The 144179-nt window shown below is 40.5% G+C and overlaps 9 protein-coding genes, 3 long non-coding RNA genes and 1 pseudogene across 12 annotated transcripts in view; 3 read left to right on the top strand and 10 right to left on the bottom strand.

Moving 5' to 3' along the window:
• The first annotated feature begins 5548 nt into the window (after window positions 1-5548).
• Window positions 5549-7601, top strand: LOC119724451 (tripartite motif-containing protein 2-like). Its single transcript, XM_038195514.1, has one exon. The coding sequence runs from the start codon at window positions 5565-5567 to the stop codon at window positions 7488-7490; it is 1926 nt and encodes a 641-aa protein (XP_038051442.1). The 5' UTR covers window positions 5549-5564; the 3' UTR covers window positions 7491-7601.
• A 19146-nt stretch (window positions 7602-26747) lies between these two features.
• LOC119725057 lies at window positions 26748-27755 on the bottom strand (annotated as a pseudogene).
• Window positions 27756-30713: 2958 nt separating this feature from the next.
• On the bottom strand, window positions 30714-36408 carry LOC119725058. The gene is made up of 4 exons (XM_038196421.1): window positions 35965-36408; window positions 35201-35609; window positions 34837-35016; window positions 30714-30820 (listed from the first exon to the last, which is right to left on the bottom strand). Exons 1-4 carry the CDS (start codon window positions 36406-36408, stop codon window positions 30714-30716), a joined length of 1140 nt encoding a protein of 379 aa, XP_038052349.1.
• Window positions 36409-41575: 5167 nt separating this feature from the next.
• On the bottom strand, window positions 41576-64369 carry LOC119724452 (neurotrypsin-like). Its single transcript, XM_038195515.1, has 7 exons — window positions 64279-64369; window positions 46991-47320; window positions 46235-46618; window positions 45540-45920; window positions 44018-44175; window positions 43484-43634; window positions 41576-42440 (listed from the first exon to the last, which is right to left on the bottom strand). Exons 1-7 carry the CDS (start codon window positions 64331-64333, stop codon window positions 42373-42375), a joined length of 1527 nt encoding a protein of 508 aa, XP_038051443.1. The 5' UTR covers window positions 64334-64369; the 3' UTR covers window positions 41576-42372.
• On the top strand, window positions 52611-53731 carry LOC119724453. The gene is made up of 3 exons (XR_005270642.1): window positions 52611-52690; window positions 53057-53151; window positions 53534-53731. It is a non-coding gene; the product is annotated as an uncharacterized LOC119724453 (long non-coding RNA).
• LOC119724454 lies at window positions 55760-63344 on the top strand. The gene is made up of 2 exons (XR_005270643.1): window positions 55760-56169; window positions 62569-63344. It is a non-coding gene; the product is annotated as an uncharacterized LOC119724454 (long non-coding RNA).
• On the bottom strand, window positions 58450-61679 carry LOC119724455. The gene is made up of 4 exons (XR_005270644.1): window positions 61064-61679; window positions 59719-59862; window positions 59427-59533; window positions 58450-58999 (listed from the first exon to the last, which is right to left on the bottom strand). It is a non-coding gene; the product is annotated as an uncharacterized LOC119724455 (long non-coding RNA).
• A 4995-nt stretch (window positions 64370-69364) lies between the features above and the next one.
• LOC119725059 (neuromedin-U receptor 2-like) lies at window positions 69365-70372 on the bottom strand. Its single transcript, XM_038196422.1, has one exon. It carries the CDS (start codon window positions 70370-70372, stop codon window positions 69365-69367), a length of 1008 nt encoding a protein of 335 aa, XP_038052350.1.
• Window positions 70373-72812: 2440 nt separating this feature from the next.
• LOC119725060 (cathepsin B-like cysteine proteinase 3) lies at window positions 72813-81932 on the bottom strand. The gene is made up of 7 exons (XM_038196423.1): window positions 81790-81932; window positions 80041-80250; window positions 78875-78993; window positions 77866-78095; window positions 77090-77206; window positions 74561-74689; window positions 72813-73766 (listed from the first exon to the last, which is right to left on the bottom strand). The coding sequence occupies exons 1-7, from the start codon at window positions 81925-81927 to the stop codon at window positions 73690-73692; spliced, it is 1020 nt and encodes a 339-aa protein (XP_038052351.1). The 5' UTR covers window positions 81928-81932; the 3' UTR covers window positions 72813-73689.
• A 3965-nt stretch (window positions 81933-85897) lies between these two features.
• On the bottom strand, window positions 85898-93586 carry LOC119724456 (cathepsin B-like cysteine proteinase 3). The gene is made up of 7 exons (XM_038195516.1): window positions 93448-93586; window positions 92939-93148; window positions 91874-91992; window positions 90447-90676; window positions 88742-88858; window positions 87870-87998; window positions 85898-86466 (listed from the first exon to the last, which is right to left on the bottom strand). Exons 1-7 carry the CDS (start codon window positions 93583-93585, stop codon window positions 86390-86392), a joined length of 1020 nt encoding a protein of 339 aa, XP_038051444.1. The 5' UTR covers window position 93586; the 3' UTR covers window positions 85898-86389.
• An 11214-nt stretch (window positions 93587-104800) lies between these two features.
• On the bottom strand, window positions 104801-105808 carry LOC119725061 (neuromedin-U receptor 2-like). Its single transcript, XM_038196424.1, has one exon. The coding sequence runs from the start codon at window positions 105806-105808 to the stop codon at window positions 104801-104803; it is 1008 nt and encodes a 335-aa protein (XP_038052352.1).
• Window positions 105809-112186: 6378 nt separating this feature from the next.
• LOC119725063 (neuromedin-U receptor 2-like) lies at window positions 112187-113194 on the bottom strand. The gene has a single exon (XM_038196425.1). It carries the CDS (start codon window positions 113192-113194, stop codon window positions 112187-112189), a length of 1008 nt encoding a protein of 335 aa, XP_038052353.1.
• A 29674-nt stretch (window positions 113195-142868) lies between these two features.
• Window positions 142869-144179, bottom strand: part of LOC119725064 — a 1320-nt gene continuing 9 nt past the window's right edge. The window contains exon 1 of the mRNA XM_038196426.1: window positions 142869-144179. This exon is cut by the window's right edge and continues 9 nt beyond it. Coding sequence (XP_038052354.1) covers window positions 142869-144179 — 1311 coding nt within the window.

The raw sequence follows: 144179 nt of genomic DNA on the forward strand, positions 1-144179 counted from the left end.
CATCTCATTTCACTGGCACCCAACTTAGCTGTGTTCAGGTGTGCCAACGGATTATTATCCGTTAAAACTGTGAATGTGCTTCCGATCAAATAGTCTCGAAATTTATCCACGACTGCCCACTTCAAGCCCAGCAACTCAAGCTTGAACGAACTGTAATCTGGGTATTTCGACTCTGCACCCCTTAAACCTCTACTCGCATAAGCGACAGGATGAAGCCTCCCCTCGTCATCGCGCTGCACCAAACAAGCACCCAGCCCCTTTAAGGAAGCATCAACTTCAAGCACAAAGGGTCGCGTAAAATCAGGATAGGCCAACACTGGGGCCTGCACTAACAATTGCTTCAGCTTCTCAAACGCAGCCTGCGCCTCTGAACCCCACTTAAACCCAGTGGTCGATCGAGGTTTACCCTTATTGACAGGAGGCAGCACAGCATGCAGCGGCGCAGCCACCTTGGCAAAACCTTCTACGAAACGACGATAATAGCTCGCCAGGCCTAGGAACGACCGAAGTTCCTCTGGCCCCTTTGGCACTGGCCAATCCTGAACACGTTGTATCTTGTCGCTATCGACCGAGATTCCCTGTGCACTGACAACATGCCCGAGATAGTGCACCTCGCTGCGAAACAAGGAACACTTTTTGCCCTTAATTTTCAAGCCGAACTCTCCAAGCTTAGAGAAAACCTTGTCTAAGCGTTCCAAATGTTCTTCTACAGTAGAAGAAAACACTAATATATCATCTAGATATATCAGCAACTCTGATAAGTTCATGTCGCCCAAACACTGCTCCATTACCCTTTGAAACGTCCCTGGCGCATTTGCCAACCCGAACGGCATTCGTGTGAATTCGTATAACCCAAAGGGAATGCGAAATGCTGTTTTCTCTACAGAACCAGGATCCATGGCAACCTGATGGTAGCCATGAGCTAAGTCGATCGCAGAGAAATACTTAGCACCCTGTAGAGCCTCTAGTGACTCCTCTATGCGCGGTAGAGGGAAGGCATCGCGAACAGTCTTCGCGTTTAACTTTCTGAAATCGATGCATAGACGCAACGAACCGTCCCGTTTTCTCACCAACACGACCGCACTTGCATAAGGACTCTCACTTCGTTTTATGATCCCCTGATCCAACAAGTTTTGCAAGAGGGTCTTCACCTCCTGGATACAGTGAGGTGAAATCCTCCTATAAGGTTCATTAACCGGAGTGTTATCCACCGTGTTAATTCTGTGAGGGATACGGTCGCAGTATCCAACATCAAACTCTCCTTTTGAGAACACGTGGTCATGCTTCTGTATGAGACGTGCAAGCTGCTCCTTCTCCTTACTACTTAAACTGCAAGCAGTAAGATCTAAACCTGGAGGCAAGAAATACTTGCTTTCATCTGAGAAGGTAAACTCTTCTCTTTGCTGTTCTGAGCCAGACTTAAATGTGTCTTCATTCAAGTTTCTCGGATTTTCAACCAGTACATGGTTGACTGACACACTCACACCGGATTGTGTCTGATTCAACTCGATACAATCGGAGATTGAAGTCTCAACCACCGTTGCGAGCTTCGAGTATGGTGGTATCACCATGGATTGTGTTCCCAAGTTTGCAATTACAACCGATACCGTTTTTCCGTTTGTGAGTTCACATGAGTCGTATACTTTAGCCGCTGCGCTCAAATTACATGTACTACTAGTTGCACCTTCTGACTGTACACCGAATTGTGTACTTTCCACCATCACAACTTTGTTCCTAAACACATGAACTGGTGCCCTAATGTGACAACTAACGGTCTTCACCTGCCGAGGTGGAATGGCTATTTCATGTCTACTAGTACGTGCAGCAACTTGGTTTACAACACTTGAATCTTTAGTCCCCCTATCAGTCTGTTTACTTTGCCCTTTGGTAAGCCTATACCACTGGAGAGTCACATTCCAAGCTTCACTGTCACCTTGTCCTTGTTCTACAGCAAGATCCTTTAACATTTCTAGAACATTACACCCCAAAATCAATGGACTGTTCCGACGATTTAGCAATCCACCGTCGCAGGAATCCTTTACCACTAAAAAATTAGCCTCAACGGTTTTGTTAAAAACAGTAAGCGGTACTTCTACATATCCGGTGATTGGAACCTCCAAACCACCCACACCAAACACTTCAAGGTAAGTACCCAGTGGTTTTATACCCCTTATTTTGTCGGCCAAATGTTCCTGATAAAATGTCTCACTCATTAGGGAGGTCTCTGCGCCTGTATCAAGAATACACGTGGCTGGCACTCCAGCCAGTGTAGCCTCAGCTCGAGGGCTTTCTTTAACTAACTTTGTTAGTAATTCGTCCGCAGACAACTTAGGCAACGCTCCCTCCCCAACAAGTGCATTACACGGCAAAGGCCCCTTGTGACTCTCCTCCACCACCCGGCCCACGGAAGTGGAGGCCTTTAGTTTAACGCAGGCTTAGATTGACTGTCAGGTGCTTTTGTGGCACCTGCTTGACCCAATTCCATGTTTTGGGTTCCAATTCTGTCAGAGTTTTGCTGGGAACGACATTGAGACTTGTAATGACCCGGCTTTCTACACTTATAACAAATCACTGACCGACCTGGGAACTGACTATTCCCCTGTGGACCGGCTTGTTCTGCCGCCTGTGTGCGCAGCATGCACTGCATCAAGAACGTAATTTGTTCCTGCTGCTTGCTCATTTGACCTAGCATATCCTGCATGCATTTTAACATGTCAGACTGTTGCTGTTGCAACTTAGGGTCTACACCCGCTGATAATGTATCGACCTTAACACCTATATCAAACGACCTATCTACACTATCATCATTGACCGGACAATCTACATCTACATGGCGCACATGACTGTGTTTAGCCTTGGTAGCGACTTCGAAATCTTTGAACAATTCCAGTGCGGCATCTCTGAAATGGTTAAAGGTTTGGCCAGAGTTAGACAGCTGCAATCTCTTCAGCTCAAATCGTGCGCTTTGTCCGCGCGCTCCTGCCACAAACTGATTGATAAGAGTTTTGTCCTTCAGTTTTCCTAAGGAATCTCTCTCATCTTGGGGAGCTATGCGCAAAATTCTCTCATACATCCTAATTAAGGCACGGGAGAAATCCATCAGGGACTCATCTTCTAATTGTCCTCTTTCAAAGAAAACCTTCTGAAGGGACTGTAGTGTCTCCCCTCCCCCAAACTGGTTATAAAGCAGTTTAATCAAGAGCGAGTGATTGGATTTAACATCTTCCCTACTTTTTACTTCTACTCGCGCAGGTCCAGCCAAATGATCAACTATCACTTGAGCCTTCCCCTTCTCTGGGATGTTGCACTGCCTACAGTAAATATCAACTTCCTCTAACCACTCCTTCAGAGTCGGGTCTCCTGCCCTCACTGGCTTTCCCTTAAACCGCTCAAGTTTGATCGGTCGTTCCCTGGTGGTACTATTCTGTTTTAACGCGTTCGCTAGTTCCGAGACTAACTGAGTCATTAAACTCGCCTCCGTTGCCATAGTTGTCTGAACTATCCTAGCTACACACACGCGCAAGTCCACAGCGCACACAAAATCAAGTATCAAAGCCAGAAAGGACCCCCCCCCAAAAAAAAATTAATGGGAAACTACCAAGCCCACACAGACTGCCACGCAACAACTGTCTGAACTACACAATTACTGGCCCCTTAACCGTGTATGCATGCACATAACCTTGAATGAATTTACCCCACATTCAAACAGTACCCGCTAATACACAATTCCCATGAAATTAAACGCACACACTAAGAAAATCAATGTCAATTGGGCCTAATTAACAATGAACAATACCGCTATTAAACAGTTCATTGTCGACTCCGTCTCCGGTGCATTTCTCCACTTCAACACAACTCCTCCGGGTAGAACCACTGATGCTTGAATAGCCCGTCTGCACCGTCGCTCATCAACACCGTTGGACCATGCATCCGACGCGATCTCCGGCTGCACACCGTGTCGCTCCTGGACTCGCTCCCCGTCACACACCCACAGCGTGCGGTCGCACGCCCGATGACTGTGGCGAAATCTTCAACTTTTGATCGAGTCCCAGTCGTCTGCACTCACCAAACACGGCCAAGAGAACCAGTCCGATGGCTTGATGATGACCCCGCAGCATCTGCAAAACTATAGTCCCGCCGAAGAATAACTACAAACACCCCATCCGTGTTACCAATTTGTAGTGAGCGCGGAGTAGCGCCGTGGGGCTTGAGTCTCGTTGGGGGCGAGTTGACATACACACACACACACAGCGGAGATTAAGTTTCACCGGAGAATCACTGATTATTTATTCATTAATTAATGTTCATTCGTCTTCATTGGTTGCTCAGGGTCGAAGGGAAGGAGGTAGCCAGTCGCTGCACCAGGCTAAGCACGACAAACAGTAGCTTTCATCATGATTTCCAGTGGTATTCGGGGGATTTATCTCTGTATTTTCCCCAACTCGGAGACCATTCCTCTCATCTCTTCCCGTGACTGACACAGATTTCTATTCTTCTCGTTTTCACTAGTATAGTTCCGGAGCACTGCCCCGCGAAGCCTGTTTACCGCTGTCTGGGTTACCTCTCCCTTCTCTTAGAATAAACAGCTTTTGTATCACTCTAAAGAACCTTAGTAATATACAAAGAGTATACTTAACTACCAAATTATGTAAGATACAGTCTTTTATAAGCACCAAACAATCATTAATGAGGCCCTATATTATCTTACACGACACCGAATGCCAGTCTTTGCAGACATATCCCTGCGCTGCATGGATACACGTTCTATTTTTAGAATATTGTGCACACACCTGGGAGGCCAGCTTTTGGCAATTTAACGGTGAGTAGGCGAGCGCCCTCTGTTGGCCAAATTTGTGAATGATCAACAACAAATCACTATCATAAGTCATTTCTCCACAGTCTCATTTTCGTGCTGCGGTACCGACATAAAAAGTGAGGTCCTGTAATAAGAACTGAACCAGACACTGTCTTCTGAGTGCTCGTCTAGTGCCTGAAATTCCCAAGTTTTTGATTTTGATGACACCCACGACAGGCCAATTTTATGAATATGTATTTCCATTGATCAATTCTATGTTATGTCTCCATTCATTCAGATTGAAAGAGTAAGGAGTCCCTTGCATGCCACACCGAAGCTGATTGCGTGCGATATTTTTTTATCAAAAGGTAGGTTTGTTTATAATAATTGATAAGTTGAAAGCACTATACCAAAAAAGATTGTTTGAGAAAAAAAAATGGGGGAAAATCCTCAAACCTTCTGCCAGATTTTATGAAAATTTGACAACGAAAATAGAGCAAAAAAACATAGTGTTGATAGGGATATGTAGGCTTAGTAAAACAAAATGTATTTAATCGAATGCAAACAAAACTATATTCGGTTTATTAAGGGTAGTATTTGGGGGAAAGCTGTTATCGCAAGGAAATGATACACGTTCCTCTTTTCATGAAAATGACAACACACTAGGCCCAACGATTTTACAGGATGCTTGATTCTATATTATTTACTTGCAATCATGTAGGATATTCCATTCTATATTGGCAGGTTGGTGGGAGATAACCAGCTGAGGATGGCCGAGGCCACAGCCAAAACCATGTTAGGTGAGATAAGCCAGGGTCACCTGGAATGTCCCATCTGCTTCTGTCGGTACAAAGATCCCAAGATACTGGACTGTCTCCACACCTTCTGCCTCAACTGTCTGGATGGGATGTTGAGCAAACAGCAGCCGAGTACAGGCAAGATCACATGCCCGGTCTGTAGGAAGGAAACCCCGGTGCCGGATGCTGGCTTGCCCGGTCTACTCGATTGTTTCTTCTTGAGTTCCCTGGTGGACGAGATCAACCAGCAGGAGCGGTCGCTGGAGACCCAGCAGCAAGCAGCGACTTCACCGACGTGTGACGACTGTGAGGAGGGGTTAGAGGCTGTCTCGCGATGCCTGGACTGCGAGGGATATCTGTGCCAGCTATGCAAGACAGCGCACAAACGCTCCAAACGCACCCAGACACATCGGGTCACACCGGTTGAACACCTAGAGCAGAAGGAGGTTCCTTCGACAGATCTCAGCAAGACGTATTCTCCGAAATGTCAGAAGCACGCTAACCAGGAGATGCATTTTTACTGCGAGACGTGCAAGATGATGAAGTGTGGCACATGCGCCACGATCGACCACCGATCGGCTGACCACCAGTTGAGTGAAATTACCGACGCCGTCAAATCCTATCGTCAAGAAGTGAATGATGTCATGCAGAAGTTTCAGAAGAGCAAAGAGGAATTCAAAGCTAATGAGGAATCGGTTGAGCAGGCCAGAAACAGGCTACAAATAATGGTGACCCAGGCCTGCAGCGACATTCAAGCTAAGAAAGAAGAAGAAATTGCCAAAATCGAGAGGAAGTCTCAACTTCTCATAGACAACGTCACTGAAATTGGCAAGAAGAGAGATGATGAGTTTGTTAAAGTTCACACCAACAACAAGAAGAAGATGGAACAAGCAGAGGAGATCGAGGCAACAGTGACCGACTTGATGAAACAAGCTGACGACTTCGAACTCTTGAATTTGAAGCCAAAGGTGATGCACAACTTGGAATTCCAGAAAGATCTCAAGTTTGAGCGAGTGAAACATGGTGACTCTTTCATCGGAGTCAAATGCCAAGACGTTGTGAGCGATAAAGATCTAGGTGAAATACTTCATGGAGGGAAATGGAAGTTAAAGACTGAGTTTGGGAAGAGAGGAGACGGGGACGGTGAATTCAACTGTGCAATGGGCATTGCGTGCTTCAGCAATGGCGACATTGCTGCTAACGATGTAAAAAATAAACGAGTATCTGTATTCACCTCAACTGGAAATTTAAAAGCAAACTTTGATCTGAACGCACCATACGGTATTGCTGTAACGTCCGATGATGTACTTCTGGCACACTGCGAAGATCACGTAAAAGTTTTTGATACGAGCCATCAGTTGATTTCGAAGTTCAACCTACCGCAGGCCGATAGCAAGGATCAGTCATGCAGTTTGACTTACACCGGTGGTGTCACTGTTGACAATAAGAATCAGGTAGCGGTAGTTTACAAGAAGACAGGAGTCACATCTCTCCACAATCTAGACGGATCTTTGATCAAGGTCATTCCAAATACTGAAATGGTTCCCATTGACATTGTCGCGAACAACAAAGGATGTCTCATTTTTGCAATGTTTGGCAGAAGTGAATTACGATGCGTAGATCTGAACGGAAAAGAGTTGTTCAATGTCAGCACGTCTGCAGATGGAAAAGATGCGAAACCAACCGGTGTATGCTGTGATGATGAAGGTGACATCTATGTTACCCTTCACTGTGGTAGACGCGGAGGGAGCAGTGAAGTGCGCCACTATGATTCAAAGGGGGTCTACGTTGATTGTGTGGCGAAACCATTGCATTGGCCATGGGGCATTACCTTTTCTCCAAGCGGTGAACTAGTAGTGGCTGATCAGAACTCTGTCAAGATTTTTCATCGAGTGTGAACTTGCTAATGAGGGCATATAAAATTACATGGCACCATAAATGTTGAATATCATAAGTAGAACAGAATATTAATACTCATCAAAACACGGAGTGTTGTGAATGATCCCGCAACGAAAAATAATTCATGCTAACGTCGGAAAGCTTAGAAAATTGTGCAAGACATGAAGAACTATCCCGATATTAGGTATTCGTGAACAGACGATTATTACAGGGAGAATGTTCATTTGAAGTTGGACACAGCACAATGATCAAGGGAGTGATGGCATTTAAAAATGCGGCAAATAATAACGTCTCTAAAACAATGCGCCCCACTTTTATTTAATTCATATTCATTATTGTTGCTCTTATTGTTTCTGCCAACAAATGATTTCAGAAGTCTTCTCAAACCCTAAAACAATATCAGTTATGCTTAAGTTTTGAATGGATGTTAGTAAACATTAGATACAAGGTTACGCACAGCCAGGGAATATGAGGTATACCAAAGGAGAGGAAATATGTGGTTTCGAAAGGATAGACATCAAAGGGAAATATTTGTACAAAGTGAAAATAAGTCTATTCAGAGGACATAAACGATGGCTTTGTTCAAGGGCAAGATGATGGGAATGAAATTACTGGAAATACGCTGCGGTCATTTACTATTCAAACTGTGAGGGAATATAAGGTATACCAAAGGAGAGGAAATATGTGGTTTCAAAAGGATAGACATCAAAGGAAATGTTTGTACAAAGTGATATACTTTTATAATTTAATTCAGAAAAGAAACATACTCTTTTCTTTGTTTTTAAAATCACTAACAATAGCCTCCGTGCATCGGACGTCATGAGGGCAGATCTTTATGTAATGGGAAAGAGTGGACACTTTGTACTGTATTCGTCACTGAATGTCGCTAACAAACCCTGGCCTCATTAAGGACCACAAGTGCGTAAAATGACAATCACCCGAGATTCGAATGAAATTTGTTTTGTGATAAAAGTCAAGGCGTCCGGAAGATGAAATAAATGGTGTATATAGTTACTGAAGAAACATTTCATCTGGCTTTTGCTATAGTTTTGGGTTTGTAATTTTTTATTTTGTATAGGACGACCACTGTGGTACCCTGCGTTACAATGAACCATCATGCTAATGAAAATAAGTGTATTCAGAGGACATAAAAGATGGCTTTGTTCAAGAGGCAAGATGATGGGGAATAAAATTACTGGAAATACGCTTTGTTCTACTGAGGAAAAAAAAACACCCAAAACCCAAAAACAAACAAAACCGGAAACGCCGAGAAAACTGCACTGGGTCAATCGTGCTACGCGTAGAGAGATTTACATTAAACTGTTGGAAATGAGAAGGGGGTTGCTCTGAAGCTATAACTATAAGATTCACCAGGAATCCGTGTTCACATTAAACTGAAGCTTTTCAGGGTCAATATTGCACTTTGCGGGTCAAAATGAAACTTTTTTGACTCATTTTCCTGGTCAGGTCGACCCGGAAATCTTGGCAAGCGTGTCATTTTTTCACCCAGAGATGTGTCAATGACCCAAAAATTGTCGGGCCAACTGGAACCTGGATTCAGGGTCAAGCTGACCAAGAACTTTAAGAAGGGTGGAAACGAATCATACCACGGGTGCTACAAACATTTCAAATCTGTAAATAGAAAATGAACTGGCCAGAAAATTCGAAAGTTGCATTACTACACCTACCTGATTGTGCAGAAGTTCCAACTCGATCGGATTGTCGTGAAAGTCGAATGATCCCTTGTCAGTGTCTCTTGCAGCAAGGGAGATGGACACGGCATCTGTGACTTGGATGATATCATCAGCCCGGCTGGTATCTAGCCCCGTGTCGTTGGTGATTGGTGGGGCCGATGACATATCGGTTAGCCTGCTTGCAAGCACCACTGCCAAGGCAGCTTATAGGTGAAAGAAAAAGAAAACAAATTAGAATGCCAAAGGGGATAAAACAGGTGTCCAAAGTTACGACATCGGCTATAGATCACGTGCCCTGTGACGTCATCCCAAACGAGATCGGACAATATCAAAAGAGGGCGCTCTCTCTCTGCATTTTGCATATCAGAATAAGTTATAACAAGAAATAATGGTGTTTGAATAACCGACGATTGGCAGCTGATTCGTGGTCTGGTTGGAAGTAGTCCTGACTTCTAATCAGGTGATCCGTGTTCGAATCTCAGTGAGCGTTTTTCACTTCTTCTCAGTTTACATTTTAAATTACTTAAGTGATGAAGGAACATTTCTCACAAGACGTAAAGCTTATCTTGGGTTTGTGTTCTGGAGAAAAGGGCATTCTATATGCAAATGTAATAGACCAATCAGATGGCAAACAGATATGTTGTTTGGAAAAAAACATTCGCCGCTGGGCAACCCAAACATTTAAGCATGAAGAAGAAGCGCAGAAGAACAATCGTTTGCTAAAAGCTAGCATCACACGACCACAACAACCGCCTATGATGTCACATGGTCTATAAACCTGTGCGTTTGGCAACCTCTTTCGGGTGTTATTTGTCATTTTAATTTTGTTGTAATGACTGCACTATAGGGCAACCATCATGACGCTGCTTAGCAAAACGTTCCTTATGTGCTAGGCACTAATCATAATTCTCAAAATTATACCTTTCTGAGTTAACGGTGTGACCATGCACAATTATTTTCTGAATGAACAAAAGGCTGGGATCCTGAAAACAAATGCCAAAATCCTAAAAGCATGTTCAATTAATTTTCATCTCAAAGCAATCAAGTTGCATTTGAAACCAAAGGATTCATATCAGAAATGATGATAGGCTTACGGTTTGAATCAAATGGCTAATTGTACCTGTTTTGCCTCCGAAGGCACGGCAGGGTAGCGACAGCGCAGCTCCTGGAGGGCCAGCTTTGGCCCGATGCTCGTTTGTAGTTGGTGTCCCTGTGACATTTGTGGCACAAACAGAGCAGTCGAGCGACTCTGCAAGGAACCAAAATACAAGAACAAGTTCGATCGTGGTTATCTGCTCCGTTCACAAGTACCCCCTCACCGGCAAAGAAAGCACAGTTGGGGGTGACCGACCGACGCCATCTTGCCTGACTGCAATAATTTGCCGCGACGCGCGGCCGTACGTAACACTGCGTGTTTATTGTACAAATCACCTGGTGTACGTGCGTCACACACAAGGAACGGTGAGCGTCAACCAGCTAAATGTCCCGCCCATGGGACGTCGTTGCTAGTTAAAAGGGCGCCCTCTTTCGTTGGCACACGGAGCCCATGGTGATAACTAGTGGTAGATTTGTGTCGTGACTTACGCATGCGCATTATTTAGTAACATACGAATGTGTCCATAGTCAAATGACGATCGTCACCATGCAATTTCTTGGCTCACTGTTTGTTATTGTGAAGCGCCAGATATTATATTGGTAGGCTGGTCACGAAAAGTCAACTATAGTCAAGGTCAACTATGGTCCACTAACGTGGGTTAAAGATCAGTCACGTGAATGTGGCAAACACTGATAAATTCTGGAGCATTATTTAAGATTGCAGGCTTTGCATGGTGGAGTATCGGTAGCGTTTCGGTTTGTGGTAACACCATGTGGTTATTTGTTTAGATATTTCGTTCTGAAAAGAATTTGTCCAGTTTACTATCAACTTCCGCTAAATAGCTTTAGTTCTGATAAGAGCAATCCTAGTTCTTAAAGAACTTCTCTTTAGTCTCAACGTTTCAACTAGCCTGCTCTAGTCATCGTCAGGAGACTGTTCTTATCAGAATTAAACTAATTAGAGAAAATTGATAATAGGCAGGACTAGTTCTTTTCAGAACTAAATATCACTGAGCAGTTAATACCACATGGCGTTACCGCAAACCGAAACAATATGTAATTATGTTTGAAATCATGTACAACATCAAAACAATAAACAAGGGGAGTTAATAGTCGTGAGAGACGCACCTTCCTCTGAACGCCAGAGTGTAAAAACAACAAGCACATTACATCTATTATATCCATGTTCTTTTGCATTTAAGAAAATTCTCTACTTTCCTTTTACCGCAGATTCATGAGATATATAAAACAGAGTGTGAGATAACCATTGTATGAAAACTAGCACAAGATCCCCGCGCTCTGCTGATATAATCCTCAACTTTCAATGTTCTTGTTAAAAGAAAGCGAAACATTTAAAAACCAGCGCATTGCATCCATGTTTTTTGGGGGATTAACATAATTCTCTACTCTACTTTCTAGGTTTTATTTACAAGAAAGTAAATTCAAGAGTTACTGTACTGGCTGACTGAAAATATACCTTAGTTATATATTTTTATTTTTCTATTCAGGATCGGTATTTTGAAAGTTGGTAAATGGCTGAATAGGCATAGAAATGTGGCTTTTTGAAAATGTTATTGCTTTTTGAAATTACAATTGAAAATACTGCTAATTTTTCCCTCCGCTGAAAACCCCTTAGAACTATTAATCCAATGAATGATTCAAACACCGCAGGAGGCCACAAGTCCACCTGCAAAAGAGCAGCTCTCATTTTGATGTACGCAACTTAATTATACATGGTACATTATACATTATACATCTGTCTCGTTTATTTTCCATTACGCCCGGTAAGCACTTAACAACTCGCAGCTCTTCGTAAGGGTAAGACGCCTTCATTAATTTCAGAATTTTGACTTGAGTCAAAAAGTCGTTTAGCTAGCTACGAAAATCAAGAACCAGTAGCCTCACCAACATAACCGAATAAGTACAAACGCGCTTTTAGATTTAATAGGAACGTTTTATTGTATCTGTTGGTTTTTGTTGAATGATAAACCAAGACGTCTTAAATAGGGCTGGGGCGTCTTGCCTTGGTTAATCACTCACTCAAAGTTTTCCCCGCCATTTTTTCTAATGTTTACCTGTATTTACTCGTTTAATAGGAGGTGAAAATTAAAAGCATGTATTGATAAATAATCATAATAAACATAACACGATCTCTAGAAGTCCAATAAATAAATAATGTAATTAACAGATGGCACTGGGAATGTCTGAAAGGGAATGCATTACTCTGTGGCCATTAGCCGGCGGGGTTTGATTGATGATCTCTATTAAGGCCAAAAAAATATATATTCGGTCTCTGGTCAGACCAAAGCTCCGGATTTTTTTTTTTTTTTTTTTGCTTTTTTTTTTCTTTTCTTCAAGCTTGGATTGTACAGACAAGGTGGGGTACTATTTTGCGTTTTTGGTATCCTCATGTACATTGGTGTCCTCCATAATTTGCCTTGGTGCTCTCGATCATTTGCCTTAGTGCTCTCGATCATTTGCCTTGGTGCAATTTCCCATTCCTTGGTGCTCTTCGGTAGAAAAAAAATTGAGGAGGCGCAGCAAAAGAGGGCGCTGTTGGAGCTACCGCGGAACATTTTGGAAAAAAAAAAAGATTGACGCGCATGATTAAAATCGACGTGCGCGCTGACCAGGGACCGACTTATTAATTTTTTTTGGCCTAACATAGACACAACATACACGGTAATACTGAATAAGTTTAAGTTATTATGCCGTTGTCACTATACCACACGCTAGGGATGAACCGTCGTGTGTACTTCAGATTCAACTAATTTTTAAAATGTCTTTAATCAAGGGGGTGTATGCTTTGTTGTTTGTGGGTAAATTTGCATTTGGAATATTTTTTTAGGAGGGATGTTTGGTTTGTTCAAGTTTTCTTTTTTTTGGGGGGGGGGAAGGGGATTTCTTAAACGATGTATTCAATTTAGGAAACGATTGGTTTGTAGTTCTTTTGTCAAATTTGGGGTTAGTTTTGGTGAGAGCTGTAGAGTGCCTAGAATCACACACGAGACCCGAGTGCTGACAAGTCATCGGCAATCCATCATAAATCAATCACAAGTTATCAAGTTTTAAGGAATGATTTTGTCAATTGCAACGTGTCTTATAATTGTCTTGTGACTGACCAGTCTACAACTTTTTTGAATGCTTGCTTGCTTGCTTGTTTGGTTGTTGGTCGGTCGGTTGGTTTTAGTGGTTATTTAATCATGTTAATTGGTTCATGCGGTAAGCTGAATGGGATATTTTTAGAGCTAGGATGGATTGTGCTTTGGAAGAAACTAAGCAAAGCAAAAGAGAAATATCTTGACCATGCAGCGTAACTGTAGCGGATCAACATCAGGGGAGGTTTAGTGGGTTTAAACCCCTCCTCTTGGACAGCAAAAAAGGGAAAATCAGGCATAAAAAGGCATTACCCACTCCACCACCGCCACATCCCCCCCCCCCCCACAGCTACACCCATAAAGCCTACATCCGCCCCATGTAAAGCCGAAATACGTACAACGGTTAATAACAAAGTTACAGCTGGACTACAACTGTTTGACGGGCGAGAATGTTTTTAAAGAGATGAGCAAAAGGACAGTGCTTACCAGACGTGGACAGATTCCCCATCGTTTCTATGGAATTCTCGTTGCTACACTTCCCGATTAGCTCCCTGGATCGCCTGTCGATCTTCCTGTTGGCTTCCCGCAGTGCTTTGTGGTCGTTCCTCTGAAAAACAAAGAGTGTGCATGTCTTCAGACAAGTGGCCATTCAGTTTAAGCTCATTGCAGGAGTGGGGGAATCTAGAGTAACGGTTAAGTTTGAGCTTGTATGGAGTGCCGTGGCCTTGAGGTCTGGGCCATGGAAATCCTGGTCTGCCCGTAATTCTGTTGGTTGTGGGTTCAAGTCCAGCCTGGGGTTATGGTAGTGTGCTCTTCGGCAAGGCACTTTGTCACTCATTGCTTCTCCCCACCCTGAAGTAAAACGGGTACCTGTGAGGGTAGAGATGGCCACTGTGATTAAATTAGCTTCCTTGCACCTATCAGGCAGCATCGAGCTGTATACTCCCAAGGGAGCTGAGATGGTATTTGGAATGTTCAATTGGCCCAATGACCAGGGGCTTTAAAAATAATGTAAAACGATTTGATCTTAGTTAAAAGCGCTTTATGAAAAGCCGTTATTATTAGTATTAATTATTATAATAACGAGACGTCACTATGATAAAAAACAATGGTCAAACAGAGCACCAGACAGCTTTTTTAAATAGATGAATTGCAGTAAAAACCTGATGTTGCATTGGTGGACCTTTGGTGGTTTGTATTCTTGTCTTCGAGTTTTACGACAAAAACGGGAAAGTGTTTTTGTTATTTTCAACAAGTTCAGTTGTTTAAGCTGCATTTCAAATTCTGGCTCTTGGTATAACCTTTTGATTAATTTAACAAACGATTGGGAAGTAAACCTTTATCTGTAAAAAGAAGAATGCAATTTATAGCTATTAACCTGCAGATACATGGCATGTAGAATATCGCATATTCCACATGTCTATGTATCTGCAGATACAAAAGATTGCAGAGATGTTAAAACAGCTGCAAACTGATTATTGACTGAAAATTCTTTAACTGTATTAATTTTTACGATTAAGGACGGCATCACTTTAGATCCATTTTTATTGTTTTCTCAAATACAACGTGGCATCTAAGAAAGATTATACTGGGATCAGACCTGACTGTTAGTTTCGCAAACATTATTTTAAAAGCGATGATGACACTAGGATCGTAATGATTTTTTGCTACATACCTTAGGTACTGTAGTTGATGCAGTGGTACTCTCAATGAGTGTCTCAGTAGAAGGGGATAAAGATGTCGAGATATGTAGGGAAGGTGACGACGCCTCCTCGTCGGCTGGGCTAGAAGACAATCGGTTGGTCAGAGTTGAAGATATCCCAGTAGTAGATCAATGCCATTGCTATACGTGTATAACTAATATTTGATTTAAGGAAAAAGAAGGGTGGGTGATTGTTAATTGTTAAGATATCATGTATGTAAAACTTGTTGATGTTGGTGTCCACATAAAATGATGGATTAGAAGTCTAATACTAGGAAATTGAGTGTTCAGAGCAATCAACGTAGTATTTTTAAGGCACATGGAATTATTTAATGTTCATAGCGAATTGTAATTTTATATCAGCCATTATAGTTCCCAAAGCGCCCCCAACCGCTCTGTCATTTACTCATCAAAGCGCCCCCAACCGCCCCAGCACTCTAGGGTTTATTTCTTGAGGGGTAAATACAATTCAATATAATTGTATACAAGTCCTTAAGCAGTGACGTAACCAGCAAGGGGGAAGGGAATATTTGTGAAGGGATTACTAAAAAGGCCTCGTAGTTATTATACATGTACATTTAGAGGAATGGATCATTGCTACAAAGCTAACATGCTCAAGTGTAAAATTCTTTTCATGGACCCTTTAATTAATCTTCGGGTAAAAGGTGTACATACAAATTTAAAAAGAAATGAAAAACAACAGAATAAGTCATATATCATGGTAAATATCAATTGTTAAAAATAAACATTAACGTTACATTCAAGTTCCATCATCATTTTTTTAAAAACTGTTCGTTGCCGTTATTCAAATGATTTGCAATGAAGTAATGCTATCGTTGCCATTGCTTACTAATTATCGGATCTGACTTATGCATGTTATGCTGTATTTGCTTTAAATATGTACAAATTGTGAAGTTATGGCCTTTAGTATCATATGATTATTCCATCATTTTTTTCTTATTTAAATAAAGTAATCATAATTATTTAATATACATGTGTTATTAATATATACGCTGCTGTCATTATTATATCCACAAAATACTAACGCACTTTTCTGTCTACGGAATTACAGTTGAAGGCATATAGGATCATATGGATTTATTCCAAAAGTAACATACCGAAGTATTACCTTTAAAAAAAATCATTGAGACTAACGATAGTACTTTTACTTAAAATCCCGTGAAGTTGTTCCGTGTGGAATGCTGTCATTTTGAAGAAATCAAGATGATTTCCAACGATAAGTCAAGGAGCGGACTTTTGGAAACAAAGACTGTGGTAGACTAGACGACATCATTTTTCGTGATCAAAAGGTTTGGGCATGGTTTCTCACTGTTTTATCGAAAGGTGTAATGTCCACTGAGCTGAAACTTCAACAGATTAGGTTGATCTTAATCCTAAATGCATTTAAATAAACAGTTACGAATGCACTTTTGCTTGATAAGTACTTGGATATTGCTTTCATTGTATTTGGAGTATTCTACTCTCTTCGTTCTCTGTTCAGCAATCAACAATTCATCACGACGTCGTTCGTAGCAGAAAACAGGTGTGTTTTCCGAAGAAGACATTCACATTCTTGATATTGTTGAGGTAACCTGGTTCAAATTATTCAATGATAATTTGTTTTTGCTTTATGCATTATTATGTCACTTCTTCCACAATGTCTAGGTAAACGTTAATTGGCATTTCGACATATACATCAATTAATAGCATATCACGTGCAGTCAACATTCACAAATGTAAATTTTTTCAACTTGTTAATTTATTTATAACGTAAAAGGGAAATCTAATGTATGTATTGCATATATGTTAAAAGCTCAAAACGCTGTTTCTAAATAAACTTGATCGTTGTGGATGCTGTACAATATCGTCCTCGTTGCTCACGGATGAGTCTGTATTTCAAAAATTATGATCATCATGATTATCATCTGATATTCCTTTATGTCGTCTGTTTTAATTAAAATGTCCTTGATAAATTAGCACCACAGTTGTATCAAAGGCACTCATTCCCTTTTCAGTTCAGCAGACTGTTGCGAATGAATATTACTTGGTACTTGCAATTTGGTTTATACTTTTCATTAAGTAATTGCAATATTTTATTCTATTCTAGATAGCATTGATAACACCCCTCCAAACTCGAGTTTTAAAACTCATATAAGAACTGTGAACTGATCTCATATTGCAGGCGATATCGTGACCTCACAAACGTTACTGCAAAAACGGTCTTTAGCAATTAAACAATTAAATCTTTTCTAAACATCACTTCCTTGCTATCATTTTCGAAACTTATTTACTAAACATTTAGAGCATTAATGGATAGAATTTAACAATTGAACATCGATGTTAAGGAATTGGACACGTGATATTTATAGTTTCTAAACATAATTTACAAGTTGATAGCAAGATTGTGTTTATTTGCTTAATACAGTTTTTGGGGAGTAAGGACTGTCTGGCGTATCACTCGAGATCTCCTGGAACGACAAGTTTCCATCGGGGAGATCGCTTCTCTCTGCCTTGAGTGATGTTAATGTTCACGTACGTCGAGGTGTCGTAATTTGCCGCCGCATCGCTGTTCTTATGATCGTTATTAGGAATATAACAGTATAGTGACTCGGTACGCGTAGCTGCGGCTTTTGGGACATCTTCGTACCTACTAGTGTTTGGTTGTGAGGAGATATCAAGGCCTGCTAGAGTAGCTTGTTGAGACTGGGCTATCTGGCGCTGCGATCCTGAAGATCTTTTCTTCACTTTGACACATCTAATTACCACGGCGATGGCTAGCAGCAGCATGAGCAAACCTCCAACGGCGCCCCCAGCCTTAACCACGGAACCCGTCAACACACAGTCAACGGTGGTGGAATCAGGACTCGGACTCGAAGTGGCCGAATCAGGACTCGGACTCGAAGTGGCCGAGACGTTTGTCAGACCACGTAGCGGTAGTACGGTGCAGCTGGGTCCATAGGTAGGGTCGCGGCCGGCTACGCACGTGAACTCTTTGTTCCTAACATGCTCGGTGATGTAAAGATGCAGGATGAACCCTTCTCCGGGACTGGTCAGTGTCGTGGGTCCTGGAGAGACCAGTGGATGAGAGCCGGCCTCGAGCCAGGTCAGCTGGGTAGGCGCAGCATGCGGTGGGTTTCTGCACGCCAACTTGGCGATCGTACCGACAATGGGCACTTCGGAATGAACCTCACAGTTTGGTTGGGCCGTGGAATTCCCACTTGGTTGGGCATTGACTGTCAAATCAACGGTTTTCAGTATTTCAATATAATTGCGAGAATCGAATAATAGACATTCGTATTAAAACGCCAGCATCTTCGCGGCTAACTTTTTGAATAGTGAGGGTGTACAATCCGTCATTCTTGGATGCAGTCATGCGAGCTTTGAACTTGGAGTTGACATGTCCACAGTCTGTTAGGTATTCCGATGTATCATCACTTCTCCGAAATTAAACGTTGAATGACTGGCAGACTGGCCCTTTATCTAAGCGGGTTGCTTCTTCGCAGACCAGAGACCCCTTGTCTCCCTCAGTTACTGATATTTTCTCAGTGGGAGCAGTGAAGTTCAAGTCAGATGATACGGCCGTAACAGCAGCCACAGCAACAGTAAGGAAAACAAAAGTAAATAAGCTGCACAACGTCTTCTTATCCCTAATTGGTTTGGTTAAGGAAGGTATATAAAGATCTTCGAATCGCAACAGTGATACAACTAAAGTGTCCTCACATTGGCAGTCGAATGGTGGTTTTCGGATATTTCTGCAAACGTGGTACAGAGTTGTACGTCAATTACTTTGTGTCCAGGAACATTTTTCAAGGAAATGTATTCGTCTGTAAATCTGTAAACTGACACCTTTATGCCTCACAAGCAAACAAAATCATTATTCGATGTTGTTGTTTCAAAGAATGTCGACAGTTTTGAATTTCCGTCCCGCCTTTCACGAATTGTTTTGGTTTTTTTTTTTTTCAAAAGCCTTTTTTCCAGTGTATGACATTACAGTTAAAGAAACAGTTGTGAGTGTGCTTTTGCGAATATATGTTTTTCATTGTATTTGGAGTATTTTACTCCATTCGTTTCTCGGTTCAGCACAGATAACATTTTATCACGACTTCGTTCATAGCAGGCATTATTGATGTTGTTGCGGTAATCCAGTTCACAAAGGTAGAATGTTTCATTCGTTGTACATTATTTATGTTTAGCTAAACATTATGTAGGCCTAATTGGCATGTTGACATAAATTACTCACACAGTAAACATTCACACGTGAGACGGTTCTTTAAGAATCTTGAAATTAATAAGAATGTAAAAGGGCAAAAATATAGTTTCAAAGCTCCGTAATCCCGTTTCTAAATAAACTTGTAAACTCGGCAATTACAAAATAGTTATCGTCCTCATTGCTTACGGACAGAAGTATTTGATTCTAGTCTGTAATATTCATTTTTATTTAAATTAACGTATCCTTTGTTAATTAACACCATAGTTGTCAAACTCACTCGTTGCCTCTTTTTGTGTATGATATTACAAGTCATGTTCGCAGACATGAATGTACATTGCTTGATACTTGGTCAATATTTGTCATCTAATTTGGGTATTTTATTCTATCCGTATCTCAGGACAGTATTGATAAAGGTAAAGGCAAAGGTCCCATAGCCATTATTGTCCGTAGGGGCAGTGGGATGTTAGAGGTCCACTGTGTCTTGGGCGCGGCATATGAGTGGCGGGGCCCAGTCCTCTCCTCTCGCCGTCTTACCTTCCCTGAACGAATCAGGTACCCATTTTACTCTTGGGTCGTCAGAGAGAGCTTTCCAATTCTGGTCCGAATGGGATTCGAACCGCAAACCTCCACACCGTAGCTCCACGCTTTAGCCGCTCGGCTACGAAGCCCCTCTATAGATCCATCGGATTTTAGACCCCCGTGTAACCCCTTTAGTTCTGAGCACCACTTATACTTACACGGCTTTACACTTATTGCGCGTCCGATGTAAACAAATTAGTTCGGCAAACAATGCTCTATAACTTCCATGCGTTCCATTTTTTTTCTATTTAACATGGATATTATTATTAAGCGATCGATTAGGAATCCTTCCATATAAATGGTGCTCAGAACTAAAGGGGTTACACGGGGGTCTAAAATCCGATGGAGACGATTGAAATTAAGCTTCGATTAATTACGAGATGATGAATATAAACTAAAAAGCAACAGCGTGTGTTCAATTTAAGTATTTACTGTAAACAAATTTAATAATGAAATGTTAGACATTTGAAGTCAGTAAAATGGTTAGAAAATGACAAACCAGCACCCTGAAAATGGATGGTTGATGAACATTATTATAGGCCTAATCGTACAATGTACAAATGATTTTGGAAAACAAAAAACGCAAACAGTTCTGAATTAAATGCGCCGAGAAGTATAGCCTATGTGACAACATCAAAGTAGCCAGCTTTTTATTACTTTTTTTTAGTTTATGGTAGCTTTTAAGCCAGCCGCAATCAATGAAAGTAGTCTCCCCTCTATGTTAAAAGAATAACACATTTCTAGTAGTGTGTATTCCGTCACTCGTAGCAAGCATGTATCTCATGTGCGTTATTGAATGCTACTTGTAGGCTGATTCTCAGTAGCGTATCCCGCACTAGGTAAAATCGTTTGCCTAGAAGAGCCATAATATGACATCTGTTAAATAGTCTCCCTACACCGTACTGCCAAATAGCAAGATAAACCATTCATTAATAATGTCATAATGGTGCCATCTCCATGTCAACTCTGTTACCGCCAGTGCCTTTTGGAGCAGCTGCATAAAGCTACTTTAAGACTTTTCCTGAATTTCCTGTATTTAAACTCACTCATTGGATTAATGACTGAATTGAAATTAAACAGTAAATTAGAAAACATTCGGAAATAACGGAAGACCTTCGATCCACAGAACCAACACTGAGACTTGTCTGATGTCTGCACGAAGAGAAGAACAGCAAAATATTCCACTGACCAGGTTCTGTCTAGCAATCACAAGATCATAGGCTGCTGCCCTTGCATGTTGCAGTTTCAGGGCATGGCTTGTCGTTTGAGAGTGACCTGCATCTTATAATAGGCCAAACTCATTAATGTTAGGGGAACAAATATGCAACGAAAAATGCAAATAAGGATGGGGAAGTGTCATTAAGCAATTCCTATTAGGGTGATTGCTTAGCTTGACTGTGAATAGAATAGGTAACGATATCAGAAATGATAGCACCCACATCAGTGCAATTAAAGTAACCATCCGTGCTGTTGTGTGTTTTCTCGCGTAGTGTAGAGGGTGTAGCCTACTATGGCAATGTACCTCTCTAATGTAACCACACAGAGATTGTATAGGCAGAAGCATAGGACGATGCCCATGCTAAAAACCTCGATGCCAGAAGTCTGCAAAACAAGTCTCTCACGATGTTGCTTACTGGAGCAAGAGCAATAAGCGGACAGTCTGATGTTGAATAATATAAGAATAATTGCAGACACAGCAGCATATCACAGCCAAATTCACTAGCAGGTAGTTTGTCATGTTGCGTAAGAATTAGATGCGTAGAATGACGTAGCACACTAAGAGGTTCCCTATAAGACATCAATGACTCCTTCTGCTGCCATGATCTGACACACCCACTTCTCCACAGCTGTACGTACGTAATGAATTTCAACACCATGAAAATATAGTTTACAATGAAGTCGCCGTGAAACTTTTTTACACTGCCAAGTAAGCTCATTTTCACGGTGCTAAACTGGGCCCCTCAGCAGGTGATAAGCTCACTGCAGTTTCACGGTGTTTTTACATGGGCCTTCTGGATGTCCAAGGGTCTATTGTTATTTATAACTGTACAGCATGTCCAGCTTCCCTCCACTGAAGGTGTGAAAACCACATATTAATGGTCTGAGTGATTACAGGATTTGTGTGATTGACAGTTACACTTACTACCCAATGCCCACTGCCCAAGTACACAAAAGCTACAAAGTGTCCTTCTACAAGTATCTAACACCTTGTTTATTGTGATCGCCTAATTAAGATTGACAGGCAATGTGCCTTTTTTATGGGGAGGATTTAGGCCCCAAAGTTGATAAACTGCTCAACGGTTAACACAAGCACAACGTTAATGAGCTGGGCTCCACAGGAGGCCTCACTGCATTTTCACGGTGTTTTCACTTGACCTTAACCTGTCCTGGTTACATGATGATTTTCAGGACGATTTCACCAGATACTTCGCAATGACATCGCCGTGAAAAAAAACTTCACGGTGAATTCATGTCAAATTATATATTCACTCCAAATTCACGGTGTTGAAATTCAGTGTTGATCGGTTACATTCACGGTCATCATTTTGTTGATGGCTATTGATGAACCATTTGGTACACACAGTTATTATGATGTTATTATGATGTATGTGAAAGGAACACATTGGCATTATTTGTTTATACAACGCTTTTATAATTCCCCGAAAAGGGTTGTGAAGATTATTCAAATTCTTCCTCTGAAATAAACATGGTTTTCGCTGCTTAAGGTTTATGGTGTCAATGAAATCACCGGAGCTACTGTTAGCGGGAAATTGTGTGCGCTGCAGCACTATGATAGAGGCCCTTTGAACATACTTTACGTCCTACCATTGGAGAAATTCAAATACTGCATCAGTTGAAGAAGTGATGACATTTTGGTGCCATCTCATTGTAAATTCGCATGCTTGTTGCTTGTTGGAAAAAGCTAAGGAACGCTGCCTTAAGACCAGCTGGTCTGAAGTGCCTGTGTTGACTGGAACAAAAAAGTACTGTCTAGAAGTTTAGGAAGCCAGTGTTTGACATCAGTTTTTCATCATTGTTTCCGTGCCGCTATCAACGAAAGTAGCCTTTGGACTGCAGAAAGTAGAACACCCTTTGAGCAATGTCAATTCCATGCTTTTAGTTCGTGAGCATAGAGCTGATCATGTACAATTGTTTGCTCATTGTAGGCCACTGACACTCAGTGGAGCCTCTTGCACGGATACGCCACGGATATGCGGTTTGTTAAAAAATCAATAAAAAAATGAATTGATGGGTGTGGGAATTAATGCAATAATGCATATGACTGGCGATACCTTTACCTTAGCGGATCGTTTCTCGGCACAACCTTTGCGAGTTAACTGAAGTACGTACGTGCTGTTCCGCTACGGTTAACACTTTTTTTTGCTTTGTTTACTGCTGAACCTCTCCCGCGTGAAATGGACGGAGGTTCCCTTAGCAAGATATTGTATATCATTACATTACAACTGTAAAATATTCTACCTATACTGCCATTTAGGAAATATAGGCAGATAATGTATTTCTAAAAAGTAATAATGGTACCATCTCAAAGTCAACTCTGTTACCACCATGCCTTTTGAAGCAGCTGAAAAAAAGCTACCTTAAAACCTTGCCTGAATTTCTTGTATTTAAACACATAGATGATGGGATTGATGATTGATTTGAAATTGAACAGTACATTACCAAGAACTCCGGTAAAGTGGTAGCCCGTCGATCAACAGAACAAGAACTGAGCCTCGTCTGTTTGATGCAAGCAGAGAAGCACAGCTATATAATCAAGTGTCCATAAGACAATGAGAGCTCCCAAGACAGTTTTAAGCATGCTGACCAGGTTCTGTCTGGCAATCACAAGATCATAGGCTACTGCCCGTGCATGTTGCAGGTTCCGGGCTTTGGCTTGTCGTTAGAGAGTGACCTGCATCTTATAATATGCAGATATAAACTCATTAATGTTAGGGGTAGCAAATATGAAGATAGAAATGCAAATATGCTGAGTAGAATTAGAGTTAACTTGGTACTTGGTAGAGTAATCCCATCGCAACCCAATTTGGCTAAACTTCAGGGATGTTGTGCAGAGGTGACGTCAACAGCCCTATTGGTAAAGATCCAAAAGTGAAAACAAAAAGAAAAATCCGTATCACTTACAAATTGTGTACCATTGACATCCCCTACAAAAATTTTCGTGCAAATCCGTCAATAAATTTTTGAGTTATCTTGTTAACAGACAAACCACCAACCAACCAATACGACGAAAACATAGTCTCCGTGGCAGAGAGGTAATAAATCAGAAATTGCTGTAGCACTCTGAATTCAATGTCAGGCTGTTACTTATACACAGTTGCCATACAATGTTTTCTGATAAATGGAGTAAAGACAAATTTGTCCCTTTTATCACCAATCACAGTATTGTTTCCGCCGTTATAGGTACGTCAGTTTGTTTTATTATTTGAAAGCAGATTGTTTCTCTGCACAACCTTGGCTTTAGTTACGGTTAACTCATTTTTGGCTGTGTTTGCTACCAAGCCCCTCTGTAAAATGGATACAGCCAGATAATGTACTTCTTAAAAGTCATTATGGTACCATCCCATTGTCAATTCTGTTACCACCCTGCCTTTTGATGCAGAAAGCTACCTTAAGGCCTTGCCTGAATTTCTTGTATTTAAACTCATAGATGATGGGATTGATGACTGAATTGAAATTAAACAGTGAATTAGCGAAAACTCTGGTATGGTGGTAGCCTGTTGATCCACAGAACAAGAACTGAGCCTTGTCCGTTTGTTGGAAGCAGAGAAGAATGGCGAAATAATCTACTGTCCATAAGACAATGACGGCTCCTAATACAGTTTTAAGCATGCTGACCAGGTTCTGTCTTGCAATTACAAGATCATAGGCTGCTGCCCGTGCATGTTGCAGTTTCAAGGCTTTGGCCTGTCGTTTGAGAGTGACCTGCATCTTATAATAGGCTAAACTCATTAATGTTAGGGGCAGCAAATATGCAAAGAAAAATGAAAATATGCTGAGTAGAATTGGGAATAACGGGTGTGGATATTTGATTGAGCAAATCTTATTGGGATTATTGCTTGGTTCGATTGTGAATAGAATAGGTAACGATATCAGAAATGACATCACCCACATCAGTGCAATCAAAGTAACCATCCGTGCTGTTGTGAGTTTCCTCGCATAGTGTAGAGGGTGTACTATTGCAACGTACCTCTCCAATGTAACCACGCAGAGATTGTAGGCAGAGGCATAGGACAAAGCCCATCCGAAAAATTTGGATGATAAAAATCGGCAGAACAATTCTCTCACGCTGTTGCTAACTAGAGAAAAATCAATAAGCTTACAGTCTGATGTTAGATAATACAAGAATACTTGTAGACACAGCAGCATATCAGCAACAGCCAAATTCACCAGCAGGTAGTTGGTCATGTTGTGTAAGAATTTGACGCGTAGGATGACATAGCACACTAAGAGGTTCCCTAAGACACCAATAACTCCTTCTGCTACCATGATCTGATGAACCCACTTGTGTTCATTTGGTTCCTCATTGTGTTCATCAGTTGCATTCATGGTTAGCATTTTCGTTGATGCTTAGTTATGAACAATTTAGTACGCACAGTTATTATGATGCTTTATTATTGGATTCACAGTCTTTCAAGAAGTATTCCCTTGTAGGCCTTTTCTGGCGCTCCTCCAAGGTAAACAGGCATTGATCGATTATAACATAACTTATGCTGATGGTGATTTCAATGTTCGGCCATCGCTTGCGAGATACGCTTATAGAGTTTCAGCACTGCAAAATCAAGGATTGAATCTGACGTTCCTGAATTTGGGATGAACGTGCACTTAAAAAGTAATGTGTAACGAACACATTTGAGTTTTCTCTTTTCGCGCTTTAATGAATCCCCGCTTGTGCGCGTAGAGATTACTAAATTCTTCCTCTGAACTAAACATTGTTTTCGCTGTTTAACGCTCAATGAAATCACCGGAGTTTCTGTTGGCGGGAATTCGTGTGCACCGCAGCACTATGACAGTTGCCCCTTGCACAAGTTCTACGTCCTACCATTGCAGTTAGTCAAAGACTGTTTTACTTGAAAAAGTCAGGTGCCATTTCAACATCAACTCTGTTGCTCCATGTTTTTTTTTAAAACAGCTAAGGAACGCTGCCTGAAGACCTTGCCAGAACTTTTTGTGTTAGCCTTTCGCAGTGGGACTGGAACAAAACAAATGTTGTCTAGATGTTGAAGAAGCCAGTCTTTGTCGTCAGTTTTTCATCGTTGTTTCAATGCCGCTATCAAAGAAAGTAGCCTTTGCTCTACAGAAAGCAGAATATCCTTTGAGCAATGTGAATTCCATGCTTGTAGTAAACATGAAGTTGAGCATGTACAATAATCATGTACAATGCATGCTCATTGTAGGCCACTGACGCTCAGTGGAGTACCCTGCACGGATACGCCACGGATTGGCGGTTGATTAAAAATTCAATAAAAAATTAGTTGATGAGTGTGGTAATTAATGTAATAATGTATATGTCTGGCTATCACTTTGCCTTACATTTTTGTTTTGATAAATGGAGAAAACAAAATGTGCCTCTTTTATCAACAATCACATTTTCCCCAGCCTTTAACAGCACGTCAGTTGTTAATAAATGAAAGCGGATCGTTTCTCGGCACAACCTTTGCGAGTTAACATGAAGTACGTACGTGCTCTTCCGCTCCGGTTAACACTTTTGTTTTGCTTTGTTTACTGCTGAACCTCTCCGCGTGGAATGGACGGAGGTTCCCTCAGCAAGATATTGTATATCATTACATGACAACTGTAGAATCTTCTACCTCTACTGCTATTTCAGAAAAATAGCCGGATAATGTATTTCTTAAAAGTCATAATGGTACCATTTCAACGTCAACTCTGTTACCACCCTGCCTTTTGAAGCAGCTGCAGAAAGCTACCTTAAAACCTTGCTGGAATTTCTTGTATTTAAACTCATAGATGATAGGATTAATGACTGAATTGAAATAATAAAGTAAAGTAGCGAAAACTCTGGTATAGTGGTAGCCCGTTGACCCACAGAACAAGAACTGAGCCTCCTCTGTTCGTTGCAAGCAGGGAAGAGTAACTAAATAGTCCAGTGTCCATAAGACAATGAGAGCTCCCAAGACAGTTTTAAGCATGCTGACCAGGTTCTGTCTGGCAATCATAAGATCATAGGCTGCTGCCCTTGCATGTTGAAGATTCAGGGCCTTTGCTTGTCTTTTGAGAGTGACCTGCATCTTATAATATGCCAAACTCATTAATGTGAGGGGCAGCAAATATCCCACGAGAAATGTAAATATGCTGACTATAATTGGGAATAACCAGTGAGGATATTTGATGGAGCAAATCCAATTGGGGTAATTGCTTGTTTCGATTGTGAATAGTAGAGGTAAAGATTTCAGAAATGATATTACCCACACTCATGTAATTAAAGTAACCATCCGTCCTGTTGTGAGTTTTTTCGCATAGTGTAGAGGGTGTACTATGGCAATATACCTCTCCAATGTAACCACACAGAGATTGTAAGCAGAGGTATAAGACAATGCCCATGCTAAAAACTTTGATGTTAGAAGTCGGCAGAACAAGTCTCTCACGCCGTTGCTTACTGGAGCAAAGGCAATAAGCTTACAGTCTGATGTTAGATAATACAAGGTTTCTTCCAAACACAGCAGCATATCAGCAACAGCCAAATTCACCAGCAGGTAGTTCGTCATGTTGTGTAAGAATTTGACGCGTAGGATGACGTAGCACACTAAGAGGTTCCCTAAGACACCAATAACTCCTTCTGCTGCCATGATCTGACAGACCCACTTCTCTCTAGCTATTTCCTCATTGTGTTCGTCAGTTGCATTCATTGTTAGTATTGTGTTGACGCTGATGATTTCATAAACAATTTGGTACGCTCAATTATTATGATGCTCTATTAATGGTTTTAAAAGTCTCTCATCCTCTGCAGGGCTTTTGTGGCGCTCTTCCATGGTAAACCGACATTGATAGTTTATAACATAACTTATGCTGATGTTAATTTAAATGTTCGGCTATCGCTTGCGAGATACGCTTATAAAGTTTCAGCACTGGAAAACCAAGGATTGAATCCGTGGTTCCTGAACTGGGGACAATCGAGCACTTAAAAAGTAATGTGTAACGAACACATTTGAGTGTTTTTTTTATACAACGCTTTAGTAAATCCCCTCATGCGCGTCTGTGGATTATTCAAATCCTTCCTCTGAACTAAACATGCTTTTCGCTGATTGACACTCACGGTGTTGATTAAATCCCCGGAGTTTCTGATAGTAGAAAATCGTGGGTGCAGCAGCACAATGGCAGTGGCCCCTTGCACAAGTTCTACGTCCTACCATTGTAGATAGTCCAATACTGTATTACTTGAAACAGTCACAATGGTGCCATCTCAACGTCAACCCTGTTGCTGCATGCTTTTTTGAAACGCTGCCTTAAAAGATTGACTGAACTTCTTGTGTTAACCTTTCGCAGTGGGACTAGAACACAGGATGCTGCTCAGAAAGTTACGTGACAGCGTCAAAGTAGCCAGTGTTTGTCATCAGTTTTCATCGTAGTTTCCCCGCCGCTATCAATGAAATCAGGCTTTCCTCTACAGAAGGTCGAATATCCTTCGAGCAATGTAAATTCCATGCAAGTAGCGAGCATGTAACTGATCATATCAATAATTGTATCCTCATTGTAGGCCAGTGACGCCAAGTGGCGTATCCTACACTGAGTTGGAGTTTTATATTGAGGATCAGATGATTTTTGGCTGTTGATTGAAAGCTTCAATCAATATGGAGTTGATGAGTGTGGTAACAAATGCAATAATGTACATGTCTAGCAATCACTTTGCCTTACAGCCTTTTTGTTTGATAAATGAAAGACAAATGTGTCCCTTTTATTATCATCACAGTATGTTTTCCGCCGTTAAGCACGTCAGTTGTTAATAAATGAAAGCAAATCGTTTCTCTGCAGAGCCTTGGCGAGTTAACGATAGCACGCCCGTGCTCCTACACTGTTTACACACATTACGCTTTGTTTATTGCTGAACCTCTCCGTGAAATGGAAAAAGGGTCCGTGAGCTTTGTTTGGCTAGAAGCACCATAATATGGCATCTGTTAAATCTCTACCTATACTGCTATTGCAGAAAAAAATGCAGGACAATCTATTTCGTAAAAGTCATCACGGTATCATCTCAACGTCAAACTGGTAACCATGCCGTTTGAAACAGCTGCAGAAAGCTACTTTAAGGCCTTGCCTGAATTTCTTGAGTTTATAGAATTGAGATTCAGTAATTTAGAGAAAATTCTGATATAGCCGAAGACCGTCGTTCCATAGGACAAGAACTTAACAGAGTTACACCAGAGAAGAACAGCTTGATATTCAAATGTCTATAAGACAATGAGAGCTCCTAAGACAGTTTTCAGCATGCTGAACAGGTTAGATCATAGGCTGCTGCCCCGTGCATGTTGCAGGTTTAGAGCTTTGGCTTGTCTTTTGAGAGTGAACTGCATCTTATAATAGGCCAAACTCATTACTGTGAGGGGAAACAAATATGCAACGAAAAATCCTAATATGCTGAGTAGAATTGGGAGTAACGGATGAGAATATTTGATTGAGCAAATCTTATTGGGGTTATTGCTTGGTTCGATTGTGAACAAAGAGGAAGATTTATAAGAAATGATATGACCCACATCAGAGAAATTAAAGTAACCATTCGTGCTGTTGTGAGAGTTTTCTCGCATAGTGCAGAGGGTGTACTATGGCCACGTACCTCTCTAATGTTTCCACAGTTTCCACACAGAGAGTGTAGGCAGAGGCAATGTCCATGATAAAAACCTTGATTCTAGAAGTCTGCAGAACAAATCTCTCACACCGTTGCTTACTATAGCAAGAGCAATAAGCGGATAGGCTGATGTTACATAATATAAGAATACTTGCATACACAGCAGCTTATCAACAACAACCAAATTCACCAGCAGGTAGTTCGTTATGTTGTGTTAACATTTGACACATAGGATGACTTAACACACTAAGAGGTTCCTAATACACTAATTACTCCTTCCGCTGCCATGATCTGACACACCCACTTGTCTTCATTTGGTTCCTCATTGTGTTCATCAGTTGCATTCATTGCTAATATTTTCGTCGATTCTTATTTATAAACAATTAGATGCGAACAGTTACTTGTTTTGTGAGGATCGATGGTTTTAATTATAATCTCTTAAGAAGCATTCCCCTGAAGGCCTATTAAACTGGAGAGAGTTACTGTTGCTCGCTATATAACAATGACTGTTTTCCCCTCAAATGTGAGTCGTTTCACTAGTCAATTTGTACGAAATCCACAGATTTGGATACACTGATGACGACTTACACATATAATAAACACGTAAATTTTGTATCAAAACGTCATTTTCTCAAAAGCGTGTGAATCAAAAACAAGCGAACATGACCTGCATCAACGTGTGTGAGACCAGCTTAACGTCAGCTTACTGATAGTAAGTCAATGCACCTTGTACTGTTTTTTTTTTTTGTACGGAGATTAAAATACAGTCTTCGGCATTCGCTACAATGCATTCGCTACAGCCTCTGCCTGTCACTTACATCCATTACATGCAGGAAAGTTCTAGAAAAAACAGGGTCAATCTCTATTATGATGAGGGAATTGGGCACTTCCTTTTTAACATTACCATACTGTAGATGCTTTGTTTCTCTTAATCCCAGCGAACATCTTTCCGATTTTATCGATCCCGTTCTATAATCGGTCACCTCATGACCAGCCACGTGACCTGATGACAACATGACAGCCGTCAAGTTTGAATCACGTGACTCCCTTCGTGAATCTGATTAGTGCACATCAATATCGTGTCAGGTGAAATCGGAGTGCTTCCCGCACACCTTTCTGGTGACATCAGATCTGGAAAAAAACCGGATGCAGAAAGAAAACAAACATGGTTTCATCCAATTGCCCCCAGTACAGTCAGACCCGTCCGAGTTTTTATCGCACACATCGTACGATAGCCCGATCATCCGGCAGTACAATCTGACAGGAATGCGCCAGGCAATAGCCTTTTCTACAAACAGTTTCTTGGTAGATGTCGCTCACTATGCGCCCCTGTCGAGCCCAATTACTCGATATCTAGTTGCTGCCCCTGCGCTGTAACTACGCTCACACTACTCTCTGTTCGCTGTTGATACGTCCTATAGTAGGTCGCGTCACGTTCTCTATCCAACTAAAGTGCGCTTACGTGACGTCAGCATTGTATAAATACCACTACAACGGTCCATCCGCAGTCCAGCTTCAAAATTCTACAACACAGTTGAGTTACTTTCTAATGGAGATCAGATCGACTGCCTTGCTCCTAGGCTGCGTTAATGCCAAGTCAATGTCGGACGATTCATGCTCACAAAGCGCCTGAGTTGCGTCATTGTCCAAAAACCTTGGCGCTCATCGGAGACCATTAAGACCCTCCGTAGACTTGACCCAAGTCGGGATTCTGTATGTCGTTGATCATGGTCCGTATTCCGTTCATTTATAGTGCGCCGTCCCCGCTCATCGGTAGCGCGCCCTCATGCGCCGCCCCCGCTATGCTCTTTGTGGATCGATAACCCCGACTTGACGGATCTGCCACACGTTGGTACACAACTAACGAGCTCATCTACAGAAAATGGTGGCAGCCAATCAAATTGCAGAATTTTAGAAATAAGACATACGTCTTCAATAATAAGAGAACTTTGACCTTGGAGCTTGTGAATGAATGTATTCTAGGTACGTACAACATCATACAAAAAAACAAGACAGATCACGTTCTGTGAATCAAATTGCAGAACTTTTCTCCACCTATTTTGTTTGGCAACTGAGACCGAGTTGATTTGGGACCGCGTTGACCCCGACTGAGTTGGTGTCGAGTAAACTTGGTCCCAATCCAAGTCAATTCGAGTCAACTCGGTTTCATGTCAACTTGGTCACAGGTCAACTTGGCCCAAAATTAACTTGATGGGGGAGAAAATGCTCTAGCAAGGCACTAAAGGGACACAAATCAAATTGTGCCATGTTATGCGGCCGTGCCATTTTATTAGTTAGGGTACATCAATACGCGTTAAAGTGGCTACGTCATACACCGCTGATATCACGCCTTGCTGAGGTTGCGCGTTCCAACCAAACCTGGGCTTTTTTCATCATTTTTTTTGTATCAGTTGGAAAATAAAATAAATAACTGCATACGTTATTTAACTATGCCGTCATTTTGTGTGCACCACTACATATAAGGCAATGTTTGTGTGGAACGTACGTGTAACCTCGGCATGGCGTGGCCTCAGCGGTGTATGACGTAACGGCCGAACGCGTTTTGTAAATGTACCCTAACATGGCACGGCCCCTAACATGACGCAGTCTGATTTTCGCTCCCAGTGCCTTCCTAGAACAGTTTCCCCTAGCAAGTTGATGCTAGGAACCGAGTAGACCTGAGACCGAGGTAACGTGGTACCGAGTTAGAGTCCGCTCATAAGTCCGACGTCTCATAGGTCCGACGCCTCATCAGTCCGATTAAATCGCATCTCCTAACCAAATAAAGGCCCATAAGTCCAACACCTCATAGGTCCGACGCATCATAGCTCCGACGCCTCATTGGTCCGACACCTCGTAGGTCCGACAATTAAACGCCACGTTTTTCCGACGTCGGACTTATGAGGCGTCGGACCTATGAGGCGTTATAAGTAAATCTTATGCCTCATATAAGTCTGACGTCTCATACATTTCGGACTTATGAGGCGTCGGACCTATGGGGCGTCGGACTAATGATACAGCCCCACCGAGTTCAATTGGTAATGATTGACTCGAACTGACTCGGATTGCCACCGAGTTTGACTCGAAACTAATTCAGTCGGGGTCAACTCGGTCCAAGGGGCCAAACAAAATAGGTGGAGGAAATGTCTGCAATGTGGTTCAGAGAACATGATCCGTCTTTTTGTGTGTATTTTCGGTGGGTAACCTTTTGATGTACTTTTTTGGTTTAATCATTGATTTCGAGGTTGTACCGATTATACCGCTCGTACTTGAAGCCCGTTGTACTACTGGCACCACCGTAGTGACAGTCACGCTCTGTGTATAGGCGTAGTACCGTGCGATATATGGCCATCGTGACTAGCGTTGTGCATACCTAAATTCTCCGTTATTTTTAAGAACATCGACCTGAAATACTGTTTAGATTAATTAAGACGAGGTTTTATCACATTTGAGGGTCATTTTCGATAGCTTTAGTGGCGCAAATTAAAATTAATCAGACCCAAAATACACAATACCCAGGTGAAAATTCCAGTTGCAACCAGTTGAACTGGTCCCAGTTGAACTGGGAATTGGTGACTGGTTTTGAACTGATTTAACTGGTATGGAACTGGGCAAGTGGATAACTGGTTTTAACTGGGCAACTTGTTTAACTGGTTTCTAACTGGTTGACCTGGTTTTAACTGATTTCCAACCGGTTTAACTGGTATGAACTGGTTTCCAACTGGTTTAACTGGCATGAAGTAATTTCCAACTGGTTCAACTGGTTTTCAACTAGTTCAACTGGTTTCCAACTGGTTTAACTGGTATGACCTTGTTTCCAACTGGTTTAACTGGTATGAACTAGTCCAACTGGTTTAAGTGGTATGAACTAGTTTCCAACTGGTTCAACTGGTTTCCAACTGGTTTAACTGGTTTCCAACTCGTTTCCAACTGGTTCCGTTTCCAACTGGTTGAACTGGTATGAACATGGTTTCCAACTGGTCCAACTGGTTCACAAATGACATGGGCTGTTGCCAACTGCATGGTTTGGAACTAAGAAGTCGTTTTGCAATTGACAATAAAAAGTGATTATCTGGAAACAAGTATTACAGACGATACAAAGGGGAGCAAAATGCTTTTGGCAAGTACTGTACGTTGTATCTATTTGACACTGTTTACAAAATGACTATAATCATAATCAATGAAATATTATAATTGGCTAAAATAAATGCAGAAGTCTTGAACCATGAAAAATTATCCAGACGGTGATGGAAGTTATTTTAAAGTTAATGATTTTTACAAGATTTTTTAGATGGCATGATGATTTCCGACAATCCCACTAACATGTAAATGTGAATGTTTGGGATAAAAGAGGAAAGGTTTTGGTTACGTTTAATGCCTCTCGTACAATAATTAGGTCACAATCCACGCAAAACAGTAAAGGTAGCCTATTATGAAACTGAACATCGTCTCATTCTCGGTGGCTAAATTTATAGGAAACTTCAATGACTTGATAAATCCAGGGCAATTAACATTCAGTCTCAGATCATCATCATATTGTTTAAATAATGAAAGGTTTGCGGAAACACCATGTGCGAATAATTTCTCAACTAAGAGAATGGTTCTGAAAAGAACCAAAGGTATAAACTCGACGTTCCGGCCAGTATGCTCTGACCGTCTTCAGGAGAGTGTCTAAACTCTAAGAAAGTGAATACTTAAGTAGCAAAAGGCGAAGTCAATGAAGTGAGAAGTTGCATCCTGTGGGGATGCCAAGTAGACAGGATCCTAGAACAAGCTTGGTGCCCACTGAAGTGGAACAGTGGGGTTGCAGTGTCAGTAGAGGGAGGACCTAGGGTATAGGAGACCCATCAGTCTAAGGTGGTAGCTGAGGACCTAGGGTACAGGAGACCCATCAGTCTGGAGAAGTGGGAGCCAGATGTCGTTGAGGTGAAACCCGATGTTTTGCGGAACTGTGTTGTGCTTGCGGATCTCGATGGCTTCCCGTATGCGTCTTGGATGCCAGAACTGGATCGGTGCGATGAGTTCGGCCGCATCTCAATCAACTTTGTGGTCGTTGATGTGGGAATGTTTGACAATGGCCGATTTGTCAAAATCCCCTCGCCGTCCATGTGCTCTGTGTTCCTTGAGCCTAGTGGGAAGGTTCCGACCGGTTTCGCCGATGTAGACTTTGACGCATTCACATGGAATGCGGTAGACTCCCGCCTTGGAAGAGGAGTCCTGATTGTCCTTGTGAGTATGGAGGCTGCCTTGGAGCTTGTTGCCAGATGAGTGGTACACCTTGACGCCGGCTTGTCGGAGGATGCGTTGCAGATGATGAGAAGCTGGACCTATGTGAGGAAGAGTGACTGAGGGAGATACAGTGGAAGGACCTTGGGTATAGGAGACCCGTTGGTCAGGTTTGCTGATCGTGATGCGGTTGGGTTTGTAGCCGTTCCGTTGTAGTGATGCCTGGATGTGCTTGAGTTTACGCTTGAGGTTGTCTTGGTCGCAGACCTCAAAGGCTCTCTGTACTAGGGTGCGGTTGACCGATGACTTGATGCTGGGGGTGATGAAACGACCGCTGGTAGAGATAGCGGTCGGTGTGGGTTGGTTTCATGTAGACGCTATGTCCCAGGGTGCCATCAGGATTCCTGGAGATCTTGACGTCCAGGAAAGGAATGGTGCCGTGCTGTTCTTGTTCCATGGTGAAGCTGATGCTGGTGTGTTGCTTGTTGATGTACTGGAGGAAGTCTTGGAGTGTGTCCGGGCCATGGGGCCACACTACGAAGGTTTCATCAACGTAGCGTAGCCACAGGCTCGGCCGAAGATCCACTGTGAGGAGGGAGGAAGACTCGAACTCCTCCATGAAGATGGGGATAAAGGAGATCCTATGGAGGTCCCAGCCGTTTGCTCGTAGAAATTGCCTTGCCACTGAAAACAACTGGAAGAGATACATGTTAGTAACAGATCATAAATTTGGTCGGGGGACATGTCTGTGCGTTCAGCAAGAGTGGTATCATGTTCAAGTCTTTCCTTAGCTAGTTTGCAGGCCTCGCCTGTGGGGACATTGGTGAAGAGTGAGACGACGTCAAAACTGACAAGCAAGTCAGTGGGTTGGACAGTGAGGTTTCTGGTGATGCTGACAAACTGGGAAGAGTTGGACCCATGGTGTGGTGTGCGACCCACCAAGGGTCTGAGGATTTTGGCTAAGTGTTGGGTTGTGTTGTAGGTGGGGGAACCTCGAGAGGCAACAATGGGGCGCAGAGGGATCTCAGGTTTGTGAATCTTCGGTTTACCAAAGAACCTGGGACAGATCCAACTGGAGGGTCTGAGTCGTCTGTAGAGGAGGTGGATAATGCATCTGCTCGATGCAAGAGGAGAAGTTGGCTGGCAACTCGCTTCTCGATGGCGGGGATGGAGTTCTTGGGGAGTGGGCGGTATGAACCAGAAGAAAGTATGTCTTTTACCATGTTGCTGTAGTCCTCCCTGTCCATGACGACGGTGGCGTTGCCCTTGTCCGCTGTGAGGATGTGGATGGAGTTGTCTCGGCGGAGGTCAATGACAGCGAACCGCTCTGTTTTGGTCAGATTAGGTTTAGCTGGGCGAGCCTTGCGGAGGACTTCATTCATCTTGATGCGGACGTCGTTGGCTGCTGTCTTGGTAAGGTGTCTGAGGGCTGGCTCCGTCGACTGGATGATGCTCTCGATGGGTACGGACCTTGGAGGAACAGCAAAGTTCATGCCAAGGGACAGAACTTTCGTTTCTGTACTGTTATTATTCGCACATGGTGTTTCCGCAAACCTTTCATTATTTAGTATCTCCACCATGCAAAGCCTCAAATTTTACTGATCATATTGTTTTACAAAAATGGAGAAATGTACAGACCTACAGGGAAACAGGTCCTGGAAGCACAGAACTTTCATGTACAACTGGTCAAGTTTGATCGAATCAAAGATGAAAAAAAAACATCAAAGATGTAACATTGAAGCCTTGCAGAAATAACGTCACTGTTTGACATCCAGTTCGCGTGCTTCAAATAAACATTACAATTACACATGAGTCACTTAATTTGCTGCAGATTGTTCCTATACGTGCTTCTCCAGTGGCTCCTGAGCCTTTTCCATCACTGTCGGGCCCGTCTCTGTTGCACAACTCTTCTCCTCACGTATCGAGTGACTGTGTCCATGGCTCCCTGACATTGTGAACAAACCGAAAACAAAATTAAAAGTAAGAAAAGTAAATCCACCCCAAAAAACCTCAAGAACAAAGATGGTATGTGGGCAAACTTGCTTGCCGTAATAATAAGGAAATAATAAGGAGCCGGATGGGACTTTCCCCGTGTTTTCTCTCAAAAGGGTTTTTCGCTGGGTTTTCGCCCCTCACGTAATCAGCGAATAATTACAGCAATATTTGTTGTCTTGATGTTACAAGATAGATCCAAATTTGTCGTGTTAACTGAATCCACCTTATATAAAGCCCTCACACTGTACATGTAGTTATTATAGTTTTTAAATATATTGCATTTACAATATTTGCTTAACAACTATGCATTGATCAAATAATGTTTTTTTTCCCATTGTATTGAATTGTATTGTATTGGTAATGTATTGTATATGCATGTTTGTAGTCATTTTTTATTCATTAGAGACACACTCTTGGAAAAAATGGTCCATTCAACTTATTCTTTATGATGGGACTTGCGGTTTTGCCTTAGTCAATTGAGCGTGATCGGCTGACTGATAAGGTTTACGCACAAAACCCTCGGCCAGTGAGGAGTTGCATAGAAAGCTGGCAAAACCACTTTTTGCGAAAGTGCAGATTTGATAAAATTAGGGTCCAAAAATGGGTCCTTTTTGCACGAGAAAATGTAGGGAACAGTCAGTACGCAGTGCACGCGATAATGAGGTCAAATCCCGAATTTTATTTGCACGGCCTACGTCATGGAACCGCCACGAGACTTACACGTGTATTTGCGAGAGTTCGCCCGATCTTTTTTCACGAACTACACGCTCCAAATGAAGCAGCTGGTTTCCAAGATGGCGTGGTGAGTCGACAGCGAACGTTTTTCTGAATCGAATGATATAAAATACGTCGAGATTCTGCATGTTTTGGGCAGAATTTTGTTCACTCGAAGTTCGGCTGTGATTTTGAGAGTGAGTTTTGTTGTGTTTTTATTTGTTGTGCCCTGACTCAGGTAGAAAACAATGACGAAAATGATTACTACACATCGATAAAGGGAGCAATGAGCTTTCGTTTGATACATATTTTAGCTTGTGGCGACATGTATGTACTTTTCTCCGAGTCACTTTTCCTGTGCGAGATTTCAAATTTTTCGGCCATTTTTGGCGTGGCCATGTGCAGCGTGTACAGTATGATGTACATGTACAGTACATGTATGTTATGTATGATCACGCACACGAGCACATGCATTTTTAGGAACATTGGTTAATTTGTTTGTTTGGATTTTTTTTTGGGGGGGAGGTGTTTTTTTTTTAAATTAATATTGAAATAATATTTTTTTTGTGAGGCCCTAATGCATGGTGCCTGAATATTTTTGTTACTTAATTTTGGAAAATTTACTATGGACTGCTTTACAACATAATGAAGGGTGCTTTTAGGCTGCGTACATGAATAATTGGTACTATGCTGCAAGAGTGCTTTTATAATAATCTGAAGAGTAATTACAAAAAAAAATTGTGAAAAAAAATTCTTTCCATAAACTGACGATTGTCATATTTTCTTTCACTCCCAATCAGGAACCTGTCCCTGCCAGTTCGGCGCCTTGAATGGTCCTCAGATGTTGCGACAGTTCATCACCTCCAACACGGGAACCATGATGATTTTTGTATTTCGTTGCTAGGCCTAATGCTGGTTCATACTTTTGATCATGAAATGATTTTGATGTCATGAAATATTCACTGCAAAATTTGCCCGAGTTGAAATTAGGCTCAACCTTTGCAAAATCGCAGCGCGAAAACTTGCTATGGCATCAATCTTTTGCGTTTGCATTCTCTTTCACACAGAGTACGAACCGGACTTATGTTTTGTGTAGTGCATACAACATTTACAAGTATGTGTTAATCAACGACATTTGTTGTTGCCGTCACTGTTAAAAATGGTTATATAAAGTCATGCCACAGATACTACGCCGAAGATATTAATCAAAGAAACATTTATTGATGTACATGTTGCAATTATACATTTTAGATGTTTCGTGTACATAATAATTATTGTGGTCAGCGACACCATGCCAAAAATGATCATCTTTACTTCACTATAATTATAAATCATTTAAAGTTAACCTCGTACCTCATACTACCAGATTTTGGCAGTTTTTGATTGTACCGTAGCAGAGTTGATGATATTTGACAATGTAAATTGTTGTTGATGTTATTTCTTAGCCAAAGGCAGACGTTGTCAATACATGTACATGTATGCCAGAGCTCTCTTTCCTAAAAGTGTCTTTTTTTCACCCTCTTTATATCAGACAATATTTTTCTGGCGGGAAAAACAGGTATAAATAATATATGTATTTGTACTGTGATGCAAGATGTCATGAAAAATAAGTTAGCAGATTTTTCATAAAGTGTTCGAAAACACTTATTTATAGCAGCTGATGGTGTAACAGTCATGATTTCAAGTACGTGTACATGGAAGTTTAGATTAATCAACAAACAGGTATTATATTTAAACATACAGTTTCTTGCATACAATTAGTTCATAGCACAAATTAAATGTTTATATGATTTTTTATAAGTTGTACTTTGGAAGATATCAATAAATGCAGAACATGATTATTCTCTTTAAAACTTAGTCCCTTGTTCAATTGGCTGATTTTAAAGTCGCATATAACATTTTTGTATTTAGTAAAGGGATACAATTTAAAGAAAAAACAGAGTCCAACAATATTGAACTGGCACTGCAGTTCAATATTGAATTTAACAGATAAATAATGTCCGAAGGGTTCTAGACCTAAAGAAAATAACTTAGTAAATGCCGCAATTCCATGGCATCGATACGTTGTGCGTAGTTCGACAGGAATGCACCAACTACATGTACACGTTATTACCAAGGCTTTGTCAATGACGTCATATTTGACCAATGAGAGCACTGGAAAACAACGCGCTGTCATGGCGGGATGTTTCGTCGTAGTTTTTTTGGACAAACGTTAGAATTGTGTGTGCCCTGACTCGGGTAGAAAAAGATCAATACGAAATCATCCATCTTTTGATAGAATATGGAATTATCTTTAACTTTAGTGTAAAATTTGGCTGTGGCAATTGTCAAAAGATGGAAAACCTCGTCGTGTTTGGGAGGCCGATTTGTTGAGGTTCGAAGCTTGTTTTCCGTTAAAAATTGCACCCTCTAAATATCACGTAATTTCCAATCTGAATTGATAATATAACAGAATATTTTCCTATCTGAAAGAAAATATACATAATGTTTACAATTGACAAATAAAATTGATATTCTGGACCACATTCCAAGCGTCGTCAGCAGCTCATTAAATATTCAAAACGAGGTCACGCACGGAATGCCATGCATACAGCGCAAAAAAACTGAACGTCTTTTCAGTGCGCTGCGGACTGACTGGGGAAGCCATTGGTAAATTTGGCAGTATGCAGGCTCAGCATTACCGGCAGGCTCCTTTACCGGCACATTTTCGCAAAAAGTGGACATTTTGCCCCCCCCCTCCCCAACTCATTAAATTTACACCATGGAGTCTTCGCGCCTCTTTTTCTGTTTTCTTTTGTTTTCTTTTTTTCTTCCTTTTTTTTGGGGGGGGGGTTGCTTTTCCGGGGGGGGGGAGCAAGTGCCCCCTTGCCCCCCCCCCCCCCCCCCCCCCCTCGCGACGCCCATGGTTAGTGACGATTTGTATACAATGGGCGTTGACAACATCTAGAAGCGTTTTGGGACATTTACGTCTAGCAGCACACTGGCAAGGATGGCTATAGATTTATTCGATTCAAACTCTATTTTATTACAGTACAACAAGTTGTGAAAGTAAACTTCAATTGTGGTTTGAGAAGATCCTGCTCCAGCGCAACACATGCTAAGTGTTTAAATGAATCCCCAAGCGGCATTCAACATAATTATATAATTATACCTCATCAGCAACGCCTACATAGCCTACAATTATTGTGTGCACAGCATACATAGTTATGTAACATACAGTCGCCAAAATGTATGCCGTGAACCGAACCTAGTGTCAACAATCACAGGATTCTGGTCTGCCGTAAGGAACTACTACATGCCCACCAAACATCATTGTTATATAGTGTTTCGAGAGAGATAAAAAGAATACAACGCCATAGACTTTTTTTGTCAGAAATGACGCCGAAAGAAGAGCAGTTGCAGGACTATTACGAAGCCTACGTATATGAGTGTGTTTTGTGTACATTAACGCAGCTACATAATCGAAATCTCTATTTAAACTATCCCAAACTAAACGTCAGCATACATTGTAACAACTGCACATTACGGGATCATTGCATGATTAACCTACGTAATGCAAGACAATTTGAAGTATTCCAAGTAACGCAGTGAGGCTATCCTCCGGCGGCGCGGACGCACATCATTGTCAAGGTGGTGAGAAGCACTTGCTGTCGGAAACTCCGTGTTAAAATAAGTTGCGGTAATGCGTCATCTACGAACATTCAACTTGTATGTGGCTTTCCCCAAAGTACGTCTAGTAGTACATAGTAAGACATCTTGCGAAATATGTACTATCATATACAATAGGTAAAGGAAAAATTACTAATTCACCAATAAATCGCATTCAAAAATAAATAAAATTGGTGGACATGTACATGTATAAACGACTTCATAAAAAGCACATAAACTGACATCTGGGATTGTTCTAAAATTATAAAGCTGCTTTTTTTTAGTGAAACAAATATTTAAAAATTAAACAAATCCCCCAGCATTCAACTTTATGCCTTCACGATCACATACATGTGAATTTACAAATAGTTCAAGTTTATTAGGTTGTGAAATATCTAATATCTTATGGCAACATTGCGGTAAATTTGAATGTCGATTGTTTCAAAGAGTTCCATCCTCACATCGAATATAATGTAGCGAGTTTAGAGGGCCACACGGACGTCTACAAACTAAAGCCTAATAAAGTTACATAGACAAGTTTTGAGTTTAACGACGAAAGCTGCTACATATAAGTGACAAGCCAGAAATTTATAAATCACCACTTTATATTAAACTCACAAATAATCGAATAACATGTGCTATGCTTTTGCAGTATGCTATGCTATTTCGACCCTTTTCTTCAGTCATTATGTAGCACGATATGAGACGGAGGGCACCCCTCCCCCTCCTTTGTGTTGGTATTTGTGTTACCAGAATCTCAGGAATTCTTTTGAGATAACTAGGGGGATGTGTTCGGTAACAATTATATAGTCTAGGGTTCGCATAGGGTATAGGGAGTTGGGATACCCCTTCGTCTCATACCATGTTAGGTATCCTTCAGTGTGTATATTGTTTCTCTTAATTCGGTAATAACCGTACGAGACGCCTCCTCCAAGTCATAGCTATAATGCAAAAGGTCTTCCACTCTACACTTGCATGCACTAAGCCACGCTAACATTTTGTGCATTGAAAAGTTGATACACGTTTTATAGGTGCCAGGGATGGATTGTTTTCATGTCACTCGTGTTGAATCTGTTTTGAAACGCATTGTACACAATCTTCTACTGCAGGAGCCAAAGGGCGGTTACCAAGCTCGTCAGCAGAGCGATAAATGAATTCGCCACGCAATCTGCAAAATTACAAAAAGGAAGAGAAAAGTTAAAATCTTCTTCGTCGAGTTTGTTTTCTTGATTACCGATGTAGAGGAAACTCAACATGGGAATAGACCGTTTTTTGGATACCACCATCTCATCGCAGGAGGTCAAAACCTAACGCGTACGTTAAGATTAACATCACACGACACCAATTCCATCTTATGAACTTTGCGGTACCCGCTGCTACGTCAGATTCGAAGGAACCAGCCAACCGATCCCGCAAGCTCGGTGGTCGGGTGGTATTAAAGACGTCTGTACAAGAAAGCAGGAGGTCATGAGTTCCAGTCCCACCCGAGTGATTTTTCTCGCGTTCACTTGGTGGTAACACACAGATATACATTATTTATATATATGTTAGTGAAGGGCAAAACCTAATATTGAACATAGAACGTCCTGTCATACCATTGTATCCCGAGCATGATGCATGGGCCATACATTTTTGTACTTCTTTTGCGGTATCCGTAAAACGGTGTATGAAAAAAAGACAGTTCAAAAGGTGTTCAGGCGCGGATCCGGGGGGGGGGTCACCCCCCCCCCCCCCAGCTCTTGTTTTCCCATACAAATTCCAAAAAAATAAGTCGACCCCCCCCCCCCATGCTGTGACACCCCAAAAAATTATACTGGTATAATGTTTGCCTGTTCAGAATACGGTACACCATTCTGTAATCTATTGTTAATAATCATCGTATTTGAACAGCGCCCCCTATTGAAATATGTTACCAGCCCCCCCCCCCCCTGCTATGACACCCTAAAAAAGTTATACTGGTATAATGTTTGCCTGTTCAGAATACGGTACACCATTCTGTAATCTATTGTTAATAATCATCGAATTTGAACAGCGCCCCCTATTGAAATATGTTACCAGCCCCCCCCCCCCCCACACTTTTTTATTTTACGGAGGCCAAGTGTCCGGAGAAAAAAAAAAAACCTGTGTACATTTTCAGAATTGTTTGCTGATTAACCCCCCCCCCCCCTGCCAAAATTCCTGGATCCGCCCCTGGTGTTGAAAAGGACATACCGGCAGCGCAGACTAAATACACATCCATTGAGTGGGTGCAGTCGTGTTGGTACCATTCTCCCAGATCACACTGGTCCAAGGTCTCCTCGTCTCCCTTACAAGACACACCACTCAGGAAAATGGGTCCGTCTCCAGGCCAATGACCATCCTCCTTTTGTGCACAATGTAAAATGAGTGAACCTCTCGTTCAATGCCTGAACATTTTGTCTACCGTGTACATTATTGGATTGAGGTTGGTAAATTTAACGGACACTGGAACATTAACAGGGAAATGAAAAGAATATTACTTGTCTTGACAGTGCTTAAGTAGTCTACATAATATAACGTCAATTCCATCACAAGTAAATCACGAGACACCCCCCTCCATAGCCGTTAGTGTATGAAATCACATTGACAACGAAGAACAAACAGTGCACAACATGATGCATCGTTTGCACCTAGTTGCGCGCTATTTTGCATAAACAGCGCCCCTAGTGTAACGTTTTGTCCTAGTGATAAAGCCCCAATGCTTTTGAGTTGAATGATCAGTATTACCAAAGCTTCTTTTGGGGCTCGAAGGCCCAGCTCCCTGCAGACCACTTGTGCGTTGGCCAGGGTCCAGCCAGCCTTGCAGATTGTCCCCCAACGTCCATCGTGGTGGATTAAGACGTGGCCACCCCCATTATAGCTGGTCCTCACGGGACTTCGTGACTCTGCATATCAAGTACATAACACAATTTTGTCAGGTGAATATTAAATGCATACACTCAACAGAAATATTGGTTTGGTGACAATGTGCAAATTCCCTGCCTACCGTCTTATCGCTCACGATTGCGGACGTTGCAGAGCATTTTCCTTTTATATGCGGCGGCCGGATTCTAAGGCAACCAATAAGCGTTGGGATCAGAATCCCAAGCAATTTGATGGCAACCCCGTAACCACTGCCCCAATGCTGATTGGCTGCCTAAGAAGACAGCCAAACAGTGTTAGGGGGTTGCCGCCAAATTGGCCAACTGACCTTCGCGGTGGAATCGCGTGAACGCAACTTCTCCTGAAGGCGGTCAGAGCATACTGACCGGAACCTCGACTTTATACCTCTGGTTCTTTTCAGAACCATTCTAGACTCTTAGTTGAGATTTATTCGCACATGGTGTTTCCGCAAACCTTTCATTATTTAGTATCTCCACCATGCAAAGCCTCAAATCTTACTTAAAATCAGAGTAACAATGTCTATCAGTCTCGGGAAACAAGGCACTTATACCGGAATGTATTAGCCACGTAGGCCTAATATCATGACTTCTGCATAAACTAACGTTTAACCGTCAACGACCTAGCTTATTGAAATGTCCAGCTTTCTTTGCTCATGAGATGGTGATATTCGCCAGGAAAGCTGGAAATACTAACCATACTTAGAATGCGGATGTCACCATGGTCAGGAGATGGTCACAGTTTTTTTTGGTTCGATATTTTCCATTTCCGGTATTTTTTTTCCGGAAGTGTTTTCCCATCAATTGTCCTGCCGAAAAGATCACAATTCTGTCGAAATTATATTAATTGGAAAGAACATTTTAAAGTAACACCCGTACTTTAAAAACTTGGCGTTTTGTGTTATTTTTGCGAGAACCACGCGGGAACGAATTTCGGAGGTCACAATTATTTTAACTCCGAAAAATTCCACTCTGCGGACGTAAAAGGACATAGGGTGTTGTGTGTTGATTATGTAACACACACCCACGTGTACAGTTCATTGAATAGACCTTCATTATGCTGCCATCATTTCAGTCATGTTCCCTGTATCCAATAAAAGTGCTGAATGATAATGATTTATGTGCAAAAAGAAACCAGACTATTTTTCCTTCCAGCCTCGCTTTGGTTACGTTGATTTTAATGGGAACAAATAATAATGGCTGCAACCTGATAATGGTCTATAGAGATGGTTTTAGGCTTATACCACAACATGTCCGTCACGTCCGATGTAAACAACCGGGATTTTCGTCTTTTCTCGCGCGGAACGGTAAGACATTTCGGGGATTTCACGCCGTAGTGCCCTTTAAATATTTAAATTATATATGCCTACCAGGAACTGGTCCACTGCAAATGACGCCAGCTTGGTAACTGTCCTCCTTGTTGAAGCATTCTGCATCAGGCGGATTATAAACATAATCATAATGTACTAACGTTGAGATGTAACATTGGGCGAAGGAGGATTCACCCCCAGCGCATCTGATGAAACCGCTTATGGCCACCGGGCCGTCGGTGCGACCGAACCGGTCGTCCGTCGTTGTCTCCAGGCCGTAGCCAAACCCCAGCTGCCGGCAAATCACGTTACTCTCCCGGTACCTGATGTTCCACCAACCATCCAAACAAATACTCCCCCAGGTTCCGTTGGTAAATACCTCCACTCGGCCCTCGTTCGGGGTCGAGCCACCCACGAGTCTCAGCTGAAATTCTTCGGACTCTTTATTTATTTTGTCAAATATAACAAAGAGAAAGGTATCATGTTATAAAGCCATATGTATAGTATCGATCCCTTTCATGCATTTTGTTCGTTTCCATGGAGACCTGAGTCCGACATGGAATTTTTCGCCTGATTCTTCTTTTGTTTTAAGAGAAAGGTTGAAAATCGTTTAGGATAATGGGCTTTTCATTCATAACGCCACTCAAAATGTTCAAATCCTAACTTAACAATAATTACGTCAGTTATTTTTTGGATAGCTGCAAATGATGGACTGTAGCTTTAAGTTGCCGATTGGATCGAGAAGAACTCTTTACCTTCAATCCTATTGCATATCACTCCAGCAGTGCGTCCAGTCGGACATTCATCCAGGAACCAAGCCTTGGCGGGACACTGAGCGATGTGGCTCTCATTACCAGTGCAGGCGAAATCGGTGGCCAGATAAGATGCATTTAAAGCATGCGTATACGTAGTTATATGCGGGTCGTATTTCCCGAAGTAGGAGCTGGTGGTAGCCCGTAGTGCTGACGGTAGGTGTTTCATGCGGCAGATGGCGTTAGCGTCAGCCAGGTCCCAGCCCTGGTCGCATATCAGGAACCGCTGCTGCCAGTCGTCGGTATGCAGGTTTACCATCACCCGTCCCTCGTATGCGCGATCTTGAAAGCCGCCACTATCGGCAAGATATATTTCAGCAAATTCATCTACGTTTCAGCAAGCAAGAAAGAAATGTAAGACATTAAAAACTAAAGAAAAGGACTTTTATTTTTTTAAATTTAGCCTTTACTTCCCCCAAAACAGACAAACATTCACCAATCACTCTAACTACGGCGATATTTAACATGAACAGATGGAGCTATTACGAGACGTCGGAATTCGCACAGGCCTACTCCTCATTAGAGATTTAAATATTAAGATATTTCTAGGCATTGCCGCTACCTTAACACACTAAAATGAATTTCGTACTGAGACACTCAAGAGTTGTCGCGGTCGATGCACAGACAAGTTAAATGTTATCAAGATATTTCTATGCATTGCTGCTACCTTTACAAACTAAATTTCAAGACAAGACAAACCTTCCCATTCGTCATGATCCAGGCACTTCACTGCAGCGGCACGACTGGCATCCGCACACTGGTGCTCCATCCATCCGTCGTTTGCGCACTCGTCCAGTCTGGTCTCCGACCCCTTACACCTTACGTTACTCAGCCAGACCGGTCCCGTCCCGTTGCCTGCATCATGATGCCATCCGTACGGGAAAAGCCATGGGAAGCCGAGTTGCTTGCACACCACCAAGGCGTCAAAGAAGCCCCAACCATCCCGGCAGACAGTGCCCCATTGACCGTTATTCAGGACCTCGACTCGGCCCTGTTTGCCGCCGATATGTGATAGGCGTACATCATGATCTAGAAGCAAGGACATTATTACAGGCTTTTACGAATGATGTTAGCTGTAGTGGGAATACCATTTTGCAATGACTGCAGATAGATATCGAGTTTCCCTATTATGTTGTACTGTGGGTGCTGACAGCTTTCCTCGGTTATGAATAGGCCTGGGACCTAATGACATCACGCTTTGTTTACATGTGCGCTTTCATATGTCGTAGACGGTCCATACTTCGTCTGGCGTCCCGACTTCGTTCACATAGGAAAGTGCATATGTAAACAAAGCCATTACGTCATTAGGTCTCGGGATTATTCCTGAGAGGCCGCAGCATGTTCTCTCGTCAATTTCGAAATTAATCGACTTCCTCATGCATTTTCAAAATATCTAATTTCCAAACTGACTGCACTGACCCTTGTATAACTTACAGTGTTTGATTTGATGGTACTTCATACAAGGTTGAGAACAGAAATCAGGCCTTCCACCTTTAAAAGGTATTTTATAAATCTCAATTTAAAAATGTTTGGAGAAACGTTAGGAATAAGACTATCAATTGGGACTTTAATACACCTTTTCATGGTTTAGTTAAGCCTATACAATGTACATGTACACCAGCACAGTTGATTCACAATATTACTGTAAAAAGATCAAGGATTAATTAAAGCAAACGTGACTGTGCTGTCTTTCAAATTCAAACTTCAGAAAAAAAAACTTTCAAACTCAGATCTTGACATTAATCAAAACATTGATTTGGTGCAATTTTGCAAAACCTAAGTTGAGTCAGGGGCATCAATCGCTTCTCAAAAGTGGGGGGGGGGACATACCTTGATCAGAACTGATGCGCGCGCGAAACACGAAGCCCTAACGGCGTGGGGTTCGGGGCCCGCTTAAGGGCCCCGAACAAAATTGGATTCTAGATGCTCTGTGGTGTGATCTGAAGCAATTTCTTTCCACTTTTCTCCATGCTTTAACTAATATTTTCGTAGCAAAAGATACTTATTGAACATCTTTTTCGAGGTTGGAGTCATTGAATTGGCTACCAGAATTCTGAGCTACAGGCGTGGGGTCTCGGGGACACGAGTTCAAAAATCTGGGGGGGGGGGACATTTGATGTTGTGTCCCCCACCCTTCAAAAAGTGGGGGGCGGGGGACATGTCCCCCTGTCCCCCCCCCCCCCCCCAGGATCGATGCCCATGAGTTGAGTTGATGCTGATGAGGTAGGGTTCTTTTAATGTGTTAACAAAATCTTAAAATTTGTAATTAAGTGGAATCAGGTAATTTCAATCATTAAAATGACCTTCAATCAATTTATTTTGCAAAAAAAAGAAGATTTTTACAAAACAATGATTTAAATCAGTCATTTAAATCAACGAGATTTAAATTAGCCATTCAACCCTGTACGAGAGGCCTCAGTAACCTACTATTCACTACATACTTTATCACTTAAAAATTTCGTTATAAAATTGTATTGTCGCTATTAAATTATTGTTGTTGCTCGTGGTCTTATTAGTAAACATACCGAAATTCGTGGGAAAAAATGGCAAGGGAATATTGGGTTAATAGGGCACATTTAAGTTTGAAAATTCTTGTGCACAAGTCTATGGGGATGTCTCCGAAATGTGTTATCAACGGCAATTGTTATTATTATTATTAACAGCAGCAGCAGCAGCAGCAGCAGCAGCAGCAGCAGCTGACATTAACGAGACGTTAAAAAATCACACTCCTCAAAAAAGGGATACTCGTGAAAAAAGGGCACTCTCGAAAAAAAAGGTCGCTTGTGAAAAAAGGGCACTAGTGAGAAAATATTGCGGGAGCTAGGGGGTTAAAATACCCCCTTACTCCCCCCTACGCCACTCCTTGGGTTCCTTTCACTGATCTATGTAATTATAAAGATTCGGAGTTTTACCAGTTCGCCCCTGTCTTGCAAAAATGGCCGCCAATATACTATAATATAATTATAGGCATAATGCATATGTTCTGTTCATCGAAAAGACAGTTATAGTTAAAAATTAGAAATGTGGCCCATCAAATAATTATATGGACTTATACCCCAGGTGAAAATTCCAGTTGAAACCAGTTACAATTTCAACTGGTTTTAACTGGGATTAACTGGGATTAACTGGTGTCCAACTGGTACCTGTTCGATTCAACTGGTTTCAACTGGTAGCTCAACTGGATTCAGCAAAACCAGTTGAAACCAGTTGAACTTACCAGTTACCAACTGGCAATTCTTGTTGTGCCAACAGGAACCAGTTGAAACCAGTTGAAAAAAGAGTTTATCAACTGGCAATTCTTGTTGTGTCCACAGCCAGTTGAAACATGTTGAAGAAACCATGGCAATTCTTGTTGTGCCATATCAATTAACTGGAACCAGTTGAAACCAGTGTTAAGAAACCAGTTATCAACTGGCAATTCTTGTGGTGTTAATAGGAACCAGTTGAAACCAGTTGAATTAGCAACCAAACTGGTCACGGTAGTGGTATCCAAGTGTCAACATGTTCTGGACCAGTTGAAACCAGTTAACGTACCAGTTGCAGAAACCAGTGTCAACAGGAAATTTAAAACCAACAGCTATAGGGCCCGGACCATCAACAATTGAAACCAGTTGATGGAACCATCCCAGTGGGCACATGACGTTGTTTCAACGTTGAATGTTGGTTGAAATGACGTCACGACGTCGAAATACCGTAAAACAACGTTATTTCAACGTCACTTTTGCGACGTTGATTTTATGTTACAGTTTGACGTTGTTTCAACGTCGAATAAATGTTGAAATTGCGTCGCGATATTATCAACCTAAATTCAATGTCTATCCAACGTCGGTTTTGTAACGTTGTTCCAACGTCCATATTTCGACATTAATCCAACATTGAATGTTAGTTGAAATTGCGTCGCGATATTATCAACCTAAATTCAATGTCTAGCCAACGTCGGTTTTGTAACGTTGTTTCAACGTCCATATTTCGACATTAATCCAACGTTAAATGTTGGTTGAAATTGCGTCGCGATATTATTAACCAAAACTCAATGTCTATTCAACGTCGGTTTGGTAACGTTGTTCCAACGTACATATTTCGACATTAATCTAACGTTGGATAAATGTTAAAATTGCGTCGCGATATTAACAACCTAAAATTAACGTCTCTCTGACGTCGGTTTGGTAACGTTGTTCCAACGTACAGATTTCGACATTAATCTGACGTCGAATAAAAGTTTAAATTGCGTCACGATATTGACAACCGAAATTCCATGTCTATTCAACGTCAGTTTGGTAACGTTGTTCCAACGTACAGATTTCAACATTAATCTGACGTTGAATATGCGTTTAAATTGCGTCACGATATTAACAATGTTAAATTCAATGTCTATCAATCGTCAGTTTTGTAATTGTTCCAACGTATTTTGACATTATTCTGATGTTGGATAAATGCTTAAAATTGCGTCGTGATAACGACCTAAATGTACCAACGTCGGTTTGGTAAACTTTGTTTAACATACGGATTTTAATTAGTCCAAAGTTGAAAAAATGTCGAAATTAAGTGCGTCGCAATCAAACATATTGCATTGCTTTGAAATTGAGTATCCTCGCGGTTACTTCAACGTCAGTCCTGCTGTATCAATTAACGTATAATTTTAACTATCAAAGTGCAAAATATTATGTCAAGAAATATAAACAAAATAGCCGACTTAATTGAACTTTGTGGCCTTTTTTATGAAAACATATTATTTGTCAGCACGCCAAAGCTGTGACGCTAGCCAATCACACGGCGCGTAATTTGTTCTACATTCCAAGGTTGTGACGCTGGCCAATCAGTTTTCATGTACTCTCTTTGAATCACGATATGGCGCGCAAGCATATGACCGTTACATATTTCGACATCATACTGCAGTTGTGTGGACGTGTAGCGTGCAGCCGACATCATTTTACTCAAATAACAGGTAAGAATTTTGCCATCAAAATTCGTAGTTATTGTTATGATGTTGCTTAGACATACCTGACGTTTATTCGAAGCACTTACTTATTAATTGCAACCAATTTCTCCCCAAAACGATAAACAAATATTGACACATCACTGGGGTCGGGGACACTGGCATGCATGGTCACTGATGATACCGGCGTCCGGTACGTATGGGAACCAGGTCGACCGCATGCATCCCGGCACTCGGAACAGTGTATTGCTGAGCTGTACTAAAACGGGTTCAATGGGAAAGTAGTGAGAGAAATCCTGAGAAATAATCCTCCATTGGCGTTTTGAACTGTACAGTATAATGGACGTGTGACTTAAACTTTCCGAGACGATATTGTTACCATGAATAAATGTGGCTCAATTACTGGATTTCCTTTGTATTGAAAAGTTGTTTCTGAGGAAATAGAAATTGCATTTTTTTTCACTTGGTAGACCTTATGGACATGAAATGCATGATGATGAAATGTACTTAAGCCTACCTGGTTAAAAAAAATAATAACCAGGAAAAATATAATTCGATTTTCTGCACTGTAGAGTTTCAGTTTTCATGTAATTTTCAGGCTAAAAAGTAAAAATGGATCGTCCAAAAGTGATTGTAGAATGGAATGCAGTATATTTTCTCGAGGTCAATTACTGCCATACTGGATTTCTTCGTACAGCTACACAGCGGTGATAGGTCGTGGGTCATGTACATTATACCGTTTTACTTCCCCTGATTATTAAACCAGGTGGGTTATCTTCCATAGGGAATAGGCCTATCAAGTGGGGGATAAACACTCCCGATTTCGATTTCACATGTTGCTATCACCACCCCGGTGCTCTTGTACATGTACAAGTCACAAAACGGAGGAAGTTGCTGGGTAGTTCCTTGATCCTTTGTGTAAAACTAAAAGTTGCTGTGACAATAGTGAGAATGCATAACACAAATTTCTGTATCAAAACTTTAGGTAAATGCAAGCATGGATAATTATACCGCTGTTTGTAGCCTGTGCTGTGAATGGTGCAATAACAAAATGGACTCACGGTGCAGGGAGTGAGTAATTACGTAAATGTATTGGCCTAAGTAATCAATCATTGCATAGGCAGGTGGTATTTCTACATAAACTTGTTTTTGTTTTGTGTAGATACTAGACATGGTTTGCATATTTTTTGGGGAGTATGCAGAGTCTAAGTTTGGCAGGTAGGACAGGTAGGGTAGTTAATCTCACTTTTTCAGCTTCTGAAGAAAAAAATCCTTTTCAAAATTCCAGGAGAGTTTACAAGACCTCACAGATGACGAAACCCCACTCAGCAATGATTCATACAGGAATTGAGGAGGAGCCAAAGTCAGCATGGATTGTCGAATCAGTATGGAGGAGTTATGTATGACTTTCGAAGATGCTTCAGTTTGAAATCTTTCGGACAGTACTCGCAGTGCCGTAGCTGGTATGTATATGCCGACAAAAAAAAAATTCAGGGCTAAGTTTTATGGCAAAAACCGATTATTTTATTCTTAAGTCAATAACACTTGCAGAGATGTAGCTCTGATTGCAGTCATCGCACATAAAAAAAGTGGTATTCAAATCCATTTCTACTTGTGCGAACAACAGACACAATGGCCAGTTCATTCAAAACGTTAACAAAACGCAAAAATGAAAACAGATTTGTGGCTATATCTTAATTGAGTGTTGGCAGAAGTTTCGTCACAGTGCATTGTATAATAACTTGTGTTTGTTTACACTCTTCCGTTATCTTTTTTCCTGATGGGTCTTTGCTTTTGTCTCTGAGCGTTGTTTTTTTCTCATCCAACAGGTGCATGACCAAGTGATTGAAGACAGTTCAACAATGATGGGCAGAGTGGAACTGAAAAAAAGCAGATGAGGAGACGGACCTTTTCAGTTTCGCAGGTAATGTAATTTTCTTCGCCAGATTTAATTTATTTTGACCAATTATTGATCTTGGTTAAAATCTCATTGTGTGGTACTTGGTTGTATGGTTGATAATTGCTGAAGTGTCAGGAAATACAAGTGGTAGTTTTTATAAGTGCAAGTTTATTAAAAGGAATCATTCTGTTGATTTTTTGTACACAATGTCAGCACATAAAATGATGACCAAACGTGTTGTCGCTTTGTTGAAACTAATATGGTTTATGTATGTATTTCTCTTTGTTTGTGTTTGTAACATTTTCGTTTTTGAGGGTGATTTGGTTGTGTCAATGAATAAAGAGATGGTTGGGGAGGAAGCTTGCAATTCTAAAATATTACACTATCTTTTATTTGTCTTTTCTAGCGAGGTCTAGTAACTTCGTAATCGGGCAAGGTGATGGATGTTGCTGCTTGTTGAGTTTTTCATCTCCTGTCAAGTTTGCGCCTGAAAGAAGAGGTGATGGAGGGACACACTGAGGGCCCATGCACCTTCACATTCAGTCGTACCTTTGGACTGTGTTAAATATTTCAATATTGGAACAGTTGATTAATAGTAATTGTTCAAATACAGTAAGTTGCTCTGGAGTGGCTGGTATCTTTCCGTAAGTGTAACAGGTAAAGGCTCTTTAAGTGATGGAAATTCAACCTCTGCCGCATCTTGTACTTTTCATCTTGAAACTTCCACGTTCGAGAAGTGGGGGACTGTTATAATAATTATATACAGTACATGTATTGTGCATTATTTAGTTATTACTGTTGATTCTTGGTTGACCTGTTCAAATGTTCAATTGAATCATTTAGATTAATTTTGTATGAATGATGCTGTTTGTTTTATTATTTTCTATTTGATAGTTTCTAATGCTCTTGCCCAAGTCTGCCGCATAACCTCTTGCAATATTTCACAAGAAAATTCATAGATATGATAGAATAGTGCTGCAGGTAAATTTGGAAAACTAATATGAATTGTATGCAAATGAAAAAAAAAGTGAATTTAGACGTTTAAAAATTGTACCTGTATGCTTGTTAATTCGTGTTATATTTCCGATGTAAATGCACTGGGCAGTGCTGCATTTCTTTGAAAAAAGAATCAAATTCATTATCATGTATCTTTTTAGAGACTAGTACCCTCGTTTAGGCTATAATGCTGTTGGAACAAGTCAATCTAATTCTGAATTTTACTATGTATGGATTAATTACTACTTTGTTGAAACCTAAAAGGTGTTGTATAAGCTGATAAGGTTGGAAGTTAATTAATAAATACACACATTTTTTTATGGAAAAAATACCCTCGTTTAGGCTATAATGCTGTTGGAACAAGTCAATCTAATTCTGAATTTTACTATGTATGGATTAATAACTACTTTGTTGAAACCTAAAAGGTGTTGTATAAGCTGATAAGGTTGGAAGTTAATTAATAAATACACACATTTTTTTATGGAAAAAATTAAAGTGATTGATAAAGAATTTCATTTAAATTTAAAGTTATTCAATTTCGACATGGATTTAACAACACTCCTCAGCTTGCAAATTTATTTAACATAGAACGATTGGAAAAATGCCAACATCCACCATTATCAGTACATTCTGGCTTTAAATCTTAACACAAACCTTAAAATATTTTGATTCAAGAATTGCATTTATTTAACTGTGATATTTCTAAGAATAGGATGTCATTTAATGTTGATTATTTATACGTTGATTGAACATCATGTCAGTGCTATTTTAATGTAGAGATGTCGACGTTAAATCAATGTTGAAATGTCTACGTTAACTCAACGTTGTGATCTTAACGTTGTTTCAATGTCGACATTTCCACGTCGCTTCAATTTGCAAATTCAATCATTAATCAACGCTGAATCAACGTAGAATCTCCGACATTAAATCAACGTTGACATATCTACGTTGATTCAACGTCATGCTTTCCACGTTGGTTTAACGTCAGCATAATAACGTCAGATCAACTTGCAAATTCAATCATTAATCAACGTTGAATCAACGTAGAATGTCCGACATTAAATCAACGTTGAAATATTTACGTTGATTCAACGTTGTGCTTTCCACGTTGGTTTAACGTCAGCAAAACAACGTCAGATCAACTTGCAAATTCAATCATTAATCAACGTTGAATCAACGTAGAATTTTCAACATAAAATCAACGTTGAAATGTTGACGTTGATTCAACGTCGGCATTTCAACGTCAGAAAAACTTTCAAATTCAATCATTATTCAACGTTAGTTCAACGTCGGAAACTGACGTTGTTTCAACGTTATTTCAACGTATTTTGCCCACTGGGATATAAATGGAAAAAGTTATTACCAGCTGTTAATTATTTGCCATTTGCTCATGTTATATATATTTTTTTGCTTTGCGGTAGATGGTCGATCATTAATTGTTTTTCAGTTTTGAGCTTATAATTGAGAACATGATTCAAGACTGCACATCATGTTTGTCGCGGTTGCGGTTCAATAATATGATGGACTCTTCCCCCCCCCCAACCCGTGCAGCGATATACTGTATGGGAATGCATTGTACATGTACATTCCACACAACATATATATACTGTACATGTACATGTATATGACTTACACTGTCCAGTCTTGCGCAAGGTCACTTCATGCCCTTTGACACACGTACTATAGTGGTCAGCACACAGCATATACTGTACATGTAAATATGACCTTGCCTCAACCAGAAAAACCGTTAGGCCACATTGCGCTAGCCTGCATGCAGTTCAGTTCTACTACTCATTCAAAATGGTTAAAGACGGAGCAGGCACAAATGTATCGTCTTCTCGAAAAAACACTGATTACATGTATTTGTATTCAGTTCCAAATCCGCGTCCAAAAGCATCACACATGTCTGTAAACATACAGCTTATTAGTCAGAGTTAATATTCCTGCAGCACCATGGTCTTTGCGGAATGGGAGATAGTTTGGACAGAACCTTTCGTTTCTGGAGCCCTGTTCTTTCAAACCTACAGTTTGTTGTAGGCCTTACTGGTAAGTTTGTACTGAATGTTTCAAATACCCAGCTCTTTTTTTATTCGTATCCGTTGTACAGCATTGATTCTGTCACATTTGTACTACATTTTATGTTTGATATCATTATTTGCTTAAACATGCTTAAGCTTTGTTTGTGATCAGCTGGCCATGCTGGTGAGAAAATAAAGCTCATAGTCATATCCAAGCATTATACATTTTGTACATTTACTAGCACGACTAGTTCTACATAATACTCGAAGCAGTCACAATGAGGAATACATGTATATGAGTTTGGACTCCTGGTTAATTCTGTCGTATTCCCATAAAATGCAAGAAACAGCACACCTTTAATAATTTCAGGGATCAGGAAAGTATTGCATAAAGCAAGGTAAATGAAATATTGGTGGTATTAGGATACAAATTAATTGCGGATCACAATTTCTTCGGCATTGCAGAAGTTACCCAGCTAACACATTCACGTTGTAACAACGTTGCAAAAAGGTCACGTTTTCGTGGCGGCAACGTTCAGAAAATTACGTTGCGGCAACGTAAAAATGTTGACTCGCGTGCACGTTGCCACAACGCTATTACACAACGTTTAAAAGACGTTATAAAAACGTCAATGAAACATTTATTACAACGTTTTCAGTACACGATCCTGCAACCCTCCAGCAACGTAATTGTCACCTTTATACAACGTCTTGGCACGTAAATGCAACATGATTACGACATGATTACCACCATGACGGAACGTTACTGCAACTTAATGGCCACTTAAAATAAACATTTATACAACCTTGTGGGGACATGATTACACCATGATTGGCACGTTACTGCAACTTTTATTAGGACGTTCCTGCAACCTTATAGGCACGTCACGACAACTCTTTTGCCACGTTAATGCAACTTGTTGGACATAACTACAACCTGATAGGCACGTTTCTGCAACCTTTATGGGGACGTTCCTACAACCTTATGGGCACGTCAGGGCAACTTTTTGGCCACGTTAATGCAGCTTGTAGGACACATTATTGCAACTTCATGGCCACGATGTGGGGACGTTTCTACAACCTTAATTGTTAGCACGTCAATGACTCATTACAGACGTTACTGCAACTAAGTCAACACGTTCCGGTAACTTTGTGGGCACCTCACAACTTTTCAAAAACGTTCACGCAACTTATTAGATACATCACTGCAACTTTGTGGGGACCTTGTAGCAACATTGTTCCTGGCACGGTTAATTAACGAAACTAATCGTGCAACGACGATATACCTGTCTGCAAACAATAAAAAAAAAACAAATTAACCATCAGACTTACTGTTACTACATTTATTACAAAGAATGTATCCGGTGAATGCATGGAAGCAAACCTTCGTCAATCATTATTATTACAAAGCTAGTATAAATCTGATATAACAGTACAATGTCGCTTTCAGTTCGCCTATTTAAAAATAACACATTAAAGCCTCTTGATTCAGTTAGAAAACCAATGATCTAGTTTTGTGTGTGTTTTTGCTGGGAAGCAGGAACAGTAAAACAGATTGCCCGCCAACGGCATTATTTTGTCAGTTTCCCTTCAAAACGATAGAGTGTCAGATTTTGTTCATATAATTATACATGTATTCATCTTCAGCAAGGATGGGCACAAGTCTATTTATATGCATACATTAACCTTTAGCAAGGATTTAAATGTCCTGAAATTGCTAAGCTGGGCAGGCGTACATCTCCGGGTGACTACCAGTTATGCTATAAGTAACTTTAACGTAAAATATTATTCTTCAGGCAACGTGGGACTGAGTTTTCTGACAACATATTTTATGTTTTCTGTTATTTTTGAGTTTCATCCCGAAAACACAATTGGTTTTTAAACATTGCTATCTTAGTAATTCAAAAGTTACACAATTTGAACGAACTTTGTCAACAAAAATATCAGGACGGTTTTACTATTGGCAAGTAAGTTTATATAATTTAACTGTTTGCGTTCTCATTCGAGTCAATCTCATATCCGTTTAGAATCGATTATACAATGAAAAGGGACATCATGAACCAGTCTACTTGCATAGTGGATCTGCGCGGCCTAAAATGATAAAACCTCCTATTTTTCCCCAATATACAATGCTCCCTCCCAAAAAAAAAGAACTAATAATACTTTCTTCATCACCATTAATTAGTCATTGGGGCTTCACCTTATATTTCTTTGGTTCTCATTTTTTAATCGACCCTATTTTGGGATATTTTTTCCGCCGACAATTTCCAAAACCCCATTCACAGACCATTTTTTTTCCAAAATTAAAAAACAAAGAATATTGCATTCGAGCAACTAGCTCTGTGTTATTCTGAAATGTTATTTAAATTGAATATCATATTTTTTTCTCGACTTGAAAATTACGGCTTACGGAAATCAGAGGAAGAAAGACAGATGAGAGAATTTTGCCTCTCATTATAATATTGCTGCCCCTACAACTAAATTGTTAATGAGATGCTTCGTCCAGACATTACTGTAAGTCGTCTATAATTGGCCAAAATGTTTTTTTTTAAATTGTATTCAGTGATATCAAATCATGATAAACTTATTGCATCATTTAGTTTACCATCTTTACGAGTGCAACTTTAGTTCAGATTGTTATTGCTTTTTGACTGACCGACTAGGCTTCATATAAGGGCAAATAACTACGGAGATAAATAGGGAATCCCTAATAGGCCTACAAGAAAACAAATTTTGAAGAGCACGAACGATGCACTTATTTTCACGCAAAAGATGCAGTGTCGTTATTCATCATCTGCAGGGTTTGCAGGGTCGACAGGGTCAGCGGGCTGAACAGCGTTGGCAGGGTTGGCAGGATTCTGCACACACACACAAAATAGAAAAAAATAAATGTAAAGATTTTGCCAGATGGTGGACAGCCGATGATGACCAACCGACTTATTTTTGGATTATCTGTCACTTCTTTTTGGATCATTATTGTGCATGAGAAGGTGAACAAAATGTACTGACATTTCATTTTTGTGTTCCGCAAGCGTACTGCGATTAATGCTTCAAAGGCAATTCTGGTAAAGAGTACACTATCTGCAAACAACTTCCAGTGTACAAGTTTGTATATCTTGGATAGATATTACACTGTTGTCTTCAGCCACTAGTGTGAAGTCGACATTAAGATAACTTTGCCTTATATAAAAGAGTTGTTTTCTTACTCTGTAGGCCCAGGCCTACTTGTTAATTTTACAGGCAACTTAAATACTGTTCACAGTAATTTGGTGTAATTAATATTACCCTGAATCTTGTCCCTCCGGGCTTGTTAGTGGGGCAAACTTCCAGAATGAAGCTATGTCCTCCCCTCGCCTTGGCCTCCGCTACTCGACGAGTTGTCATGCAGGCCCCTAATAGATGATAGAAACCATGAGTTTAATGCTATATCAAAATGTACACGAGAAACTACCGACATTTTAAAAGGAAACAGCAATTCGTCTTTTCGACCAAGGTGTATTTTCAACACATTAAAAGTTAATTTCACCATCTTACAGAGATACATGTATAAAAAGGTCATGTATGTTGAATTACTTACAGCAACAACCTTGAAGAGATGTATGGGTTGGTCTTCAAAATAATTAGAAACTTCTTCCCTCGAAGACTGCTGAAGTTAAAAGTTAAAACATGCCACATCCAGCAGCCAGTGCACTCACGTATAGCAAACCTGTGTACTGCCTACCTGGAGAAAGTACATAAACGATGTTTGTTAAGGTTGAGTAATATGTAAAACTAATAAAGTTTGAACACAGTATAAATATGATGTCCCCGTGCTCTTCAACCCACATAATGTCTTATTTTTCACACACAAAAACTAGTCTACAAATGACCCTAGTTTTAGAAAAGGCTTTTATAGTTCAAGTATTTTTCATTGATCTTGTAACAGTGCTGACCTGGCCCTGAACCCTACTCCATACACTTTGGTCAAACTCCCATAAATCACGCCAAACCCTGGGAGCTATACAGCCCGAAAGCCCGGATTGAAACTGTATACACTTGTTATGTACAAGCCAACGAAAGCCAGATGACCGTTTATACGTGTACAGTCCTGGTACGTGAACTTTAGGCCTGACCCTTGGGACTGAAATGCTAATGCGCGTTGCTATTAGTATTACAACCGTACACTGTGTCTTTGAGCGGGAATTTTATAACGGACTGTTTATGCTTAAATTTGCGCTAGTTTTAGTTGAGAGAAAATCAAATCAGATCTATAAATTAAGAGATACCCCAGGTAACAATTTCACGGTTGTTGGCTCGGGTATCATGGGTATCTCAATACAATATTGTTACAGTTTGATTAATTCATCAATTTGAAAAAAAAAATACAAACATAAGCCTATACTATAGTACACAAATCAAAAGTCTTCTCGATATAATGTATACACTTCCAACATTTTGCCATTTGCTAAAACAATATCTGTTTTATCTGAAGTTATAACTATCGAACAAATAACTTTCCAACCTAAAGTGTTGTTAAAAAGCTCTAACATGTCTCACATGAATTCGAGTAAATCTGATCCACATGTATATTATTTCCTTGGAATATTACCAAGATTTTATTATTAAATTGAAAACCAGATGAATTGAACGTTTCTTTCAGTGTATGATCCTCCAAAACTGTTCGCATTGACGAGACCCCAATCTCATGAGGCACATATTTTCACTCTTAATTAATCTACATTTATTCTGATCGAGTCTGAAGAACATTTTCAACATTTATAAAAAAAAAAAACCAAGATGATAGGCATAGGAAAATCTTCATTTTTTTACAGCGACTTTGTTCGAAAAGTTGTTTTACTTTAATTTGATCCAATATCTTCAGATTTTTAGACAATGTGTTCGACACAAGAATGAAGCCAAGATACAGAAAATGTCATTCCTACCTTCTAAGAAATGCTGTAGTGAAAATAACTTGCTTGGTGACCATGGCTAATTCACATCAACTGGACGGCGAGTCGGCGACCGTTATACTAGTGGGCTGCTGCTGCTAGATCGCTGACTCGACTGAGCAGAGCGATTCAAATCAGCTATCACGCGGTCTGGACGTGGAATTTCTGCTGACGCGCATGCGCCATGGTAATATTTTCTTTGAGAACAGGAATCATATTTCAAGTTACGTTGGTGTGTGCAATAAATATATACATTGAGTATACAACAATGAATATGAGCGGGAAACAGTCGCGCTTTGACCACGATCTCATCCATCTTAGACCATTAGAAAAATATATGAAAACATTATATTCCTACTACGACAAAACAAACATGATGATGTTCAAAATTTCATGAGTTACATTATTAATGCAAGGCGGCACCCAAATATTAATTATTATCAAATAAAACATCATTAATTAAAACATTATGTTCACTTCACATTTAGTAAATCGTAATCACAATGTTTTTGTCAATACCACAACAGCATGGATCATAACCCACAGCATAATTACAACTTAAATTCAGTGTCAAAACACCTTTATAAAACGTTACAGCAACGTGAGGTTCACAACAAAGCAGCAACGCTGTGAAAATACCAAACTGCAATGTCACGACAACATGATATTTACAACTTAACAACGACATTATGATGAGACTTTTATGCAACGTCATCATAACGTCATGAACACAGCAACGTGGTGTAAATTTTTATCTACAACGTCATGACAACGTGAGATTGACAACATACCAACAACGTTGTGAAAGTACCCACATACAATGTTACAACAACGTCATGATTATTACATCACAGCAACGTTTTGAAATACCAAACTACAACGTCGTGTCAACGTGATTTTCACAACTGAAAAAAACGTTATAAAATAACGTAGATGGAACGTTAACTCAACGTCATGATTATAACCTCACAGCAACGTTGTAAACATTCTTAATTACAACGTTATGACAACGTAACATTGACAACTTAAAAACAACGTCATGAAAACACCTACATTCAACATAACCACAACGTCATATTTATTACTTTATTACAACGATTGTGAAACGACCACCATACAACGTCAATACAATGTCATATGATGACTTTCGTACAACGTTGTACAAATTACCGATATACAACATTTTTACAACCAACAATTATACAGTCAAACGTTGTGTCAACGTTGCTTGAATGTCATCGTGACACGTTACCAAATGACAACATTTTCACAACTTTGCACAACGTTGTGGCAACGTGATGTGTTAGCTGGGTAATCAGGTTACTTTTAATAATGTTAAGACTGAACATATTAAAAGCAAAATCCTGACAAAGTGGTGGTTTCTGAAAGTACAACTAGAGCTGTCTTATTCAGCCCAGACCATCTTTGTTCTTAAGGGTTTTTTGGAGGGTTTGCTTTTCTTACTTTTTAATTTGTTTTTGGTTTGTTCTCAATGACAGGGAGCCATGGACACAATGGAACAGTCAATCGATACGTGAGGAGAGGAGTTTTGCAACAGAGACGGGTGCGACAGTGACGGGAAAAGGCTCAGGAGACACTGGAGAAGCACGTATATATAGGAACAATCTGCAGCAAATTAAGTGACTCGGAGTGTAATTGTTATAACCATTTGAAGCACGCGAACTGGATATCAAAACAGTGACATTATTTCTGCAAGGCTTCAGTGTTACAGCTTTGGTGTTTTTCATCTTTGATTCGATCAAATTTGACCAGTACATGAAAGTTCTGTGCTTCCCAGGACCTGTTTCCCCAGGTCTGTACATTTCTCCATTTTTTTGTCAATATTATGATGATCTGAGACTGAATGTTAATTGCCCTGGATTTATCAAGCCATTGAAGTTTCCTGTAAATTTACTCACCGAGATATTGAGACGAGTTTCATAATTAAAACGAATAGGCTAGCTTTACTGTTTTAGCGTGGATTGTGGCCTAATTATGAAACGAGAGGCATTAAACTCAAACCAAAACCTTCCCTCTTTTATCCTCAACATTCAAATTTACATGTAAGTTGGATTGTGGAAAATCATCTAGCCATCAAAAAAATCTTGTAAAAATCAAGTGTAAAATAACTTCCACCACCATCTTGATAGTTTTTCATGGTTCAAGACTTCTGCATCTATTTATTTGAAAAGCCAATTATAATATTTCATTGATTATGATGATACATATTTTGTAAATAGTGTCAAATATATACAACGTACAGTATTTGCCAAAACATTTTGCTCCCCTTTGTCTCATTTGTAATACTTGTTTCCGGATAATCACTCTTTATTATCAATTGCAAAATATCTATCTGGATATATTCAACAAACTACATGTATTCGCCCTTGAAGCAACCCACAGATCTCAACCCGCCTGTTCAAGACCATTTCAACCCGCTAACGACAGTTTGATGCCAACTACAGACCAATTCAAAACGACTTCACAGTTCCAAACCAGTTGGCAACAGCTCATGTCATTTGTGAACCAGTTGGAAACCATGTTTACCAGTTAAACCAGTTGGAAACCAGTTGAACCAGTTGGAAACTTCATACCAGTTGGAAACTTCATACCAGTTAAACCAGTTCATACCAGTTAACCAGTTGAAAACCAGTTACACCAGTTGCCCAGTTCATACCAGTTAAACTGATTTGGCACCAGTTGAAACCAGTTAGAAACCAGTTCAACCAGTGGCCCAGTTAGAAACCAGTTACACCAGTTGCCCAGTTCATACCAGTTTGAAACCAGTTAGAAACCAGTTAAACCAGTTGCCCAGTTAGAAACCAGTTAAACCAGTTGCCCAGTTCATACCAGTTAAACCAGTTCAAAACCAGTTCATACCAGTTGAACCAGTTAATACCAGTTAAACCAGTTAAAACCAGTCACCAATTCCCAGTTCAACTGGGACCAGTTGAAACCAGTTGAAACCAGTTCAACTGGTTTCAACTGGAATTTTCACCTGGGACCTCTCTCAATCGTTTAAAAAATGCGAAGTACACAGGTCATGTACACATATTAAAAAACGATATATATTAACGCCGTTAGAAAGAATGCTGAGTCTACCTAGGCCAGCTAGCTTTCAGCCAGTGATACGGGTGAAATATATATAAAGTGTAATATATGAAGTAATATAGCTGCAGCCTGCGCTCCACGAATAATAATTAACCTACCTTGAGCGTTTACTGTAGCCCTCATTATAAGAAGCAGGATGATCGCTTGGTACATTTTGGTGACGGTGATTTTTGTTTGTCTTTTATTCGATGACAGGAATAGACTGGTTCAATCTGCATCAGCACGTAGGCCTATAATATACTGTCGCAGTTGTTTGTTATTCTATGCAGCCTCAAGGGCGCTCAAATTATAGTCGTGCATCGATGTATGGCTAGTACAGACATTCTCGTACACGTACACGTAGGTTACAGGTCACGGGTGTGCGGCATGTAGGCCTACTTATGTGTTGTGTCACACCATGGAGGAATAAGAACTCCTCCATGGTCACAAATACATTGATAATGTGACCAAAGCGAAAATTATCATGTAAGTACCATACATGTACCTCCAAATTTGGGCCATCATTTTCTGCATGGTAGAGCTGAATCAGAATTGGCTGGCCACGGGGGTTCAAAGCTTTGGTTTAATGCTGTTGTGTAATTTTGAATTCACATCGCAAACAAGGACAAGATTTCCATGGGAAATATGAGTCACTGAACGGGCACAGGCAGCGCTCACAAAATTGCATTTGCAGTGCATATAGATGACTCACAAGACGCTGATGCTGCAACTGCAATACAGTTTCCGCGGGACTGTTGGAAAATTTTGGTCCTAAAAAAAAAATCGACGAGGATGAGCTCATATCATAGTGTCCTTTTTTTGGTAAAGAAAAAAATAGTTGGGAATATCCCACAAGCAAACATAATGTGAGGCTAGTTAAAAATAAAAAGGACGGCTTTTAAAGCTGGTCCTCATCAAGTGCAAAGATTATTCGGAATGGAAAATCCTTAGCATTTTGTGCATCAGGTCTATACCCAAATTAGCAGAAATTAACAGATTGGCTTTTAAATGCGAGGTTATACAACACTACTAGTGACGGTCCTGCCAGCTGGTCGCGGGTCAGTGGGCCCTGTTCCCAAACCATATATTTCGATACCATTTGTTTAGGCTATGAAGTTATAAAGAGGAGTAGCGTAATTTTTATTCCTAGAAGGGTTAGGGGCAATGTCATGAATAATTCATGTTTATCCATGAGAACGGACAATGACATCAACAGCATTGTTGTTAGTTACTCAACTAGTTACAATACATTAAAGCATTTTAAAGAACGGTTGTCGTCGAGCTACCACACAGTAGCCTAGTGGATAGCGAGATGAGCTATGGATACAAAGATCCCTGGTTCGAATCCACGTCGTCGCTGCTCATTTTCATCAGCTATTTTTCTTCTCCAAATTTATCACTGAGATAATTTTAAATTAATGAGAAAATAGAACGAAAACCTAAGTCTTGCAATGATTCAAAGGAAAAACTGAATTATTCATGACATTGCATCTAACCCTCCTAGGAAAAAAAAATACGCGCCCCGCTTTTGGCAACAGTACCGCTATGTATAGGCCTATGTTGCCAAAACTCCCTGTTCCCACATAATTAGCTGCTATAGGTTCTACATGCACGCTCTATTTGATTCCATTTCTTTATACCCTGGGTATGCCCAAACAGTTTAAAACTGGTTTCCATTGAGTGAATATGATGCATGCTGTGATCAGTTCAACGGGTCATGCAAGCCGGTGTAGTGTGAATATCCGACTCCATGAAATGTGGACTCATTGGTAGTACTGCGCACGCTTGAGTACGATACTATGCTATTTTTAGGATCGTTTCAGGAGAGTGACCTGTCACGTGCCAGGGATCAACCAATTATAGGGAAATAGGGGTCCGATTTTCATAGGAGTCGGATTTTCATGTGACACCGGTAATACTACTAGTGCACTTCACATTAGAGACCACTCTTGGAACAAATGGTCCGGTTAACTTATTCGTTATGCTGGGACTTGCGGTTTTGCCTAAGTCAATTGAGCGTTATCGGTTGACTGATAAGGTTTACGCACAAAACCCTCGGCCAGTGAGGAGTTGCATAGAAAGCTGGCCGAACCATTTTTTTGCGAAAGTGTGCCGGTAATGTGGCTTTTAACATTTTCAGTCTTAACATTATATTGAAAGTAGCCTGATTAACTTCTGTAATGCCGAAGAAATTGTGATCCGCCATTAATTTGTATCCTGATTCCACCAATATTTCATTTACTTTGCTTTATCCAATACTCTTCTGATCCCTGAAATAATCAAAGGTGTGTTAATTGTTTCTTGCATTGTATGGGAATACGACAGAATCCAAAACAGTCCAAACTCATATTCATCATTGTGACTGCTTCGAGTATTATATAGGACCCTAGGCCTAGTCGTGCTAGTAAATGTACACAATGTATATTGCTTGGATATGAGCCTTCTCTCACCAGCATGGCCAGCTGATCACGAACACATTTTAAGCATGTTAGGCAAATAATTATATGATCAAACACAAAATGTAGAACAAATGTGACGGAATCTATGCTGTAAGATACAAATAAAAAAACTGTGGACATTTGAAAACAGTACAAACTGACAAGTAGGGCCTACAACAACAAACAGTAGGCTTAGCAAGATCAGGGCTCCAGAAAAGAAACGAAAGCTCCTGTCCAAACTATCTCCCATTCGGCAAAGACCATGGTGCTGCAGGAATAACCCTGACTTGTATGTTTACAGACATGTGTGATGCATTTGGAAGCGTATTTGGAACTGAATACAATACAGATAATCAGTGTTTTCTTGGAGAAAACGATGTACATTTGTGCCTGCTCCGTCTTTAGCAATTTGAATGTGCTAGTTGAACTGAGCTGCATGCATGCTAACGCGATGTGGCCTAACTTAATTAATAATTAATTCCCATACAGTATCAGTGCATGATGGGGGGGGGGTGGGGGTAGAACCATCATATTATTAAACCGCAACCGCTACAAACATGATGATGTGCAGTCTCGGATCATGTTGGCTGGTTTTCTACATAAATCTTTAGTCAATGTTCTTCTCTTTCTCATTATAATTGCTCCATGCAAACACTGAGAAACAATGATCCACAAAGCAAAAAAGTATAAAATAAAATATATCATACGAGCAATTGGCAAAAAGTGCTTCCTGTTGACCACAAAAGAAATAATTCACAGCTGGTATAATTAACTTTCCATCCATATCTTAAGAATTACCAGTTGGAAGCTGGTTTCATCAACTGGTTTCAATTGCGTCCCTGTTGGTTTTAAATTTGGATCATCTTGACATTGCCAATTGATTAACTGGTTTCTGCAACTGGTTTCAACTGGTCCAGTGTTGAAACGCGGATATCAGTTGGTTGCTAATTCAACTGGTTTCAACTGGTTTCTGTTGACACCACAAGAATTGCCAGTTGGTAACTGGTTTCTTCAACTGGTTTCAACTGGTTTCTGCTGAATCCAGTTGAGCTACCAGTTAAAACCAGTTGAATCCAACAGGAACTAGTTGAACACCAGTTTATCCCAATTGAAACCAGTTGAAACCAGTTAAAACCCGTTGAAATTTTAACTGGTTTCAACTGCAATTTTCACCTGGTACTACATTGATTGTCGAACTGTTGGCATATATGATGCATAATCATGTGATGCATATGCAAATATGACTAACTACATATACTGGGGAAGGGAGGGGGGGGGTCTAACTGGCTTAGTCGGACTTACTGCGCGACATTGATGACATCACACACACGTAGGCAGGATCACGGAACGGCAAACAGATGAGGGCGCCCTATATAAGCTAAGGCCATTAATATTACGCGTATGGAAGCAAAGTAAGCGTACGGATTGAGCACAGCAGAATAAGTCCGACTTGGGTCAAGTCTAGACCCTCCGGCGCCCATCAGGAGACCTATGTGGTTCTCACTGCCATCCTAGTAGTTGTTGTTGCGCCACAGCTATTTTTTCAGGACGCAGTGACAGCGCATGTGATCACAGACTGTCTGTCAGAGCCGGTATTAAGGAATACGTGTATGGTATTAAAAGCAATAACTTCACAACTTGTACATATGTCTCAGCAATAATTGCTTTAATTATCGGATATGATTCGAACAGTTTTACCGGTTTTTTTAAATTATTTACAAAACAGCAGAAACTACAAAAATCACGTCCGATAATTAGTTAAGAATTGGGACGATATTTTTAGTTCATTGCGGATTGGCTGAGCCAAAACGTCATTGTAGCTTTAGATTTGAAGGCACGAATACTGTGAAACAAGTCAGAAAAGTATATGCATTTCACTACAAAGCATCGTCGTTACACCTACGAGAACAAATTACATTTTAAAATTACCTTCAACAGTTCTGCGTACTGTTATGCAACATGTTTGTACTACTTGCAAAATTAAACTTTTCATATCCAAGGATTAACCCTCAAAAATTCCCGCTTTAAAGCGATCAACATTTCTTCCGTGATGCTGTTTGGGGCCTTGCATAATGCAACGGAATTATCATCACACGTGTATATCTCTTATGCTATCATACAGAGATCGTAAGCTGCTGCATAGCCAGTAGTCCATGTAAGAAACACGGGTGCTTGAATTCTGCAGAAAAGAAGGGCCTATTTTGCCAGCAAAGCTGGTCGGAACATAATCATTGAGTTGTCAGTCGGACGAAACAGTCACATGAAATAAATTACTTGGAGACAGTGTTGTATATAGACCATAGCAAAACAAACAAGCTATAATACAATTAAATAAATGTAATTCCATTTATCTGATATGCTGCTCTATTATTCGTATTATTTGTTTCATTGTCCAGAGGCCAATTATTGCAATTGTGTTGATGCAGGTAGGCCTATTCTGAACATCGTGTTGGTAGTGTTTTTGGGTAGTCACAAACAAAGGCCTGTACATAATGTTTCATGCATGGCTGAATATCAGTGAATCTTCCACAGACTGTGGTCAATAGCTAGACCGAATGTTGGTTGAAGAGAAAAACAGTGGTAACCGTTCCCGTTTTCGTGGGAGACAAGAGCATATAAAGAGCCTCGATTTGTTTACTAAAAATGTAGTACGTGTATGTTCGCATGGGTATTGTTTCTCCTCTACGGTTAACACACTTTGCTCTGAGTTTACTACCACGCTTCTCTGTGATATATTGATACAGCCAGATAATGCATTTCTTAAAAGTCATAATGGTACCATCTCAACGTCAACTCTGTTTCCACCCTGCCTTTTGAAGCAGCTGCAGAAAGCTACCTTAAGGCCTTGCCTGAATTTCTTGTATTTGAACTCATAGATGATGGGATTAATGACTGAATTAAAAGTAAATAGTAAACTAGCGAACAATGTGGTATAGTGGTAGCCCTTCGATCCACAGAACAAGAACTGAGCCTCCTCTGTATGTTGCAAGCAGAGAAGAATAGTTACATAATCCAGTGTCCATAAGAGAATAAGAGCTCCTAAGACAGTTTTAAGCATGCTGACCAGGTTCTGTCTAGCAATCACAAGATCATAGGCTGCTGCTCTTGCATGTTGCAGGTTCAGAGCCTTTGCTTGTCTTTTTAGAGTGACCTGCATCTTATAATAAGCCACAATCATTAATGTTAGGGGCAACAAGTATCCCAAAAGAAATGAATATATGCTGAATATAATTGGAAATAACAAGTGAGGATATTTGATTAAGCAAATCCGATCGGGGTAACTGCTTGTTTCGATTGTGAATAGTAGAGGTAAAGATATCAGAAATGATATTACCCACACCAATGTAATTAAAGTAACCATCCGTCCTGTTGTGAGTTTTCTCGCATAGTGTAGAGGGTGTACTATGGCAATATACCTCTCCAATGTAACCACACAGAGATTGTAGGCAGAGGTATAGGTCAATGCCCATGCCAAAAACCTCGATGCCAGAATTCTGCAGAACAAGTCTCTCACCCCGTTGCTTACTGGAGCAAAGGCAATAAGCTTACAGTCTGATGTTAGATAATACAAGGTTTCTTCCAGACACAGCAGCATATCAGCAACAGCCAAATTCACCAGCAGGTAGTTCGTCATGTTGTGTAAGAATTTGACGCGTAGGATGACGTAACACACTAAGAGGTTCCCTAAGACACCAATAACTCCTTCTGCTGCCATGATCTGACACACCCGCTTCACTCCAGCTATTTCCTCATTGTGTTCCTCAGTTGCATTCATTGTTAATATTTGTGTTGACGCTCATGATTTCATAAACAATTTGGTACGCTCAATTATTATGATGCTCTATTAATGATTTTTACAGTCTCTCTGGTTCCTGAATTCGGGACAATCGAATACTTAAAAAGTAATGTGTAACGAACACATTTGAGTGTTTTATATACAAAGCTTTAACAAATCCCCGCTTGTGCGTCTGGGGATTATTCAAATCCTTCCTCAGAACTAACCATGCTTTTCGCTGATTGACGCTCACAGTGTTGATGAAATCCCCGGAGTTTCTGTTGGTAGAAAATCGTGGGTGAAGCAGCAGGATGACAGTGGCCCCTAGCACAAGTTTTACGTCCTACCATTGCAAATAGTCCAATACTGTATTACTTGAAAAAGTCCCAATTGTGCCATCTCAACGTCAACTCTGTTGCTGCATGCTTTTTTTCAAACAGCTAAAGAACGCTGCCTTAAAAGATTGACTGAACTTCTTGTGTTAACCTTCCGCAGTGGGACTAGAACACAGGATGCTGCTCAGAAAGTTATGTGACAACGTCAAAGTAGCCAGTGTTTGTCATCAGTTTTCATCGTAGTTTCCCCGCCGCTATCAATGAAATTAGGCTTTCCTCTACAGAAGGTCGAATATCCTTCGAGCAATGTAAATTCCATGCTTGTAGCGAGCATGTAACTGATCATATCAATAATTGTATCCTCATGGTAGGCCACTGACGCCAGGCGTATCCTGCACTGAGTCGGAGTTTTATATTGAATATCAGATAATTTTTGGCTGTTGATTGAAAGCTTTAATCAATATGTAGTTCATGAGTGTGGTAACAAATGCAATAATGTACATGTCTGGCAATCACTTTGCCTTACAGCCTTTTTGTTTGATAAATGAAAGACAAATGTGTCCCTTTTATCATCATCACAGTATGTTTTCCGCCGTGAAGCACGTCAACTGTTAATAAATGAGAGCAGATCGTTTCTCTGCAGAGCGTTGGCGAGTTAACGATAGTACGCACGTGATACTCCACGGTTAACGCACCTTTCGCTTTGTTTACTGTTGAACCACCCTGTGAAATGGACGACGGTTCCGTGAGCAAGAAATTGTTTGTCTAGAAGCACCGTGGTATGGCACCTGTTAAATTTTCTATTTATACTGCCTGTAACGGCAATTTGGGAAATTTTATTCTGGTTTAATCATAGTTGTTCTTTCAAAGTGTTTTCTTAACTTTCAATTTATAATCACGCATACCTTTGATCGATAATAAGTTTGTTGCGGTACAATTATTTGGGTTCCTGTACTTTCGTTATAGCGCCCTCTTTCGGTATCGTACTTTTGTGAGATCATAGTTTAAACTCTTTGTGATTCCGATGATTCGCAAATAATTGATATGTACCGAATTTGTCCCCCAAAAATTATGAAGGTGGTTACAATGGTTACAATTCATCGTATTCTGAGTGATTTGATAGGATTATTAGAAACTTTTGTAAGTCAAGATTTCATATTTTGGTGCGATAACTTACACAGCGATAACGTACGCAGTATGTCAAGTGAAGGCTCAAACGCATATATTTAGTAACTTGATCACAGTGGTTTATGTTTTTCTGTAATTGTTACTAATGTGAGGTTTTTTTTATTGTTGTAATAGTACAGTGAACCACCATGAGCACCAAAGGCATCACATCATAGTGCCTCATTAATAGGGTTCGCTCAGAAGGTACCGAATTTATGTGGCAAATGCTGTTCCCAAGGCTACATCAAAGTTAGCGATTTGAAACAGAGTGCTGCTACTCACTCATGGCTGAGGTAGATACTGCAAATAATTGTCCTGACAACACTGACTCGGTTAGTGAAGCCGGATTATCCATTTCAAGAACTACCTCGAGGGTTAGCACGAATTCAGTTTCCTTTCGGAAGAAAGCCAAGGCCATTCCGATGCTGGCACACCTCAAAGCGTTCAGTCATCAATGCAGTATCACATTTCATATTGATATAAGCAAACTGGAAAGGAAAGGGATATTTTTGAGAAGGTGTGGACGTTATAATTACAATGATCGTGACAACACGTAATGCACGTTGGAATTAACAACACCAACTACACGATATGAATCCATTACTAGCAAATTGCGGTATCGAATCAGGATACAGGAAGAAAGTTTCCTATCCAGGGCTTACTATTGGAAACGAGGTTGGAAATAAAGTAAGCACTGGGGGACGAGGTTGGTGTTGAAGCGACCCTTGTCAACATTGTGTAAACGCGTGAGTTTTAGCTTATACCCGCATGCAATGCATGCAGGTGTACACAGGAGATGAAACCAGTCGTTTGAAGTGGACAGTAGAGGGCGTAGTTCATCTGATTAATGCAAATCCGTCGGTATAGTGATGGATACAATGAAAGTAACTTTTTAGCGGGAAGTTGGCCAGTAGGAGATTTATTTTAGCAAGGAAAAGACGACATTCAGTTAAAGGTTCTAGAGGAATTGATTATTAAGGGACAAACAAGGTCCATTCATGTACTTATTATTTTACAATTAATTATTGTCATTTCCATTCATGTAATTATTATTTCCCCTTCATACTTTTCTAGGGGCAGTGGCATTACATCGTGTGACTGGCGGAGCGGAAGGCGGCAGATATTATTTATCTTGGCACAAACGAACGGTGTTTATGTTAATCCTCTAAGACACTATACATGTAGTTGATAAATTATTCATTAATTATTATTAGGGTATACAGTTACGCAACAAAACAATTAAGTAATGTTCGTGACGAAACAAACGACAGTTTCGAATTAAACAAACATACAAATTAAAGACCCTCTTCAATTTGCAAGAGAGTAACGCGAGATTTCTAAGAGTAAAATTTATAATCATGACGTATGTAAATGATTAAATTCACGATCATTACGAGTCACGTTGATGGCGTACCCTTGTGGTATGTTCATCAAATCGAAAATCATGCAGCTGCTGCAGGTATTTCGATATGCAGATTGGGGGTTCGAGTCCAGCCTGTGTAGTCTGCATGGTGCGTGTCCATGGGCAGGCCACTTTGTAACAAGGAGTAAAGCACACACTGTCCAAATTGTCACATGATTCCTGCACCTTTGATAATCCATGGGGATCAACCATCTACCCCGTTGAAAAATGTGACTGAAGTCCGACTTGAGGCAGGTCTAGGTAAACCACGGTTTTATTTAAGATGCAAGCACAGTGAAAGCGTTGAAGGTCATTATTTTCAAGATAGTTATATTTCGCTGGAGTACTGCCTTTTTGGTACATTCTGTATTTAATTTTTTATGTTATTTGTCACTGAAAACAAATCGAAGCTGCTACCGATATATCTTGCCGCCATGCACATTAGATTCCATACGGCATTCATTCGTCCCACGGAGGATCTTGAACATTCCTGTTGAAAACAAAAATCACATCAGCAAATAATTAATGTGGAATAAATGGAAACAAGTTACACGTACAAAAAAATTATTCAGTTAAACAAATGTTGTGATCTAACATTTTATTGGATCATTTGGAATCGCGGAGCAATTTTGCACATTGATGTTATTAGACGCCAACAAAGGTACATTGAAAAGATTTTAAAAATTGTACAATTTTGACAAATCAAATTGATTCATCTGTTTATTTACTAAAATTATTTTTAAGTCTGGTTCCCTGAACTGAAGTTTGCATATATAAGGACCTGTGATAAATCGTAGGCCAGGCAATCTCATTATGAAGCATCGGGAGTGTGTGTGGGGGAGGTGGGGGGGGGGGGTCGTAGCCACTCAGAAAAGCGCACACGTAAACAAAGTGTGACGTCACCAGGATAAATGCTAATATTATCAATGTGTGGGGTGCTGTGGTCCAATGGTTACGGTGTTCGACTCGTGTGCAGTGGTAGTTGGGTTCGAATCTTGACCGTTGGAACATGGTACTTGTGTTCTTGAGCAAGGCACTTGACCATTATTGCTTCGTCCTTTACCGTTATTGCTTAGGTCCTTTGTGTTGTGTTATGCATGTTAAAGAACTAAGTAACACGTATCACTAAGAGAAGGGGCTACATAAATGGGTCTCGTATTTCTCATGTACTTATTTACCTGTCTCTAATAATAGACATAATTTCAAGCGCCTTGAATACCTAAATGTTGTAGACACTAGCACTATAAGACTTTGGTATATCACAATGAACGCATTGCACGTTACCTTTATCGCCCCACTCGGAGTTCCATGAGTTAACACACAACCAATATTTCTGATTGTTCTCCACGCCCCAACCTATGATCTTGACCGCATGAAAGCCCATCGATTGTTCAGTCTTATGCTGATACACACCTTTTTATGCCGATTAAAAAGATACAGAAAATTCTATTAGGGTATTGATGATGATAACAACGACTTGAACAGCAACATCGATCCATGTATTAATGTCAGAAATGTAATGACTCGAGTCAATGACTCGACTCGAGTCTGAATCGAGTTCATTTCTTTCCCAACAGGTAATTGACTCAACTTGAGTCACTGACAGCAAATGACGGGACTCTACTCGCCTCTTTAGAACTTTGGTGCTGCCACCCAAGCAATATACGGTCGTGTTTGGAATGTTTCGGGTTACATAAATTGTAGGCAAGGCTTGTAACAGAGCCCACAAACAATTATTCAATTCATTCAGAAAAGCTATTTTCAGAAAGTATTTTCAGACAGCTGTGTACACAATTGAGCCGTTTACACAATGGGACGTGTTTAGCCTATTCCCTTGGCTTCATGGGGTGCTCCAATATACAATAGAACTGCCCGGCTAACAAGTAAAAGTGGTTCGGATAGGTACAACGAGGACACTAAGCTGCCCCTTCTTCTTTTCAGGAAACTAACAATGAAGTGCGCCACCAATATTTTGCCATGGAGAGTCCATTTTTCAAGTATACGATCGACAAAACACAGCCCATTTAGTTCAGTCGGAAAAGGGGGGTATCGTGCACCCTCGGAAATCAATTTCTAATCAACGTGACTAGGTCAGAAAAAATGCGTAGAAAACGATTTGCTATGTTAAAAAATTCAAAAAATGTCCCACGTATTGTTTTTATGCAAATTAGTGCCGCCATTACCGAAAAATCTATTTTTAATTATATCTCAGCCAATATTGCTGATAACTGAACGAACTAGGTGTCTAAACCCATGTTTTCAAGGTCAGAGATCACAATAAAACTATTCTGGAAGTCACCACATGTGTCTGTGGCATAGGAATATGCAAATTAGTGCCGCAAATACCGGAAAGTCATGTTTTTGGCATATCTCGGCCAATATAGCACATAACTACACCAGTAAGGTGTCTAAACCCATGTTTTGAGGGTCAAGTATCATTAGAAAACCATTCACGAAGTAACTATGTGTGTCTTTGGCATGAAAATATGTAAATTATAAAGTGTCGGTTTATCAGATATTTGATTTTTAGCTAATATTTCGGCCAATATTTCACATAACTACACAAGTAAGGTGTCTAAACCCATGTTTTGAGGGTCAGGTATCATTAGAAGACCATTCACGAAGTAACTATGCGTGTCCTTGGCAGGTAAATATGCAAATTCAAAAGTGTCGATTTATCGGAAATTTGATTTTTAGCCAATATCTCGGCCAATATTGCAGCTAATGTTGACAGAAGGGTTTTTGATAAGCAATAATGATCAAAGTTTATTTTAAGCCATCATATTTAAAATAAATTGTACTATTGGCTGAAATTGAATATAATATTGGCTAAATATCAATTTTTTGATAAACCGGCAAATTAGAATTTACATATTTTCATGCCAAAGACACACATAGTTACTTCGTAAATGGTCTTCTAATGATACCTGACCCTCAAAACATGGGTTTAGACACCTTACTTGTGTAGTTATGTGCAATATTGGCCGAGATATTGGCTAAAAATCAAATATCTGATAAACCGACACTTAATATTTTACATATTTTCATGCCAAAGACACACATAGTTACTTCGTGAATGGTCTTCTAATGATACTTGACCATCAAAACATGGGTTTAGACACCTTACTGGTGTAGTTATGTTCTATATTGGCCGCGATATGCCAAAAACATGATGTTCCGGTATTAGCGGCACTAATTTGCATATTCCTATGCCACAGACACATGTGGTGACTTCCAAAATAGTTTTATTGTGATCTCTGACCTTGAAAACATGGGTTTAGACACCTAGTTCGTTCAGTTATCTGCAATATTGGCTGAGATATAATTAAAAATAGATTTTTCGGTAATGGCGGCACTAATTTGCATAAAAACAATACGTGGGACATTTTTTGAATTTTTTAACATAGCAAATCGTTTTCTACGCATTTTTTCTGACCTAGACCCGTTGATTAGAAATTGATTTCCGAGGGTGCACGATACCCCCCTTTTCCGACTAAACTAATTTGAAATTATTGAATGAGTATCAGTAGACAACTCCATGAGCTAATTTTGTTTAGACTGGGGCATTGCGTTTTGCCGCCTTACACAAAACACCATATTGATAACAAGACAAGAAGGGCAAACAGATCCTCGAATCATACGCTTACAAAAGCTACTGACCAGAAAACTAACAATTTTCCAATTAACAATGTCCCGCGCTGCGAATTTGTCGACCATCTCCCACTATGCACTTGGGGGAAACAAACGAAAACTCCGTGGAAGACTCTTGGTGGCCCATTGCATTGTGAATCGCCCGAAATGTTCAAGGCGTACCTGATCGGTAGGTAAAGAAGTCTTCGTAAAGGGTCATGTCGGCATTCACGGGCCCGTTATCCATGATCTCACGCTGAATATCCGTTTCGTCAGTTCCAGTTCTATAATAGGTTGCACCTGAAGCATTGAGACAGAGACAATACTAAATCTAGATTTAGTTTGTGGACAAACACATACTTTGCGGCATTTTATTATAATGAATTCTTATGTCATGTTATCCACAAATATAGGACGCACAAGGCATGTTCAGCCGAAACGGCTATATTGGGCTGTATACTCCCAAGGGAGCTGAGATTGTACATGTATTTGGAATGTTTCATTGGCCCCATGATTAGGGGTAACAAGAAAGTGTTCGATCTCTGTTGGAAAGCTATATAATTACTTAACGTTATTTACAAGTGCTTGCAAAGGCAGGTGCGGTTCAATGGAGAGGTGGGTGAACCCCCTGCTCAGTCAAAACAAAATTTGTTTTCCCCATAGAATAAATAAAAAAAAAAAAAAATCCGGTTTGACATTATTTCTGTATTTACAGCGCCACTAATAAAAGTATGGTACAAGCACCCCACCCCCCCCCAACCAACCTATTGATTTTATGGATCCAAGTGTCCAGACCAAACAAATAAAAGCTGTCAGCATTTCAACATTGATTTGTTAATGAAAGCACCCACGGCAAACATTCCACGATCCGCCCCTGAGCAGCATCATCAACAACTATGGCAGCTTAAAGAATGTAGAGGTCGTAGCGCCCTCGTGTGGCGGGGCCAACAAATGTATACCTTTCCTCTTGTCCGCTGTGTAGTGAACTGGGTAGCCGGCTATACAGCTTTCGTGACAGACGGCTGAGGAGGGTCGAGCCTGGCACGGGCCGTAGCTACCCTTTTCATAGTGATCGCAGGGCTTGTAGGCGTACGGTCTGCATCCGCTTGATGTATTGAACCCGCCTCCGCTCACTAGTCCGTGTTGGACCCAGTATCTCCAAGTATCCGAACTGTAGCCGCCTGTGCAGCTAACAACACAAATATGAAACAGCGCTTCGTTATTTGTATGGCGCATTTGGCCTATCGCAAATTGCGAGTTAGCCACGCCCCTCAGACAACCCTGTGGAATTTGTGTACACTAAGTTTTGTTTGTCTCAGAATTGCAGAATTGACCTATCGCGGTAGAATCGCATTAGATTAGCGTCAACGCAGCTTGTGAACTATTGTCCTATTACATGATACACAAATGGGCGCGGAACGCGCATGATATGAGACAAACAAAACTTGGTGAACAACAAATCCATAGGGTTGAATAAGGGGCGTGGCTAACTCGCAAATGGCGATAGGTCAATTAACATCCAAACACCAGCCTTGGTTCCAGTTTTCAATCGACTCCTCACAAGTACTAATTACAAGAATTGGGTCCCAAATGAAACCAACAATGTACAAGTGAACAATACAAACAATGAAATGCCTTCTCTTGGTCTTATTCCTCCTCTGCAGTTTTTGTCCTGACTTGTGCTGAACCTAGTTTGACGCTGAGGGCGCTCTCTGCCCACCGTTTTTTTTATAAGCCGTTTTCGTCATCAGTCCCTACAGGGCGATGAGATGATTGTAGTATCGATTGGACAACAGTCGTCTGCACTCCTCTTCGGATTAAGTTGATAAAGAAATTGTAAAAAGAAAACACTGTAGGGTGGAGGAGGGGGGGGGGAGGCGGGAGCATGTCCCTTTGGTGCCCCCCCTCCCCCAATCCGCCTTTGACAGCAGGACTGTCTTTTTGCTGAAAATAGTAATTGACTCTCACCCATCCAATCCGATTGTGGGGGTCATGCAGGTCACAGCGTCCTCAGCAGAGAAATTCCAATGTAAGCCTGGAAAAGTAATACAGTGTCGATCCGATATTGCCGCCGCCGCGGAGAGAGCCTATGACAACAACGCAACATCGACAAATACATGTTGGATTGATTGCATTGATTGATCGATTGATTGACCGAATCAGTTGATCGGTTGATCGGTGAATCGGTTGATCGGTTGATCGGTTGATCGGTTGATGGTTGATGGGTTGATCGATTGAAACGATAATTACATGTTGAATTGGTTACATGGAATGATTGATCGATTGATCGACCGAATCAATTGATCGGTGGATCGGTTGATGGGTTGATGGTTGATGGGATGATCGATTAATCGATTGATCGATTGATGATTTTTGGTGGTTTTAGTTTAATTGATCGGATTGGATTGATGGATGGAATGATTGATTTTGGTGGTTTTGATTGAGTAATTAATTAATTGATTGATCGACGATTGTCTATTCTGTGTCTTGGTAATGTGTAAATAGGGGATTGCTAGAACGCACTTTCATTAGGTTTTTCCTTCGTATGATTTTTTGAAAACCTTGGGAAAAATAACCATTTTCATCAAAATGTGTGGCATTGTGTTTACTCTGATAACATAATTATTAAAGCAGCGCTGGGCGGTTTGGACAGTACGTATGTATCATACTTATTCATGCGAGTTCGTGGCGGAGATTTCTCACGAAATCTGTTTTCACACTTGGCAATAAAATAAAATACAAACAACCATAACCTGAAAGTAAACGAAGTACTACTTATGACTTTTTTTTTCAAAAACGTGTGAAAAATAACAACTTTCATAAAAGTGTGTGGCATTGTGTTTACTCTGATAACATAATTATTAATACATTTGCCCTCTGGCGCGGCCCTGCTAACGAGGTTTGTTTTGGTCACTTCGTGAAAACAGAACAATACAAAGTTCAGGCTTTTTGTCAATTGTTTGTTTACCATAACTATAAAAGTAAACAATATTTTGCTTTGAAACTTGGTCCATTGTTCTTTTTGTCAAGTGCAATTAATTTGCCAGCAAAACTCATAATCTAAAAATGATCGATTTTCCGACTTTTTGTCACTTCGTGAAAACGTCGTCAAATTAATTAATCACGATTCTTACATATCCTCCATTGCAGCGGCCTTGGTCATGGACACGACCTATGGACGGGCAGTGTGGCCATTGAGTACGGGCGTCGAATTCCGTGGGTAGGGCACCAGCTCTGCCGTGCTTGACTATGGGGGCTTTGGGGGCTTTCTCTAGTGACAACCCTGGTGTGCTGAACCGCTCCAGTAGGGATGCAGCAGTCTCCCTGGCAAAGTTGGCGCCAGCCTGTACAACAAAGAAAATGCGGTGTATTCGATTTTTTACTGAAAAAAAATAAAGCACAAGATAGTATAAAACGGATAGATTTTGCAAGTGTCTGTTTTGTGGGGAATAAGCATGTTCATGATGTTGTTGTTGTTTTGAAAGCACGTGGTTGCTGTGGCTGCCATGTTTAAAAGTGTCATTTTGAATGCGTGTTATGGCTGTCATACATAATAATTTAAACACAGGTAGCAAATACGCCTGGCGGTTGAGTAGTTACACATGTGCTAGTTAATTTGATTGGGCTGAAAAGGTTAGGACGTGCTGGGGTCATGGGCGTCCCCATGATGGCAAGGGGGGCACTTTACATTAGCCTCTCCTAACCATATTCTACCGTCTGGATTCTCCAGTCAACCTTGTTTTGACGAAATTACAGAGGGTGCAAGCATGTTACTGGCACTTTAACCAGGTGGTCTAGGTAGTTCTAGCTCATATAGCCTTTGTGGTAGTCCATCTAGGAGAAGACAAACTCTGATTCCAAACCTGGACAGGTGCAGCTCGTTAGACTTGGTTGGCAGTCCACCTAGGAGAAGGATAACAGTGATTCCAAATCCGGGTAGGTGGAACTCGTTAGCCTTGGTTGGCAATCTGCCTCAGAGAAAGGACACTCCGAGATAAAACCTACATCCATACACGTCGCTCATTTCGTGGCAGCTACTGTACCAGACAGCGCTTGGCGTGTATCAGGGAAAAGAGAGGGACTGTGAGTGCACACACCTTTCTCAATATAACCCACTCAGGTGCAGGTCATTCGGCGACATCAAATGGTCATTCTAGACCTACCAATCAAAGCCATGTGGCGATGGGGGATTGGTTACGGAACAGGCTGAGAATGTTGCCGGGAGTCTTTAGCCACGAACCTACACAAAGGCGGCCTAGTAATGGTAATTTGCGGTAGACTGGGGTAAATGCGGCATTCGTATCCTGCATGGGTGTCAGAGCAGCCCTCTATAGGGATAGCGAAACTTTCCCCACATGAGGTACTGAAGAGATACTGAATAGGGACCTTAACAACCGCCTACCCCATCTGAGCTTGGCAGGATACCGCGCCTGGCTGGCCATCCAGACCTGCGGTCGAAAACAAAACAAGAAACTGAAGCATTTTCTAAACTTTGGAACGTCGAACGTTAGGACCATGTTAGACAACGACAAGAGACTAGTGCGCCGATCAACCATCATTGAGAAGATGTTTGGTCAGTACAATATGGACATTGCAGCCCTTAGCTAGACACGTCTGGGAAATCCAACGGAGGGCTCAAGTTCGACCCCGCTTAAAATACAGAGAGCGCAGCGACTGGCGCCACGCCTAATTTATCATGACGACATCAAAACATTTGAGGCAAATCCAACTATAGACACCCGAGAGAAAGGAGGGCAAGGAGACAAGCAAACACCGGTACCATCACAAACACCAGATTTTTATCATTATCATCGTCGTCAGCATCATCACCACCATCACCACCATCACCATAATCAGTAATTTTGATTAAAGTAAGGTTTTACCTTCCAAGTTGTATTCATTAAGTTGATTTTCTCCACGAGGTCCGCGGAATACTCGACGAAGTCCTGCTCGAGTGACTTCACGGGAGAAGACGACACCGTGGCTAGCAAGCCGAGAAAGACTGCAAACAGCAGCTTCATGCTGAAATCTGGGAGAAACAAAATGAAACTTTACAAGGCCAGATTATTTTGATAATGACACTGGTTATAGGAACTCACGTAAAATTCAAAACACCAAAACCATACGTATTCCGTGTGGAAAGTTATGTTTTATCCATATTGGCTAACTTCACAACCTAAAGTACCTTCATAAACCTAAATTAGAATTCAAAGATCAGCGTTTCAAGGGGTCACACTGTGCGCTTTGCCATGTCAATTAAGTATAATTTGGAACATTTAAAAAACACGGGATTAATACCTTGTCCGATACAATAACATACCTTTTCCGTTTCCCTAAAAATCAGTTGTCTTCAAGTAATGAAGAGAGCCTGCGTCGAGTTTGAGGAACTTGCCGAAATGGGAGCTGAAATAGCCTCAGTACGCCACCATCACAACCACGGCCGGCACCTGGTTATGCAGACTTCAAACTGACCCTCAACCCTCTTCATTTCAAACTTTGACCCAACTGATGCACTTAGGCCTAAACGAAGATAACAGATAGGAAAGATATTCTTTGTAGTCTATTAGTTTTTGCTTTTGCTCTTTGTTTCAAACAGACCAGTAACGTGCTAAAGTGTCTAGTGGTAAACAAACAAACAGGTCCTAAAAACACAGCCTCTGAATAATATTCATAAAACGTGTACACAATACTGATACACTTTATTTGCCGGTGTCTTGTGACAAATCGAGACAATTATGAAATGTCGTGGAAATATTCTTTTTTTCCCCAGGATTTGTTAGAGTTGTTTCAGTTTGTTAAGTATCAGGAAGAATCGACTGAGCTTTAATCGACCATTCATGAAAGAAATTAGAGCTCATACCGTGATACCTTCAGTGCTTCCATACAATGGAGTCAACGACGTTCTTGAAGGAAATTAAAGTATCCTTCATTGGAATTTGAATGATTCAAATGTTGAAGTAACTAGGCAAATCTATATTAGATATACATTCACATACTGTTCAGAGAGTGTTTTAATGATATGTTTGATATTGAATATGTGCTCGGTGGATCTATATGTGATGCAATCAAGCTACATGAATTGTTTGTCGACTCTCGTCATATTTTTAAAATTTGACAATAGCACAATCTCCGCATTACTGATGTAAAAACCGCATGCTGGTACCATCTTTAGTACAAAAATTATGGAAGTTGGAACACCAAGAGATGTGATGAAGTGATGTGCTGAAGTGGCCCTGTTTTGGCCTGTTTCTCCACATAAAAAGCCGACAAACGACTCATTTAGCTTAATCGCATCACAATTCAGGAACGGAATAATAGCTGTCTATGTCCTTCCTTTTTTCCCGACGTAAACGTCAGCCAATGTTGTTTAGATTGAGTGCCGTGGCCTAGTGGTCTGGAACATTGAATTCGTGGTCTGCAGGTAAAGCTGCAGGTTGTGGTTTCGAGTCCGGCATGGGGTTATGGTGCGTGTGCCCTTGAGCAAGGCGCTTTGACACTCATTGCTTCTCTCCACCCAGGTATAGATGGGTTCCTGTGAGGGCAGAGTTGGTTACTGGGAGAGGTTGATTGCGGCCAAGAACGCCAAAATGGCTGCCTACCGGCCGTGTATATGCTCCCAGGGGGTTTAGGTTTCAGAAATGTTTGCCCGTTGAACAGGGGTAATAATAGTTGTAAAGTGCTTTTGATACTCCGTTAAAAGCACTATACAAATTCCTGCTATTATTACTATTAACAATTGCTGTCAAACTGAAACCATCCCAAGAGCGAAACTATTAAGCAGTAACGATTCCAAGGATGTATTTCCAAAGGAATGTCCTTCACATGTGATACGAACTTATCTAGCTTGTATAGTTAGTTACAGGGTCCAGGCTATATCTAGCTTGTTGTTAATGTGGAATCTGGACTCATACCAAAGGTGGTTCTGCATTCATACAAGCTTGACTTTTATCACAAGTACCCATATCTAAAACTTAACCAAAATTAATACCTGAACCATATTCTGCCCTAATATTCACGCAAGGTAATTAAAGCGTTCAATGTTCAATCTTTCAAAGAGTCCATATTTTCACTAACGCCATATGAACAACTTTGCCCTGAATTTGTGTGATAAACCACGGACCTTCTGTGAAGCACTACGGCGTGGGGCCCTGCATAACAGGTGAGATGGACTGGACCATTTCACACAATGAGGGGATTCTAGCTGCTTTACACAGTATGGAATATACATGTACCAATACAAATATTGGAGTTAAAACTGTTCAGCTAAATAACGTTTTATTGTATAAGCACTCGTGTTTTCTTTAGCACATTAACAATGGTATGAATACAATATTTGATAAGCAAACCACTTATTAATGTTGTACGTAAAGGCGAGATAGCACAAACCATGCACAAACACATCCTCTAGGGAATAATGCTATGGTCCGACAATCATCAACTGCAACAAAACTCGTTTTGCCGAAACCCACAGCATGTTACGAAAATAACGAAAAACCTATGGTACGAAGGTATATTCATGCACTGAAAAATGTAGTTTTAAGGCGCTCAATTGGAGAAAAACGAATATGAAGAGGACACAGCAAACAGTTTTCCGACATGCTTCTAATGCTGGCGAGACGAATGCGTGGCCTGACCTTGTTCCCCGTTCAACCTATCAATACACGCGTGGTTATTATGGAGCCAGACTACAGAGACACGTTGCATATTATAACCGGGTCATAATCTGGAAGACAGACGTTCAATGCTTGGAAGCAAAATAACCTTTCGTCCACTCTTCCAATGAAAATGATACCTATGTGAGTGGGACGGACATTTCATGTAGTTTATTCAAAAGTGCAAGTTGAGTCTGTGGGACAAAGAGAACGACTGTGCCGTTCAAGTTAGTGAGACAACCCACCGGAAAATGATCAACAATCGTGTTGACCTCCATTGACTTTGCCGATGTTGAGGTTTTATACGCCCGGTTTGGAAGTGAAAAAAAAGTCGCGTGCACCATATATTTGTCAAAACTAACCGAACTTACTCTGAACATTGAAATGCGTAGCGAGTTGGTGAGAAACATAGACGTACTTTCCTTTTACTGACAAAAGTTTGCAATGAGGGCTCTGTTTTCGTGTCACTTTCCTGCACTGAGCGTAGGGTCACGGAGCTCCGTGAGCAGATGCGCACAAGTTGTTGTCATGAGACACCAGTAACCAAAAATGCACCAATCAGTATTTGTACCTCATCCTCATTGTAAAGAAATCAACATACATTGAGAAACTATTGTCGCGCAATGCATTTTTTAGAGGGCGCACTTTAGTTCTTTACTGGTAGCCAGCGGGGTGCGCGTGCACTCATCCAGGTTTATGGGGGCACCAGCCAATAGCGCCAGTGTATATAAACGGCCACTCGCTCAGCTTCGCCCTCTTTCTTCTGTGGCCGGAACCCGAGCGCAGTCGTCCGAGGCAGTACCGCTACACTATACTCAATTACCACAATGCGCATGATATTTTTTTGAGTAGCCAAGGAAAACAAGATTCACACCATGCATTTTTGTTAAGATAAAAAAATATCTCTCAAAAGCTGGAAACTAAAAAACGTTTTCCACTGCCGTTGGCGGCGCAATGCGTATTTTTTTTTTTTATTTTTTCAAAGCCGGTCTTCTCAAAATGGGCTCGCGAAAATTGGCGGGGCAATATTGAAGTTCTTGCGGCATATCTTTGGAAATAAATTGAGCCACAGAAATGCATTTTCTGTCATAGGAAAGCCAATGTTTTGCGCTTTAACATAATGTACGTAACTTGAAAAGTCAAAGGTGGGGATTATTCCACGTTATGATATAGCAGGTCACATTTATCTTTATTACGAAAATCTTGACACAGCTGCATACCAACGAAGGTCGTTGTTATACTGGACCCTTTGCAATTCACTTACGTTCGTCAGTATGTCAGAATGATTCTGTTAATAATTTGTCATCACAGGAATGTATTTAAAAAATGCTGGTATAGACTTATTAATTAAATTAAATGCATGGTTTACAAGTTTAATGGCAAAGGAGCATACAAGAAACGGGTTTCTAGAAAATAGAAGAATTTGCGGCTGGTATTTTTTTTTCAGATTCACATTCCAAATTTGTACGATATATACTCGATTATAACATATTCCTGAGCTATACAGGCTGTGTAACGATTCATTAGAATTGAAATAACAGTGATGCTATGGTTAGGCTACACTGAGATTAATTACCCATATCTTCCTTTCACCAAGAATTTCAAAAGCAGTTACAATTTATTTACGATAGCATAGTTTTTAAACAATTTGTGCTGCGTTCCCACTATACTCATAATAATTCAGATCGTTATATCATTATGCCTTTTTTTATTTAAACAAGCTGTGTAAATAGCACTGCAGATTGGGGGTGTGTCTTAACCCACTGGTACAAGTATAACATTGTGTTACATTGTGTTTTTCAATAAAGAAGTCTGGATCCCGCGATAGTTGTTACTGAATCACTTTTCCTGCATGTACATTGGCTTCTAAACCACACTCATCAGTACCACGGAGAATCTTGACCAATCCTGTTGAACAAAAACACACAAGTATCAAATAAAAAACATTCTGGTGGAGCTGCCATAGCTACTTCGTGCCTTTGCCCGTGGTGTCTTTCATTCAATACTGCAAATCTCACTTTTTTAATGCAGTGTCGAGAGTACATATACGTCTTGCTACTATTGTATAAAACGGGCCATTCGCATCTGCACTCTATCACATCCTCGGGACCACTCTGCACCTCTCTTTGCACATCTACGCACCCTCACTCTTACTGACATCAACAAATTGCACACTGGGATCTTTATGTACAAATCTACTAACAATCTTCTCCCTCGCACATTCTCCTCATACTTCACCTCAGTTCATGAAATTCATGATTATTCAACAAGATCCCGCAATAATCTGTTTGTTCCCTTCACTCGCACCTTGTATTCTATCAACACCCTTCGGTTTTACGGTCCTTGTTTATGGAATGCCATCCCCAATGACATAAGAACGGAGTCGTCCGTGGGTCGATTTAAGATCTCTTATAAACGCGTCCTCCTCTCCCATTATGTAACATAGTTTTATTTCTCTCCTTTATATCTCTCCTTTATTTCTCTCCTTGTTTATTCACGTTTGAAGTCGTCATCGGTTTTTGAATTGATATTTTTTGTTCTTATTTTGTTTGTTCTTTTTGCCGTTAGCTATCGTCGTGTAAGTCTTTTGTCTTGTCTGTCTCGTCCGTGTGTTGTTATCATGTTGTTTTTCTGTTGTTATTGTTGTCTGTAAGGGCTGTTTTCTACAAGCCTCGGCTTACTTAAACAGCCCAATACTCCTTAGTTTCTTTTGTACATTAATCGAAATAAGTTTAACATTTCTTCATAGCGTATCTTACTGGTATTAATTTTCTTTTTTTGAGACATATTTATTTATTTGTTATCTTGTTATCTACCAGATTTCTTTTTTTTATTGATGGATGTATGCTCTAAAGGAGTATGGAATAATTGTTTTCTTGAATTGAATTGAATTGAAGTGATCAGGTGAAAACGAGGAAACGACCCTGCGAACGAGGTTTGTACTGACGTCTCACCGATACTGCCATCTTGGATTTATTTTATTAGACGCGTGGGCAAACTTTGCCAACGTGAACCTGTTATACATATTACACGTCACATTTTATTTATGTCTGTCCCATGACCACAAAATGTAACCACACTTTCATGTTACTTGTGATTTCTATTACAATGCTTCAAAGGTTTCGAGATACGAAAACGAATTCAAATAGAGACATTAACAGATAATTACGATATCAAGGAATACAAAGAAGTAAGTCCAAGATGGCGGGTAAATGGAGTCTTTGCAGGGAGTCATCCCCGGTGCTCCTGTTTTCCTCATACAGGCGCCCTTGGATTGACAAGAAAGTACGCAAAAGTAAATTCTGCCTCACCTTTATCGCCCCACTCAGAGTTCCAGGAGTTAACACAGAGCCAATATTTCTGATTGTTCTCCACGCCCCAACCTATGATCTTGACCGTGAGCAGACCAACTCGAGTCTCTGTCTTGTGTTGATACACACCTTCAGGTTTAATGCCAATTAAAAGCAATGCACAACTCGTTAGAACGGTTTGAATGCTGATAATTGATAATTGATAATTTGCAATTTGGCTGCTTTCATTTGAATACACTTTAATGGATTATTTGGGGCCGCATTATAAGTCTGACGCCTCATAGGTTCGACGCCTCATCAGTCCGAAATTTCGGACTTATGAGGCGTCGGACTTGTGAGGCATAAATTCTGCCTAATAGGTCTGACAATGGACGAACGCTGTTTTGGACTTATGAGGCGTCGGAGCTATGAGGCGGAATAAATAATTGTTAAGCCTCATACGTCCGACGCCTCATGAGGCGTCGGACCTAAAAGGCATCGGACCTACGAGCGGACCCCATTTATTTTGCTTGGTATGCGCGCTCACATACCTAAGTCAGACAATTATGAACGTAAATCGTGCATGCAGGTTGACAATTCTATATTCACAGTTCACATGCCATGTCTCATGCTGTAAATTTTACTGAGAGTTCACACATTTCATGTTTACATACAAATAAAGTAACATCACAGTTTTGTTATTCGATGTTGCCTTATTATCGATCCATTTCTTCTCCTCATGACCAATTCACCCCTCAGATGTATGAATTATAGGGACAAGTTAACTTACTACTATTGGCTGCCCTAACCCGACGTATTCAAGTCTGTTTTGGACAAAAACGTCTTACAGTGCCCTATTGATAAAACATGTGGCTCGATTGTGCAAGGTTTACCTGATCGGTAGTTCAGAAAATCTTGGTAGAGATTCATGTCCGCTGACACGGGGCCGCTAGTCATAATGTCCTCCTGAATAATAGTCTCGTTAAGTGGAAGATCGTACCTATAGTCACCTGAAGATTCCCAAAACATAAACACTTATTTAAACCCTAAAGGGGCCGGTTTATTTCGACCAACTCTCAGCCCGGGGGGTGGGGGTTGGATTCCGCCGCCCGCCCTAAGATCTCGGCCATCGAGTGACGGAAAATTTTGAAAGTCGGTACATGCATAGAGCAACTCTTCATAAATATACCCAGGAAATTTCATGACCAAAGGTCATAGGGTTTTGGAATTATGGCTAATTAATTGTACATATGTATGAATGACAATTTGGGTCTGTGTACACGACGTATGTGGGAAAATTCAGTTCTCACGGCGACAACCTATCGTCCGATTTTTATGTTTTTGGTGTCAAAAGATGCGCAAGGCTCGAGGCTAAATAGTCATTAAAGCTTGGGTCCCTTTTTTTTTTAAAGGCTATCGCGGAAAAAGTCGGGGGGGGGGGCGGATTCCGCCCCGGGCCCTTTTAGGGTTAAACATTATGGTCTTCGTGTGCGAACAAAAGAGGGCGCGTTTTTGAGCTCCGTGGACGGGGGACACAGCGTGCGCGAACCGTACTGTAGGCATACTGGTTCGTGCGCAAAGTACGCACGACTTCCTGAGTGTGCAAAAGCTACAGCAAAAGCGTCTTCGCGTGGGCAATGCAATGGTCTCCGAGACTCATCTTCGCCTCCAATAACTTTGGAGACATTTGAAATACGCAGTGGATGGATCGGGAACCAGTCTAGACCATCCCCAACTCTCCGATTCTGGCCGTTGATGGGGTACTTGTGCACGGAGCGGATAAAGTATTGTTGAATGGTTTCTTGGATATAAAACATGCGCATGTGAGTGAAAAGGTATTCCATTTTATTCATAAAGGATGCCAACTATTCACTTGAGTTACTCCGTGAAAAATAGCATTTTGAAGGGACGCTTCTGATGACCGTTATTAATTAACGAAACCTCCTTAAACAACACTTCACAAAAATAAATGGGGCTTGTAACATAATGTAGGAGTCTGCGCAGTGTTCTACATTGTCCCCGAGGACCGACCGATAATTTCTGTCCTTGGGAGTTGGGTATTTTGTTGGAAACGGTCCTCTACAGATAGTTTGTGTACTTAGTCTATGGGAACGTGTTATTTTAAGGGGACAAAGGGAACACATGGCATTGTCCTCGAGAGTATAGTATAACAAGAGTGGGTTTACTCTTTAGGCCCCCCAACAAAGTCTCCGGTTTCTGGTATGCGCGCGCGTCGCCGTAGCCATGCGCGTCGGCAAAATGAAAAAGTTTTTTTTTTCAATAAAAGATGTCTAAAAACAGCCAAACTCACTGGTTTGACTGGAATCCTGCTGCTGCACAATTTTAAAGTGTTTTTAGATGGGGTGATGATCGAGAATAAGCTTTATGTGTCCTCTCCGGACTCCCATATATTTGCACTAAGTTTAGTCGGGCACCATTTGCAGTCATCAGCCGACATTTGAAGCAAAAAAGACAGGTAAAAAAAAAAAAAAGCCGCGTCGCCGCACCACTTTTTGGGCAAGCTCCATACCAGAAACCGGAGACTTTTTTTTTTGGCCTCGCTTTCTGAACATTATGATTTTTACTCAGACCATATACCTTTCTTCTTGTCCTCTGCGTACGTCTTTGTGTAGCCATTTATACAGGTTTTGTTACAGTAAGTTGAATCAGGTGGACTCTCGCACGGGCCGTAGCTACCCGTTTCGTAGTGATCGCAGGGCTTGTAGGCGTACGGTCTGCAGCCGTTGGATGTATGGTACCCGCCTCCGCTCACAAGTCCATCTAAGACCCATGTTGACCAAGCGTCAGCACTGTAGCCCCCAGCACAGCTTACAATACCAATAAGAAATAACATTTAGCATAACACAGGTATCGCAAAGCCAGTACTAGTAAACTCACTGCAGAACTTACAATCAAGCCCCAACATCCAATGGGCCGAGCTTGAAATGCTTCAAAAAATTGTCTCGAATCATTTAGCCTTAAAAAAAATCAAGTGTACTGTGACATAGGCATTTCTTTCTCATGTTTATTCCAGGATATTTATTTCCTAAAATCGTCACCGACACCACGAACTGACGCCCGGTGGTCAGCGTTGCAAAAATACAAATCGGAGAAAAACGCTTTTGAAGGTTTGACATGAATTTACTGAGTAAAATATTCCATCTATCTTAGAGGTTTTAGTATCACTTAACGTGAAAATGCAATTAAATGATTAAGATGGGTGTCAGTTCGTGAAAACCAAAAATGACGCGTTTTGGGAGAGTGCACGCACACACTGTGCATGCGTGCGCGAATTCTCCAAAAACACGTCAATGTTCGTTTTCACGAACTGACACTCCCTAAAGCCCGGTTCATACTTCACGCGAAAGCATGTGCGAAGCGAAATTCATGTCATCAACAATGGTAGACGCGACGAAGTTCGCTTCGCTTTCGCTTTCGCGTGAAGTATGAACCGGGCTTAACGCTATTTCACGCGCGCACTCTCCCAAAACACGTACATTTTGGTTTTCATGAACTAACACCCTGTGCAGGGTCTCTTTGTGGTAACACAAAATACCAGAATTGACCAATTTCTTGTAAATTTATTAGTGAATTTGCTTATTTTAGATGATTTCAGCAATTTTAACTTCGTCATGCTAAACTTCACAATACAGACTGCTGATATGTGCAAAACAAATTTTGAATTTAAAAAAAAATTGTGTCAGTTCGTGGTGTCGGTGACGAAATGTAACCCGATTTGCCCGTTGACTTACTTGTGACTGGTGTGGCGTACTGCACTTTGCAAAAGAGTGTGGTAACTATTGCAACAGAGTGTGGCAAGGTGATCGTCGTTGAAAAAAAATAATCAACCACATATCTTTTTATGACACCCAAACCAGCCCAATCTACACTCCCCAAAAAAGCTGCAAATCATTTAAAAAAAACACAAAAAAAACCAGACAGTCGGCTAAAAAAGTGTAGTTTTGATATTTTCAGAGCCTCTGGGGGTTTTGAGTGTTTTCGAGACGATACATTTTTACTCTTACCCATCAGGAACTTCATGAAACACGTTGCAGGTCACAGCGTCCGTGACAGAGTAATTAAATGGGGCGGACGGATGAACAATGCACTGTCTATCTGTCATTGCCCCAACAGCAGAGAAAGCCTGTAAACACAAAGGAACAGTCACAGCCTTGGGGTGTTGTGTTTCATTTTAATTGAGTATTCAAAATAGCTTATCCATGACTATTTGTCGAGAGCCCGTCACATATCCGGTTAAAAATTAACTGGTGGTTGGTCTGTAACACTTTTCCAGTGTCACATGAAATTTGAACTACTTTGAAATATGGTACCAGTACCGTTCTATTTATTGAACGGTCACAGTCCTCGCGTTGGCATGCACATAGCAATACTACCACTGAGTCAGTATTTCATAGTCCTATTTCACAATACAACGGCGCAGCTGCATTCTGCGTCACGAACGCAGTACGCGCAAAGTGCGCGTCAGTCTCTCTCTCATTTTTAAGAAGTTGTTTTCCAACACTCGTGAGACTGGACATAGCTAGAGGGGTGTTCCCCCACCAAAAAAAAAACACTGTTGAACAAAAACATTGGAAATTTATACTTCTTGACTTATTTCGACGGAAAGGTTTGTTTGTTTTTTTCCTTCGGCTCGGGTTATTATCAACATCCTGTCTCCAAACCGGTCTGAAACAGAGTTTTGAAACCTCTGAAGCACACATTCATTCCCTTAGCAAAATCTGGAGCAATTCGCCCATAATAAATCCAAGACAAGACAAGCCTAGTAAAGCCGGTCACAGAGTACACAATTTCTACTCCATTGAATTAGAATTCCTATTTACTGGCCGGATACAGCCTATTACATGTAATCATACGCAATACTGTCAGGAGTCGAATCAGCCAATACCTCGGCACTAGTCGGCCTTATTTCACACTACTTCCATCTTGAATATGCATTACTTCCCCGGTAGTGTCGACCGATTGTGAGACAGTACGTGCGTTTCCTTCCATAAACCAGTGACAGTAGCGCGTTTGACTCATACATATTGATGAATGATATTAAATAGTTCATAAAATTTAGTAGCCTTTACCCAGGATGCACGGCAGCGGCCTTGGTCATTGACGCGGCCGATGGACGGGCAGTTTGGCCATTTAGTACGAGCGTCAAATTCTGTGGGTATGGCACCAGCTCTATCGTATTCGACTACAGGGAGCTTGGGGGCTTTCTCCAGTGACAACCCGGCTGTGCTGAAACGATCCAGTACCGACGCAGCAGTCTCACCGGCAAAGTGGCGTCCAGCCTGTAAAATGAAGAAAACAATAAGTGTTATAAAATGTTGACTTAAAAAAGCACAAGAAGATTGCTTTCAACAGAGAGATGTTTTGGTTGCAGTAATTGTTAGGTTGCAACCATATAGGTTGCAACCATATAGGTTGCAGTAATGCCTGTTCTTACACAGAATTTATCACCAGAGGTTGCAATAATAACTACACATATGTTGCATTACATTTACACAGGTTGAAGTAAACACACAAGTCAATATGTAAGCGTGTAAATTAGTCGTGGGTTTGGCTGTCCTGTATAATGGTTATGATTTACCCTCCATGTTGTGTCCATCGAGTTGATTTTCTCCACGAGGTCCGCGGAATACTCGACAAAGTCCTGCTTGAGTGACTTCACGGGAGAAGACGACACCGCGGCCAGCAAGCCGAGAAAGACTGCAAGCAGGAGCTTCATACTGAAGTCTTGGAGGAATAAAGAAGCTCATAGAATTCCACAAGTTCAGAATCTGATAGCGTTACTTCATTGTCAACTTGGATCGTCAAACTAAATACATGTACATGTACAATGCAAATGAAAAGTTCTTTCTCTAACTTCACATCTATGAACATATAAGTAAATATTCCATCTTATAATAAACCCATCTTATAATTAACCTATAATTCCATCTTATAATAAACATATAAGTAATGAGCCTTAAGTGTTTTGGAGAACATTATAGATGTGTTTACCGAGAGTAGTTGGCACTTCCACATGGTTAGTTATGGTATTTAAAGGGAATATACAACATTTGCAAACATCGAAAAATAAAACTACCAAGTTTTTACGAAATACCTTACTAGGATGTTGGTAAATAACAATCTCAAGCATCTTGTAAAATTATGGCACCTGGTGTGAAGTCATATTCAAGAAAATGGTATGTTTGTATACATTTCCAACGGTGGTCGGCCGACCAGCGTTGGAAAAACCTAACTATTGTTCAACTACTGCTCCAAATTTACCATTTTTTCAGTTCAAATTTTGTTTGCTATAGGTTACATGTTCATGAACGGGTGCAGGCCAGCAAGACTGGTTCCCTTGGCCTTGCCTTACAATTTTCCATCATCTATAAATTGATCCATTTTATCTTTTGTGGAGTCAGGGAGCCAGACTACTTGAACATTTTTGTTTTCCTTGATTATTCCAACCTTTTCGAACACAAAACTTCACAAATGTCAGTGTAACAATATTTGATCTATTATACTAACCCCTTGAATAGTTCATTTCCGAAAATTACAGCAAAAGCCAATGATGTACATTCCCTTTAAGCAGGTGTTTTTGTGCTAGCGGAATAAATGTCTTATCGAACAAATGTATGTTTACCTTTTAGACGTAGTTTCCAACTCGGAGTAATGAAGAGAGCCTGCGCAGAGTTTGAGGAACTTGCCCAAATGGGAGCAGGGTAGTTCTATCGCGCCTAGTACCTGGTAGTATCGACTCAAAACCAACCCTGAACCCTCTTAACTTCAACCTTTAACCCAATTGACCTAGGCTACATGTAGACAAGAGATTTAGAGCAAACAGTCACAGACCAAGCACGTGCTTAAGTGTCTGGTTTAATGGTCCTAAAGTACAACTTGGTTTCAGATAAATAAAGTTGAATTCAGTGTTAACTGAAAGACTAAAGGCCGGTGTATTATTCATGCGAATTTCAGTATAAATTGAATGCGTTAGGATAACGCGGCGAGCATTTCAGTTGTTGACGTCATGAATTTCACATCGCTTTCGCTTCCGTATGAACTGGCCTCGGGGTTCAGTACACTAATTGATACATTTTGTTTGCCGAAGTGTCTCATGACAAATCGAGTCATTGATCGAATTATCAAATCGACTCCTTGATAATTTTTTTCACTGAAAACGAAAGAAATGACGTATTGTCTTTAAACGATCCAAGAAATATACGGGAAGTGTTCAGATACTTTCAGTTCTATAAGTATTCGTAGAATTAATACATACTTCTTCACCAACCATTCAGCAGACAGTGTTTTTTTTTTCTTTCGCCGTCCACATTGACTTATTACAAACAACAATTATATCAAAATGGTTTGTCTGATTACTCTCCAACAGTAAAGTTGTTAGGACCTACTTAGCATGAATATCTTAATAAGCACGGGGGCGTATGGTTTTGCTTGAAACCTGTTCTAACGAGAGCACAGGATATGTCTTCCTTTCCTGCTACCCTCTGCCTTCTAAAGGTTATGAGCTCCGTGCATCAACTATAATGAGTGCGCCTTTTTTACCAATTTTGGGAGCTGCGCGGACGGGACACGCGCTAGCGCGTATTGTACTGTACTGGTTCGCGCGCGAAGTACGCACCCGTTCCTGCATGTGCCAAAGCTATCATAGCCACAACGTTTTCGCGCGAGCGTCAGGCGTCGTGGGCGCGCGAATGCGTTTGAATTTAATTTGCGATGGTCTAATTCCCAGACTGCTCCCCGCCCCAATAACTTTGGATCATTCGAAATATGCAGTGGATGGACCGGGAACCAGTCTAGGTCTCCCCGCCCCAACTCTCCTATTGGCCGTTGAAGAGGTACTTGTGCATTGAACCCATTGATCTCCATATACACAGACTGGATAGGACATCGCGCAGTGTTTGTGCACGAATGCGTGACCGAACAATGGCGGCGTGTTGTGCTTTCACTTTGTTTACTTTGGTTTTGGGGAACATAGGTATTGGGGAACATATGTATCCACCCTTTTAGGAATTTGGAGGATTCCATACAGTCAGTTTCGGCGGCATAACAAATAAATGTTACACTCTCAGAAAAAAAAAATACACAAGTTGTGTAAAATTTAACCATGTTTTATATGTACTATACGAACTCACTTGCAATTGTGTAAAACGTTACATAATGCGTGTTGGGTAAAAGTTTCCTGAAAGTTGTGTGAAAGTTTACTTGATGTATGTGAAAATATGTGTACACATTTATTAGGTAAAAGAGGATTAAGTTAATTTTCCATAACTTTCAGGTGAAACAATACTATATTATCATGTAAAATTGTCTTTTCTAAACGTAAACAACTACGGAAGCCCATCAAAACACGACCTGTTTCATCTTAATATTATTTATTCCCTTCCCGAACTGTGCAGTATATCACAGCATTATAGCTATAAGTTGGAGAAACCATGATGTCTGTGACAACAGGTATTTGCAATAACATTTTCCTCAAGCTCTTTGTTATTGTCATACCGTCCCCAATCCATAACATTTCTTGGACACTTTGCAAGATAAGATACAACAGTACAAGATGCATAACTCATGGCCCACAGCTCGGCAACGGCGAGCATGCACGCATGGATGTATACGTGTACATAGGCCGAATACAGGTCAACTCGTACGCGAACCAACTCGTACGCGACCAACTCGTACACATGACAACCAGTTGCGTAGCCAGGAATTTTTTACATTGGGGGGGGGGGGGGCTGGGGGGGGCTGGGGGGAGCTGGGGGGGGGGGGCTGGGGGAGCTGGGGGGGGGCCTGGAACATTTTATGGGGGGGGGGTGTCATGTAGATCAATTATACTTTTTTTAAACTCAAAATCTCAGAGGGGGCGACTGCGGGGGGGACAAGGTTTCATGGGGGAGGGGGCTGTCGCCCCCCCCACACACACACACGCACCCCCCCCCCCCCCCCCCCGTGGCTACGCCAATGATGACAACTCGCGAAGGATAGTTGCAACCTGACGCCACTTTAGTGGTTGTATACAAAGTCTATGGAGAGTCTAGAACATTTTCTAAGTATTTACTAACAACATTGGAGCTGTTTCTCAGTCCTAGATTCATGTCTTATCATAATTTTTGCAATGACTGACCTTCATCGAGATGAAGAAAAACCAGCGTAGGGTTGCAACATTCTTTCCACAACGGTTACGTGGACAATTTCGTACGCGCTCCAACTCGAACACAGAATAAAACTCGTATACACAATTATATGTGAAACAGCGACCGTGAAATTAGCCTTGGTCAAGGCTCTTGTCTTTGTCCCGTACTCGGTAATCTAACGGCGGCATATCCTCGCGCGCTATGCAGTGCAGGTAAAAATACAGCGCGAACAGCGACCTCATGTGGCCACTATTTTATGCAAATCAGTTGGACCCAATCGAGAGTTATCGTTTTGCCATAAAACGTCGTTTTCACTCTCTCACACGCTGTCTATACATTTGCATTCTTCACACTTATTCGCATACCAATCAATTAGCAGCATCATGGAAACACTACTCGATCGTAATTGCTTACAATGGCAAGGAATGCAAGAACATGTCCTTGTGTATTATGTGCATGCACCGAACGCCAAATGCTTTGAAATTTAGTGGCGCGCTTTTACGGGCGGGGACAATACCGGTTTCTCATTGGTTTAAAACTTTTCGACTCGACTATGACTATGCGAAAGGTGTGTTCTACTTTCCTAGTACTGAGGTGCGTGCAAAACAAGAGAAAAATAAAGGATTTTGTAAAACACAAGTAACAGTGCACGTCACAGTATACAATGCAATTTACCATAAAAATAAGTTCATATCTTAAATCCCGACTATGGCAGATCATCACTTTCATTCATGATTACAATTATAATTAACATTCTCGTTTTTCAAAGATTCCATGGAGTAATTACTTGTGGAGAAAATCTTAACTTAATATCATAGTTTTGCTTTATTTGCTTATCAGCTAGTCGGCCGTAAAAAGGCACCCGTAAATGTTACTGATCTGAAGTTAATTTTTAATAAAATGTCAAGGCTTTTTGGTTACAGTGTCTTTTGGAAATACATTTGCTGAATAGCGGAGGAGGGAGGGGTAAATAACGTTAAAAGCCGGTCTGTTGTCGATCACGCATTAAGCTGTAAAAATGGTTACGTCATACACCGCCTAGGTCACGCGTTGCCCCGGCTGATATATCCAAACACACGTATGCCCAACGTAGTGATAGGCACGGTGCCCACAGGTTTTGACTCGAGCTCGAGTTGCTCGAGCAGTAGAAATAATAAATATATGCAGAGTGTGGACGGCCTAAAATTCAACGGGTTAAATAACAGTATTGAATTTGGTGGGTGAGAAATATCCTTTAAAATTCTACCTGAATGAAGAGCGCGACACAATTGGAATCGAGAATTATATTTTGTTCGGCAGAAGCAATACTTATTTGAATGCCACACTTGACAGTTTAATCGTCACATTTGACAGTTAAATTGTTCGTGCGTATCGCGTAAACGACTGGCGACCACTGTGAACAATGTCCATGAACAGTATGGCTCCTTGCACAAGTACCCCCTCATCGACAAGAAAGGGAGAGCTGGAGGAATGATCGGGAGAGCAATCAAAAGCATTACCGACTCAACTCAGACAAAACGAAAGAAGAAAGAATGAAATGTACAGTTACACAATTAATTTACTTCACAATTTCACCAACATTATGAACAGTCACTGAAACTACTCATTACGAATTAAGTAAATGAGTTAATTAATAAATACATTAAAAATCCATAAACGAAGGTGGGCCCAAATCAGCAGTCTGTTCATTGCTTGTCCATGCGAAGGGGGAATGTGTGTGGATATGGTTGTGATGCACAGGTGCTTGCCCTGCAGTATAGTCTGGCTATCCGTGGGGTCCTGTGCCAATGTGGGACCTGGCTGACGATCCTTTTGGTCGATGGTCGGCGTTAGTTTGGCCCTCAGAAGATGTCTGTCTCATTGCGGAGTTTGCAAAACCAGACGTTACAACCCATATTGAAGAGACAGGGTACCACGCATAAGCTAAAATGTGGCCCATGAACATTAACACAAATCTTTCTAACGCCGAATTTTTTTTTGCAAAATTGGAATAACATGGTTAGGATCCGGGCTTTAATGTGTGATCATGACGGGGTCTGGGGTTGACTGTTGTTATTGGACCTCGACTACGTCTGGCTAGCGCTCCGGTTACAGCGGTCACCCCCCAACCCGGTCATTATCACGCAGTCAAGACCGGATCCTCACACTGTTATTCCTTAAGTATAAATTGACACCAAGAATGCGACTTCTTTATACGATAACTACATGCACTATCCATAGCAGCTTATAATACATAGCACAAAATTCAAGGTACATTTTAATACACACAAACACAAAAAGTGCGTAAGTACCATGGCACATTTGCAACGTTTAACAACAGTCATCCAAATACAAATTTTCACTATTCAATTTTCAATTGAAATCTGCAAACCAATCAACATCAATACTGACAGGTTATGGTGAGTCACTCTCTAAATTTCAAAGAGTGAAATTAGGGACTAGACGTTTTAGAGTGAAAATCACTCTCATTTTTGATTGAAATAGTCTAAATATGAGCCACTTCAGTCGAAGCTCGAGTGAAAACTCGATCTTTACGACTGAAGAATGTTCACTCTAAAACGTCTAGTCCCTAGTTTCCGAGTGAATCTTCACTCGAATGGAGTGAATTTTCACTCTTTGCAATTTAGAGAGCACCTGGTCTGCATTTAATTCGCGGTTACGAGGAGACGAAGACGGCCAAAGCCTACCGACTCTGTGGGACTCTTACCAACGGCGCTAACAAATGGTGAAACTCAGTTGACTAGGAACCCACAACTCCCCACTACTGCGGCTTTAAACTATAACTGGCTCAACATGCCCTGACGTAGTGTCTGTCCTGATCTCGCCCCCAGGCACCTAGCCAACGACCTACTTTGGATTGTATACCCAAGACTGAGACCGTTCAAGTATTTCAAAATCTCAGAACATGTTAAGTTAATCCACAGACTGTTATTTTTGGATTGACGGCTAATACATTGTAATGTCTAGGTGCTGAACCTGAAGTCAAGTTATGATAATATTAACCCTATTCTAATTTTGTGGATGTCTAATACATCTAAACACTCAGGTTGGGTCTTTGCCATTAATACAGCAACAGCAAGATACACAATATATAATTCAAGTACCCGTCATACACACAATATAATAAAGTAAAGCGCTTTGATCTGAGTTAAACGCTGTTAATAGAAAACCTATTATTAAGGGAATAAATGTGTGCTCGGGAGGTTTTTATCACTCTGTTTAATACCACTTAGAGTCTGGGTGCTGATAATTACCCGAGCCGGAGGCGAGGGTAATTATCAGCAGCGCTGTGAAATTATCAGACTCTAAGTGGTATTAAACAGAGTGATAAATACCGACGGAGTACATATTTATTCCCATCCATAAATACCTTTTCGGTAAAAAAAGTCATATAATTCGTTCAAAACATCCCGATTTTGTTCAACAAATTCACTTTATGCTTTTTGAATCATCCCTCCTGCAAAATAATGGAGTGTTCAGCTGGCGAGTAAGATGAAAACAACCCTTTTATGGAGATTGACGCGCGCGTATCATGTTCTATGCGATGTCGCGCAGAACGCACCTGGCGCGTTGCGTTTTGAATTTAGAACTATAAAATTCTAACTCCCTCGTAGTGTTGCGCATGCCTACGTGAGGATAGTGAACGTTCAACCAATGAAACGATAAGAGGCACTGGATTTTTAGGAGTCCACATTTTATTGTGACACTGGAAAAGTGTTTAAGACCAGCTAGCCATGTCTTTATCATCCGTTTAATACCGGCCACGTGACGGGCTCTCGACCAATAGGAATGGCTAAACTGTCTGAGGTATTTATGAATATAATTTCATTAGATATTCACGATACTTTAAAATCAAAATGCGACAACACCCATACCATTGTGGTCAATAGGGAACTCATACCAGAGTGGACAATTGGGGACCCTCTATTGTCCCTCTTTTGTTTTTACACTAACGTTTTAGGAAGACCTGCCATATGTTTTGTACACATCGCCAAATTTGGGACCTTCGGATTCGGAAACTCTATTGTCCTCTTTTGTTCAACGTCCCTATTGAATGCAGAAACAAACTAAACCCAACCAAACCCAACCCAAACCCAACTTAACCCAACCCAAACCAACCTAACCCGATTCATCCCAACCCAAACCCCAACCCAACCCAACCCAACCCGACCCAACCCGACCCAACCCGACCCAACTTCAACCCAACCCAATCCAACCCAACCCAACCCAATCCAACCCAACCCAACCCAACCCAACCCAAACAACCAAACAAAACCCAACCCAAAATCAACCCAAACCCAAAACAACTTTACCCAACTTAGCCCAACCAGACCACGAAGACCAACCAAATAATGCAAAATATAACCAAAACGTTCCCCACTTTTTCTAAACCCAGACCAGCCCTCTGTGAATCCAAGCTGCCTTATTCAATCCCAAAGCCATCCAACAAACCAAAACCAAACATTATCATTCAGTGACTAATTATACTCTTGACTGCATCAAATTGAAATGTGTGAAAGGTTGCTCTGATGTTTACTCTTATGATATACAATTTACAATACACAGGTTGTTTAAAGCATTAACAAACATGCAAATATTCTTCTAAGTTTAACTATACCAGTATTGAAATTGCAGCTATTTAAAAGTAACCGACAAAATTGTTGTTCAAAAGCATGCCTGGTTAAAATACACTAATGGCACTATTAAAACTTCCTATGAAAATGTTCTGTTTGGCAAGTTCAAGAAAACAATTAAAAAAAGGTCATTTTCAAAAAACGTGTCTAACCACGCATTTTTTTTTGAAGTTTCCTTTAGGCCAGAAAAAAATAGTCTCCAGTTTCTGGTATGGAGCTTGCCCCAAATATGGTGCGGCGACGCAGTTTTTTTTTTCTCAACTTTATTTTCTTCAAATGTCGGCTGACGTTGCAGATAACGCTTCGATCCCCCTAAAACTCTCAAAAATATCCTTCAGAGTGGAGCTTGAGGCAACCTCAGTAAGGCCATAAGGCTAGAGAAATCTGCAGCCACATACGATCTCGACCGACGCGAATATTCTTGTGGACATTTTGACAGTCAAGACACAAATCAGAGAAAACGGTAGAGTAAGACCATACATGGACATCGACATCGTGCATGAGCTGCCAGGTGGTCATTAGTCTGCTCCCTTACATATTTCGCTAATTAAAAGCGTTGAAAGGTTCCAGATACACGACTATCACCCCCCCCCCCCAGTCTGGCTTCCAGACGCACAATTAAACAATTACAACACCGCCTGCAAATAGTGTCCGACTAAATTTAGAGCAAAATATATGGGAGCCCAGAGAGGCCACATACAGCTTATACTCGATTGTAACCCCATCTAAAAATACGTTAAAAATGTGCAGCAGCAGGATTACAATTAAAGCAATGAGTTTGGCGGTTTTGAGACATCATCTGACATTGAACAAAAACAAACAATATTTTAATTTCGCCGACAAACGTGGCTACGGCGCCGCACGCCCAGACCAGAAACCGGTGATTTTTTGTTTTGGCCTAAGCAGTCCGGTTTATTTTATTCGGCGAAGCCGTGAATGGGTACGCGCAAGCGTTGACACAGCGCACACACGCGCGCGGTTGATCCGTCGGCTCAGTGCGTGACATCGCGTAGCTGCCATCAACTATATGAGAACGTGTCCCGGACGCAGATTTCGGGCACAATTCAAATCATGATTTGGCAACTTTTGAAGTGAAATAGAGCTAGAATATACAACATTCACTGAGCTGAAATTTCAACAGGTTATTTGATAAGCGCCCTTCTTTTGAGGACTTGTGTTGCTTCAAACGAAACAAATCGTTTCGTTTGAATGCCAAAGTAAAATACCATGCCAAAGTAAAATACCATCTAATTTCTGGATAACAGTTCCGAGAAGTCTCGAGATTTAGTCATACCCAAGCACGGTAACAATGGTTTGTTGACAATGTAATGTGCCCAATATCAAACTATTACGAATACTAACTTTATTTATAATAAAAAAAAAAAAACAAACAAACAAACAAACACACACACAAAACAACATATACAGGAATAAGCGCATGGTGCTAAAAACAACTTCACCATTTGTACGTATGTCACAACAATAGTAATTGATGTAATTATCGGATATGATTTCAGCAGATTTTTTTTTAATTTACAAAACAGCATAAACTGCTTAAATCATGTCCGATAATTAGTAAGCAATTCGGACGATATCTTTAGTTCATTGCAAAGTGGTTGAGCAAAAACCTCAATTGTACTTTTGTTTTAACCCTAAAAGGGCCGGGGCGGAATCCGCCCCCCCCCCACCTCAACGTTTTTCCGCAATAGCCTTGATTTTTTTTCTCGTGACCTGAGTTGTATGACTTTTTAGCCTCGAGCCTTACGCATGACTTTTGATACCAAAAACATAAAAATCGGACGACGGGTTGCCGCGCAGCGAGCATTTTCCGGCGCCACGCGCCGTGAAAACTGAACTTTCCCATAATTAAACGTCGTGTACACAGAGCACAATACATTCGGACATATGAATAATAAATTGGCCATAATTCCAAAACCTGTTGACCAATTTTCATAACATTTCTTGAGTATGTTTATGGTTAGTTGATCTATGCATGTACAGAGTTCAACATTTTTCGTCACTCGTTGGCCGGGGGGGGGGGCGGTAGAATCCCCCCCCCCCCGGCTGAGAGATAATCAAAATAACCTGGCCCTTTTACGGTTAAAGGCCAATCAATCATGCAGCGAGCATATTAACTGTATGGTCATTGTAGATCACAATATTCTGTACTGAGTCGGCGCCTTTTTTTTAGTAAGAAGTGGATGATTTTTGGCAGTCGATCGAAAACTTCAATAAATTAGGAGTTGACTAATGTTGAGAAGAACGCCATAACTTACACGTCTGGCTGGCATTTATAGCGTTGCTAGCGTTGTCTTTTTGACATATTAAATAAAGAGAAATTTGTCCCTTTATCATTACTCGCAATATTTTTCCGCGCTTGTTATTCAATTAAAGCATCTACATAGACTTGGCGAGTCAACGCTATATTATGTACGTATGCATGGGGATTATTCCCCGTCTACGGTCAACACACATTTTCACTTTGTTTCCTGCCAAGCGCCTGTAAAAGGGATAGAGCCACTTCAGTATAGGCTGTTATGTACTTTTACTTTTTTTTTAGTAAAGAAGGAATTTTTGTCACATTTGGATAGAGTATACCTTCTATACCAGAAATCCATATCACATTTTTTTTCCATCTACCGTGTGGCAGTCATCTTGAATTTCAGAAATGACCGCCATTTTGGACCTATTTTGTATGATAATCATAACTTCGGACCTGATTGTCATATGAAGTTCATTTTGGTGGCTAACTCAGAGTTTTTGATACCAATGAACCCGAGTACATTATTGTTTATGGTGTACGCCAGCTGGATGTCAGCCATCTTGAATATCCCAAAATGGTGGTCATTTACGAGTTATTTAATAAATTTGGTATCGAATGTCGTAAGAAGTCCATTTCGGTGGTAAACCCCATACATTCGATACCAAGTAATCTAAATATCACATTGCTGCTGAGGTATCCCCGATGGATGGCAGCCATCTTAGATTTTACAAAATAGCTGCCATCTTGGATTTCATTTATAATAACATTTTTCCTGAATGGAGTATGAAGTCCATTTTAGGAAAGTATACTTTATCCGAAACGACAAAAAATTCTCCTTCAGCAAAAATAAAATGCACTGGTAAAATATACGACATAATATATTATACTAGATTATGTATTTCATCAAAGTCATAATGGTGCTATGTCAACGCCGACTCTGTTACCGTTATGCCTTTTAAAGCATCTGCAAAATGCTAGCTTAAAACCTTGCTTGAACTTCTTGTATTTAAACTCATAGATGATAGGATTAATGACTGAATTGAAATTAAATAGTAAATTAGCAAAAACTCTGGCATAGTGGTAAGGCTTGGATCCACAGAACGAGAACTGAGCCTCGTCTGTTCGATGTAAGCAGGGAAGGGTAACTACATAATCCAGTGTCCATAAAACAATGAGAGCTCCCAAGACAGTTTTAAGCATGCTGATCAGGTTCTGTCTAGCAATCACAAGATCATAGGCTGCTGCCCTTGCATGTTGCAGGTTCAGGGCTTTTGCTTGTCTTTTGAGAGTGACCTGCATCTTATAGTAAGCCAAACTCATAAATGATAGGGGCAGCAAATATCCCAAGAAAAATGAATATATGCTGACTAGAATTGGAAATACCTGGTGAGGATATTTGAATGAGCAAATCTTGTTGGGAGCATCGATGGGCTCGACTGTAAAAAGCAAAGTTATATGCACAACAAATGATGTCACCCAAACCATAATAATTAAAGTAACCATCCGTGCTGTTGTGAGTTTCCTCGCGTAGTGTAGAGGGTGTACTATGGCAATGTACCTCTCTAATGTAACCACACAGAGATTGTAGGCAGAGGCATAGGTCAATGCAAACGCCAAGAACTTTGATGCTAGAAGTCGGCAGAACAAGTCTCTCACGCCTTTGCTTACTGGAGCAAAAGCAATAAGCTTACAGTCTGATATTGAATAATATAGGAATACTTGAAAACACAGCAGCATATCAGCAACAGCTAAATTCACCAGCAGGTAGTTCGTTATGTTGTGTAAGAATTTGACACGCAAGATGACGTAGCACACTAATATGTTCCCTAAGACACCAATTACTCCTTCTGCTGCCATGATCTGACACACCAACTTTTCTCCAGTTGGTTCCTCATTGTGTTCATCAGTTGCATTCATGGTTAATGTTTGTGTTGATTCTGATGAGTACAAATTGACGGTTGGTGGTTTTGTTGGGATGCTCTAGTAGTCCTTCTGTCTTTTGAGAAGCACTTCTAGCTTGTAGGAATTTGAAACGGGAGAGAGATATTGTTGCTCACTGTATGGAGCGTTACAACAACCTGTAACTGTTTCTCTCTCAAATGTGAGTCCGGAATCCGTCTAGTTTAATTTGTACTACAACCACTAATGTCGACACACTGATGACGACTTACGCATGTACTAAACATGTACTTTTTTGTATCAAATTGTCATTTACCTAAATTGCTGTGAATCGGAAACAAGTGTCCAGGATCCGCGTCAAAGTATATGAGATCAGCTTATCGTCAGAGCGTTTCTAGACGGCTGTTAGCAGGAAGCTGAGTGATGTTCCTATAGGAGCTCATCAGCTATATCAATCAAGATCAAGATCAAGATCAAGGAACGTTTTACTGGTAGTTGTCAATGCACTCATCAGGAAACACGATATACTAATTTCTTGTAGGAAGGTCAAACTATAGTCGTCAACAATCGCTCCGATGCTGCACTGCGAATCTGTCCCTCGTAGCTCACCGTGCTCAACTGATGCTTCGTGTGGCACCCTACCCGTAATCAGCCTGTTATATTTGATGTGGAAAGATTCAGTCTGTGGTTCATTAAGGCTGTTTTAAGGAAAGGTGTCAGGAGACGATTAATACTGCGGAGTTAATATCTGCATCTCCGATTGTCACTCATTGAGCTACAATAGACAACCTTCTTTATTAATACGGTAAACAATAACCATTCATTACTTCCGCTTATAACCATTAATCAAGTTTTCTAACGCATTATAAAAAAATCGTCATAACAACGTTTAAATAAAACTTTAATTACCTTTTGGACATTATTTTGTTGTAGGCTTTTGTGTGTGTTTGTGAGTGAGCGGATTCAACCATCAAGCAATCTTTAAAGCATGGGTTTGGATGGGTATTACATAAATTTGGACATTATAAATGCGTGTTGGTTGTCTCCACAAAGCGTATAAATGCTTACCTTATGCTGTACTCCATTTGTATGTACAATAACTACATCTATAAATATTCATGATTAAATTGGAGCGCGTCATTGGCAGAGTCCCCAGCGCGTCCGGGAAGTAAAAATGATACGCTCCCAGGTGACGTCATCCCGTTAAGTATCCAGCTCGCTGCCGTGCGGTAGTTTTTCTGGTAGCACCAGAAATTCCCTCTGGAACCCGCCTCGTACACATATAGTTTATGGTATGTAATCTGCACAGAACCAGTCTGTTGTTGTAATCCTTGTTACTACTGCAGTAAAGACACACTAGAGAGTGTTGGTACCTGACTATTTCATGTACTGTTACGAAGAACTTGAATTGTGCTGAAAGGCTCCTAAATATTAATGAGTTGTAGTTCAACAAAAAAACAGCATTGTTTATTTCTGACACATGACCAATTCCAATCTATTGCCAGTCACATGTTTATCAGTCACATGATAAATAGTCACATGATGACAAAAATGCAGCTATCAGTTTTTAATAAAATGTACGGTCAGATCGGTCCGAATTTTTAGCGTACACCTGTGTACGATAGCCCGATGAAAATCGGAATGGTGTGCGCCGGGCTTTAGCCTGCTCTACTAATGGTTTCATGGTAAATGTCGCGACTTTGGTTTATACCCCTTTTTCGGGTGTTTGAGTGGGGGATTCAGCTTGATTTGTCGCGACTTTGGTTTATACCCCTTTTTTTCAGGTGTTTGAGTGGGGGATTCAGCTCGCAATCAGTGTCGTAGTGGAGTCCATCACACGTCCAGTCAAAAAGTAAATCACAAGTCCTGTTGCAAGTCTAGTCACAAGTAACAATGCTGAATAATAACAAAGAATCCTTTTTGTCAATTTAAACAAGGGAATAAATCGTCACCGTTTTAAAAATCGTCTGTTTTTGGAGAAACAAAATGTGAAAATTAATAAATATATCATAGCTACAACGAATCCCTATTAACTTAACGAATGGGCGAATGCCACGAGTACCGTTTTGCGCTTTCAAGAAGTGGCGAATTTCCGCACTCTATGGTATTAATAAACTTTCAGTAAATACATACATTGTAATACAATGAAGCGTTATCAAAATGGGGTGAATTTCAGGAGCGTGCAAAGAAAAGTTTCACAAAGGAGCGTATTTGATGGCGCATGCGCAGTGGGGCAAAATTTGCGCGTACTGTTCAAAGTATGCATTGACTCAAACCACAGTAGGGCAAGATCTGCGCGTACTCATTTTAAAAATAAATTTAGCGTTTTCAAGAAAAGGTGAATTTGCTAATTGGTCGTTTTTTTTCGTTTTCACGAACAGCCAATTTTCTTTTAATTGATTAATTCTGTAGAACTAATCACCTAAATCTCTTAAAGTTTTCTACATTTAGGAAGATTAGAATCACTTCTTTCCTTTGAAACCTAAGTCTTGCATATTTTATGCATCTTTAAGTTTCAAGTTGTTAAGACCAACTTTAAATGCGAATATCTCGAATGTTTGTTGAGACAGTAAAGCGACGTCCCATGGGCGTGACGGATACATTTCGCTGGTTAGCGCGCGTTGGTTCCTTGTGTGTGACGCATGTACATCAGGGGACTTGTACTATGTACACGCTGTGGCTGCACTTCGCGGCAAAATATCGCAGTCAGGTAAGATGTCGTCGTTCTGTCACCCCAACTGCACTTTCTTTGCCGGTGTGGGGGTACTTGTGAACGGAGCGAATAGTTTGAACTTTTGGACAATGAAATACGCAAAAAGTGAAGACTAAAACAGTTAAACCAATATAGAATAAATAAAAAATGGAACTGGTAAAGGGACCAGATTTCGTGAGAATCCAAAATCATGTGGCACCGGTAAAACGTGTTTGAAACATTAGGTGGTTTATCAACCCTTTCAAATCACCCACGCGACGGGCTCTCGACCAATAAGAATGACTAAACTGTATCAAGCATTTATGAATAAGGGCCGGTTTCAATCAAGTACGTTTAAAACTGGCAAGGGGCCTGGTCGCAGATAAAAACCTGAGTGGATTTTAAACATATTTGTTTAACAATGGTCAAGCACATTTATTCTCATTTATAAATACCTTTGGGCCAAAATGTCAAAAAACCGCAAACTTCAATCCATTTTGTCGAACGTTTTTACCTGTGTTGTGAGACACCGCTCTTGCCATGGCAATGGTATGTGCCTCGTGTGCGCAGTGCAAACAATCTCCTTATATGGACATTGGCGGGGACGCATAGTACCGCGAAATGCCTGAATAAGTGTTCAAATCCAAATGGTGTTTTATCAGCCGTTTGACGGTTTACTTGGGATTTTATACCAAAGACCGATGGTGTTAAAGTATTCCAAAACCTCAGAACAAGTTAAGTTAATCCACTGAATGGCATACTATGGTCAGTAAAATTCCATCATTGCTAAACACTTATACTATTGATGGCTTACAGGATAAGCTGGTTGAGTTTTGGCTAGATTATCCTTGTTTGTCGGTTGCACGTTCTAAAGAGGGAACAAACGCCAGATGGCTTTACAAGAAATTGCAAAACAGTATCATGAAAACGCGTCAACAGAGTATGTGCTTGTATTAGATACTTATTTATTAGCTCAGCACAATAGCTCAGGTTGACCGCATACGATGATTTTTCGCGTTGCGAGGAGAAAAAAAAAATCAAACAGGATGGATATTTGCCTCACAGCTGCGCCAGGCAGAACGATCAGCAAAAAATGCCCGCTTGCGGTGATATTGTTTTGTAAGCTACGTGCTAAGCAAACGGCGTCGAATGACTTTTTGCCTAACACGTAGCTCTTGAGTGTGGCGGGCTTAACACATTATAATTCCTAAGTGTTGAACTGAAGTCAAGCCATTACAAAATAATCCAATTCCAACTCCGTGGACTTTTAATACATCTAAACATTCAGGATGGGTGTCTAATTCCCTTAATACAGCCACATTAAGTTACACAAGATATAAATTCAGGTCTGCTTCGCTACACGTCAAACATACAAGAAAAAGTTATACACTGTAAGTCAATTAAACATTCACAATACTTTAAAATCGAAAAGTTACACCAACAGAATCCAACACCGACCACCCCAACCAACCCAACCTAACCCAACAAAATCCGACCCAACCCGATAAACCCTACCCAGCCATACGGAACCCGACCCAGCCCAACCCAACCCAACCCAACATAACCCAACCCAAACCAAACAAAACCCACCCCAATCCACCCCACCCCACCACACCCCACCCCACCCCACCACACCCCAACCCCAACCCAACCCAACCCAACCCACCACAATTGTTCAACATCCCCAGTGCTGAAACAAACTCAACCCAACCAAACCCACGTAAGTGTGTATTTTCCTGCAATTGGGGACCCCCATTGTCCCCCTTTTGGTGTTTTACTCTTACCCAACCCAGCGAACACAAACTAACCCAGCCCAACCCAATCCAATCAAGCCCAGCCCAGTCCAGCCCAACCCAACCCAGTCCAGCCCAGCACGGATAACCCAACCCAACCCAACCCAACCCAACCCAACCCAACCCCAACCCCAACCCCAACCCAACCCAACCCAGCCCAACGCAACCCAACCCAACCCAACCCAACCAAAACCCAAACCCAACCCAACCCAACCCAACCCAGCCCAAACCAGCCCAGCCCAACCCAACCCAACCCAACCCAAACCCAGCCTAACCCAACTCCAACCAAAACCCAACCCAACCCAACCCAACCCAACCCAAACCCACCCAAACCCAAACCTTAGCCCCAAAACCAACCCAACCAAACCCAACTCAACTAAAAATAATCAATAAAAGCCAAATCTAACCAAAACCTTTCCAGCTTGCCCTCTTTGAATCAAAGCCAACCTTACCCCCCTACCATCCAATAGAAGTCAAGCCAGGGCAACAAACAAAATAAAACAAAACATATTTTTCAATCCTATAATTTACAATACACATTTTGTTTTAACAATTAACAATTATGCAAATTTTCTTCCATTTTCAGTTCGACTACCATTATTGAAAAATAGAGCACATATGATTCAACGCACGAAATCAATATTGATAAAAACCCGACAATTGCATACGCTGAATGGCTGTCCTTCAGAAAGAACCATTATTTAGGAACATTACAAATGGTGCAGGAAAGGGATACATATGCTGCTCGAAAAAACAACAACAAGCTGTTATGCCAACATTTTATGTGATTATTTCAGTAAACTAAGACGTACACATCTAAACATTCTGATGCGAAAACTATGCTCATAGTGTGACACACACAAAAAAAACACGCACAGTGGTAATTCAAACAATGTAGTTTGGAAGCCGCATACGTATACCGTATGCGTTCCACTGCTGCGGCTGACGTGCATACAGTAATGTAATTCGATAACATAGTTCGTTCACGCTTCATTACAAAACATGTATCAACATTATCCTTTAATACAAGATGAAATGTTTGCGTCGGAGTGACATAAATCAAATTAGGTTTTGTCCTTCACCGACGTTTAAACACTGTATACGTTGCCTCCCGAGTAAAAGTTGGAAAAAATCAATCGGGTGGGATTCGAACCCACGACCTCCTGCTTTCTAGTGCAGATGTCTTACCACTCGACCACCGAGATCGGTTGGCTGGTTCGAATTTCATGTACATAGCAGCGGGTACCGCATAAACTATAATAGTCTAACATTTAAACTAAGAGGTTTCCTTAGACAAAGACATTTCTTCTGCTGCCATGATCAGACAGACTCACTTGCCGGTAGTTGTCTCCCAGTTGTCGACAAGATACTGAGTTGAATTCATGGTTGATTTTCCTCAGTGACTTTTACAAAGTTTCTTTATATTAACCACTGATTGTAAACGAAAAACTGTTGGACTCGGATATAGATTATTGATGAAAAAAACAACTCAGAATTAAATGCTTGGAGAAGTACACTGAAACATTGCCTGGGTTAATTTTACCCATGAACCCTGGGTAAATTTTAACTACCCAAAATTGGGTAATGCTGTTACCCAATTGTTTGGGTTAGAATTTCTGCTAAATTTTACCAAAACGTGAGGTCATGACCACACATTTTGGTGAGTGTGGCAATACATGCCAAAATATACATGTCTAGCTGGCACCTACAGAGTTGTCATATGTTTTTCTTTTACAAATTAAGTGGAAAAAAGAAGATAGATAAGTCAACGTTATCATCAGTCAAATTACTTTTCTACCATTAAGCACGCCACTAGTGAAAACAGATTGTACGTCAACACACTTTTTCGCTTTGTTTACTGCCAATCCTCTCTATGAAATGGATACAGCCAGATAATGTATTTCTCAAAAGTCATAATGGTACCATCTCAACGTCAACACTGTTACCACCATGATTTTTAAAGCAGTTGCAGAATGCTACCTTAAAACCTTGCCTGAATTTCTTGTATTTAAACTCATAGATGATTGGATTGATGACTGAATTTAAATTGTACAGTAAATTGGAGAAATTTCTGATATAGCTGAATACTTTTGATCCACAAAATGAGAACTGAGCCTTGTCTGTTCGATGCAAGCAGAGAAGAATAGCTAAATAATCCAGTGTCCATAAGACAATGAGAGCTCCCAAGACAGTTTTAAGCATGCTGACCAGGTTCTGTCTAGCAATCACAAGATCATAGGCTGCTGCCCGTGCATGTTGCTGGTGCAGGGCTTTGGCTTGTCTTTTGAGGGTGACCTGCATCTTATAATAGGCCACACTCATCAGTGTTAAGGGCAACAAATATATAAAGAGAAATCCAATGATACCGAGTAGAACTGGGGGTAAAAGGTGAGGATATTTGAATGAGCACATCTTATTTGGGTCATTGCTTGGTTCGATTGTGAATAGAAAAGGTAAGGGTATCAGAAATGATATCACCCACACTAGGGCAATTAAAGTAACCATCCGTGCTGTTGTAAGTTTCCGCGCATAGTGTAGAGGGTGTACTATGGCAATGTACCTCTCTAATGTAACCACACAGAGATTGTAGGCAGTGGCACAGGACATTGCCCATGCTAAAAACCTTGACTCCAAAAGTCGGCAGAACAAGTCTCTCACGCCGTTGCTTAGTGGAGCAAAGGCAATCAGGTTACAGTCTGATGTTAGAGCATTTAAGAATACTTGCAGACACAGCAGCATATCAGCAACAGCCAAATTCACCAGCAGGTAGTTCGTCATGTTGTGTAAGAATTTGACGCGTAGGATGACGTAGCACACTAAGAGGTTCCCTACGACACCACCAACTCCTTCTGCTGCCATGATCTGACAAGTCCACTTGTCTTCAGTTGGTTCGTCATTGTGTTCATCAGTTCCATTCATGGTTTCAGAGTAGCTCAAAGCAGTGACTGCTTCTCCCTCAAATGTTAGTCGTTTCACCTCGATTGGGTCTCGAGATCCGGTCCAGTTAGCGTGCAAACCGCAGTTTTTGATGCAATGATGATGACTTACACATGTACTAAACATGTGAATTTTGCATGAAAACGTCCATTTTTTCAAAAGTCTGTGAATTTTGCATAAAAATGTCCATTTTGTCAAAAGTCTGTGAATCGGAAACAAGTGGCCTTAATTCGCTGCAGAGTGTATATGCAGAGTTTACCGTCACAGCATTTCTGCGCAGGTAACCATATAACTGATATTATGGTCAATCAACTTATCATGAAACACCTTATACTATATTTTCTTGAACGAAGAAAAACTACAGTCGTCAACATTCGCTACAATGATACAATGCGAATGTGTCCCTGTTAGCTCACCGTGCTCAACTGATGCTTCGTGTGGCACTCTACCCGTTGTCAGCCTCTTTTATTTGCCGTGGAAATATTCTGTGGCTGATTTAACTTTAAACGTACCCCTAAGCTTTCAATGAAAGATGTCAGGCGACAATTAGTGTTCCGGAGACGCTTATTATCTAAGCCTCTGACTGTCAATAATTGAGCTACAATATAACTTCCTTGTTATTACAGTCCACTAAACCGTTGGTTTCTTTGACTAGGACTCTTTATCAAGTTTTCTAACTCATCATTGCCATTGACCGTTGTTAATTACCTTTTAGACGAAAATCTAATATAGTGCGCACAGACACTTTGACTTCCTTCAGTGTGGCTATGCTTGGGGTCCGTATAATTTGTTTTTTCGTTGGTCGTTTTTTGTTTTTGCTTTCTTTTTTTTCTGGTTGTTTCCTTTTTTTGGTGGTTGTGAAAGTAAAGACGTTAATCACATCCGCATAGAAGACTGTTGTCTTTAATACCTGACAGCATCATTTATTTTGTATATTTTTTTAGCTATCATACTTTTTTCTTATATCTTTTCTGAATTGAAATCTTGAAATTTCTTTATTATTGTAGACCATGTAATTCACTATATGTAGACAGAGGACTTGTGTAACTGGTTTTCAAATTTTATTGTGTTTGTGAGCAAAACGACATCCTCTTCAGGGGGAGAATGTTGCGTACGCGCTCCAGAGTACCAGTGACACTCTCAAGCGCTTCTTCAAGGTAAACCGGCATTCCTCGTTCAGACCATGACTTGCTCATGCTGATACGCTTATATAATTTCAGCACTGCAAAAATTAAATGAATGAATCTTATTACGATTCAATATCTCAGGAAGAGTGCCGATACAATTTTGTTTGTAGACCTACGAGTACGAGGACGAGTACGTTTCCAAGAGTTTAAGTACGAGTTTGTCTATTGTCCAAGAGTATACGAGTGCATTTAAATGGTTTTTGTGTTCTTTGGAGATTTTTGCTGACAAGTAGGCCTATTATTAGGTTAAATGTAACAGTCTCCCAAACTGTAGGAAATTGGTTTCCTGCATGCACCTCTACGAAATATAAAATATCTTTTGTAATAACTATGAGAGCGAGTACGAGCACCAGCACTTGTAAAGAGTATGAGAACGAGTACATGTCTTTTCTTCTCGCGAGTACGAGTACGAGTGCATCATCATGAGTACGGTCGTTACAGCAGATTGGAGTTCTGGGGTACTTGCATTGTTGTCTTTTTATCACTTTTCTTTAGAATTCATTTCTGGAGTACCGTTTTTTGTTTTTCTTTTCTGATCGGAGGTATTAAAAAAAATAGGGAAACAAATTCCGAATTTTATTACGTTCGAATTTTATTGTTGTTGTTTTTTCCTCATGTTTTTAAGAGAAGTAAAGTCCAAAACGTCATAGCGTACATCCCATGGGGATTTCGTTTTGGGAAAAACAATTCGCTGCCCGCACACGGTGAGTTTTCGGGTGGCGAGGCGAACGAAATCCGAAAAAAAAAACAATTGCCTCATCTCCTCAAGAGGTAGAAACCCAGCAAAATTGCCCGCACACGGTGATATTTAGGCTGCGCAAAACGGCCTCTAATGACTTTTTTCTCCGGCAGGCTGACTTTCTTTCCCTAAATTAACCGACATGCTTTAATTATATATTGGGAGTAATGATGAAATAGACTAATATTCCTTTACTCAATTTATCAAAGAAGGCGCTGCGGCAGCTTTCTAAGTGACAACCAGACATGTACTTTATTGACATCTTTGTCACACTCATCAATCCTTAATCATAGGTTTCTAGCAACCGCATATATCATCTGATCCGTAACAAAATACACAAATTCAGAGCAGGATCTGCCAAGGAGCGTATATGATGTTTAGCGAACACATAATGCTATTTATAACATCAGGGAACGAGCTTGCTACAAAAGCACTTAATTTACAATGTTCGATGGATGCTCTTCTTTATTTCTTAAAGGATTGTTTTACTTGCAGCCACTGGAGAAAAACTTTCTCTTATGAAATACTGACAAACATAGACTACGTTATTGTTAGGTATACTTCTTGTAGCTTGTAATTCACAACTGATTTCAATCGGTTTCCCCCAACAATATCTGGTAATAAACAGTTGTATTTTTTATTACTTTCCATCACTGAGGCTGTGCGCATTATTTGTTACAACGAATCCCTTAACCGCCCTGCCCTATTGATGCGCATAATATTTTGCTTAACTAAAACAGTTTGCAAATGTCAACCATGAATTCAACTCAGACAATCGTTAGCAATGGCGAGAAAACTACCTGAAAGTTGGCTGTCAGATCATGGTAGCAGACACCGACAATTGTCACAATTGTCGGTGTCGTATTGCCTCTTTGTGTCTTTCGTCATACACATCATGATAATAATAATAATAATAATAATAATAATTACTCTTTTCGCCCCAATAGGGTGACTTTCCCATAGACTTGTGCACAAACCTAAACTGTCACCTAACCCAAGTTTACCTTATGTTTTTTTCCACGAAATTTAGTATTTATACTAATTGGACCATAAGGAATCGATCTAGATGGTTTTCGACAGCAAAATTCCTTGTCCTAAGGGTCGTTTTCATAAAAGGGCGACAGTTATTTTGTCGCCTCAATAAGGTGTATCGCACTATTGTGGACGGAGTTCGCAAAACCTGTCGCCCTATTACAGTAATAGTAGTAATAACGGAAATTTATACCGCGCCATTATCCGCCATAAATGACGCTCATGGTGCAAACAAACATTATATCAAATAAGAAATAATAAAACATGACGAACTGCCTACTGGTGAATTTTGCAATTGGTGCAGTTCTGCTGTGTTTGAAACATCTTTCTTCAATCTGACTGATTGAACATGTGCCGGCAAAATACTGTTATGCCAAAATGTACAAATGTCGAGGAAAGAGGTGCCCAATTTGTGAAACATGTTAAAAATGGTCAATTATATGGGCTAACACGTGTTTCGTTGTAATAACACACGTTCAAACGTTTGGCAAAATTTCCAGTGGGGCAATGGGGGAGGAAGTAGACAATAATGGGGGGGGGGGGGCATGCAGCCCCTTCCGACCCCGCGACGCCGCTACTTTACATGAGTTGCACATTTAATTGATAACTTAATTATAAATCGATTTAAAAGATGTTTTTCAAGTTCCCATTCCCTTCAGACCTGATGATGCTTTTGCTTCATCTTCCTCTACTTTTCTTCCTCGTCTCCCTTTCCCTCATCCTTTACTTCTTTCTCACTTTCCTTCTTCTTGTTGTTCTACCTCAGCATTATTCTTTTTTTTCTCGAGTAGTAAGGGGGGCGGGGGTACGGGACCAAAATCGAAAAAATCTGCGGCGAGCCTGGGCACGCCGCTCTCGGTTTTGGAAAAATAGGGGTATCCCCCGATCTCAAAAAAAAAAAAAAAATCTGACGCCGGGAGAGAGAGAGAGAGAAAAAAAAAAAAATATCTGACGCCGGGAGAGAGAAAAAAAAAAAAAAAAAATCCTGACGCCGGGAGAGAGAGAGAGAGAAAAAAAAAATAAAAAAAATCTGTCGTCGCTAAAATGAGGTGATGTCACCACCACGTGACCTTGAAACGTGTTGAGGCACGATAAAATTTTGGCGTAAACAACGTGACCTTGAAAAATGAGGTGAGTCTGATTGCTTATAAATCTAAAGTCTGTCTTCCAAAAAAAAATGAGAAAACAAAATATTATATTTTCTATAATAAAATGGAGAGTAATATGTTTAGACCGACCGTCAAAGGATATTCTAAATGGAACAAAGCCACGCTGCGTGATTACGTACAGCGGTATAATATACCGCACAATGAAAATGTTTCTCTTACTCGTAAAGTTTACATCGAGGGGATAAAACATTATGAAAGTAAATTTAAAAACTTGAGGAAAAAGAAACTTTATGAGCTCAAACAGATTGTAGACGAACACAATCTAGAATACGTACCGACGGGTTATAAAGGACGAGTTTTGAAAAAAGATTTAATCTCGGCGATTAAAACATACAGACAACCCGAATACTTTACAGAGTCAGCTTTTAGAGAAACGAGAAGGTTTAGAAATTACTACAGAAACTGGGAATTAAACCCCAGACTTTATAACCACGATTTGATCAAGTTTTTTGATTCGCACAAGGAACAGATAGTCAATAAAATCAAGTCTGAATTGAGAGAGCTGAGAGGTTTAAAAATGGAGCTCACAATCAAAATAAAATACGAAAAAACCAAACCGGATGGTACGATCGAAACGATCGAAGCTATTCATTATAGCAAGCCAAAAGCCGTTTTAAATCAAAGTCAAATAAAACAGGCTTTAAGAGAAGAGATCGAAGAGCTATTCAAAAAGGATGAAAGGTATACGAATCAAGGATCGGGTTGGGTTTTAAAAAAGATAATGGCGTTATACATCAACATCAACAGATATAATCCAGCGAGAGGTAGTTCTTACATAAACCTACCCGAACATCTTAAAATTAAACAGGCGATGATAAACATCAAAAACAAAGACGACGAGTGTTTGAGATGGTGTTTGAGAGCTGCTCTTGAGTTGTATACGGATAAAGTAAAAAATCAAATAAGAAATAATCCTAAATATAAAATTCATAAAGAAGAACCCGTTGTATACACCAAAGACGACGGACTCAGTTTTAAAGGCGTTGACTTTCCGACACCGGTCGATCAGATACCCAAGATAGAAAGACAAAATAATTTATCGATAAACGTATACGGTTATGAGGGTGAGATATATCCATTATACGTGTCTAAAAACTATGGGTCACGAGAGATTGATCTGCTTTTGATTTCTAAAGGTGACAAGCATCACTATTGTTGGATAAAATATTTTACGAGGTTGATGTACGACGTTACCAAACATAAATGTAAGAAATATTTTTGTCGAAGATGTCTATGCCATTTTACCAATCAAAACAAATTAGACAGACATATCGAAGATTGTAAGGGTATAGATGCGCATCCATCAAAGATTGTATTTCCTTTGGGTAAACCAAAATACATAGACGGGCAACCGGGCGAAAGAGACGTACCGATATTAGAATTTAAAAACTATAGACACAAACAAAAAGCACCATTTGTCATTTATGCTGACTTTGAATCCATACTACAAACAACAACAACACCCACACAGACACTAACATCTAAACCTACTCACTCAGACAAAGAGACAAACACAAAAAAGATTAACGTTCACAAAGCTAGCGGTTATTCGCTAGTTGTAGTTCGATGCGACGCTAAAAATGTGTATCAAGAGACGTATAGAGGCAAAGACGCTTCAACTAGATTTATAACGACGTTGTTACAATTACAAAGCGATATTAATTGCATATTTGAAAAACCCCAAACCATGAAATTTAACGAGCGAGCTAAAGACCATCATGATAAAACAAACGCGTGTTGGATTTGTGAAAAACCAATTTATCCCAATTACTCGAGCAACTGTCAGTGCCAGAAGCCCAGAGAACCCAAGACGATAAAACAAAAGAAAGAATATCAGTACAAAAATAGTAAGGGATTTACCGAGTCTAAATGTCTTGACTGTAAAAAGAGAATCAACAAATTTAGAAAGGTGAGAGATCACTGCCACGTCACTGGTAAATATAGGGGTGCTGCACACGCTTATTGTAACCTCAAACTACAAATTAAACCCGGTTGTACACCGATACCGGTCTTTTTTCACAATTTACAAAATTACAACGCTCATTTAATTATGCAGAGTATTTCAGAATACGATAGCCAAACAGAAATACAAGTGATCGCTAAAAATTCAGAAAAGTATATTTCGTTTTCGATAGGAAATCTACGATTTTTAGACTCGTTTAGTTTTATGGCATCATCGTTGGATAAATTAGTGAAAGCTTGTCCAAAAGAGTCGTTTCAGCTACTCAAAAAGCATTTTAAACATCCTGACTTGCTATTACAAAAAGGAGTTTATCCGTACGAATATATGAACTCGTTTGATAAGTTTCAAGAGACCAGCCTACCACCCATCGGCAAGTTTTACAGCAGACTAAAAGACGAACATATATCGCAACAAGACTATGACAGAGCTCAACGCGTGTGGAACGAGTTTAATATACAAAATCTAGGAGAATATCACGACTTGTACGTGACTACCGATACGTTATTACTTGCAGGCGTATTTGAAAACTTCAGAAGAACGTGCATTACAAACTACGGGCTAGATCCAGCCAATTATTACACCGCACCCGGATTGTCCTGGGATGCTCTATTAAAACACTCGGAAGTTAAACTCGAACTGTTGCAAGACGTAGACAAACATTTATTTTTTGAAAAAGCAAAACGAGGAGGCATATCTAGCGTGGGTGGAATGAGACATCACAAAGCCAATAATCAATATCTCGATGACTACGATTCAAACAAGCCCTCTAGTTATATCGCTTATCTGGATGCCAACAATCTGTACGGTTGGGCTATGAGTCAATATCTACCGTACAGCGATTTTAAATGGACACCCTCGAAACCGTTTACCGAAGAAAGAATATTAACGCTTAAGAAAACGTCCAACACCGGTTACTTTTTTGAAGTAGACCTCGATTACCCGCACGATCTACACGCCAAGCATAACGATTATCCCCTAGCACCCGAAAATATGGTCGTACCCCAAGCTTGGATGTCTGATTATCAAAATGACTTATTGGATACCGAACCTAGTAGCGACGTACACAAATTAACGTGTACGCTTAATCCAAAAGAAAAATACGTGTTGCACTACGTTACGTTGCAGTCATACCTCAATCTAGGTTTGAAATTAAAAAAGGTGCATCGCGTGTTAAAATTTAAACAAGCGCCTTGGATGAAATCTTACATCGATAAAAACACGCAACTACGAACAAAAGCGTCCTCTGATTTTGAGAAAGACTTTTTTAAACTGATGAATAACAGCGTGTTTGGTAAGACGATGGAAAACGTTAGAAATCGAATAGACGGTTATCTACTGAGAGACAATAACGAGAGCGATCAGGAAAAATACAAAAAAATAATTCAAAAACCGAGCTATAAAACAACAACGCCGTTTCCAGAATGTGACCTGTCGTTTGTCGAAACGTACAAGACTAAAACCGTGTTAAACAAGCCCATTTACTGCGGAGTGAGCATCTTAGATCTCTCAAAGACGCTGATGTACGATTTTTATTACAACCGATTGAAAGACAAGTACGGAGATAAAATCAGGTTGATGTATACGGATACGGACAGTCTGTTGGTTGTCGTTTACACGGATGACATATACAAAGACATGCGATCTCACGGGCAACACTACGACTTTTCAAATTACAATCTGGATCATCCTTTGTACGATCCAACCAATAAGAAAGTGATTGGTAAATTTAAAGACGAGTTTGGAGGTAAGGTCATTCAAGAAGCCGTTTGCATAAGACCTAAGATGTACTCGATTTTAGCAGATGACAACAACATCACTCTTAAAAAAGCCAAGGGGGTCACAAAATCAGTCACTGACAAAAAATTAAAACACCGGCACTACTACGACTGCATCTTTAAAAATAAATCTAAAACAGAAACGATGACTCACATTAGATCTGAAAAACACATCCTTTATACAATATCTCAAAATAAACTATCTTTGAGTCCGTTGGACACAAAGAGGTACATTTTACCGGATGGAATACACACGCTCGCTTATGGTCACCGCAATCTAGATATTAATTAGGCGGTAATTGCGTGTCCTCGGGTACGACTTGAAGCTCTTGTCTCACAAAACTCCTTTTTGGGCCGTTTTGAAGGTAATAAAGAGTAGGACCCGTCGTGACTTTTTTACCGTTAATCATTTTAAATTGACTCGTTCGTTTTTCCACGTTATAAATGTCTACGCTCCAAATGGGATCCGTGGCTCTTCTCGAGGTTCCACCCTCTTGCTCGCCCGGGTAATATAAATATCTAACCATAGCGTCTTGCGGTAATTGTTGCTCTTTTGTTTTAACGGGGTTAGCCGGCGATTGCCAGACCTGTTCTAGTTTAACCGCCTCTGACGGCGCTTTAGCTATTAATCTCGTCGTTTCATCGTTTATAGCTTTGATCACGCTGGGTAATCGCTCGACCCATTGCGTGTTTCTACTCTCGGGATTTAACATTTCTTGAGCGTACTGATGACCAAACAGTCTCTCGGCTAGCGTTCGGTTAAATCTTTCTACGATACCCTGCGATCGGTGGTTTCCTGGTTCACCTACGATAATCTCGACGTTTTTTGAAGCCATCCATTTTTTAAATGCACCTTTAAATTCGGTACCGGCATCTACTCTCAACGTTTTAGGGTAACTCAAAGGCGATCTCGCGTAAATCTTGACGATAGCATCCTGGGTAGAATCCGCCGTTTTAGAAACCAAAGGTTCTGCTTCGTGGTATCGACTCGCAACGTCGACAACCGTCAAAGCGTATTGATAAGTCTTGCGTTTTACTTTATCCCAGGGTAGGTATAGCACATCCATTTGGTGAAAGTCGTTTGGTGTTTCAAACTCTCGCGAAGTACTCGTAGGCCTGGGTACATACGCGGGACCCGGTAGATAAATTTGCCAGATCGCTTGTTTTTTAAGCCAATCTCTGATTACCTTTTTATCGAATTTGGTTTTATCGTGTAAATGGTCGACGGCGCTTTCACCTCTCCAATAACCGCTCGGGCTATAATACAGTTTTTGAAGTTTATCCATCATTTACTATAATAATAATTTTAAAAGGCTTTATACATTAAATAGATGGCGTCAGCTGTTGCTATGATGGTTGGAGGTGCGATCATAAACGCCTTAGCTTTTACAGGTTCAAACTTTTTATTTTCAAGTCTAAGGGATGATGGCAGCGAAGAGCGTAAGAGACACGATTTAGCGACAGAACAACTCTCGGCCGCCAAATATCAGTGGCAACGAGAACGAACAAAACGACTCGATTTTCTCAACGAACGTATCAGAAAACAAAATGCCTCTAAAGAAACATTTTCCAACGTAGACCAAGCGTTGCGTTACTACAACGAAATGACCGGAGAAAACGTCGAGTTACCCCGCGAACCCAAACTCGAAGATTTTTACGAGCCTAGCGACCAACAAATAGAAAGAGAACTGGTGTTTATCGCGGGAGGAACGCTTTTGGTGGGCTTCTTGGCTTACAGATATCTTTAAATTTAAAACTCGTATAAATAAAATGAATGCGTACGGAAAAAAGCTCAATCCCAGCAGGCTATTAAAAATACCCAGATCTATCAAGGGTGAGAGAAAAGAGGTGGTCATTACCCACAATCCTAGTAGGCCTAGTATATCGGCGGGGCAAACGCTGAGAGTTAAGTTTCCTCAATTGGGTGTAGACGACGTGATCGTACCTGACACTTGTAAACTAGCTTTCAATTTAGAACTCGAAGGTGGAGGTGACAACAATAGAACCATTTTTGGTAATTTGGCCAGAAATTTAGTCAGTGAAATCAGCGTCAGGCTTCAAGGTCACGAAATTATAAGTTATCGTAACGCCGACGTGTATCACAACTTTAAAGACAATTGGATCAACAGCTCGGCAACTCGAAACATGGCGTACTCGGGCATAGAAAAAGAAAACGTGTCTAAACTAAGAATTGGGGCTCAAGATGCTAACGCGGGTGCCAACAACGGTAAAGATCAGGCTATCGCGGATGCCTATGGTAACAGATATTGTATTCCCCTAGACATTGACATACTGACTTCGCATCACCCTTTTTACCCCAGCGGTTTAAAACAACCTCTGACGTACGAGATAAAGTTTAACGATCACGATAAAGTAGTCAACAGTTCAGATACGGCGGCGATGTACAGTATCTCAGACTTGTCTCTCGAATACGAAGTGGTGACCAACAGAGACCTAGCCATCACCATCAGAAATAAACACAAGGGGTTAATGCAATATCTGTTTGATAAAATCCACTCGTTAGAAGTTAGATCCGTCAACAAATCGGACACGCTTTGGAACGTCAGCGTCAATCAACCCATCAGGAGTCTCAAGGGTATTTTGTTTTTGTTTAAAGATCCCGCGGTCAAAAATCCGCAGCGATTTTACAATCCAAAAATAACCAAAACATCGGTGACTGTAGAAGGTAAACCCAATCAACTCTACAGTCAAGGCATGTTTCAGTATCAACACTGGAATGAAATCAACAAGTTCTTTGGAGACAGCGATACCGAAAGCGGGCGCGGAGTAGCTAAAGACTTAAATTTGACGGGTTTTGACCTCGGAGACTACCAAAAAGACAAGTACGGTCTGTGGCTCGATTTTAGAAGTAACGACGACAATTCCGCTCACGGATCCGGTAGGAAACTCGGAGACGGAGGAGGCATCAACATTCAATTTAACAGAGAAGCCGAAAGTCAAGGTGACCTCACGATGTACGTATTTTTGGTCATGGATGCTCAATTGAACTTGGAAGACGGGAATTTTAAATCTCTGTTAAGTTAAAATGACACAACCGCATTGCGCTTTAATCGTCGGCAAAACAAATTCGGGTAAAACCAAATGGATTTTGGATCTGTTAGAGTCAGACTATAAAAATACATTTGAAGCGATAGTCATCATTTGCCCTACCATATTTAAAAACAAAACGTACATCGAAAGAAAGTGGATTCAAGCAGATCCCGAGGTATACCTCTGCGATCCGGATTTGTACAAGATGACGCTCAACGAAGCGATCGATTTTTACAGTAAAATATTCGAAGGTGTTGCCACGCTGTTTATCGTGGACGATTGCTCTTCGGATCAAGAGATTAAATATCGTAAAAAGACGTGCGCGCTAAGCAAGATGGCGTTTAGCGGAAGACACATAAATCACAGCTGTTGGTTACTGACCCAAAAGTACAACAGCGTTTTAAAAGATTATAGAGAAAACACGGCTTGGTTGGCGTTATTTTACTGCAAAGATAAAACATCGTTTGATCAAGCGTTAGACGAAAATGACGTCGTACCCATTGAAGAACGAGATTATATAAAACGACGTTTAAGAGATGTGAAATATAGTAAATTGGTCGTATACACCGAACCTCCAGTTAGTTACGAGCTACTTGAGTAGGTCAATAACATAGCTCATCAACAAATAGGACCTAGCTCATCAACAAATATGACCTAGCTGCTTAACTAAAATAACCTAGCTGCTTAACTAAAATAACCTAGCTGAGTAATAACCTATTCAACAAGCTACACAGGTATTACAATTTGTTAATCAACAAACGTCAACAAAATACATTTTGCTGTTAGTAAATGATAGCAATATTCGAGTATTTGCAGTTTTTGGCTATTATCGTCATATCGATTAATTTATCGTTTTACACCTACGGGTACCTTTGCCTTTGTAACAAAGTTGCAAAAGCTACAACAAAATTAAACTCCTTTCTAATTAAATGGAAGACCTAAAACTTGCTTTAACAAACGAACAAGATCACAACGCAGAACATAAAGATCGTTTGTGCGGTGTCGTAGCAGCCGGAAACTCTAGAAAGTACTTGGGAAAGAAATACACCGTTAAACATATCGAAGCTCTTGACAGTAAAGAACTCGACAAGCTGTATCATCTGTACGAAACTAAATTTGGAAATGAAATTGTTCAAACCGTTGGTAAATACACTTTAAGTCTATTTTCGAGAGTGTTAGCTGTTGTTACACCCGTACAAGTTTTAGGCTATAACGTCACTATAGATTCTGAAGAAGAACTCACCAACGACTTGAGTTCTGATCCTATTATAAGCGCGAGTATGGCTGGTATGTTGAGCGACGTTTGTTACAAGTACGGAACTTTAATATCACCCCTTGTTGCTACGATAATCACAACAAAACATTTGAAATTTAATAAACCTCATATAATAAATGGAAGATCAGAAAGCAGCGATCACAGCTCAACCAGCAGAGACAGAGACGCCCCAACCGATAAAAACAACATCGTCACCGACGGTAACGAGAGTGACCAAGACTAAAAATCCTAAACGAATACAGCAGGGTAAAGCTTTAGCCGAGCACAATAGACAGATGAAATTAAAATTAGCAAAAATGAACGTAACATCGGACGAAGATACGAGCTCACCAGACTACAACTCTTGGGCGATGTGGGGGGGCTATAGCGTCTATAATAGGAGTGGGGCTGCTGGTACTAAAAAGTAAGGCAACTGCGCCGGTTGTACAGCCAGTGCCGATAGTCACGCAACCCACTACACCCATCGCCCCCAAAACGCTAGACATGGAATAAACCAGCAATTTAAAAACTGTTATATTAAAAACGATGAGTAACTTTGACACCAACGGAATAGCTAATACGATTTATCACGGAGCCGTCATATCGGGTCTTTCGATGGGATACGCCATGGCAGGAGCTAAACTACTCAAAATGAAAGCGCCGGATTTAAGCAAACTAAGCGTAGAAGATGCGGCTAAATTGACGGGTATTATAAGTGGAGCTCTGGCCACGCAAAATTGGTTGGTAACCCAGGGTATACTACCGGGCAGTATAATGAAAACGGCATAATTTAAATAGGTTTATTAAATAAATGGATGAGGGAAGATTTGACCTTGACCCCGTTGATGATTACGATGATAACAATGATGATGATGTAGCAGAGACCAATCTAGATTGGGACGATACTTTTGATACTACTACACCACCGGTAGACACAGAAAGCGTCCTCGGCACGGGTACAATAAGCAGTTTATCTATAGAACTAATAAAAGAAGATGTTGATTCATTTTACAAACAAAATAATATAGACCCCGCGTTTATCGACCCCAACGATTTTGAAATTGGTAAAGACAGAAATCTATACGTTAAAACATATAAAGGTCGAGAACCATTATCTTATAGACGAGGTGGTCAAAAAATATATTACAAATTAAGTACCTTACAAAGTAAATATGGTACCGCATTTATTCGCGACACCCTCAAAATCGCTGACTATAAACCAACACTACTTGCCAAACTAAAAGATAAACTCGAAAAAGTACAACCCGAGAGTATCCCCTTGACAGAACTACCCAGAGCCACCGATGAGGTAACCGAGATTATAGACGATTTACAACGCGACACCGGCGCTCAAACAGAAGGATTAAATTACAGAGAACTCCAGGGTTTAGACAAAAGTCTTCAGACGTTGAGAGGTAACCTAGAACTTAATTTAGCGCGTCTCGCAGAACTAGACCAAGAGATATTTGATGCCGAACATGAATTAGGTGATCATAGGATCAGCGAAGAAGAACGACGAGAGTTAAACGATAAATTGAGCGACTTAGACGCTGAAAGATCCGCCAGATTAGAAGCCGCAAAAACCAACGAACGAGGGCTCAAAAGTCAGATCGCTAGAATCAAAGAAACGATTAATAAAATATTGGGCAACGACACGACTCTGGCGGAAAAGATTAGAACTCTGTTTAGAGAACAAGGTGTGACCGTAGTGAGTATTTTAGCCGCTTTGAGTTTAGCCATCAGCACGATAGTGAGTAGCATCGTCGCTAGCGTGAGAGGTGTGGTTGCCCCACCCTCGCCAACACCAACACCAACACCAAAAGGCGGTATCAAAGAGTGGATTTCAAAACAACTCGCAAATTTTGCATCTGCTCTTCAAAAACTCGGAGTGAGCGCGTTGGGTGCTCTGCCGGGTATCATAGGCAGCGTACTGAGTTGGATATTTAACGCGCTGAGTAAGTCCGTATCGTGGTTGGCCGAACACGTGTGGGCTTTGTTTTTGGGTGTGGGAGCCTTGGTGTTTGCGTACCTGCAAAAACGATGGTAGTAAAGGCGCCTCTGGCGCCGACGGTATTGTGTACCTAGTTGTAATCAAGTTTAAAAACAAAACAACAACAAAAAATAAGCCTTACCAGCGCAAAGTTGGTAAGGCTTTTTTTTGTGTTGTGATTAGAGTGTGACTTATCGCGTAGCCTCGTAAGCTAAAATACCCATGCCAACGATAGCTAATATTCCTACCGTCAACGATAGTTTTTCGTCTTGGTGAGTTTGTAGTTTCGTGGGCTCGTGTGTTAAAACTGTAGGTGTTGGTGCTGGTGTTGGTGCTGGTGTGGGTGTTGGTGAGGGTGTAGGTGCTGGTGTTGGTGTTGGTGCTGGTGTTGGTGCGGGTGCTACAACATCGTTTGTCATAGGCTCTAGGGGTGTTGGTGGCGCGACATCATCGGTGTCATCAAAAGAGTCGTCCGGTTGAGGTTGTGAGTTTAAATCTAACACCAAACCAGTTTTCATACTCTGGGTAGCGATTTGAAGATTGTTGTTATAGCCGTCGTGCGTTCCAACCCTCAAGTTCATATCCGATGGAATTAAATACAACCCCGGTTTCACGACAAAATTTAAAGGCGTTCTGGCATACTGCAAAGAGTCTTGAAATTGATCGATACTCGTTTCCATGTCGTCTACTGCATTGATGATATCTTCAACGATGACGTTAAATTGTCTCTGAGCGTCTAATCCGGTGCCCGGTGATAATACGCTCGTTTTTGTTTGAGCCTGCGCACCGAGTAAAGCGTACACGTAAGATCTGATCGATTCGTTGATCTTTATGATTCCCACGGAGGTAAACAAACTCTTGGCGGGTATAAAATCTAACCAAGCCATTTTGACGATGTCGTCTTGTTCGAGATAACCCTTCCAATGCTTAAAAAAAGCATCGTGTTTTTTTGGATCGTCTAAACCCCAATTTTTATCACCCGTGGGGTTGATAAAATCGTCGAGTGTGGTCGTGTTTTTATCATAGTCTAACGGCAAGAGTAAAAACGATTTTGTTTTTTCGTTCCAAAGAAAAAGCCGACCTAAGCCATAAGTCTTTTGATCTCTCGTCTGTTTAAAAGACTTATTTTGATCGATGGCAAACGTCCGACAGATGTTGGTAAATGCTCCACGATCATAGGAGTTGCTGAGAGCGTCAAACGAGTCTTCTCCCGGTATTGCAATGGCCATGTCGTTTAATATCCTTCTAACCCTAAAGTATAGATGAAAATTAAATAAGGCTTTAACGTAACGGTTGTTTGAGTTTAAAATATCGATTCCAACACCACAGCCCGTTGTAGCGCAATAGATCGCAAAGTTTAACTGATTTTGATAAAAAGACATGGGGTCTATTTTCCAACGAAGTACAGCATCGTTGGTATTGAGGCGAGATATTTTATAGTCCGAGATTAAGTCGGGAAACGGGGTTAAAAACGTGTTAGACGCGTTGACCGTAATCTCGAGTTCGCCAGTGAGATACGGACTGTCTAGTACATGCGCTGGGGTGGTAGCTTGTCGTTTAGCTACATTTTGATTTACTTGTCTCGTTACCTGATCAGCTATCGATTGTATCTGCTTTTTTAACAACATAAAAGCAGCCATTATTTTAGTTTCAGTTTTAATATAAAAAGACTTTAAAATAAATGCATTCGTTTCACTTGTTTCAAAATGAGCAGACGTTTAAATTAGAAGACGTCGTAGATAATTTAAACGGTCAAAAATCTGTACGCGTAAAAAGGGTAATGTTTAACCCCGGATATTTTAATATTTCCAGCGCCACGGAGATTGATTGGTTTACAAATATAGACGCGAGACCCGCTGAAAGACCTGATGATGATAGAAGATACGAACGGGTTGACTCAAATATAGCAGTAAGAACAGATAGAGATTTTATTGCGCAATTGGTACCCGAGTACCCCTACGACTTTTTAATTAGAGACGAAAATACTTTCAATAGAGTTATAAACGATCTTATAGAAGCGTATGAAGAAGATAGACTAGACTCTGCTTTAGAATCGATCGAAAAAGAAAAAGAACAAATAATTGAAAGACAAAGAAATTTACACGATAAAAGTCAAGAAAGAACACTAACCGACGTACAACGCAATACGATTATATTTTTAATAACAACTTTATTTGAAAGAAGAGGCTTCATCGATGAAGGTAAAAAGATAGCGCTAGAATATATCGACGGTATAATAAGCGAACCTAGAGCGAGAGTAATTAGAAATGCTGGGATAACAATACGGGGGAGTCTTGTCGTGTCTGGTGATAATTTAGATTTTATTTCTCCGAGTCTTTTAGCGCCGTTACCAGCCGGAGTCACCGGTTCGGTCACCATCCCACCTGGGTGGTACGACGTCGATTGGTTCGATTTTATTTTAAATTATATACCCGGGGTAAGTTTTCGAATATTTAGAGAATCTAAAAAGGTGACGTTGGTGGTAACCGACGTCAATCTCAAACTGCGTTTAAACAGAGAAGTCTCTCGATTACTCAATTTACCCAAAGGAAGACTGATACCCAAAGTGGTATATGCGGGGTCTTACGACGTTAATCCGTTTAAATTTTTGTTTATTCGCTGCCCGCAATTAAGTACGAGTGAAAACTTTTTTGATGGCCGACCGTCTGACATCTTAAAAATCGTACCCGTGGGTACGCGCAAACCCGAGCCTGATAGAGTCGAAGATTTCAAGAAACTTAAAAACGGTATAATCGACAAACTGACATTTTCAATCATAGGTGAAAAAGGACAGATCATCAACAACAAGGGTGTGAGTATCATGATCGAGTTGGAGATCTTTTAATTTTAAAATCTTTTTATATTAAAAACATGAGTGTAGATGGTAAGGCGTTATACCCCGATATTTCTGGAGATGTACTCCGATTAAATAGTAACGAAGAAACAAAAGTATACAGACTAAAAAAGATTGAAGAGATTCGATCTTTAATCTTAAAAGAGAGAGACCACCGAGAGCACACTTATAAAAAAATAAAGAGAGTGATCAACACTATTAATTACGTAGATATAGGATTAGAAGGATTGGGGGCTATAGCGGGGGCTGTCGGTATTCCCGCTCTCTTGGGTGTTATATCAGCCCCCGTTGGATTGGTGCTAGAAGGAACGTTTATAGGCGCTTTTGGTGTAGATATTCTGCTTAGAATCGCGTCTAGGCGATTATCCGCCAAGCTAAAAAAGCACGACCAGATTAAAATATTAGCAGACTCCAAACTTAACACGATTGAAGAATACGTGTCTCAAGCCATCAACGACGGAGATATATCGCACGAAGAGTTCATATTGATTACGAGAGAGCTCGCCAAATTTAACGAGCTTAAGCAATAAATTAGAACAAAAACCAGCACAAAGCTTCAAAAGATTAAAAACGATACAGACTTTGAAAAAGAAGTTAAAAAACGGGTAGACGAACGGCTGGCAAAAGAAAAAAAATCTCTTATCGAAAAACTTACAAGTTCAAATTCACGGTAAATAAACATTATGAAAGCGAACCACCGAGTTATACCTCTATTTCACCTCTTAGAGCTATACCCTCGGCCCCGCCTTTATTGTAGTGGTCATCGTATCTTTTTAGTGCCTTATTAAATTGATTTTGAGTCACTTTAAATAAATCTCTAACTCGTTCTTTGTCTAATCCAACGACGTGATGATAACACGCCGCTATTAATGATCGTTTGACGCAACCATTTCCCCTCAATGTTTTGTAATTAACGAGCTCGTTATATTTATTGATTGTTTCTTGGACATCTTCTGAGCCTTGCTCTGGGCACACAGACAAAACAAGTTCTTCCACAGTTTTTCTTTTGTTTCGTTTTAAAATTGACCAATTGATACGATCTTCTTGCGCATTTTCTGCCGAAAAATCAAAGTAACGTGAGACTATTTCACCGCACGTTTCACAAACTAAAAAACCATTCTCGACAATTATATGATGATCGCACTGATCCCCAAGTTGTGACGTCCCAAAGTATTCCATCTATTTAATAAAAACCGATATTATTTTTTATTAATTTTTCAAATACTCGTCGGTCTAAACATATTACTCTCCATTTTTATATTAAAAACAGCTCCTCTACCTTTTTTACAGGTAGAGGAGCTAATTTTTTGTCTCGAATTTCAAGGTCACGTGGTGGTGACATCACCTCATTTTAGCGACGACAGATTTTTTTTTTTTTTTTTTTCTCTCTCTCCCGGCGTCAGATATTTTTTTTTTTTTTTCTCTCTCCCGGCGTCAGGATTTTTTTTTCTTTCTCTCCCGGCGTCAGGATTTTTTTTTTTTTTTTTTTTTTCTCTCTCCCGGCGTCAGATATTTTTTTTTTTCTCTCTCTCTCTCTCCCGGCGTCAGATTTTTTTTTTTTTTTTGAGATCGGGGGATACCCCTATTTTTTTCCAAAACCGAGAGCGGCGTGCCCAGGCTCGCCGCAGATTTTTTCGATTTTGGTCCCGTACCCCCGCCCCCCTTACTACTTCTCGGGTTATACTCCTTCTTCTTTCTCTCTATTTCACTCACAACGGAATAAGAACTCTAATACTTACCTGTTCGTATTGGGTGCGATCGATAATAAAACAACAATAAATTTCACTACACTATCGGTCAATTTTTGCGACATTATCGGTTTGTGATACAGTATCGGTTAATTGTTGGGATATTATCGGTTGGTGATACATTACCCGTTGGCTACTACATTATCAGTTCTAACAAGTCCTTCAACACAGACTTGTCAAGTACCAGCTGATCGTTTGTCCCTCCATGATCACTTCTTGCATCCCTTCTGCTTATCTTATATTGTTCTGCGTATCAGGCCCATCGAGAGCTTTTGCGCCACGGGAAGACAAATAATATAATAGGTCTATAATTAATTACAACATTTCACTTCGTGTCGTCCTCCCCTGCCATCCACTTCCGGATATCCCCACAAGAAACTCCTGTGAATGGCATGCAAGTCTGCCATGCCATGACTTTCTTCAGCCAGTATCCATGAACATGATCAACTTCCAGAGTGTCAAATTCGCCACTTTTCAGTGGCATGTTGACTTTTCCCCACATTGATCTTTCAATATCATGTTGCCTAGGAACCCACCCTGGTTATTGTCTCTGTAAACACCACAACCAAAATTGAAAAGTGACGAGTGAAATGAAAAGCCCAACCTATGACTTGGTAAAGTTTGCAGGATTGAATGACCACTGGGCCTTAACAAAACAACTTCAAAGCTGTAATGTCGAGAAAAAAAAAACAATAGTTTTCTTTAGCCAGTGTCACAGAAAATAGAAAGATAACATTTAGACAAACACTGACAATTTATTGATACAGACCCCGCAGATATACGCATCCTGTAACAACTCACGTTGCCTGGTTGTTATTCTGCACCGGCTCGTCCTTAATCTGGCATCCAAAAAGCCTTTGCATCAGCTGCGCGTGGGATCTCCTGCCGAACAATACATACACGGTCCAAGTTTCCTAAATAGACTTTGAAAAGACCAGCTGGGGCTATTTCACGGTGCTGCAAAGCAAAACAAAAATGCTTAGCCCAAAAACAAATCTGGCTTATAAAAGCAGGTTACCAGCCAAAGCTCCATGTGATGTAATTAATATTCAGCTGTTGTTTAGCATAAAAATCACATTGGAGTTTTGGCTGGTAACATGCTTTTATAAGACGGACTTTTTGTGCTAGGCACATTTTTGTGCGGAGCAGCGCCGTGAGATTGGGATTTGAACAGACTTTTCTGACAAAAGTTTGAAAAAAATCACTCATCCACCTACGACTATCACTTTTGTGTGATGAATTCTAACAATAAGCAAGCTCGATTTCAACACAAATAACCTACATGTTATAACAAGGGACTGGTGTTCTGCCTCAAAGTTAGTGATTAATTGTGACATTTGAAGCTTTATAACATAAAAACAATACTAAAAAAATGGCAAGATCATTAATTGTTCTCTACTTATTTTATCCCAGAAGACAAACTTATTGGTTGCAACAAAATTAACATTTGAGACCGACGGGAAAACATTGGTTTTCTCAAACTGCTTCGAAGGCATGATGGTAACAAAGTCGACATTTAGATTGTACATTATGACTTTTTAGAAATAGATTATCAGGCTACATTTCTGAAATGACAATTTGGGTAGAAGATTTATAGTTGTCTTGTAAGGATGCTTCTAGGCAAACAGTTTCTTGCAAATGGATCCTCCTTCAATTTCACGGAGAGGTTCAGCAGTACAGCGAAATTGTGTAAACTGTAGAGGAGAAGCACGTATACGTACTACCGTTAACTCGCCAAGGATGTGCAGAGAAACGATCGGCTTTCATTTATTGACAGTTGACGTGCTTAACGGCAGAAAACATACTGTGATGATGATAAAAGGGACACATTTTTGTTTACTCCATTTACCCAAAAGGACTGTTAAGACACAGTGAAAACCAGACATGTATATTAATGCATGGATTGCCAGACCCATCACCTCCTTATTTATCAAAGTGTTTTAATCATTCGACAAAAAGCATCCGATCCTTAATATAAAATGCGAACTCAATGCAAGACACGCCACTAAGCGTCAGAGGCCTACAATGAGCTTACAGTTACTGAACATGATCAGCTACAAGTTTGCAACAAGCATGGGATTCACATTGCTTGAAGGATGTTCGGCTTTCTGAGGAGGAAAGCCTACTTTCATTAATAGCGGCGGAGAAACAACAATGACAAACTGATGCCAAACACTGGCTTTTTTGATGTCGCGTAAACTTCCCAACGACTTTTAGTTCCAGTCCCACTGCGGAGGATTATGTTCAGACAAGGGTTTAAGACAGCGTTTCTTAGCTGTTTGAAAAAGCATGCAACAACATGTCGCCGTTGAAATGGCAACCATTATGACTTTGTTCAAGTAATCCATTATTGGACTATCTGCAATGGTAGGACATGTAACTTGTGCAAAGGGCCACTGTAATTGTGCTGCTGCACCCACGATTTTCTACCAGAAGAATTTCCGGCGATTTCATTGACATCGAACAGTTTAAATGATATCCAGGCTCGCAATGCAGGGATTTATTCAAGCGTTGAATGCAAAAATAACCACTCAACTGTGTTTGTTACACATTAACTATAAGGGCACGTTCGTCCCGAATTCACGAACGTCAATTTAAATTCTTGATTCACCAGTGCTGGATTTGTATAAGCGCATCTCGAGAGCGAAGGCAAAACACTGAAGTCACCATCAGCATTCTTGTAAACGATCACCTTGGAGGAACGCCATAAAAGATCTACGAAGGAATATATCTGGAGAGACTGTTCAGGTCATCGATATAGCATCATAACAACTGTACATAACAAATTGTTTTAAAATAAGCATCAACACAATTATTAACCATGAATGCAACTGATGAACAAAATGAGGAACCAACTGAATAGAAATGGGTCTGTCTGATCATGGCAGCAGAAGGAGTTATTGGTGTCTTAGGGAACCTCTTAGTGTGCTACGTCATCCTACGCGTCAAATTCTTACACAACATGACAAACTACCTGCTGGTGAATTTGGCTGTTGCCGATATGCTGCTGTGTCTACAATAATTCCTTTATCATCTAACATCAGACTGTAAGTTTATTGTTTTTGCTCTAGTAAACAAGGGCGCGAAAGACTTAATATGCCGACTTCTAGCATCGACGTTTTTAGCATTGGCATTGTCCTATGCCACTGCCTACCATCTCTGTGTGGTTACATTAGAGAGGTACATTGCCATAGTACAACCTCTACACTATGCGAGAAATCTCACAACAGCACGGATGGTTATTTTAGTTGCTCTGATGTGGGTGATATCATTTTTGTTATCTTTACCTTTTCTTTTCACAATTGAACCAAGCAATGACGCCAAAAAGATTTGCTCAATCAAATATCCTCACCGGGTATTTCCAATTTTAGTTAGCATTTTTCCATTGCTCTCTGGATACCTCCTGCCCCTTACATTAATGAGTTTGGACTATTATAAGATGCAGGTCACTCTCAGAAGACAAGCAAATGCTCTGAACCTGCAACATGCAAGGGCAGCAGCCTATGACCTTGTGATTGCCAGACAGAACCTGGTCAGCATGCTTAAAACCGTCTTAGGAGCTCTCATTGTTTTATGGACACTGGATTATATAGCTGCTCTTCTATGCTTGCAACTAACAGACAAGGCTCAGTTCTGGTTCTGTGGGTCAAAAGGCTACCAATATTTCAGAGTTTTAGCTGATTTTCTGTATGTTTTCAATTCAGTCATTAATCCAATCATCTATGAGTTTAAATACAGAAATTCAGGCAAGGATTTAAGGTAGCTTTCTGCAGCTGCTTCAAAATGCATGGAGGTAACAGAATTGACGTTGAGATGGCACCATTATGAATTTTAAGAAATACTTTTTCTCCTGTGTTCTGTCAATGTACGATACACGTTGTGTGGTCACATAAATTACACACAACACCAATACACAAATATGGTTTCTTACACGTCCACATAAGTACAGGTAGCATAAACTGCCCGACTTTTTTTTGTGTTTGTATCTGATTGACATCATTTCGTAGCCCAAATGAACTCGTTTCAGGAGGCAGTGTCCCTTTCATGTCCATCAACAATCGATTCCTGGGTGCTTGCCTTTCATGTTGCAAACACCTCCCTAACCATTTTAGGACTTCAAATGGCTCATGAGCAAACTTTGAAAAAGCCACTGAAAAAAAAAAAATCACCATGAGTTCAACCCAGGAACTCTTTGACGATTAAAACACTTCTTCCTGCAAGTGGGTCCGTCAAATCATCGCATCAGAAAGAATTGTCGTTGTCTTAGAAAACATCTTACCGTACTTCGTCTTCTTACGCGTCAAGTTTCTACACAACAGGTGAACTATCTGATTGTCTATTTTTCTGTGGTCGGTAATGTTACTTCGTCCACATTCAGTAATGTTTTCATGTGACTGCTTTCGTCAGATTACAAACTCAGCTTTGTTAGCACTACAGGCCCTTCTTTTCTGCTGAATTGAAGCAACCGTGTTTCTTACATGGGTTCATTGCAGCAGCTTCTGAGTGTGTTAGCGTTAAAGACGAGGTATATGTATGTTGCTATTTTGCTACCGCTGTATTATGCAAGGAAACAAATCACAAAACGGATGAACATTCTGATCGCCCTGATGTGGGTGATGTCATTTCTATTTTCTTTTTGAGGGTTAATCCTAGGGTGAGAAGTGCACTTTTGCAAGTTGTAAAAATATGCTGTAAAGCAGTAGTTAAAGCAAATAATTAAAAGATGAATTTTAATATGTATTATTTTTCTTGTAAGGGTAGGGATGATGCTTTGCAGTAATATAGACTTGGGGACAACTCAAGCTGCGCACGGTGCTTTGTATCCAAATATTGCCGGTACAAATTTAGTTGTCTAATTAATTCAGTAGATGATGACAACATTCTTATTTAATATATAAATTGCTGAGCACGCAGACGGCAGCGCGAGACTGATGCAAGTTTATGTTTTGTCTAGCGTGCGCCATGCCATGTGAGCGAGCGGCATTGTATAAGTCAAAGGAGAGCCGCGTTGTATGGTCGGGCAGCGATTTTTTTTCTCCCAAACGACATCCACATAAAAATGGGAGTTCGTGTACGCTATGGCGTTTTGGACTTTGCTTTTCTAAAAAAAATGCGAAAAAAATATACAATTAGAAAAAAAAAAACACGAACGTAATGAAATTCGGACTTTATTTCGCTTTCAAATAAAATCTCTCGAAGCCTCAAGTTAGAAAAAAAAACCGATACAAAATGGTGATTCCAAACCGCAACCTCGCGCTGCAAAATCACGATCCTGTATCGACTGAGCTATCGCACTGGTCGTCAAAACATAGGGAAAAAATAATTATACACCTGCGTACGTATCATAAAAGTATCTTAGATGGCGCTAAACAACCATGCATGCGGATACAGTTTGGGAATAGAGAGTTCGCGGTCGGGTGCGGCAGCGAGTCGCGTTGTAGATGGTCAAGCAGCAAGTCCGTACTGAGCCAGCTGATATAATCTACTGATCTTGAGAGCGTAATCCTGTGCAACTTTAGTGTAAATTAGAGGGCACGTTTCTAACAGCTATGACATTGCAATAGTTGTGTAGGTGAAACGGTGCCGTATAGTGTTCTTTACATGCCTGTAGGAATTGCAGTTTACCTGGCGTGGTCGATACGTGTGTATTAAGAGTCGTCTGTCAGTAGGAACAGAAAATTAGTACGTAAATACAAATAGGCCCAGGGCGAAGTTGTGGGCTAGCTTGTCGACTACACTGTCCGAAGGTCGCCGTCAGAAGTATGGTGAAAAACTGGACAGGGAGAGAGCCAACTTATGAGAAATTGACATTTTGATACACAATGTACATGTTTAGTGCATGTGTATGTCGTCATTAGTGTATACAAATATGTGGTTTACCAACAAACTAGCCAGAAGCATCACGAGATCCCTTGATGTGAAACGACTCGATCTGCAGTGAGCAAAATTAACTCCCCACTTGAGATCTACAAAGGGATGCTTCAGTTTAATCCATTACTAGACCAACGAACTGTATGCACCAAATTGTAAAAAAAACAAACGAATGCCTCTGATGATTACACTGTACAACCAACTGGACAGAAGTGGGTGTGTCACATCATGGTAGCAGAAGGAGATATTGGTGTCTTAGGGAACCTCTTGGTGTGCTACGTCATCCTACGCATCAAATTCCTACACAACATGACCAACTACCTGCTGGTGAATTTGGCTGTTACTGATATGCTGCTGTGTCTGCAAGTATTCTTTTATTATACAGCATCATACTGCTTTTTCTACAGTAAGCATCACCGTGAGAGACTTGTTCTGCCGACATCTAGCATCAAAGTATTTGCATTTGCATTGTCGTGCGCCTCTGCCTACATCTCTGTGTGGTTACATTAGAGAGGTACATTGCCATAGTACACCCTCTACACTACGCGAGGAAACTCACAACAGCACGGATGATTACTTTTAACTGTCATGGTTTTGGGTGACATCATTTGTTGTGCATGTACCTTTGCTTTTTACAATCGAACCCATCGATGATCCCAACAAGATTTGCTCATTCAAATATCCTCACCGGCTATTCCCAATTCTGAAAAAATATATTGTGATTTCTCTTTGTATATATACTTGCTGCCCCTAACACTGATGAGTTTGGACTATTATAAGATGCACGTTTCTCTCAAAAGAAAAGCAAAAGCCCTGAACCTGCGGCATGCAAATGCAGCAGCATATGACCTTTTGATTTGGACACTGGATTATGTTACTCTTCTCTGCTTGCATCGAACAGACGAGGCTCAGTTCTCGTTCTGTGGATCAAAGGGCTACTGCTGTACCAGAGTTTTCACTTATATTTACTGTTTTATTTCAATTCAGTCATCAATCCAATCATCTATGTGTTTAAATACAAAAAAATCAGACAAGGTCTTAAGGTAGCTTTCTGCTGCTGCTTCAAAAGGCAGGGTGGTAACAGAGTTGACGTTGAGACTTTGGTGTCATTATGACTTTAAAAAATAGGGCTATAGCTGGCTATACAGGGTGAGTAAAAAAAAAACGAAACCCAAAGGTCGGGACCATTGTTTTAGTGAATTTCTGCATGTAGCACTTTCAAAGTCTAGGATATGAAAGCCCAATTCAAAAACTTTTTTTTTTCAGTACAAAAATCATTCAAATCATTCATATACTTTTCAAGTTACGGAGCTAAACACAACCACCGTTTTAAAGTTCTGTTCACGGATCACAAAAACAAAGTGTGCGTTTTTTTCAGCAAAACGAAAACAATTCACACACATTCTTATGTGATTTGTTTTCGTTTTGCTGAAAGAACACTGGGAAACAATTTCTTGCTGAGATTGTACATAATGACGTAGAGGAGGAATTATCCCCATGCGAACGTACATGATATAGCGTTAACATTTCTCAACAATCGGAACACGCGCTCCTCCATTTGAACTCGAAGTGGACATCAATATCCGCTCTTTCGATACAGATTCACCAGTGTTGTAGCACTGGTACTCGGCAACCTAAAACATGGCAGTACTCGGTACTCGAAAAGAAAGCACTCGACTACAACACTGAGATTCACATGAAGAAAAGTGCTTACTGCCTGAGATTAATGAAGACTAGGTTCAACAGCAAATATCATCAATGTTGGTCGGAAAAGCAACAGATCCAGATGGAATTAGTGTTAAAATGAATACAATAGCGTCTCCGTACATAAACTAAATCATTAACGCACATCTTTAACCTCTCCATAATATGCGAACAATACCCCAATGAGTGGCAACACGCGAGACAAGTGTGATACAACAAGTGTGATAAACGCCAGTAAAACCAAATCCATGCTTATTGAAACTAAAATAATACTCTGCAGAACTAGCCTTAACGTCAGTATTGCTGGTAGTCAAGTTGTAAAGGTGAACTCTTGTGAATGTTTAGGTGCTATTATTGATGAAACTTTAAGTACGGGCCCACACGTTGAATACGTGAAGAGAACAGTTTCCTCTAAACTAGGCATGCTAAATAGAATCCGCGACTAAGTTCCCCAAAGCAGTCTTCACTCTCTTTGTGTTAGCTTAGTAATGCCATCTTCAGATTATTATATTACTGTATGGGGAGGAAGGTACACATCACACGACAATGTTCATAATAAATGTCTGAAAAGAGCCGCGCGGATAATCCTGAAGTGTGCATTCTTAACTCCTTCAACCAATGTGTTTCCTAGCCTTAATGAGCTGTCATTTGCTGAAAGAGTCGAGTATAAAAAAGGCTATTCTTGTTTACAAATGTATAAACAAAATTACTCCTTTGTATATGACAAATATGTTTACATCACTTATTCAGATTCGTGAAACGAGACAATCCACTGATATGGCACTGAAGATTCCTTTTTCCAAAAACAGCAACAACAACAACAACAACAATGTTATGTTTCAAGCTTTCCTGTAACCGGTTCAATCATATTGAATCTGCCAAAGATTACTGACTAAAATGCTGTGCGCAGATCCAGAACAATTTATTGTCTTGTACAACTTTTTCTTACAGTTTGGTAGTCGTACACATGTCAGGCTCAAGTACAGGCACAGATTGACTATAATAATTAAAATGGAAAATAAAATGTATGTGTTACAAGAAATAATCCAGAGTTTGTGTAACCTAATTAACAGAATCAGCTGACTGAATTACATATCACTTACATTTACATGTACTATAAATGTCCAAACTAAAGGCAATGTTTATGAAAATACACATACACATGTGTGTAGGCCCCTACAATGTACAAGGACAGATGTGAGTTTATCGACCATGACATAAATCAAGAAGGGTTTATGTACACCCTGTATAATACTTGTACATGTGCTTAATAACATGATCCAAAATAACATGCGTTGAAAATACATGTATACATTTGTACAACTTTTAGGCTTACAAAATATCACTAAATATCACATTAATTACTGAATCATTGATATAAAGTATTTAAGAGTAACGAACCGTTTTATAAACCTTGGCCAGATTAATGTTTTGGGTGAAGAACAACTCTATCGAGATGCAACTCGGCGAGATCGAGCTGAAGCCATGTTGCTTTTTTGCTTAGCTGTCGTCTTCCCGCAACAGCGCCCTCACTTGGCGAAAAATAGAAATGTATCTGAGTTTGACCGCTACACATATGGAATAATTTGCATGTGCAGTTGAGAACCATGACTTCGCTAACCTCATTCAAATCTGAACTACGTATAACGTCCAGTTAGTAATATTGCGGAAAATAATGATGTGGGTATTTGTCGCTGTCTTCTCTGATTCAATCAATCAATCAGGTGCCGTCTTCTCGCAGAAGGTTGGCTGCAATGGATTTCCATCTGTCTCTGTCCTGAGATGCCCTTGCACATTCCATGTAGCTAAGGCCAGTCCAGTCTCTCACATTATCAAACCACGATGTTCTTCTTCTTCCTCTTGGTCTTTTCCCCTCTAGTTTGCCTTCCAAAAGAGTCTTCTGCAGCATTTGGTTTCTCATCATGTGTCCAAAGTAGTTTGTCTTCCTGTATTTTACTGTTTTTATTAGGGATTTCTTTGTCAGTGCTATTTGAAGGACTTGTTTGTTGGTCATTTTAACTATCCAGGGGATGCGCAGCATTCTTCTGTATGTCCACATTTCGAATGCTTCGAGTCGGTTGATTGAATCTTTCGTCAATGTCCATGTTTCTGCTCCATATAGTACTGTTGACCAGATGTAGCATTTTATTAGTCTTAGCCGTGTTTTGATGTTGATGTTTCTTGATGTGAAGATGTGTTTCCTTTTATTGAAGACAGATTTGCCAATAGCTATCCTTCGTTTGATTTCATCTTGGCATCGCCCATCTTCCGTTATCATTTGTCCTAAGTAGATGAAGGAGTCGACCTGTTCCAGTTCTTTCCCGTCAACCTGGACGCTGGTTTTAGACTTCCTCTTACTGATGACCATTGTTTTTGTCTTCTTGACGTTCATTTTAAGCCCGTGTTTTTCGCTTTCTTCTTTGATTTTGTCCACAATGTTTTGTAGATCCCTTTCTGTTTTTGCCATGAGGACTGTGTCATCTGCATATCGTAGGTTATTCACATTGAATCCTCCCACATTAACCCCTCTGTAATCTTCAATTTCTCTGAAGATCACTTCTGTGTAGATATTGAATAAGCTGGGTGAGAGTACACATCCCTGTCTCACCCCGTTCTTGATTTCAACAGTGGGAGAGAGTGTGTTGCCAATCTGTATTGCTGCTACTTGATCCCAGTACAGGTTTTCAATCAGGCGGACGTCTTTGCCGTCTAAACCGATTGCTTGCAAGCAGTCGATCATTGCTTTGTGGTGAACTTTGTCAAATGCTTTTGCATAGTCAATGAAGCATACATGTACCTCAGTGTCTAGTTCTATGTGTCTTTCGCTTATTGATCTCATATTGATGATTGCTTCCCTTGTTCCGCTAGAAGGTCTAAATCCACATTGCTCCTTCCCAACTTCTCTGTTGATCTTGTTTTTAATACGCTCCAAGATGATCCGGAGTAACATTTTGACCACGTGAATCATCAGACTGATGGTTCTGAAGTCTGTGCAATCCATGTCCAAGGGGGGATCCGGGGGGGGGCAAAGGGGGCCATGCCCCCCCCCCCAAAAAAAAAAAAAAAAAAAAAAACGAAACCAATTTTTTTTTATGTGACATCGCAATAAAGGCAGGCAATGAGTACACCACCATCTTTTCCTCAAAAAACATTGGTTAAGATGGTCAGAAATTGCCTCAGATCGCACCACAGAGCATCTAGCATCCAAAAAAATGTCGGGGCCCTTAAGCGGGCCCCGAACGCCACGCCGTCATTTTTTGACCCACTTTTTTGGGGGACCAACAATTTTTTTGGCCCCCCAAAAAATTGTGTTCTGGATCATCCCTTGTCCATGTCTTTCATTTTCTTCGGGATTGTCACAAAAATTGATTGTCTAAAGTCTTCTGGGATATGGACCGTATTGTAGATGTTTTTACACAGTTCTGTAAATGTTTCTAGACTTTCTTTCTCAAGTGCTTTTAGCATCTCAGCAGTGATGCTGTCAGGTCCAGGAGCTTTTCCACATCTGAGTTGATTTATGGCATATTTGACCTCCTGTAGGAGGATCGGTGGGCCATCCTCATTATTGATGGTGGGTTTTGGTTCTCTCTCATCACCGAACAGCTCAGTCACATATTCAACCCATCTGCTTGATATTTCTTGTTGGTCAAAGATGATGCTTCCCTCTTTACTTCTTATGCAGCCAGTTCCTTTGTTTGTTGGTTTTGTGTTTGTCAGCTCTTTGATCCTGTCATACATTTCTTTTGTTTGATGTTTTCTATCCAGGGTTTCGATCTCCTCGCATTTCCTTTGTAGCCATGCCTCCTTTCTCTTTCGGCACTCTTTCTGAATCTGTTTGTTAATTGAGTGATATTCCGCTGTGTTTTTCTTCTTTTTCCTTTCGGTCATGAGTTTTAGGATATGATCCGTCATCCATGGATGCTTGGCCTTTCTTTCCTTCCGGTGAAGAGTTTCCTCGTTGGCATGTTGTATACTTTCTTTTATGTTTTTCCATTGTGCCTCTATCCTGTCTACGTCGCTTTCATGTTGTTCGGTGTCTTCCTTTAGCAGTGTCTCAAATCTGTTCTGCACCTCAACTGCGTATGAATGCCGCATGTCTGGTTGTTGAAGAGTAGATAGATCATATTTCTTTGTTCCATAGTTTGGATTTTGTGTTTTCTTCACTTTCAATGCAATTGTCGCCACTACTGGCTTGTGGTCTGAGTAGATGTCTGCTCCAGGGTATGTCTTTACCTGTTTGAAGCTGTTTTTAAATCTGCCTCTGATCATGATGAAGTCTATCTGGTTCCGGTACATGTCTCCTGGACTTGACCCGGTGTATAATCTTCTTTGTGGGTGTTGGAAAAAGGTATTCCCAATAACTAGATTGTGCTCCTCGCAGAATTGTATTAGTCTTTCTCCCCTGTCATTTTGTTCTCCTAGGCCATATTTGTCTGTTGTGGGTGGTTGGTGTGATCCGCCAACTTTGGCGTTGAAATCTCCCATGACTATAAGTACATCCCTTGATTTTACTTGTCTGATGGTATTCTCTATTTTTCCATAGAAGTCTTCGATCTCGTCGTCAGAATAATCTTGTGTTGGTGCGTACGCCTGTAAGATGGTTATGTTGAAAGGTTTTGCCCGTATCTC

The sequence above is a fragment of the Patiria miniata genome, unplaced genomic scaffold, assembly GCF_015706575.1.
Source record: "Patiria miniata isolate m_02_andy unplaced genomic scaffold, ASM1570657v1 HiC_scaffold_18, whole genome shotgun sequence".
Lineage (NCBI taxonomy): Eukaryota > Metazoa > Echinodermata > Asteroidea > Valvatida > Asterinidae > Patiria > Patiria miniata.

Excerpts from the sequence above, each read along its gene's own strand:
- LOC119724451 (XM_038195514.1), top strand. The coding sequence starts at position 5,565 with ATGGCCGAGGCCACAGCCAAAACCATGTTAGGTGAGATAAGCCAGGGT.
- LOC119725058 (XM_038196421.1), bottom strand. The coding sequence starts at position 36,408 with ATGAACTTTGCTGTTCCTCCAAGGTCCGTACCCATCGAGAGCATCATC. Across the intron at positions 35,017-35,200 it reads CATCGGTCAACCGCACCCTA|GTCCAGCTTCTCATCATCTG; the intron begins GTACAGAGAGCC and ends TTCCTCACATAG. Across the intron at positions 30,821-34,836 it reads AGTCTACATCGGCGAAACCG|ATCTGATGTCACCAGAAAGG; the intron begins GTCGGAACCTTC and ends GTTTTTTTCCAG.
- LOC119724452 (XM_038195515.1), bottom strand. The coding sequence starts at position 64,333 with ATGTACCAAGCGATCATCCTGCTTCTTATAATGAGGGCTACAGTAAAC. Across the intron at positions 45,921-46,234 it reads GATATGCAATAGGATTGAAG|AGTCCGAAGAATTTCAGCTG; the intron begins GTAAAGAGTTCT and ends AAATAAATAAAG. Across the intron at positions 43,635-44,017 it reads GAGCCCCAAAAGAAGCTTTG|GAGGATGGTCATTGGCCTGG; the intron begins GTAATACTGATC and ends TGTGCACAAAAG.
- LOC119725059 (XM_038196422.1), bottom strand. The coding sequence starts at position 70,372 with ATGAATGCAACTGAGGAACACAATGAGGAAATAGCTGGAGTGAAGCGG.
- LOC119725060 (XM_038196423.1), bottom strand. The coding sequence starts at position 81,927 with ATGAAGCTGCTGTTTGCAGTCTTTCTCGGCTTGCTAGCCACGGTGTCG. Across the intron at positions 80,251-81,789 it reads TAATGAATACAACTTGGAAG|GCTGGCGCCAACTTTGCCAG; the intron begins GTAAAACCTTAC and ends TTTGTTGTACAG. Across the intron at positions 77,207-77,865 it reads CACAGCGGACAAGAGGAAAG|GTGCAACCTATTATAGAACT; the intron begins GTATACATTTGT and ends TCAATGCTTCAG.
- LOC119724456 (XM_038195516.1), bottom strand. The coding sequence starts at position 93,585 with ATGAAGCTCCTGCTTGCAGTCTTTCTCGGCTTGCTGGCCGCGGTGTCG. Across the intron at positions 88,859-90,446 it reads CGCAGAGGACAAGAAGAAAG|GTGACTATAGGTACGATCTT; the intron begins GTATATGGTCTG and ends GGGAATCTTCAG. Across the intron at positions 87,999-88,741 it reads TTTTCTGAACTACCGATCAG|GTGTGTATCAACACAAGACA; the intron begins GTAAACCTTGCA and ends TTAAACCTGAAG.
- LOC119725061 (XM_038196424.1), bottom strand. The coding sequence starts at position 105,808 with ATGAATGCAACTGATGAACACAATGAGGAACCAACTGGAGAAAAGTTG.
- LOC119725063 (XM_038196425.1), bottom strand. The coding sequence starts at position 113,194 with ATGAATGGAACTGATGAACACAATGACGAACCAACTGAAGACAAGTGG.